The sequence below is a fragment of the Pantherophis guttatus genome, chromosome 4, assembly GCF_059756535.1.
Source record: "Pantherophis guttatus breed Tessera chromosome 4, ASM5975653v1, whole genome shotgun sequence".
NCBI classification, from domain to species: Eukaryota; Metazoa; Chordata; class Lepidosauria; order Squamata; family Colubridae; genus Pantherophis; species Pantherophis guttatus.
Genome location: NC_142066.1, coordinates 50,707,171 through 50,829,066, shown reverse-complemented (window position 1 = coordinate 50,829,066; position 121,896 = coordinate 50,707,171). Strand labels below are relative to the sequence as shown.

Here is a 121,896-nt window from a genome sequence, read left to right as displayed (position 1 = left end):
GTGATATTATTATGCAATCTAGGATAGATGGGTGGGTGGATGGATGGATGGATAAATAGATATCAGAATATTCATATCAGACTCTTAGGAGTCTGAGTCAATATTTTTCAATCGTGTAGAAAATATCTATAATAATCTACGTATTTGGCCATAAAGGTTCCCTGTAAAGAGTCTTTCAATCCATAGAACTGTTCTCTCTTTCATACCACAACAGACACAAACAACTCAAAACAATTTCTAGAGGTAAAGATTTGGATGCAATTTGTAGAAAACATTCTCACTTTGTTCCCAAACTGTAAAGATAGCCTAATAAGTTGCTTTCTCACAATTTAGGCAGTACCTTGTTTGTGAGGTTGTATGAGATCACATCTGTATCAATAAAATTTGCATAATGGGAGGCTTCATATAAAAAAGAAATTCAGCTATTGATATTCCCAACTTTCCCTGCCAAAGTTTCATCAGAACAGAGGTCTTCATAGTATTCTACATTCATATTAAAATTTATTTGCCTTTAAGATAGGGATCAGCAGCCAGAGTTTTACAGACATCCACCAAGGTGTCTGCCACCCGATTTGAATGCCAGATAAATCCTGAAAGCAAAAATGTAATATAAACCTGGTGAGCTGCAAAACAGAATGCTAGTTTTCATCTCCTTTATTTCCACGGATGCTTCTATGGCCTACAGGAGCAGAATAGAGGATGGGTGATGACATCACAGTGCTTGATCTAGAAGCGAGATTCCTGCTGCCCTCTCTCCTCCCCGCCAAGATGGCAAAGGACCAATGTATAGGAGAAGACACTCTGAGCAAATATGGATAGACTTGGATCTCTGCTGTTAAACTTAATTCCTCTGAGACAACCTGTGTCCCGTTGGGTCATCCTTACAGAAATGTTTCCTTACCAAGATTCTCAGCATCTTCAACAAGGATGAAGATCCCAATGTTGATTCCTTCACTTGAAAAGCTGGGCTTATACTCAGAAATATCTCCTATTGAGGGAGCCTATATAGTATCAGTCAAATGACATCACAAGAAATAATTCATGACATGTTGCCTTTTGTTGTAATCTATTATCTAGCTGTGGATGGGTGCTAGGTGAGCACCCCCCTATATCTCAGAGCAACCGTGTAGCTTGAATATGAAGGGGTGTAAGCTAGAAAAGGAGATCCTATGTGGTCTCAGACAAAGTCTGTTCAATCAAAAAAGGAAAAAAAATGAATCATGAAAGATTCAGGGCAAATTGGGAATTGCTTTCTGCTGTATCCATCTATTTAAAAGTTCATTAATCTTCTTTTGACCTTTCAACAATATTTATTTTCTTACTATGTTTTAATGCAGTGTGCTTGCTTTCTATTTCATTCTACAAAACAAATAAAACTATTCACCCACCCATGTTTTTACAATGATCGTTGACTTTTGGTATTCTTTTATTTGAGGATCTCTACTTCCCATTTACACTTTTTAAAGGAACCATCTATGAAAAATATCCCAACTATAAGAGGAAAATGCAGAGAAAACCAGATCAAGTGTTGAAAATATTTTAATGTTTTACACAGTTATTGCCTTGAATTTCTCTGGATTCAGACTCTGACCTCAAAAAGGGAATAGAATAGAATAGACATAAGGAGCAAAAAGAGTTTTGCCTCAAATGTCTCTTGAAGCAGAATATTGCCTCCCCACACCCACCCCAAAGAACCAGTGGTGGGATGAATACTAATCAACAGTAGTATTGATTAGTATTCAACAATAACAAAATCACAGAGGCAGGAATTATTATTATTATTTTTAAAATGCTTGTAATGGACTAGATGGGGGACGCAGTGACTCAGTGGCTAAGACACTGAGCTTGTCGATCAGAAGGTTGGCAGTTCAGCGGTTCAAATCCCTAGCACCGCATAATGGACTGAGCTCCCATTACTTGTCCCAGCTTCTGCCAACCTAGCAGTTCAAAAGCACATAAAAAATGCAAGTAGAAAAATAGGGACCACCTTTGGTGGGAAAGTAACAGCGCTTGGTGTGCCTTTGGCGTTTAGTCATGCTGGCCACATGACCACGGAAACATCTTCGGATAGCATTGGCTCTTCGGCTTAGAAGCGGAGATGAGCACCGACCCTAGAACCGGAAATGATTAGCATGCATGTGCTGGGGAACCTTTAGCTTTTTTACTTCAATGGACTAGATATGTTTTACCAAATTTGTTTAACCTTTAAAAAGCATAGTGTCTTTCTAGCAGACTTCTTGCAGGAACACTTCTAAATTTCTCTAGAGTTTCCTGAATGAGCAGATGGCTATGTAATGTGGCATAATCACATGGTCACTCCAGAATGCACATTCACCTTTTCCATTGGATCTGATGAATATTTCTTCCGATACCTTTAATCAAAATTTAAAAACTTGAATATGAAAACTGAAGCATGAAGCAATGAAGCAAATTTTTGAAGATCATGACTTCCCTAAAGGGAAGTTCTTTCCATGTGTTTTTTTGTTTGTTTGCTTGCTGTTTTTTCCAGAGACAGTTTTCTATCCAACAAATATGCCTATGTCAAACTTTGAAGAGTGGTAAACACCTGTGGAGCAAACAAGAACGAGGCAAAGCCATTTTTATTTGCAAAATCAAGCCCAAAGAGGATTTTTATTATGATGAGCAATATAGAATGAGAATTGGCTAAGATGAGTCAGGCAAAGCTGGAAAGCGGTCACTGTGAAGAAAGTAGCCAAGCCGAGGCATACTTCTGCAAAAAGAAAGATTCTGTGGCGGTGCTGAAACTGCTTGGTCTTTAAGGAAGGAAGCCCATCCAATAGGTGAATGCACTTTTCAGGAGATTCAGAAGTTTCCAGAACGCACTTTGCTGGTAGTGACGCTACTGCCACCACTGCTGTAGCCGCTGCCACTGATGGCACCACCACCACCACTGCCGCTGCCACCACTACTGTAGTTGATTGTGCTGCTTCCTCCATAGGTTGCTGTTGTAAAGATAGAAAGCTGATGTAAATAAATAGTAGAAGGCCTCAGTCTCTTGCATACTGTAATGAAAGTTGCCCATGGCCATTCCCATTCAGTCTTTGGGGTGTTTCTCATTACCTAAACAGGGTGTTTCAGTTCAGAAAGAACAATTTCCTACTGACAGTTAATAGTCCAATAGTATAATCCTGTGTTTGTGTGTGTGTACCCTGAATTGTACCTATTCCTTTAACTAAGATGAATACCAACCAAGCTTAGCACTTTGTGCAAATGCAACTGCTAACTCTGCCTGATTTGGTTTACAATGTTGTATGGATAAAGTCATAGTAATCTATGGATCATTTTTACCATGTTACTTGTCTTCTAAGTACAAAAAACTACTTGGAATTAATGAGATGTAAGATTGCCAAAGAGTATACTCTAAATCTTGACACATTTTCATGACTTCAATGAGAGCCCTGAGTATTTCATAATACATCAGCAAGGAGGCAACACAATTTTACTCGACAAGGAGTTTTGCATTGTTGTGAACCCTTTATTCAAGAACCAAAGTTAATTAGAATAGGCTCCTGCAAAGAAGTTGCCAAATACTTGCAATGCAACTTCCAAGGAAAGTTTCACCCAGACTATAGTCAATGTGAAGCACTCCTTTGAATCTTTCTATCACCCAAATATTTCTGACTTTAACTAAAGTTTTTCTTACCATCTTTTGGAGACCAGCCTGGGAGTCTGTAAGGAAAAAAGAAGAAACGGGAGTTGTGATGGGATAGGACAAAGGCAGTCCTGGATTAGCCATTAAACAAAATAAGTATGAATTCATACTATGTAAAAATGCCAACAATGGCAGTCTTTCAGCTGTTTGCAAGCAAACTCTAAACTTTTTGAAAAAGAATCTATTGTCCAAGTTATGTAAATTTTATGTGAATAAGGTATAATTTACTGGTATTAAATTCTGGAAAAAATGTCTGCTTTCAATAGTCACTTGATCTTTTATAGTTTTATGTATGATTACACATTAAATTTTCAATTTTATTTGGATAAATAATTGTCCAGGAAAGGAATTCAAGGAGGCATTTTTCTCAAGTGTACTATTAGCTGCAGACCAAGAGTATTGTTTCCACAGTCAACCAAGTTGAGCAATTGAAAACCTCACTAAATTCAAGAAATCGTTTTACATTACTAAGTTGTTTTAATTGTGACTCAATTACATACTTTGAGTCTTGACCCTCCAACAGGTTTCGGTAAGTGGCAATCTCCTGTTCCAGCCGTGTTTTGATATCCATTAGCATCCTGTATTCATGATTCTGACGTTCCATGTCATTTCTTAACTCAGCCAGCTGTTCTTCTACATTTGTGATCAGGTTCTGGATTTGTGCTAGCTGAGCACAATACCGTCCTTCTGTCTCTGCTAAACTGGTTTCCAAGCCAGCTTTCTAATAAGGAAGAAAAATAAAAAGATCTAGCAATCTGAACAATAACCAACATTAAGTTGCAGAATCTGATCTCCATCATAAAGCAGCTGGATTCCAGTTCTAAGAACTTGAATAATACTTATTGGTACTAGTAGGGTTATGAAATGGGGATGGATAGTACTACTGTATCTTGCAATGTTGCAATTATTTCCATCTAACCTGGAATGCTTAAAAGGCTAGGTTTTTTTTAAAAAAATGGACAGATATCTTTACCCATTGAAGGATGATAAATCTTGCAATTTCATTTCCCTCAATTTTTCTAAACCTACTAAATTTCTTTCAATTTCCTGTTTTTCCATTAGGATCATCTCATTTCAATACTCAGTTGAGATGTTTGCTTTTAAAATTCATAATAAAATGTGTATGCATTTTTAGCATATTTATCCTAACATTATTTGTTACATTATTTCAGAAATACAAATATTTTTTTAAATTTATATATGTGTGTGTGTGTAGGTGTGTATACCCACACACACCCCATTTTAAATTTTGCATTGTAAAATTCAGAGAATTGTGAATTTCAATGGATAGCTGAATTTTTTTTAAACTTCTTGTTTGGAAATGAAAAACTAAAAGCTACAAAATTACTTCTTAATCTGATTTATTCTCATTTAAAATTTGAGCAAAGCAACATACCATGCTAAGCTGTGATTGCAGTTCAATCTCCAAACTCTGTATTGTACGTCTTAGTTCTGAAATCTCAGTCTTACTTGTCTGTAGTTGTTCAGTGTGGGTAGCAACTTCACGATTCAGTTCTTCGGTCTGGGTGCAGGAAGAATTAAAATCAAATCAAATATGCTGAGTAATGTTGCAAGGCTTTGACTAGTAAATGTCTAATTAATTCCTAGTAGATCAAATATACATAATTAGGAACATTCACAGACTTACAGTACAATCTGAAACATGTTTGTACAGGGATATAGAAATATTTTTCATTCCTTAAATGTTACATTGAAGCTGTAACCCAAAACATATCTGGAATACTATATAGAAGAGGATAACCTGAATTTCCCCATTACTTATACTTTTTAATTTTTTTTTACAGGAAAAAAGGAGAGGGAAGAATGTTCTGTATTTTTTTATAAGTAGCATGAAGAACCTTTTGAATGAAAATCCCAGGATGTTGTGAAAAGACAAACAATTTCTGGAAAGGCAGTGTACCTTAGTAAAGAACCAGGCCTCAGCATCTTTGCGGTTCCTCTCAGCCATTTGTTCATATTGTTCTCTCATGTCAGCCAAAATTTTGGTGAGATCAACTCCAGGTGCAGCATCCATCTCAACACTGACCTTTCCAGTTAGCTGAGTACTGAATTCTTTCATTAACTTTGGGAGGCAAAAAAAAAAAAAAAAAGGCAGACAATTAGTTTTCTCTCTATATGGTACCGCTTTTCTGTTATCTGCAAGCAGTAGTTGTGTCCCTGAAGACTTTAATACTTAGAATAATCTTCTGATGAGCAACAGTAACAACACCATTGATTGTTGTTTTATACATTTTTGTTAGGCTTAAAAGGCAACTGGTATCTCTAGTAGCCATCAAGAGCTGGTTTCCTAGTTCCAGCTCTATAAAAAGAAAATAACAATATTCAAATTTCCTCCTCCTCAATCTTTCCCAGGGAAGAAAATTTGTTTTGGAGAGAAATGACAGGCAGGCTGTACATTTATGTGGACGCTGGCTTCCAACAGCCTCTTCCAGCAATCCACATAGATGCCATCTTACCATAAGATGGAACCTGGTACCATTTGGAAGAGGCACAACCTCTATTTGTATAAAGATGACTGATCTTTAGCTCAGTGCAATGTGTGGCCTCCTCTAGAGTGTCATCCCAGAATTCTTCCAAAATTGTTATCTTACTGACTGTGTTGAATCAATAATTTGAAAATACCAATCAGATTTCATTTCTGTTTTAGTTCCTATCCTATCCTATATTTTTGTCTTGGCCCCATCCAGCTTTTTTAAAATGCAGCCATCCACCATCTGCTGATCAACTTTTTAAATATAGAACTCATAAAACAATAGGAGTCTACCTATGAATGGTGATGGATAATTTTATACTGTCTTCTCAATGTGTCCGCCTTGGTCTTCTCCATTTTCCTTTCCCCATTACTCACCTCCTCATGGTTCTTCTTGAGATAGGCCAGATCTTCCTTCTTCTCTTCGATTTGCATTTCCATGTCAGATTTAAACAGAGTTAGTTCATCCAGGACTCTGCGCAGACCATTGATGTCACTCTCAACTCCCTGGCGGAGATGCAGCTCATTCTCATACCTGAGAACACACCAAGAAAAAGGTTAAAGGATTCCAAATAGGAACAAAACACCTTGTAACTAAATAGTCTTTCATAATTTTTGCTATCTCTATGTATTGAAACGTACACCTTTTCAAACATTTTTCCATTTTTTCTCCATGTCTTCATTAGAACGTTTTTTTTTTTTCCTTTAAGGAGTCATGTACCTACTTTACAAAATACGATATTATATTTGAGGGCCTACCCAGTGTGATTCAATTTTGAAGGTTGTGAAACTGCTGATCAGCAGTTGGAACTTGGATAGCATACTTAGCAGACATACAAATCACCTCACATTTGACCCATTAAGGTGAAATAGTTTCAACTACCATTTAAGTTATTAAATTTGCATCATACATATAACTCAGCATGTGCATGCTATATACCAATTAGCATTTCTATTTGTACTCTTCCCCCCCCTTATTTTTGACAGTGGATGAGAAGCTATCTTACTTTTGTTCTGTTTATCTTTTAAGCTCATCCAGAATCATTAATTGTTACATATTTTAGGTTTGAGGGCCAATGTTCTTTTCAAGAGCCTCTTCATGACATTCCCACCTTGCCATTTTTCTTGGCTGTTATTGCTGTGCTTTTTTCACACAACTGACAATGAGCAAGCCTTTTCTCTCTTTTTCTGCTTATCCATCATTGTTTGCTCAAGGCCACCAACCTGCTAGTATCTATTCCAGCATTGTATAGGGCTAACTAATAGAGACATAGACTTGTATATACAGTTTTAATGTGGAACTGGTTCACTTTTATCTGAAAAATTCCATTATCTTTTTCTTCCTTTCTTCAGCTCAGAAAGAGTCCTTGAGGAATAGAAAAACAAACAATGAAAAAACTCACTTCAGTCTGAAGTCATCAGCAGCCAGTCTAGCATTATCAATCTCCAAAATAGTCCTAGAATTATCAATTGTAGCATCATGAATCTACCAAAGAAGAGAGAAGACGGGGAAAAAATGAATATAGGAAGAATTTTTAGTCCTTGAAGATGCTTTGGCTTAGTCATTAAAACAAGTGGAGGGCAATTTGTATACACTTTCTCCTTTAATTGTCTAGTGTAGAAGGCCTCTAGATGGCTTTGGAGAAGATGGTCAGAAATTGTTAAGACAGCAGAAAGTGTTGAAGCATGTGTTAAAACATCATTCCATTATAAGACAGAAGGGAGATAAAACATCAGCAGACTTGCAAGATTCTGTTATTATAACTTATATCAATAAAGTATAGTTTTAGGCTTTTTATGCAGCAAGTTTCATGATCTGGACTATCTCTAAGGGCCGACATCTAGGATTTTTCCAAGGAATACTAGCCAGTCTTCATGGATAACTGAAAGTTTTAGGATGGTATAATCTGGTTTTGCAATGCATTATGGGATTGCCCAGGAATCATATTCAGTCAGCCAGTGGAAGCTATCTTTCCTTTGCCCCATCATCATTACTATATGAAGCCTTTCATAACAACTGTCTGCCAGTTTTTTCTTGACATACAGCTAAGAGGAGTTCTTTATACTGTACCAATATACTTACATAAGCAACAAGTCAATCCTAAATATTAAAATGAAATTAAAAAAATAGAAAAGCATGACTGGAATAATTTAGGTAGTGCTGAGGAACTGACTAGAATATTCCTCAGCATCACTTCCAGTCATCCAGATATACATATTGGATAGGATTCTGCTCTTGGTAAGAACTTAAGCAATCCTTTAGGTAACCTTGAAATGTATTATACTATGATTACCTGGCACTGTAGCTTAGTTAATATAAATATATTATCTAAACGTGTCCTTCCTGGTTGATAAAGTCATCTCTTATATATATTGTACATTGATTTTTTTTTTACATGTAGTTTATTACATATTTATGCTATACATCTATTATGGTCTTGGTCCTATAATTTTTTTTTCTTGGATCTAGAAGATAACAAGTATGGTTTCTACATTAAAATCTAATATGGATTTAATAGTGGGAACAGAATGAAATAACATTTTAAAGACAAATATTAATTTTGTGAGTTACATATCAACATTTCATGCTTCATCTACCCTACTATAACAGAGTGATATGAAAAAGATCAGAGATCTATATCCTTTAGATCAGTGCTTCTTAAACTTTAAGCTATCTGGATGTCAATTCCCAGAATTCTTCCCAAATTCTTACCACTTTGATTCTAAGGAAGTCAGTAAAAAATAGGAATATTCATGTTTGTTTCTAGTAGATTCATTATACCCAATATTGCCCAGTTCTCTCTTTTCTAAATGGAAAGAACATGTCATAGAAATAGTGATTGACGATGAACAATAACAGGTTTAGCTATTTCTTCACACAGCAAAGACCTGTATGGGGGCTAAATAACAAAAGTGCTGACTTTTTACATCAGGGAGGGTTGCATTGTGTTTAGTGGAATTTTGTCCTTAGGCAAAACAGAGAAGGCAAGAACCATAATTTCTTTGTCTTGAATGGTGCAAAAAGTAGCATCAATCATTAACATTTGGGAGAAATGGGATCCATTCTGGTGCAAATCTGAATTGCTACCAAACAACAAATAGAGATGATATAAATACAGTGCTCTAGTTTAATCATTGTCTTTTCTTAATATGTATTATTTTAACAGCCTGAGGAAATTACAGAAAAGCAATACAATATATGTGTATCTCTATGTGTGTATGTGTACACATGAGCACACACACAGAGACGTACAGAGAGGGAGGGAGGGAAAGAGACATACATATACATACATACAAAGATCTTTGTTTGATCTAATTTTTTAGAGTTATCATCCAGAATAAAAGAATAATGCACTTTAGAATAAGGGATAAAAGTATGGAGGAGGAGGAGGAAACTTTCAAAACTTGATCTGTTAACCTCAATGTAATTCCTTGTTCAGGATCCTACCTTGTCACGGAGATCCGAAATTATCTTGTAATAATGGCTGTAGTCCTTGGCTGGGCTAGAGGGTGCCTGCTTTTGATGCCAGTCTCGGATCTTGATCTCTAACTCAGTGTTAGCCTCCTCTAGGGCTCGCACCTTATCCAAGTAATTTGCCAAGCGGTCATTGAGATTTTGCATGGTGATCTTCTCATTTCCAGTCAGAAGGCCTCCATCACCACCACCACCACCACCAACCACAAACTCAAGACCACCACCATAGCCTCCACCAACTCCACCACCATAGCCTCCACCAACTCCACAACCATAGCCTCCACCAACTCCACCACCATAGCCTCCACTACTACCAAAGTAATTTCCGTAGCCAAGACCACCTACAGAACCATATCCAATAGCACAACCACCTCCTAAGCCACTTCCATATCCATAACCGCCTCCATATCCTGAACCAGAAGATACAAACCTAGCTGAAGAGGCAGATACACGGCCACCAGCTCCCCCATGGATACTGGATGGCCCATGGCGGACAGAAGCAACACGGCCAGAACCACCGCCGCCACCACCACCATAAGAAGAAGAGGAGCTTTGATAATAGTGTGACATCGTGAAAGAAAGTTCAGATGCAAGACTGTTACTCGGCTTGGTCTAGCGTGAAGAAGCTAGCATCTGCAGTGTTGCCTGGCTCCATTTATAGTCCTCAGAGGGTGTGCTCTGTTGCATTATCCAATGCATAGTCTGCCAAGACACACCCTGATGGGAGCGGTTTAGTGGAATAATCTGCTTGCTTTGAAATATAACAGTTCCAACTCGGGTGGGCTTTTACAGCCAGCAAAATAAAAGATTTCATCCAGGAGAGCCTGGCTTATTTTTCTCTTGATGCTGGGGCACTTTCAGGGTGGTTTCATTTCTTTAAACATTTGAACAGAGTGGGGTAATAGAGGCTTCTCAACTCTTCTCTCCATTAGCTAAAAAACCATGAGTAAATTATTGAAGTGCAGTGTTCAAAATAAAAAAGCAAGTTCCTTCATCAGAGGATCATATTTCACTCAGTTCTCTCTTTTCCAAGCACAATATTTAGAAATTCATTAATTGAACGTGTCCATCCTTGCCATTCCTTCCCGAAGGGTTCACTTATTGCTCTTTTTACTCAGAGCTGCCAGGCACAGCTCTCTAGGGATGTGCTGAGCAAAGAAGTTCCACTTCAAAGACTGAAAATGGTCAGGCCGACAGTCCATCGCTGACCATCCCACCGCATTGTTCCTTTCACTTCCTCTCTATCTTTTCTCCCCAAGGCACATGAGAATGATACATTGGAGTTGACATTAAAAGCATAGTGAATGCATGTGCAAAGCAGTCATATTTTAAAAATTAAAGGGAGTGCAGAGAATAAAATACAAGAATGTGGGATCCACTTAGATTTCTCATGCCTTTCAATTTTCTCTTCTACTTTCCCCTTGCTAATAATACATTAAATATTTCCTCCATGGATAAGAGAAAGAAGATCCTTGCCCAGATCCTAGACCCCTGATGGTGAACCTATGACATGCATGCTGGAAGTGGCACGCAGAGCCATTTTTCCAGACACATGAGCTGTCGCCCAACTCACTTGCAGCTGCACATGTGTGTGCACCCCAGTTAGTGTTCGGGCTTCTGGTGCACATGCGTGCAATTCAGGGGGCCCAGCTGGTCTTCAGAGCTCTCCTGCATGTGTGCATGTTTGCACATGAGTGCGAGAGTACTGGTGTGCAGCATGCGTATGCGCAGATGGCATTCATGCATGTGCATTGCATGTGCAAAACATGCGCATGTGCAGATTGTGCAATTGTGCATACGGAGCACAGTGGTGTGTGTGTGTGCAAAAGCTGTGCGCATGCACAGATGGTGTGATTGCGTGTGCAGCACATGGTGGGGAAGCGCGTGAAAGCTGTGCACATGTGCAGATGGTGTGGTTGTGTGCCTAGCGCATGGGGAGAAACTGCATGTTAATGCGGATGGCACATGCGCACGCGAAGCTCGCGAAGCATGTGGCTGTTCAGCACTGTCCTAAACTGAAATGAAAGAACTCATGGAATCTAGGAAAAAAAGATTTTTGCCAACATGGACTATTGGCACAGCTGAACAGTGGCTAACAGCCCCTCTCTACCAGCACTCTCTACACGTGCTCTACCTCTATATCGTGTTCTCCACAAATGCTTTTAAGATTTCTCCTTGCTATTTTTCTCCCATCGCTGCACTTTTCTTATCTGCCTTTCATTTCATTTATAAGTCCCTCATTTAAGAACAAGGTGTCAAGGAAACTGCCCAGATTTGCTGTTGGTCTACATGGTAGATGACCCAGTTGTGTCACTAGGAGGATCTGTCATTCCTAAACCCTAAGGCCTAATCCCCTTTGTACCCCCACAAACAAGCACCCTGAAACCCTCATACACATACAAACACAGAGAGTAACACACCACAGGGAATTTGCTATATTTTCCAAGAGATTTTATCGTTAGATGAACTATATAAAAATGTAAAATGTGGAGCTGCTGTAAAAAGCATTGTGAAGTTTCTCTATAGATTTTATATCTTCGATGCAAAACAAGGAGGAAGTTTTGATATGTATGTAGGCATGCACAGAACATGCACTCCAGTATGTTAATGGGGATGCTCCTATTTGTATTGTATTTTGAAGTCTGGATGGCCTTTCTTGAAGGTCCTATGCCGTTGAACTTTCTTGCATTTTCCCACAAGGATAAACTAACATTACTCCTTAATCCAGGATTCATACTTTACAGCTATTCCCATATCCAAATTGAGAGGCTCAGGTAGATTCTATCAGCTCATCCTGATAGAAAGAATAAAGGGCCCGTGCAAAGCTGATCCTGAGAAAGCTTTGGGAGATCAATTCTTGCACTGATTGGAATAAAGTGTTCTTTGGATGTGTAAAAAAGTACACGGCTTCAATCCTAGGCAGACTGATCTAAAAATAATAGTGAATTAAATATGCAGATTACTCATCTGAATGTTTTCCTTTGAGAAATTTTCTTTAAACTTGACTTTGGGCATGTGCTGAATAATTTTCCTTCCTCTTTAAAAGATTTGTCAGGAACTTTGCAACTTTGTGATTGTGAATTATCTAAGTCTCCTTTACCCATTGCCCCATTTTAATTATTTATAAATTAAACTCTGATATTAATGTTAGTATTGGGCAGGGATTTTTTTTTTAATGTTTTCTCTTGTGGCAATAAATTATCTTGCTTATGGATGCACTTGCAATTGCACTTTGCATAGATAGAGAGTGACAAAATTTAGGGAGTTTTCCCCTTAATCAAGAGATGTATATGCTGGCCAAGCAATGTTTCTTAATAACAGGAGTGAAGATTGAATTGCACATATGTTCCTGGCAGCCAAAAGAAAAGATGGAAGTGCTGGGTCCTGAGACTGGAAACTTAAGCTCAGACCTTCTTTCTTTCTTAGGAATTGGTTTGGATCCAATAGCTTCTCTATGTGATGGGAAAAGTAATCCCTGCAGCCTCAGAAAGAAGTTACAGTATTGCATTGTCAAGTTGGAAAAAAACATGCTTCAAATGGAGATTGGCTTTTAGCCATGGAACATCAGCAGATGTGCCAGGGGAATGACTGATATTTGCAAGCATCTTGCCAGATCTATATATCACTACAGATTTGTAACTGGAAGAAGCAAGTTTAGACAAGCTGTGGATAATTATGAAAAAAATTCCAAGAGGTTTATTGGATGTGATTAATGGTTAATCCTAAACTCCATCTTATTGCTAGCCAGTTCTTCATTAATGGTAATTCTGTTGTTTGGCCTATTTTGAACCTAGCTAGGGATATTATGACTGAATTCACACAGTCATTTATTTACTGAAAAAAAATACAGTTGCTTGGATATGTCAACACACTGAGCCATAAACCATCATTTACAAACTACACTTTGTGTTTTCAAAATACACTAAGCAAAAATTGGATCTTGATGGCTTTTTACCCACCAAAAAGATTTTGCCAACTAAAGAGTATCACGTTATGTTTAATTTTTTTCTTTTTACATTTTTTTGTCTCTTGTTTCTCTTCTGCTCCACCAAATGGATTAGGGAAATCAATTGATGGTTAAGAATTACCTCTGTAAATTTATATATCCACATTATAATCATAAGGATACTGCCCCAACTGATAATATCTGCACCAGGCAACAAAATATTTCTCCATGAGATTTTAACATTAGTTGTGGCAAAAAAGAACAAGAGTCACAAAATCAAACAATTTATTAAAAAAAGTACTTGACAGGTGAACCAGTTTATGTATTAGTCTGATTATATAGAAACTGAGAAGAAGTATGAATTATGGTTAAATATGGTATTATATGACTAGATTGTGGGTCAATGAGATGGAAAAATTGCCTTTCATAAGGTGGTTATGGAAAATGCATAGATCAGTTCTAGGAGATAAGTAAAGAATCTTGAATCCCAGGAAGGAAATTCTGCCCTTTCCATACTTGTTTGTACTGTCACAATGAAGCACAAATTTTGAAATTATTATGCTTAAAAACTGAGGCTGAGTCCAACTTTCATAACTCAGTTCTGCAGATATGCAGGACTACAATTCTCATTTTTCAAGGCCATCATATCTAGCCAAGATTATATTTCCAGTTAGCAGGCATGACTAAAGAGAGTAGTTTATGATGTTTCTATCTAACAAAAAGTCAAAAGTGCATTCTCCATGATAGTTCTTCTTCTTTGAAGAAGGGGCATTCCTTCAGGAGACAGAATTTCCTTTGGTGCAATAATTCCAGAAATTAATTCCCTCCCTCCCTCCCTCCCTCCCTCCCTCCCTCTCTCTCTCTCTCTCTCTCTCTCTCTCTCTCTCTTTCTCTCTCTCTCTCTCTCTCTCTCTGTGTGTGTATTTATTTTTTTTATTAAATTTATATGCCACCCATCTCACCACGACGTGACTCTGGACAGCTTACAAACACATTCATATGTGTAAAGTTAAAGTATTATCCTGGAAAATTTACCATTTTGCAATACAATATTTTTTTCATGTCAATATTTAACTTCATCCCAAACTGATCATTAGTGCTACATCCAGAAGGCAATCTTCTATTGAAAGAATAGTCTTACCTGATGCAAAGTTCAAGCACCTTTAGAAGATGGAAAACCAGAAATACTGAAATTCCCATCAGATGTCAGCATTTGGGCAGCAGACCAAAGTATCTTGTATATGAAGTATAGCATTGCTTCCTGGGAATGCCTTAAAACATATCCATTAACAAATGTACATTTCAAACTAAAACCAGATTCTCTTTTGTCTTCCTCTTTGATTTCTTTTTTTTAAAAAAACAACAGCAGCAATAATGAATGTTCCTAGCCCTGAAGGAACCAGAAAACACACTGTTGTTTTTGCTGCAGAAGATTAAACAGGCAACTCCATCAATGCCTTTTTGACATATATAGTAGCTGTCCACTTTGCATCACATTGATGTAAATGGATAAGTTACAATACAATTTAACTTTCTTCAAGAGATGACCTGTTGTTGAATCTCCACCTTTTTGAGAGCTGCATAGGGCATAAATAAAGCAACATGTTTTCTCAGTGGCAGTCTCTATTCTTTGGAACATTTTTCCACTGGAGGAACAGATAGCAAAGTCAGTTTAATCTTATTTCAGCAATACATGAAGTTAGTTTGAGGGATTCAAGCAGGAAATAAGATATAGAGGAATCTGTCTTCCAACAGAAAGGAATGGTTGATGGGATCATAAAGGCATGGGCTGCTTCTGGTTCTACTTAATAGTAGAACTGAGTTAAGCTGTAGTTTGTTGAAGAATAATTGAAGAATAAGCATTCATTAGAAAATGATGAAAATTACCCTTGAACAAAAATTATTCTTGGTCTGTAATGTAATATACAGTATAGGTTGGGCAGGATATCAGAATTTAATATCTCTTTGCCTCTGTGTATTACAATATTGTCAGAATGACACAACTCATAACTTCAAGTTAGCCCCAATACATTGTTTTTAGATTTCACTGATTAATTTTATGTTCAGCTTCTCTATGTCTGACAGCTAATAGATTGTGACACCAGAAATTTAATCTATACCTAAATATCTTTTGCTTTGAATTTAATCAGTTCAGAATTACTCAGTCTCTTAATTATGACATCAGTGTCTCATACTGTTGTGTAACTTTTGTTGGGTGGTAACCATAATACAATTTGATTTGTTGATTGACTGGCTGGTTTGAAAAATGACTATTGTAAAATAATCCCCACCTCTATTTGAATGAATACTACTAATATTAATTTTAAGAAACTTCTTTCAGCATTCTATCAATGTTTCTAAGATCTTTGATCCTTGAAGCACCAGAATAATTCAAACCGTCTGCAGATTAAAATTGGAAACAATATATATTGTTCCACTCAAAATGTCCAATACTTATAGATCAGCCTTCCCAATCTGATGTTTCAAAATATGTTGAATGATACATTCTATTATTCCTGGAACTATGATTTTTCTTAATAAAAGTACTTCAAAAGGGAAAACTAGGTTATAAAATTATAATCACTCAAACTGATGACATTTGTAATCATAACTGGAAGTTACTACATCAGAAAAGGCAGATGAATTTTCCTCCCAGGCTTGAAAACAATGGCCAGTAAACTTTTAACTCATGGATATTTACTTCCAGTATCCCGTTTCCCCCTTTATCTATTCACTGGTTGGACTGGAGTCGCTAAGAATAATGTTGCTCCTAAGATGCTGATTCAGGATAGGAGAAGCAGTCCATGGCCTAATAGAGCAATTGCTTTCAACTGTGTAAGGAATTAAGCAAACTACTATTTTGGATTTATGTCTATGTCTTGCAGAGGAGAGGCAGGACTTCAAAGTTACTCACTAATAAATCTATGCAAATGATCCTGAATCTGGTCCAGGTTAGGAAGTACTTAGACAATGCTGTCTGTGAGTTACTTGAGACAAATAAAAAATCCATCATTTGTATAGGTCATCTTTCCTCACATGAGCCTTGGTGGCGCAGTGGTTAGAGTTCAGTACTGCAGGCTACTTCTGCTGACTGCTGGCTACCTGCAATTTGGCAGTTCAAATCTCACCAGGCTTAAGGTTGACTTAGCTTTCCATCCTTCTGAGGTGGGTAAAATGAGGACCCAGATTGTTGGGGGGCAATATGCTGATTCTGTAAACCGCTTAGAGTGGGCTGTAAAGCAGTATATAAGTCTAAGTGCTATTGCTATGTGTATTATTGATTCTTTTAGGAAGAAAGGATTAAAGCTTTATTATTATTATTTAAGATTTAATCTTCAATTTGATTCACAGTCAGGGTCTGGTAAAAACTTAACAGTTCAAGTCCTAATCAAGAACCTAAGAGCTGTTAAGGTAACCTCTGAGTATATAGGCAATTCCAAGTAAGGTGGTTTTTTGCAAAGTCTAATAAGTTCAAAATTTCCATGTATCAAGGCAATACCTTTGGGTATTGCTCCAAGGGCTCCTATTATTATTGGTACAAGCATTGATTTCTTCCTCCACAATCGCTCAACTTCAACTTGCAGATCATGGACTATTTCGTTATTTTTTCTAGTTGTTTCTCTTCAATTTGTGCATCATTTGGTATTGTAATATCAATGAACCAAACTTTTTTCTTTTCCACAATAGTGATGTCAGGAGTGTTGTGGCCCAGATGTTTGTCTGTTTGGATCCAAAAGTCCCACAGGATTTTGACTTGTTCATTTTCAAGAACTTTGACAATTTGATGTTCCCAATAATTTTTGCTACATTTGAACCCAAACTTCTGGCAAAACTTCCAATGTATAATTTTGACAACTCAATCATGATGTTGTAGATAATTAGTTTGTGAGATTTTGCTGCAGTCACTGATAAGGTGATCCACTGTTTCATCTTTCTCAGTGGCATTTGCTGTTGTTACTGACATGTTGAATTTTTCCTTTCATAGAATTGGTCTGCAGGGCTTGTTCTTGGGCAGCCAAAATGAAGCCTTCAGTTTCTTTCTTCAGTACCCCTGATCTCAACCATCTCCATGTTAGCTTTGTATCTACCTTTCCTTCAATGCCCTTCAAGTATCAACTGTGCATAGGCTTCTTTTTCCAGTTAGAAACTCAATGCTCAATTGTTTCCTTTCGATATTCTGCTTTCAATCTTGCTGTTTTCAAGAGGTTTCCTTGTTCACCTCCTTCAGCAGAGGCTCTTTTTCTTTTTGTATGTAGTCATTTAAGCTGTGTTTTTCCTCTTCCACAGTTTGTTTCACCTGTAAGAGTCCTTTGCCATCCTGAGATCTTGGCAAGTACAATTGATCAATATCACTTTTTGGGTGCAGAGCACAGTGCATTGTCATTAGTTTTCTTGTCTTTTGATCCAAGTTATCAAGTTCTAGCTGAGTCCATTCAATTATTCCAGCTGAGTATCATATTGTAGTATGAGTATCAGTAATGTAGTATGCATTTTTTTTTTTTTGCAAACTCAGAATATTCAGGTCTAATAAGTTCAGGATTTCATGTATCTAGGCAACCCTTTGGGTTTTGCTCCAAGGGCTCCTATTACTACTATTGGTACAACCATTGATTTCTTCCTCCATAGTCTCTCAACTTCAATTTGCAAATCACGACATTTTATTATTATTTTTTTAGCTGTTTCTCTTCAATTTGTGCATCACCTGGTATCAATGAACCAGACTTTTTTCTTTTCCACAATAGTGACATTTGGATGTTTGGATTATGATCTTTGGGTGTTAAGTGAATGTCATTGTGTGGGTATACTGTATATATATATGTACAATGACTAAAGTTATTATTATTATTATATCAGGTATGTTGTGGGCCAGACGTCTGTCTGTTTTGATCCAAAAATTCCACAGGATCTTGACTTGCTCATTGTCAAGAACTTTGGCAATTTGCTGTTCTCAGTATTTTTTTCTGCATTCAAACCCAAACTTGTTGATTGAGTTTAGATAATCAGTCTGTGAGATTTTGTGCAACCACTGATAAGGTGATCCACTGTTTCATCTTTCTCATTGCATAAGCGACATTTGCTGTTGTTGCTGACATGTTGAATTTTTGCTTTTCTTCTTCTTCTTCTTCTTCTTCTTCTTCTTCTTCTTCTTCTTCTTCTTCTTCTTCTTCTTCTTCTTCTTCTTTTATTAGTAGTAGTAGTAATAGCAATATACATGTAATCAAATGAAACTTTTATATAGTTTTCTCCTATATATATATATATATATATATGAACGTTCCTCAAACATATGTATTTTTGTGAGAGAAAAATCTGGAGCTGAGTAGATACCACTATTTGCTCTGTAATAGATTTATTTTTAGGAATACTGTATGTGTTATTTCATTTGAAAATAAATCTGTGACAGATTTTTTTTACAGATTGCTCAGTACTGAAAAGGAAAGGAGCTAGAGTGTAAGATAAGAAAATCTAGAGCTAATTAAATGATGTTGAACTGTTCTCTCTTTTGCATGTGTAAGAAGTATTTCCAGTAAGCACTAATGAAGTTGCCACACTCTTCTTGACTTCTGTACTGGATGTTTAGTTTTCTTTTCAGGGTTTCTGTTGTTTGTTGCTGTTCACTGTCTTGTTACATTTACAGTAGATGCAATCCCTGTCTCCATTCTCCCCAGATCTTTTTCTAACACCGTCTAGATTTTATTTCACATTGCATTGTGACATATTTCTGGTAAGTGGATGTGCTACAGCATGATTTCACTGTTGCTAGGTGATTGTCCAGGTTTTGCTAACATTGTTTTAAAATAATTTCATTTCCTAACTTTGATGAGCCATGTAAACAACATTCTCGGTTTTATTCATAATTTTGACATAGATCAACTTTTGATCTTGCCAAACTGGGCCTAAATTCTTCTTTTCATTGATGGAGTTTTATAAGGTTTGGAGAGGAGAGGAAAAGCAGGATTTGGCTTGCCCTGGCAGTCAGCCCTCAGATCATTTTTTAGTGCCAAATGATGAAATGATTAATCAAGGAAAAGCTCTCACGGTAGGGATGGGCAATTCTGTCAATTTTGCCTGATTTCTCATCTATCAATCTCAGGTCTTGTTGGTTATTCTGTTTAAGAGTTCAACAGGACAAAGTATAATATTACTCTTGTCCACATAGTCCTGCTCTTTTCTAAAAGTGCATTGACAAAGAATATGTGAGCACTTTTCTTAATTTGCACCCTTCTTGAAAGCAATGTTTGCACAAGAAAATGCATTTTGAACTATTCTGGATTCTAATATATGTGTCTCCTTTTTGGTGTGTTGCCTGGGTATATACATTTGCAATATACAATACATGACATAGTGTTTTGGAAGTATGGATGGAGATCAGGGGCGGGTTCCAAATCCCGTTGCTACTGGTTCGCTTGTGCGCACAAGGTGTACTTCTGCACATGCACAGAAGTGTCCAGGCGGAGCCGCCACCACTACTGGTTCGCCCGATCCGGTGCGAACCGGTAGCAACCCACCACTGATGGAGATACACTCAGGCATCCAGGTTTCTTCTGGAAATATTAAAGACGTCTGAAACTATTATAGTCACATAACAATTCTGATAAATCCAATTTCATATTTATTTTCATTCACAGATTTTCAGCTTGGTTTACTTAATATTCAGATCAGAGTTTCATAGCTTTCGTAGAGAAGTTTTAGGGAAAGTCCACAGAGTGAGACTCTACTCTTTCTGAAGGATTTTGTCTTGGTTTATAATATTGATCTATGCACAATAATGAGAATATTTTCTTAGGTGTGTGCATTGTTGCATTGTTTTATGGCAGGGGTAACAATACTTTTATGTAGGCAGCCATATAAATTGAATGAACGAATGAACTTTAATGATGGAAACAATTAAATCTGGCTATCTGAAGTTTGATAACATTCACACACAAACCCTCCCCAAAATAACACAGTTAACACTGCAAAAGACCCCTTGGCCTTGGTTGAGACAATTATGAGAAGCAGTTTATACTAGGCATCTTTCTGGAACCAAACTTAAAGGAAAATATATTTCTGGGGACCTTTATAAAAGTCCATTTTGTCAAAATGTTCAAACAAGCATTTACTGTAGCTCAAATTCATACCAGTCCAGAAACCTCGCAATTTAATTATTGAGAAGCAGCTTTTATATCAATTAGTCAAAATCCCATGTTGAGTTTAATCTCTCTCTCTCCCTCCCTCTCCCTCTCTCTCTCTGTCCCTCCCTCCCTCCCTCCCTCTGTGTGTATTTGTGTGTCTATTGCCAACCCTAACTCCTCCCAAAAAACCCATAATTGTTCAAGAGAAAGCCTTTTCTCTGATTTTGCATTTCTCATCTGCTACAGTTTCACTGCTCCCAACTGCCAGTATCCATCAGCCACCTCTGAGCAGCTCATCCAATTATACCTTCTATTCTTAAAGTACGCTTCCCAATCGTTTTCACGCTTTTATCCATCCTTTTGTTTAATCATACTCACTGCATCTTTTGCAGTAATAAATAGGATAATGGGCTAGACCTAATGACCTTTCTCTGGGAGGATGAGAACATCATTCTCATTTTCTGCAGTCAAAGAAATTGTCGCAATAATAGCTCAACCTATGATACAATCATGATTCACCAGATCTTAAAAAAATATTTAAACAGTGGCTTGGATTATTCTGTTATAGGATAAAATTGGAATAAACACTCGTGATCGAACATACAAGATCATTCTTGCATGTGGATTTTAACATACATTAGTTTAGAGTACATGCAGGTATGTTGAACCGATTTTGAAAACAATTTGATATAAATCTGGATTTGTTTGCCCTGGAAAAAATATCTTCCAAAGAAATGGTTTCAGCAGAGAACTCAGAAGAATTTTTGTTTGTTGAATTGGTTCAACATTGCTGAGATGTTAAATCAGGATATTGATATTCTCGTTTTACTGAGCACAAGTTTATGCTAGGACCCACTTGATTGAAAGGATAAAAGCTGAATTTTTTTAGAATTCTTTGATTGCAGATTCTCCAGCAAGGGTAATAATGTAACTTAAAATACTCTTTTCAAAGATGAGGTTTAAGTCTTACATAGGCTTCCTGGTCTTTTCAAGCTGGCATCTCTGTTTGCCTTCATAGTTGGCATACTGATTTATATCCCTAACATTAGCACAAACTTATAAGTGCCTCTTCCAAAAGCTGTTTATTTCCATTCTTGTCAGTCTCATTTCATGTAGCTATTGCAGCACATTTCTGATCTAATTTAGTGTAATATATCATATTAATCTGCTTGCCTCATAGGGTAGTCAAAAGCTTCCTTTGATGATTCATTGCTTGCTACCAGGTGAAATCATTGCTTAGTAACTAGATTTCATGAATTCAACATGCTGCGATGTTAAATTGATGTGTACATCTTTTGCAGAACTCTGGTTGTTTTTGCTAACCTTTTAATGGTCTGCCTATTACTAAATATTCCTTTTACCTTTATAACAGTATCATACAGTTTGAACCTGTCCTTGAAAGCATATTAAGCCTTTAGTGGTTTTAGAATGTTCAAAGAATAGTTTCATGATGTAACAGCTTGTGGGGCATTTTAGGATGAGTTTCCACTCAGACATCAAAAAATGAAAGATTAGAAAAACATCTGATAGAATTTAGGTAATTTTTCCTAAACTAGAGTTTCTCCATACCTATTTAGACTGGGTGTAGATATACCTTAAATTTTTCACTGATGCTGGCAAACGCATTTTTTTTCTTAAGATTTTTTTACTGGTTAGAACAAATAATATATCAGTGTTCACATCACTCCATCTCATGTCCAGAAGCTGTTTGAGCTGGCAATTTACTTCATCAATACCAAGAATAGAACACAATCTTGCACTACTGCAGAGAAGCCCTCATTTTTTAAACATAAGAATAATCTCTAGCATTTGACGGTAAACATACTAATAATACTGTGCCTATATAGATATGGAAAGTATCCAGATCAAGCATTATGTAATGATCTCAGTAGATTGCAGAGGTCAATCCAGGCTCCAGGTATATCATAGTCTGTAACATCATGACTTGATCCTGCCATCAGCTATCCTTGGACCATGCTTGGCAGGTGTGGCAAGAAAGTATATTATACTCCCCTCTTGTGTGTTTGTAATGGTGTATATGGGGAATGACCTTGGGAGAGCTGCAAGACTAAACAACGAGCATATAAAAGATGTCTCAGCTTCTGGGAGAGGAGATGGTGTGGCATTCTTAAAAAGGGTCCTGTTGTGGCCGGTCCCTCCAGCAGCCAAATCAGAGGAGGAGGAGGCGTGGGAGTCAGCATCAAGGCAATCAGAGAGCTCCAAGGGGGAAAAGGGAGTGGAGCTGGCAGAGAGAGAGAGACAGAGGCAGAGTCTGGGCCACCTGTCAGCCCAGACTCTCAGATGGAGAGTCAACAGTCTCCAGGTCTAAAGGTGGCTGATGAGGAAGAGGAGGAATAGCTGTGTCCAGTGCCTGATGCGCGGATGTGTAGAAGGCAGAGGAGAGGAGAGCAGTGGAAATCCATAGGTCGGTCCTTGGGAAGGAAGAGCCACCACTGCTAGCGAAACCCCACCCTAGCTCTGGGGATAAAAGGCTGGGGGTAGAGATGAATAGATGTGGCAGACAGCTATTCATCTTCCCTGCCAGACAGACTTGTTAGCCTGAGGTGAAAGAGAAACTTTTTGCCAGGGCTGCTGTTGCTCCTAATAAAGGAATCATTGCTTCAACTACACAGGGTTTGTCATGTTTGGGGAGCTGGGTCAGAAAAGGACCTTTCATAGTTTTCTGAGAATAAAAGGAAGGGAGAAATACTTTTTGTCTTGCAAGATTCTGTTAATGTAATCTTACAGTAAAAGTAGAACTAATATTCCTGTTTCTGCTTGGACTACCTTGCAGGACTAATAGTGCCTACCCTCAATATGACGCTATAGAGCACTGCACACCAAGACAACTAGATACAAGAACAGTTTTTTCCCAAATGCCATCACTGTGCTAAACAAATAATTCCCTCAACACTGTCAAACTATTCACATTAGGCTGCATTACTATTGCTATTGGTCTTCTCATCATTCCTGTCGCCCATCTTCTCCCACTTGTGACTGCATGACTGTAACTTTGCTGCTTGTATCCTTGCAATTTATATTTATTTTGTTTCCTAGTATGATTTGATTGCTTATTGTACCATATGACTGTCACTGGGTGTTGTGCCTTGTCATTCTTGACGAGTGTATCTTGTCTTTTTATGTACACTGAGAGCATATGCACCAAAGACAAATTTCTTGTGTGTCCAATCACACTTGGCCAATAAAAAATTCTATTCTATTCTATTCTATTCTATTCTATTCTATTCTATTCTATTCTATTCTATTCTATTCTATTCTATTCTATTCTATTCTGCCATTGAATTCCCTTTCTGATTCAGAAAGGTTCAGCTGATTCAGTAGCTGAACATCAAACATTGATTCCCCCCCTCCCAGAAATTGAACAGTCTGGTGTGCATTTATATGTACAGATTTGATGGGAATATAGTGTGTTTTCTACTCAAAATGCTTATCTCTAATAACATGGATCATGTTGGTCAGGATTGATGAGGATCATAATACAAAAACTGAATGAGATTGGGTTAGGAAAGCTGAGGTTTTCATGGTGCATGAAAAATCCATCCAGCTACTCTCTTCCTCCCCAACCCACTCCTCAGGCTGCATACAATCGAAGAGTTATAATCTGTGATATACCCATATGTTTCTAGTGGTGAAAATTTCAGCTGCTTTTTAAAGTGCCAATCAGTGCTTGCTGTATTTAAAAGCTAGGTTTATTGCTAGAAATAAGTCTCCATTTAGAATTTGCAAGACCCAAAAGAACTTTATTAGACAGAAACCCCCCCCCCCCACACACAAAAAAGCAGAAGCAGGAACAACTAAGTCAAATTGTTACATGCTCTCCAGCCACCAAGTATAAGTGCTTAAGGAACTACAGCTGTGTGAAACACCAAATTTCCATCTCTTAGTGATGGTAGCTACCCATTGAAATCTGTGTATTGAATATTTGTGCATAACGTAGAGGATAGTCTTCAAGGCTTGTTGCCAGTAACTGCTTTGTCTATAGCAAAACAAGGAAGAAATGAAGATTTATTAGACTCAAATTATATGTTAATAAAGCCATTGTACTTGAAGGAAAGAACATGGTTTACTGAGGAATGTCTCAGAAGCTTCTTCTGTTCTGTGGCATGTCCTGGAATGATCAGTGAACATGCAACATCTTGTGATACTTCCTAGCCTTTCTGTAAATAAATCTGCCTTTATGCCACTGTAATGAGGGGACTGCAAGATATCTCACACTTATCTCTGGTTCTGGCCAACTTGCATGGACTCTTAATGGAACTTGTGCTTTTACTGCATTTTATTATTTTATTGCATTTATGATTATTGCTTTCCAATACAAAAGACAGAAATGGCATTGGAACTGGCCCCAGATGGGAATATGATTTAATTTATCTTGTAAATGCCTAGTTTCTAGAATCGTGTTTTTTCAAACTTGGCAACTTTCAGATGTATCCCACTGCCAAAATTTCCCAGATACTGGATTGAAAATTCTGGGATTTTTTTTTTTAAATTTGATTTATATGCTGCCCTTCTCTGGAGACTCAGGGCGGCTTACAGTGTGTTAAGCAATAGCCTTCATACTTTTGTATATTTATACAAAGTCAGCTTATTGCCCCCACAAACTGGGTCCTCAATTTACCTACCTTAGAAAGGATGGAAGGCTGAGTCAACCTTGAGCCTGGTGAGATTTGAACTTACAGTAATTGCAGACAGCTGGTGTTAATCACAATGCTATCAGTCTGCTGAGCCACCAGGCTCAGCAGACTGAGTTTTAAAGTTTTAAAGTTGGCAAGTTTGAAAAATATCTTTCTAGAATCTAGATCATCTCTTTTGGCAGTCATTCCATTGAAAGTTAAAATGATAGTAGCAGTATAGGAAATGATAAGTGTCTTGTTAGACCACAACTCTCATTGTCCCTTGACATTAACCATCAGGCTTAAACTGACAGAAAGTGAAATCCAAAACATTTGGAGGGCAACAAATTGCCCATTTATACTGTGAGGCCATAGCCATAGCCTCTGTTTGAAAGATGAATATGATATTTTAGGCATTATCAAATATATCAGGCAGATATAGTTGACAATGAAAAAGAAGTGGATGATGGCAAGTAAGGAGTAAATGTGGAGTAGAAGTGAGTCAAGGGAGATGGAGATATTGACAAATAACAGCTACCAGTTAATTAGTCCAAGAAAACTCCCCCATAAATCTGTCACATTCTAGTGAAAATTCAGTCTCAAAGAATTTACAGTATCGGGATTTTAAAGAGCAAGAGATGACAAGCAGTATATTTTGTAACATAATCCATCACTCCTGATTTTCCTATCATGGAACTCAATATTGTCTGAAGGAGAATTCACAACTAACAGTCTTCTTCCTAGGCATATCTAAATTCGATTATTTTTAGCAAAAAGGTTGTCCATCATGTACCATCCAGCCCACATCTGGCAAACTATATTAAAAATTTATAATACCTTACCATACATTCCTGAGGCATTACCTGAAAAGCTGTAGAGAGAAAAAAGAAAAAGAAAGAATACTTAAATTCAAAATCACAACAGACAAATGAACAAACAATAACCCAGCTGACTGGGGCTGTTTTTCAAAACCAAGTTGAAGAGAATTTGTAATCTTTATCAATTTAAGTACTAAAGGCTTAAACAACTTAAAGCATTGTGCTTTTAAAAAATGAACAAATGAACAAATAAACCCTGTTCAGAATTAGCCTAAGTGACAGGAAGAAACACAAAGAAAGGACTGTTAGGAGAATCAGAAGTATTCTTCCCATACAATTAATCTTGCCCCACTCTCATCCCCATTGACTGCAACATGTAGGTTGAGCAATTTGACTAGAGTTAAACCACCATTCCATGCATCCTTCCAAAGCAATGATTCTCATGACTCGTTGGAGAATTCTGAGAGTTGAAGTCCACACAGCTTGCCCAAATTGAGAAAAATGTTATAAACTGACCCTATCCTGCTTCACAATTTAAATAGAATTAAGGAGAGTGCTTGATCATTGTTTTCCTATGATTGGTGATGTTTGATGGGCAGAGAAACAAAGTCAGGGTATCTACAAGTCCCTTTCTTTAATTTGCAAATAATAAGGAAAACACTATTTTCCAGCCTCATTATTTTGGCAAAATAGAGATCAGCAATTCATTTTGCCCAAGGCACAAGGCAGCCAACTATACAGATGTAAAACAGCATATATGATATATAGACAGATAGACATGATACAACAATTCTAAAATGAAGATGCTTAAAGATACCAATAGTAACATGTTTGTATTTAGAAGCAACTTACTTGAAGTCCTGGCCGTCCAGGAGCTGACGATAAGTCTCAATCTCTTGCTCCAGACGGCTTTTGATGTCCATCAACATCTTATAGTCGTTGTTCTGCCTCTCCATGTCACTGCGGACATCAACCAGCTGGGCTTCTAGGTTGCTGATCAGACTTTGGATTTGGCAGAGCTGGGCGCCATAGCGAGCTTCGGTGTCTCCTAAGGTGCCTTCCAGGGCAGATTTCTGAGAGGAAGAAGAAGGCATTGGTGAGAAGGAAAATCCAATGCTTTCTGAAAAAAAATCTGTGGCATCAGTTTGAAAGAAATGTCAAATACTGTTTTCAAAACTGGGGCAAGATAAGGTTAAGGAAGAGACATTAGGTGTACCGGGGTAATGGTTCTATTTGGTTAACTTGCACCGAGCAGCAGAAGTCCAACGGAGGACTGTTGAAACTGGACAGAGCATTTTTCAGAAGCATTGGTGAGATTGATTTGAACATTTAATTATTTACTAGCTATTTTATATCTCACAATTATTAGCTGTTTTTTCACTTGTTTGCTATGTCATTGATTCTATCTCCTGGACCCTGATGTAGGTAGGCTGCCTAACATTGATGGAAAAAAAAAAAACAGAAGAAGCTGCTTTATAAAGTGCACTTTTTCTTGTTCAATACTGCCAACACTTTCTGGATTCACACTTATTTTCAGCTTTAATGCAGTTTTTTAAAATTTATTGTGTAGCATATTGATATCAGCTCCTGTCATTTGAATATTATCTTTACAGTTTGGTGTGTTACAGATCCAACTGTTTTATACAATATGCTGTGCTTAAATAATAGCTTAATAGAGTGATGAATTAAATATTTGACCAGTAACTCCTCTTGGGATCTATTGGATATGACAAAAATTAAACCTCTGAATGTTTAGCTGATATCTCTTCGCACTCCATATGTGTGTATGTACAAATATACATACATATACATGCATTGCTCAAGGGATCAAATTAAGTTACTTATTTCAGGATTCAGACATTGGACTTCATTCACTCCCACTGATCCACGTACCATGCTAAGCTGGGATTGCAGCTCTATTTCCAAACCTTGGAGAGTCCTTCTCAAGTCAGTAATTTCAGTCTTGCTGGTCTGCAGCTGTTCAGTATTGATGGCAACCTCTTTGGTCAGTTCTTCAGTCTATATATTTTTAAAGGGAAGGTGACATTTACAAGTCAGATCATGATTTGGAGAACCATACTAGCCCGGTTGTCTCTTCCCGAATTGTTTTCTTGAAGGATTCCCCCTGTCCCATTTCATTCTCTCCCCATTTTCCTAGCTCACCTTGCTCGTAAACCATGCCTCCGCATCCCTTCGGTTCTTGTCAGCCAGCAGCTCATACTGGTCTCTCATGTCTGCCAGGATCTTGGTGAGGTCAATGCCTGGGGCAGAATCAACTTCCACACTCACTTGGCCACCTAGTTGGCCAGACAAAGCACTCATTTCCTTTAAAATGAGAGGGAAAAAAGTCAAAACATTAATTGAGGATCTATTTGCATAGCAGCACTAACTTTTTTTCCACATTTATAGTTTATAAGTGAACTAGGATTAATTCAGACATGATTTGAGGGTTTTTTTTTTTTTATTAAAAACATTCAAAGAATTCAGGGCCTCTGAAAAATTATTATTATTTTTTCTCACTGGACCTTTCCTGTCTTCAAAAGCTGCTTTACTCTCTCTCCACCCCTTTGTTTTGTTTTGTTTTTTTAAAAAATTATGACCAAAAGGAGGAAAAGACTGGAAAGCTTAACTTCTCACCATTTATAATACTATAGCCATTTATTAACAGCAATCCTAACAGTTAAATTAAGAAAGTACTCTGGTATTAGACTAGAATTCCCATCATCTCTAATTATCTCTTCTCAGCTTTGAAAGCTGAGCCTGACTGGAACTGGAGTGCTACAACATTTATAGGGCTGCAGATTCCTCACATCACATTTCCAAAGTGGTTGGAAAGCATGAATCTGATTGCTCTTTCAGAACTAATTTCAAAGAAATATATGAACATTTAATTGTACATGCAGTGCAGCCAAATTCATCCTGCAGAAGTGATTCTCTATCTCTTTAATAGCTGAGAAATTGAAGTTATCATCTCCTATAAGCCATTCTGTATATATAAACCTGCCAAATGATTTTATTTGAACAGTTGATTGAATCCTGTAGGGACCACTCAGTCGTTATACAAGATACAAGATGCTAGAAAGGTACAGCTGTGGTGGCGCAGTGGTTAGAATGCAGAATTGCAGGCTAACTGCCATCATTTCAGCAGCTCGAGTCTCACCGACTCAGCCTTCTATCCTTCTGAGATTGGTAAAATGAGGGGCAATATGCTGGCTCTGTAAATGCTTAGAAAGGGCTGTAAAGCACTGTGAAGCGGTATAAGTGTAAGTGCTATTGCTATTACTATTGACAGAGAAAGCTAAGACTTTCTGCTGACCTTAGATTTAGTGTAGCACGTTGTCTTATTGACAATGCTGAAGATTCAGCTCCTATTGCAGTTAACTTTTGGGTCTAGAACAGAGACTGTGTAGTGCTTTTTAGTGATATCTTAAGAAGACTGAGTGATATTCATAGAATTTAAGTTAGTTACATATAACTTCAACCCCGCTCTTTGGTTTTATCTTAATCATAACAAAATGAGTTTCCAGCCCAGGGAACACTTGGCTCTCTCTTTACCTCCTCATGGTTCTTCTTGAGATAAGCCAGTTCTTCTTTCAAGCTTTCAATTTGCAGCTCCAGGTCAGTTCTAGCCAAGGTCAGCTCATCCAACACTCGGCGTAAGCCATTGATATCAGCTTCCACACTCATGCGCAGGGCTTGCTCAGTCTCAAACCTGGTTAAAGAAAGAAGTACCTCACTTTTCTTAGGCATAGTTTAAAATGTCACGGATTCTGTTTAATGTTGTCAATCCATTTCCTAATATAGAGATGTTTACAATGTTAGGCTGTTTGTCAAGGAGGGTATAATGATATCTGGATACAGAAGACTGATATTTTGCTATTTATGTGACTACTTCTTTTGTAATAGGTAACAATGCTAAGTAAGAGATCACTAATGAATAGTTCTCTTTAGATTCCTTCTCCTATTCCCTTCCATAATTTGCAAATGGCAAATATACATTTCCCCCCATTTTCTGGTCCATGAAAGTAGATTCTGCGCAGCAGCATGGGGATTCATTGGAAACGTGTGTCAAACCCACCATAGCTATTTTATACCACAAATGTTGTAAATCCTTTGCATTGCTTATTCCTTTCCCTTTTAATAATAAACTGACTACAGGCCACACAGTTTATAGATTGTGATTTTAGTACAGTTACAATATGTATAATTGACAAGCTGGATTTTATCATAGATTTTATCTGTTATTTTATTCTAGAATTTTTAATCATACATTTTTGAGGGTTTTTATTTGTTCTGGTCTCTGGCCAATGACTGTAATAAAATTCTATTGCTATTGGCCCATGAAAGATTTACTTACTTGGTTTTAAAGTCATCAGCAGCCAACCTGGCATTATCAATCTGCAGGATCATTTTGTTATTTTCAATTGTTGCAACCAGGATCTGCAAGACAAGAAATAACACACAATTGGAGTGAGTTGCTTTTTTAAAAAAAAAACTACTTTGGGCTACACACAGGCAGTTGATGGGGTGTGTAACTGTGTCTTGAGACTTCTTGGAGTAAACTGGCTTCTTCTCTAAATTGACTCACTAGACATCCTTGTTGTATTTTCAGTTGTTTACCTGAAACAACATTGGCTCCCAAAAGATTCAATTGACTATTGATGATATCAATGGGATTAAATTTCTTTAAATTCCTTTATTTCTAAGGACATATTTCATGACTAAATATGGCTCTTTTTGCCATAATATAGTCATGGTATACAATTTACATTATCCATTAGACTAATATGAGCTATACTAGTTCTATAAATCACTATGAACTATGGACTATGGACTATGCAGATAACAAATTGGTTCACCTGAAAAATTCAGTGTACACTCTCATCAGAACATTGTAAGCTGTTGGCATAAAGATATGTTTATCACTCTTTCTTTGCAATGAGACTTTTACAAAAGCTACAATGTAAATTCAGCATAACAAACATTAAAGTAAATAAAAGGGATAAAAAGAGCTTCTACCTTGAAATTACTGGCTACATCTTAAAACCCATCTCATGTGGTTAATTTCAAGTAGCAGCAGGTATAGGATTAAGAAAATCATCCAGGCAAAGATGTAGTGCTCTATCAGATATGTGTGGTTTTTTTTTTTTTAAATACATTTCTTGGCTTTCTAATCCCACCTTTTCCTCAAGAGTTCAAGGCAGTTTACGTTGGGTTCTCCATTTTATTGTTTTTGTTGAGACTGTGTGACTGACTCAAGGTCGCTGTGGTGGAATGTAGTCTGGATTCCAGGAAAGAGGAATTGCATTCCAGATGACAAAGAGGAGAGAGAAGCTTAGATAGTTTGATTAGGAGAAAGACAGTGAAGAAGGATCTTCCCTAGCAATTCTCAGAGTATATCTATAGTAATGGAAATAGTCGCTTTAATTTGGCAAGATTTCTGTCTATAAGTGGGGAACAATAAAGGAAAATGTTCAGAAATAATTCCACATGTCTTTCTTGGTTCTTGGGGCCCGACAGTCTGTGATCCTACTCCAGCACCTTAACTATTGTACCATAATCAATGTCCAACGTTCACATTTGAGATTCTGTCCAACTTTACCTATCACAAAGAAGTTTTGGCCTGACTCTGCAGTTAGCTCATGCTAACTTCCTTTGTGGCTGAGCTTCAACCTGTCCATTTCTTTAAAACTAACAGCTACCTTGGAAGTTGGTAATCATTAACTGCTAGGCTGTATTGATTTCTTTATAACAAGTGTTTGTTTTTCTTTTACTCTCTGTACTTTTAGGGTGTGTATGTGTTTCCTGTCCAAACAAATGGGAGGTTTAGTGATTCTGCTGTCACAAAATAAACTTTGATTGTATGTATAGAAAATTGTATGATTAAATACAAAAAAGGTTTACTTAATTATTGGTTTCTTGTCTTCTTTTTCCTCTTTCACAAATAGCAGAAACAAAGTCAAAGCTTTGTGGATTAATTGAATTGTTGAATGGAAGGTCTCTACTCAGATTCCAATTCAAGATATATAGGTGATGTTTAGGAATATTAAGACTATGAAGGAAGGCGCTTCAGAGATCTTTATCTCAAAAGGTTCCAAAGAAGAATGTTTGCACTCTGTCTTCAAGGATGGAGGCTTTATGCATCATTGCAGAACAGAAAAAAACTAATGCATAGCAAACAAACACATTGAGCAAATAGAGACACCCATTTAATAATAATTTGTATAATTTAAATAGACATAGGAGATAGCTTGCTGAAATGGCGAAGATGCAGTTCCTGCCAGGACATCCTAAAGGAGAGTCAACAAAAATTAAGAGGTCCTCATGTGATCAAAAGAATCATCTTGACTTTTTTGACTCTCCTCCTCTGGATATCCCTCCTTCCCATTGCCTAGATGATCACAGCTATTAGCCTCTTTTTTCTCTTCACAGATTTTCTTTTAATGTTTAAAGTGGACCTGTATGAGCAATATCCTTCAAATAAAGCATTGTCCTTGGACAATCTTTCAAACAGGATACTTTCTTAGCCCCTTCAAATACAATTATATCCTCTGTAAAACAAAACGTATGGCATTTCTATTTCCTGGAGACATCGAACTACAGCAAGTTAGCACTATGTATGGGGTTGAGTGGGGAGGAAGGATGGATTTTTTGGATGAAACTATTGGACAAGTTGCTATTGAGAGATTTCATATGCTTAAAATTTGGTGTAGCCTTGAACTGATAGAAGTGCACAATTTTGATATAAAGAATATGAGATGATCCATGGCTGGAGACAAATATAAGAAATAAACTAGGATGCACAGGCTCCGAACTGAAACACTTTTAAAATAGAGCTGATGAAATGAATGGGAATGATGTAAATTATGACTAATTTGACTCGGTGCAACCCAATGTACACAAGGTGACATGAAAATATCAACAGATTTGCTCAGGAATGCATTTCAGTCCATCTTCTCAGCATACAAGCATTACAGTATTTAAAGAGTATATAATGATGATTTTATCTGCAGCAATAGTGAGAAAAATACATTAATATGCTAATATGAATAGCTTAGAAAGTGCAGCACTCCAGCATTTAGCTAACATGAAAGTGATGCTAATAGCAGAAAAGAGGTGCTAACTCAAGAATCAAGAGATACCTTAATTCTCAACAGCACATGGATCTAAATTTGGAAATGTAAGATCTTGTAGCTATATGAGATATATCTGCTCAGGCATATTGTTTAATTAATTACTAAGCATTATTTGATAAATCAATTGATCAAACATTGCTCCGAATGACATCTGACTGACACAGATGCAGCTAAACTATTGTCTATGCTACAAAAATCTGATTTTGATTCCTATCTAATATACATAATTCCATTACCTTTATTCAGTTTCTTTAAGGCGAACTATGCCAGAATTATACTGTGCACAGACAGCACTCTTTGTTTATAGTTTGGCAAAATGGGCAGTAATTCTTAAATACAGACAATCCTTGATCTCAAACTTGTTCATTTAACCACAGTTCAAATTTACAACAGCTTTGGAAAAAGTGCTTTATGTATTATATTTGCACTTATGAGCATTGTACCACCTCCATGGTCACATGATCACAATTCTGGTGCTTGGCAACCAGCTCACATTTACAACTGATTGCAGCATCTTGTGCTCATGTGATTGTGATTGACGAGCTTTTAAAAAACCATTCATTGAGGAAGCTAGATTTGATTTACAACCACTCTAAAAATGGACATAAAATTAGGTGTGGTCGAGTGTGAATTTGACTTTCACAGATTTATGACTAAAATTCTAGTCCCATTTGTGCTTGTAAGTCAAGGACTAACTGTATAATAAAAATGAAGTAGAGGAACTTGAATGCTTCCTGGCTTATGTTGATATTTGCAATGAACAGTGAGCAAAACATTTTTGCCAACCATGTCCAATGATTCAAGCTAAGTTGCTGTTACACTTTCTTCACAAATGAGAACAGTGAATATTAGGGATTTATTAAAATAAAGTGATCAGCACTTTTCAGAGAGATATTGGAATTTGGGTTTGTCATACTAATGCCACCATGCCATACGAGACTTTCCCCTTTGTAATAATACTTTTGTGTTTTTAAGCAAATGCAGAGCAGCTAAATGTTCAAACGATTGCCTATCTCACCATGTTCACACTGCAAGCCAGAAAAAAGTGCAGGAGATGAACTTAAGGGGAATCTGTGGCAGTTAGTTGCTGATCTCTAATTCCCAATCAGCATGGTCAATGGTAGGGTATGTTGGAAGTTGCAATTTAGTTTTCTCTGCAGGGCCAGAGCCCTTTGCCATTTGGGGAATTTCAGAAATATGAGGAAATTTTCAAACACAGAACGGACTAAGTTTACACTTTGTGCTAAGTCATGGTTCCTTATGTATCAGCTACAACTACAGAGTTGCACAATGTGTAAAGCCATAATCCATGATGTATAAAGCAAAAATTGCATAATATATTAATCCAGTGACAAAGAAACCTTTTCATAGTATAGCATGATCTGCAATACTAGTCACTGGCTGCCCAAAGACTGTTATTGCTAGAGTCCACGTATCACAATTGAAAAACCTTTCACAAGAGGCTGAAACATATGTATACATCCCTCAGGATTCAATTTCTCCAAATCCAAAGTCCTACCTTGTCCCGGAGGTCTTCAATGGTCTTGTAATATGGGCTGTAATCACGGGTTGCAGTCGGTCCCTGCTTCTGGTACCACTCTCGGATTTTAACCTCTAGCTCAGTATTTGCCTCCTCCAGGGCACGCACTTTGTCCAGGTAGTTTGCCAGGCGGTCATTCAAATTCTGCATAGTTACCTTTTCATTTCCCGAAAGGAGGCCATCACTGGCATTTATGTTTCCTCCAGCCCCACCAGCTCCACCAAAGCAGCCACTCCCAAAGTTGAAACTTCCACCACCATAGCCACCACCATAGCCACCACCTAGGCTTCCTCCAAACCCAGAAGAGGCTAATCTAGCAGAAGAGACAGAGATGCCATAGCCACCAGATCCCCCATGGATGCTTGGAGTTCTAAAAGAGGAAGAACCACCAAACCCTCCACCACCAATGTTAGAAGAGGATTGCCTAAAGCTGTAGGTGTTCATGATGAAGGGATATCTCAGACCAGCTCTTGGCAACCAAGTGACAAGCTTTGTGCTCTGGAGACAATATGAGCAGTTCTCCCCCTCTCCCTGTCTCTTTTATTCTGTGCTGCTGTGGGAGTTGTCCATCCAACCTGCTGATATGTGAGCCCTCTGGAATGGACCAAACCCTTAGCCAGCATACAAATCCTTCTCATTGGTCAGCCAGAAAGAAATGGGCTGTTTCTTTTCGAAATATTTGCTTAGAAATATTTTCCTCCCCTCCCCTTGTCTAACAATGTATCCCCCCCCTCCTTCCTTTAAGAACAAAAGTTGTGATTCACAGTAGGTGGCTTTCTGCTCAAAAGCAAGACATTGATAAATGCTAGGTGATCATTTATTTAAGCCTCAGTTAAAACCTTGAGCACACATACCTGCCCTGACACACACTGGTTCTTTTGTGAAAGGGGTGGGGGTGGGAGGGAAACAACTTGGAGCAGAAATCCAGCAGCTGAAGCAGGTAAGATATTGCAGTAAAACAGAGACAAGAATTCATGCCCCCACCCCACCCCTGCAAGATTCATCTTCTTATTAAAGGGCTTTGAACATATACCCAGAATATCTCCCTATTGCTCCCAATTGCTATAAAAACAGATTTCTTTGAAAGAAGAAGGTAAAAAGCTGACTCTAAGTGGATGTATAAATTCTCAAATGTATAAATGTGTAAAACCTTTAATATCTCAAAAGAGTATTTTAGCTGGGGAGGGAAACACTATCATACAAGTGCTTCTTTTCTGCCTGAAAAACAGGAAATTCTTGAGGGTGTTTTCTAACATGGATGAGCACTTTCATGCATAGCCAACCTGTTTGATTTTTCCTGCGTTGCACTTTAATGATGGAATTCAAGCCAAATATTTTCTATCATGTTTGTTCGTACAATATGTTGATGTAGAGAAAAAGTGGGAATCTAGGGTGAAGCTTTTCAGTTTGTCTTTGGCACTTTAAAAATGGGATTCTCCATACACCAAAAGCCCCGAGATGGTCAAGGTGCCTTGATCCTGCAAACCTTCTGGCCTGCTGTGTTTTTAAAGATATATCATCCTATGATTTGAATGCAGTATCTCCCAACACTCAAGTATAAGAGAATGGACCTGATCTCCAATTGCTTTGAATGGCTCTGAATGATGGGGCTTGTAGTCTGACACTTTTGGATGAACCTGTTCAGGGAGTTCTTGTTCAGCCTTGTTTAGCAATTGTTGCAGTTATGATGGTGATAAAAACAAAAAACAAACTTTGGGACAATCCTTGCATTTACAACCTTTGCTTGTCTATAACACAAACGAAAGCTGAAGTAAGATCATAAGCCAAGTTATGGTTTAATTTAGCTACTACGTCACTTAATGGCCAAGTTGCCAATCCCTACTGTGGTCGCTAAACAAGGATTATCTGTATAGGGAAGGTTGTATTTTATAATAAAGGTTTTCCAGCATATGTAACATTAATCTACATTTTCCATGACCTGAAAAAAAAAAGGGGGGGGCATTGTTTCCCTTGCTTTGTACAAAAAGCAGTCCTTCGGGAGTAGGGTAGTATATAAATCCAAAAAATAAATAAATAATAATAAAAAAGAGAAAGTGTATAATCTCTACAGGAATACTTTAAAATATCTGGTGGAGTGAATTTGAATTTATTTTCTAGTAAGGTATATACATGCAAGTGCTATCCTAGAAACTATACCTGTCCTGCTCCCAAAGCCTGTGATGACTCAGCAGCCATTCCTTCCTAGTTCAACCTGCATTTCCCATTAAGCTAATCAAAAGTGATTTATTTGAAGTGGTTTACAGTGAGGCTAATAATAATTCAGAATACCAATCAAGTGATCTTACCTACTGTTTCTCAATCTTGGCAACTTGGGTGGACTTCTATTTCCAGAAATACCCAGTCATCATGCTGGGAGTTCTGGGAGTTAAAATCAACACAACTTAAAGTTTTCAAGTTGAGAAACACTCAACTAACCTAACCAAGGCAGTTTTAGCCACAGATACTCTGCATGTAAAAAGGAAAGTTCTCAAAACTTCCTTGGTAGCCTAGAGTTTAGGGGTGTGCTTTTTCTCAGGAGGTAGGAGTTCCAAAGGGTGAGGAGGCCACTAAGATGACTTGTTGTCAAGCTAAGCTCCCTCCTCCCACATTGTCAAACAGGGGTGTCAAACTCAAGACCCGGAGGAGGGGGCATATAAGCTTCAAGGACTGTCTATTTTTTTAATTGCTGTTTAGAGGCAGAACAAAAGGCTTCTGCACCAGCCTTTTGGAGTCCTGTTTGAGATGTTTCTTATGGAGGCTACTGAAGACTTATGGCATATTTGCAATATATGGTTTATATAAACGTGTGTACAGAATACACATGACTGGATGTTTGTAGTTTTAATACTCCAAAAGATACATTTCCGTTTATTTCCTATCTGGAATGCTCTTCTCTTCTCTTCTCTTCTCTTCTCTTCTCTTCTCTTCTCTTCTCTTCTCTTCTCTTCTCTTCTCTTCTCTCCTCTCCTCTCCTCTCCTCTCCTCTCCTCTCCTCTCCTCTCCTCTCCTCTCCCTCTCCTCTCCTCTCCTCTTCTCTCCCTCTCCAATTTCCCTCCCACTTGCACTTCCTCTCTTTCTTTCTTTCTTCCTTCTTTTTTCCTTCCTCTCTCTTTTTAGTATATTTTTATTAAAAGATTTGACATAATTAAAAGATAAATAAAAGATATAGAGAAAATAGAAAAAGGCAAAACATGAAATACTACAAATGGTACAGATAAGAAAGAAAAAAGAAAAAGAAAAACAAAATTGAAAAGCAGCTTCTAATCTTATTTACAGCAATTACAAACTAACTTCTACCATTTTTCCCTCTTCAAAATTACATTGTATAGATTCCTTCTTCCCATATTTAACCCTTTTTAAACTACTAATCCAGAAATTAGTAGTTCATTTTAAAACAAGGATGGGCCATTCTTGTAGTCCATGAAAACTTTGAAATTTCCATCAGTTCCATGCTGACCTCAGCATTATCTCGTTCTTAATTTGACCTGAGCCATATTTCCTCATAAATCTCTTGCTTTATCATGGAATGAATCAACACCTTACCTTAGGGGAAGGTGTAGCACAAAGCTTAATAGATTGACCAGGATAGACCTGTCCAGCAGGTTACACCAACTTTATTTTACTAGTAATCTATTTCTTTATCAAATAACAAAATTGTTTTGTTAGAAAGGTCTTCCAAAAGATCAGCTAGATAAAGCCAATATTTCACTACCCTAAAGTAAGAAAGCAACTGGGAATTATATTCCTTCAGATTTGTAGAGCACCAGTTTATAGCACAGGGGTCTAAGGAAAGGATAGAATAAATGGGCCCTGTTCTCATAACTTAACTTCACTTTCTAAGTGAAACTGTACTGGGCAAGACTGAAGACTTATTCAGTGTCCTATTTCCCACAAGGTCAACTTGATCACGTCCTTCATCCATGAAGTAATGCTGACAGATTCTATGTACCAGGAAGCATAATTGGGCATGGAATGTTGCAATTACATTTAAGAAGAAAAAGGGCATTGAAAGAATATGTGAAGGACAGTGAAGAAGATGAACTGAAGCAGTGGTGGGTTTCAAATTTTTTTACTATCGGTTTTGTGGGTGTGGCTTGGTGGGCATGGCATGACTTGGTGGATGTGGCTTGGTGGGCATAGCAGGAGAAGGATACTGTAAAATCTCCATTCTCACCCCACTCCAGGGAAGGTTACTGCAAAATCCCTATTTTCTCCCAATCAGCTGGGATTCGGGAGGCAGAGAATAGATGGGGGCAGGGCCAGTCAGAGGTGGTATTTACTGGTTCTCCGAACTACTCACAATTTCTGCTACCTGTTTTCCAGAACTGATCAGAACCTGCTGAAACCCACCTCTGAACTGAAGTGAATACACTCTGAAGGTTTATGGAATTCCACAGAGACCAGACTAAGAAAGACCAAAGGAAGAATAATGAAGAGGCATGGCAAAAAGAAGCATTGTATCCCTAATACACCAAATAATTAGCAGGCAAAGCAGATAATAGCAAGACCTGGCAATAATTTAAAAGTAGAAAACTTGAAGAAAGATGCAGAATTCTGGCTGCACAAGACCAAGCCATAAGAACAAATGCATACAAAGCCAGAACTGAGAAGACAACAATGGACGGCAAATGTTGCTTCTGCAAAGAAGCTGAAGAAAAACAGTTAACTGCTGTGAGAAGAATGCACAGACAGAGTACAAACAACAGCATGGCCAAGTAGCAACAACGTTGTATTGGAAGATCTGGCAAGAAATACCATTTGCCTGCAAGCAAGAACTGATGGGATAACAAAATAGGCAATGTAGAAAATAGAAAATGAAGAAGCTGAAGTGCTCTGTGACTTTAGAATTAAAATAGACAAGCTGCTTTCACATAACACCCCACAGTTACCTCTTCAAAACATAATTGCTTTTTCCAGTGAATTCTTCCGCATGACATGGCCAAAATAAGTAAAACACAGTTTTGTGTGCAAAATCATGACTGGTTATCAGCTCTTCTTCAATTCATTCATTTATGTTTTGGGGTTTTGAACTATTATGCTAGTGGAAACACAAAATTGGTCTGATTATTTGGAGGCAAGCAATTTTAACATGCCTTTCACATATTGTCTCATATGGGATGAGACAATACTGGCATTTATTTCAGAGACATGTAAAATGTGATACAATAACAGAAAATGTGCATTGTTCAGAACCCTCTGTTCTAGGAACTTACTTCTGAGTAGGCAAGCATATAAATGCATTGGGAGTGATATCATATCAGAAGAATATGAAGATTTGAGAAAAATAAATTCATCTTAACTTTAAAAAATCGTGGGGTGCTTCAGGGATCAACACTCTCCCTTCTCCTGCTTAACATATACACAAAACCACTGGGTGAAGTCATCTGTGACCTAAAATTCAGTATCATGATGTACATTGACAATATGCAGCTTGATATCTCAAATCGGTCTGCACAGGTAAACAGTTGATCTACTGACCCGGTTCTAGAGGCTGTTTGGGTCGGGATGGGGTGGAGCAAACTTTCATTCAAGATTGACTGGCTCTCCTGATTAGTCTCTCAGGGCAAGGGATAGTTCCATCAATAGTCCTAGGTTGGACTGCACTTCTCCATTCATCACTTGTGCACAACTAAGTGATTCTGCTGGATTCAAAGAGCAGGTGGCAGTAATGGCCAGGAGGGCCTCTGCACAGGTTCATTCTGTGAGCCATATGCACTCCTTCCTGGGTATCCTTGAAGCTATAACTGGTACAAAATGCAGTAGCAACCGATGCTGTTTAGTAATGGGCACATATTGATCTATGTGTTATTACTGCTATGCAGGTTGCATTGGTTGCCATTTTTCTTCTAGGTGAAATTTAAGGTACTATTTGATACTTATAAAGCTTTATATGGCTTAGGGCAGGGGCCCTCAAACTATGGCCTGAGGGCCAGATACAGCCCACTGAAGCCGTTAATCTGGCCCGTGTGGGACCACGAGGCTGCCCCACCACATTGTCCTGCCTACCCACTGGCCCCCGGCTTCTGGAGGCAAGGGAGGCCAAAAACAGGCTGTGTGGAGGCCCGGTCGTGCTCCCTGTTTTGGCTGGCAGAGTGCTTCTGTAGGTGAGGGAGGTCAAAAATGGGCTACATGGAGGCCTCCTGGGGCCTCCCCACGGCTGGCAGAATGCTGCAGGATTGGATTGGAGGAGGAGGGGGCCCCCTCGCCCACCAGCTGGCTAGACTAGTCCTCAAGTTTCAAGCAATAAGAGATGTGTTACTTTTGGGGAGAGCACGGGATTGCCCTGCCTCCCCACCTGCCAGCTGGTCTTCAGAGAGCAGCTCATCAGCCTCTGGATGTCAGATTCCCATCACCCAGCACCAGTTCAGGGGTTCCTTCCCCCTCCAGAGGACAGAGAGACAGACAGACAGACAGACAGAGACAGACAGACAGAGACAGACAGACAGAGAGAAAAGAGAGAGAGAGACAGAGAGAAAGAGAGACAGAGAGAGGGAGGGGGAAGAGAGAGAGAGAAGAGACACAGAAAGACAGAAAGACAGAAAGAGAGAGAGAGAGGAAGAGAGAGATGAAGATAGAGAGAAAGGGGAAAAGAAAGACAGACAGAGAGTGAGGGAGGGAAAGAAAATGACAAGAGACACAGAGAGAGGCAGAGAGAGTGAGAGTTGTTGATTGTAAGCTCCTTGGGGCTGAGAAGAGAAGAATTGCTGCAAAACTGTGTTTCTGAAGTGGACCATTAGACTCCTAAATAACTTTTAAAAAATTTGAGGACCCCTGGCTTAGGGCCTGGATGACTTCTATTTTCAATTGTTTCTGCCTGCCTGGTACATTCATTCCAGATCCTTTCTATAAACATAGTCATCTTGTGGGGCCAAGGAAGTTTGCCTTCTCTCTCATGTCCCTGCCCCCTCTCCAAGATTTGGATGGGTTCTGAAAAGCTCTGAAGAACTGACTTGGTCTCAGGCCTGGGATTAATGTGTTTATGGACCCCCCCTGGTGTGGTTTATTATTATTAGGATTGCTTTGGACCAGATTTGTCATATGTTTTATACTTTCTAATGTTTTTAATGTTTTTTTGGGGGGGGGTTGTACAGAGTCTACTGGAATGAGTGGCTATAACTAACATATATAAATCCATGACTAAATCAATGCAAAACAGTTGATTTAGAAGACAAGAATTGTGGCAGATTAGAAAGTGAAGAAATTATTACAGCATAGCACCTATGATCTCATTTAAAACAAAATGCACATTCTTGCCAAAAGTATAAATAACTTACGCCAAAGTACAGTAATAGAATGCTGAAATAGATGTGATATAGTGTGTTCGAGGATGAGCAGAACTTCAAGCCTGCATATTTATTTTGGCACCTCTCAGACTGACACAAAAGCTGTATAATTAAAATTACACAAATTTGAGTCCAGGAATTTGTTTTGTGTGACAGAATGCAATTTAAAAAGCCACTTTTTCTTGCACCTGACTTTACTTTAGCAGCATGATTTAGGCTTGAAGCTGAATTTTTCTAATAGTTGTTCAAGACATGGAAGTCAGAAAATTTTGCTGACAGTGAAAATTACTGTAAGGTAATCAGTATATCCAGGTCTATTTTTTATTTGTTCCCCTCTCTTCATATCACGAAAACATGTTTCTAGGGAGGGATTTTTGCTACCGGTTAGCAGGCAACTCAGCTGGGATCGTCAGAGCTTGGCTCGTCAGAGCCATTTAAAAGGAAAAAAAGGCTCTGATGATCGTGCGGCTCAGCTGGGCATGGGGGGCGGGGGCAGGGATTTTTGCTACCGGTTCTCCGAACTGCCCGCCGCCATCGCTACCTACTCACCCGAACTGGTCCGAACCGGGAGCATTTCACCCTTGCCTGCAGCCCAATACTTTTCTGATAGAGGAGAAGATTCAAAAGTTGAACTAGTTGAGTTGAATTGACTCAGGGCTGAACTGTGGGGTCTTTGGTGCTCTCTGAACTTGGTTGTTTTCTTTCATTATCAAATTGAATAATATCATCAGTGCATTGATGGGAGTGAAACATCTGCAAGAAAACAACAAGCTCAGAGAACACTAAGGACCCCAGTATTTTTTGTAGGTATCACTTATTTGGTAAGAGCTAATTGTGCTCTTTCTTCTCCTATTTATAATTATCTTCACTTTCTTTTAGCCAACAGTATAATATTCTTCTTTTCCAAAAAAAAAAAACAAAACCCTGTGATACTTTCTCCTACCACATTTTCTCTCTCTCCCATTTAAGTTTTTGTTTGTCTTATTTCCTTTAAATCTCTCTAATATTTCTAAACGTACTCTATTTTGATGACAGATGAGCAACTGGGATGTCTTCTTGAAAACTTTGACAAATACAAGACTTCCCTGAGCCTCTCGTATTATGGCCACCAATATGAATTCTTACATAATTCTGATGCAAACAAAATCATATTATTTTCCTTGCCTAATTAGCATTTTTAGACATTTGTAAACATAAATATGGAAGTTAGACAAGTACGTGAAATAGTTACAGTTGCCATGTAACACACTTAAAGTTTCTATCATCAATATCGGAAATTTTGGAATAGAGGATATACTTCTACTATAGTTTTATTTGAATGCTTTAAGGAGGGTCTTGTTTCATGAAATAATTTTTCTAGATTTCCTTCAAATTGTAAAGTACAACCTGATTCAGATTTCATTCCCTTCAATATAATTTTTGGATCATAGAATGAATGATCTGATTTTTAAGATGGACTTCATATATTGAAAGCATTTTGAAAATCTTTCAAATTCAGAACAATTGTGCTCATACCTGGACTGAGAGGAGCAACTCTTAAAGCCACCTGGAAGTTAAAACTAATTCAGAATGTGGTGGCATTTCTGTGTAACCCTTGCTTTGCCCATGCCGTATTGCTGTCATTATGCAAGCTGCACTGGCTCCCAGCTTTCTTCTGGGTGCAATTCAAGGTGTTTGTTTTCACATTTAAAGCCCTACAGGGCATCAGCAATAGATTATCCTGATCCTGAGGTTATCTATCCTTCCTACTGCAAGTCTCTTTCCTTAAATGTTGCCACCTTGTAGACACATAGAAATGTGCCTTTTCCATTGCAGTCTTGCCTTGCGGAATATCCTGCCCTGGAAGTCAGGAAAGGCCTTGTCCTTTCAATCTCCCTCGCTCTTCCCCAGGACCTGGGAAAGGATGAATTTAGAGCAGGATGAGAATGAAAGGAGTTATATCATGAATCTCTGGCTGCAGCACCAAGTTTTTCTATTTTTCTTGTTTTGGTTTTCTTGCTTTTTTAAAAAAGCTATACGTATTGGGTTATAAGCAACCCAGAATTTGGTTTTAAGATGGGCGATATACAAAAGTTATAAATAAATAACCGCTATCTCAAAAGCCTTCTCTGTAACTATCTCATGCCTTAGAAACAAACCTCCACTTGAGATCCTTCCCTTTTAGATTTCTGAAAGGTGATAAAGATCTTCCTCTAAGCAGTGAACTAAGATGAGGAGGAGCCAATGGATATAAAACTGATGGGTGCTATGGGGAGTGTGCTGTTCCATGCATGTATCACGTTTTGTTATTGTTTTACTGATTTTGTTCTAAGTTTCTTAAGGTTATTGTACATAAGATAGATAGCCATATGCATTTTGTGAACGAACAAACGAACGAATGAATAAGTGAATGAATGAATGTCTTGGTAAATGGTAGATTCCTTTCATTGGCATTTTAAACAAAGTCTAGATAGCTAGTCATCAGGAAGATTGTAATATCAGGTTTCCTACATTGGCGGAGAGTTCATCAAATGACTTTTGAGCTGGCTCTATACCTGTGGTCCTACTTCTGTGCAGATCAATAAAAGCACAATAATCATGCACAGAAGGGTCTTCTGGTTACTGGGCTTCCACAACAAGACATGAAGGAAAGCAAGACAACAGCTTTGAGCCATGCCTTCAAAGTGAAGAAGACTGCATTGCTTTACAAGTGAACTCTGCTTGGAACACAGTTGAAGTGAAACATCCCTCCCAGGCTTTGCATTTGCCCATGAAATTACCCATCCGAAAGATATGCAGTGGTGTCCCTTGACAGATAATGAGATTGTTCTTACTTCTACATAGTGTCCTTTCCCATGACAAGGAAAACCTGCTGAACAAGTCATTCTTTTGAAGACATTCTCAAGAAGGTGAAAAGTCTGCATTCCATTTTTCTTCTGGACAGCAATGCTTAAAGTACTGCTAAAAATTGTCAAAAGAGAAAGAAGCTTCAACTATCAGCTATAATTATAAAGATAATAATGACAGAGATAGAGGTACATAGAGAGAAAGGGGGGAGAGAGAAATGATACAGGTAGTCCTCCACTTACAATGATTCATTTAGTGACCGTTCAAAGTTACAACGGCACTGCAAAAAGTCACTTATGACTGTATTTCACACAACAATTGCCGCATCTCCATGGTCACGTGATTAAAATTCAGATGCCTAGCAACTGACTCATATTTATGATGAAGTGCAGTATCCTGAGGTCATGTGACCCTCTTTTGTGATCTTCTGGCAAGCAAAGTCAATGGTGAAGCCAGATTCACTTAACAACCGCATTAGTAATTTAACAGCTGCAATGATTCAGAAGTAACAACTGTGGCAAGAAAGGTCGTAAAATGGGGAAAGATTTACTTAACATCTTTCTCACTTAGAAACAGAAATTTTGGGCTGAATTGTGGTTGTAAGTCGAGGACTACCTGTACTTGTCACAAGCATTTATTGATTCCAATAAATGGGCTCTAAAAATTTTGCCTTATGTCATGTGACATCTATTTCTTTTTCATGGGCATATGCAAAGAAACAAATAATGTAATGTAATGTGATAAGGTGTATGAATTTTTGTTCATATGCCTTATCACATGACATAACTTTATTTATTTATTTATTTATTTGTTTGTTTGTTTGTTTGTTTATTTATTTATTTATTTATTTATTTATTTATTTATTTATTTATTTATTTATTTATCAGAATTTGAAACCACCCATCTCCCTCACAGAGATAATATTTAATGACTATTATTTGGAAGCAATTTGGGTAAGCCTGTTTTATTTCTGTAAAGAACTAAAAAGCAAACATTAATAAAATGGCCAGTATCAACAAATGACAAGCTTTCTCAAAAGAAAAATTTTCTCAGAACCTCTGGAACAAGAGTGGTCCTCCCAACCTTGCTCAAACTGGCCATCTACACAACTTCTCTGCATCCAGATCTTTCTTTATTATTCCTGCACTTTTGTCCCATATCCTCTTCATCAGTGATCCCCAACCCCTGGGCTGTGGCTCCAGTATTGGTCTGTGACCTGTTAGAAACCGGGCCATACAAGCAGTGGGCGAGAGAGTGAAGCTTCATCTATGTATGTGCAGGATCTAATACACAAAATCACCCCCCCCATTGGTTTGTGGAAAAATTGTCCGGTCTCTGGTGTCAGAAAAGTTGGGGATGGCTGCTCTATAGTATCCTGTATCTTCTATGTTTTATTTCTTATATTCTCATTTTTATATTTAGTCTTGTTATAACCTATTCTCTAGCCTATTCCACCCCTTCCTTTTGTTTTCAGTCAACCCTAGCCAAAGTTATTTGAAGTCATGTGAAGCTTGGGGCTCTGCTAGATGGTTGTCCTTAGGAACAGTGCTATTATGATAGGTTAGAAAAGAAATATAAATAAAGATAGAGAGAGGAAGTAGATAGGGAAAAGACAAATATGAGAAAAGATAAATAAAAAGAATAGAAACTCAGTTGACGCCTAGGTAAATGGAAAGGGGGAAGGAGGGGAAAGAGAAAAAGTGTTTCTATAAAAGTGTACATGAATGATAAAACAGATGTAATTATTAAATAAAAAAGAATTTGAAATGAAGATATATGTAAATAGAAAATCGGGGCTGCTCGAATACCATTCTAGATTAAATTGAAAATGGATGAAACAAAGGAGTGGGAAAGGAGAAAGAAATAGAGAGCGGGAAGGAGGGGAGAAGAGAAGAAAGAAGAGAGAGGGATAGAAGAGAGGGAAAAGGAGAGGAGGAAAAGGGAGGGGAAAGAAGAATAGGAGAGAGGGTTAGAAAGGGAGGAAGAAGAGACGAGGGGGGAAGGGGAGGGGAAGTAGAAGGGGAGGAGAGGAGGAACGAAGAAAGGAGAAAGCGACAGAAGAAGGAAGAGGAGGGAAGAAGAAGAGGAAAGGTTGTGGTAAAATAAAGAAGAGGAAATGGTAAAAGAGCAGCCCCGAACAAATAAAAATGAAAGTTAAAGAATAAGATGAATGATCAATGATTAATGATGGATAAGAGACTGTACACTTAAATATGTTTATGAGAAATAATAATAAAAAAATGTATGTAAGAAAAAAAAAAAGGAACAGTGCTACTGTGCAGATTAACTGCATGTTACTTGTCTGTGATTGTCCTGGGCTAGTTGCATGACTTGACCTGTGTCTGAATGAAGGTGTAGTAGTCTGGGAATCTGTAGCCATGCCTATTCACTCCCATAAATGGGCCTCTTGTTCCTTCTGGATCGTGGCTTCTGGGTAGCTAAGTGAAGCTGCTAGTCCTCATGAGCTTTGTCTAAACAAAATGACAACATCCTGCATTTCTCTCCAACATGTGCTCACACTCTAAGCCCGTGATGGAGAACCTATGGCACGCATGCCATAGGTGGCATGTGTAGCCATATCAGTGGGCATGCCAGCTCAACTCTGGCGTGCATGCACGCACCAGCCAGCTGATTTTTGGGCCTTCTGGGCCTAACCAGAAGTAGGGAAACAGGCTGTTTCCTGCCTCCGGAGGGCCTGGCGGTGGGGGGGTGGGGAAGGCCCATTTTTCTTTCTTACCTGGCTCCAGATCCTCTCTATGAGTCTAGGGAGGATGAAAGCAGCCTTTCCCACTTCCTCAGAGGCCCTCCAGAGGCCTGAAAGGGCCCATTTCCCAACTCCCGGTGGGACAGGAAATGAGAGGCTCTGGAGGCTGGGTACAACAAAAAACGCCACTTCCTATCCCACTGGGAGTTGGGAAATGGGCCCTTTCAGGCCTCCTGAGGGCTTCAGAGGGAGTGGGAAAGGCTGTTTTCGCTCTTCCCAGATGCATAGAGAAGATCTGGAGCCAGATAAGAAAGAAAAACGGGCCTACCAGGCCATTGCATGCCAGAAGCAGGGGGGAGGGGGGGTTGCGCGCGCATGCACAGGACACGGCTCATAGAATTATGGGTGTGGGCACGCACATGCGCGAACCTCCCCCGCCCCCCCTCTCCTGGCACGCGATGGCAAAAAGGTTAGCCATCACTGCTCTAAGCTTTGATGGAATGGATGACAGTGCTCTGGGAACCCTCCTGGACTGAGGAGATCAACCTTCTGTGCATAGACACAGCTCTTTTCCACTGTTTAAAATCAACTTCCTATATACTAAAGACTAAACTCTCTTTCAAAAAAAACCAACAATACTAACCCCATTTAATGTAATTTTATTAAAAATTACATTTACAACAATAAAAAGAGGAATAAAAAGAAAAAGTAGAAAATGTATAAAATAGAAAATAAGGAAAAAATAATATAATTAAAAAGAAGATAGATAGATAGATAGATAGATAGATAGATAATTTCCCACCTCATCACAAATAAACAATTTTAGTATCTTTTCACCTTAAAATACAAGATGATCTCTTTATCTCCTATCCCATATCCCATGTGTTAACTACAAATAAATCCTTAAAAGTTAGTCATTTCAGCTCTCAATAGCAAAAGTCCACTAAAAGTTTCCAGAGATAACAACATATCTGTTTTAAACTTAATCAAACAAACCAACTTTACATTTCTTTTACTTTTAACAACTTTGTTCTTTAGTTCCTTCAAATAATGTTCTAAAACTTGATTTCTTTTTCATTTTTTTCTTTGTTTCTTCTCCAAAAATTCTTTAAGGCTTTAAAAAGTCTCTTTTGTAAATCCAATACAGGAAAATTATCCAAGTTACTCTCCTGGTTTGTTATTTGTATATGCTTTTGAACTCTCAGGATACCAACCAGTTTCTTTTGTATGTCCAGTGTAGCATCTTTTTCTATCTCATTCTTGTAGGCTCTTATTTTTAAATTCACTTTTAGATCAGTCTCAGTCTTCAGAAATCAGATATAACATATCCAGATGCCTTTGTAGAAACCAGATGTCTACTTTATTCTACACATAAGCCAAAATGACCATGGAAACTGAAGGATGGGGATGAGGGGTATCTACTTCAGTCAAATGTGTCCAGTAGAAGTTGGGCAGATCCTGCTGAAATACATTGGAGATTATGAAGTCAATTAATAGTGCTTATTTTATTGACAGTCAAAAAATGCAGTCAAAAACAAGAGACATGAAAAAATACATCATTAATACTGGTAAAAGCTAAAGATAACTTTAAGATGCCTCACTTGTGGTCTAGAGATCAACCAAAAGCAATATTATAAGTACATATCATATAGAAGCAGTTACCGGGGCTTGTTTATACCATGGTTTGAAGGCTATGAGGAGGATTCCTCAATTTATACACTGAGCAAGCATAAAGATCAGTTGGTCACAAGCTTCTCTTTTATATAATGGTGTATTTCTATTTTAATTTATGATGATTATTTCTAATTATAAATATATATCTAGAAAGTGGTTCTTTATCTCTTTTTAATTGCCTTTTGATAATACATTGCCTCTTTTTCGGCATAAGTGTGTGGGTAACGAATAAGAAGTCACTCTAAAGAAGTAATGAATGGTTTAAAATTAAGATTAATTTCTGGAATCCATGTTTACAGTTCAGAGCTGATCTAAGAAGCAATGGACCATTTTACTTGATTGAAATTGATATCATATTGTGTTTAGATTGAATTGGAAGAACCCATCTGTTGGATTCTACAAACTTTTGTTTCAGCTGCTGATTTTGAAGAGGAGAGCTGCTAAGTTTTGAATCCAGCTATAGCACTCAGGGAATCTTGATCTCATGTCTGTCTGTCTGTCTGCCTGCCTGCCTGCCTGCCTGCCTGCCTGTCTGTCTGTCTGTCTATCATCTATCTATCTATCTATCTATCTATCTATCTATCTATCTATCTATCATCTATCTATCATCAATATATCTAATTTCACTGTTGCCTACTTCAGTTCCATGCCTTCTAAAGTAGTGGGACAACAACTCCTAGGATTTTTGGTTTGCATTACTCTTGAGAGCTCCAATTGTATAAATTTGGCATAACAAGTGTTATTTAATCCAGATCAACATATTTGCAAGGATCCACTTCCATCTGCCACTCTTTCTCCACCACCATCACTATTGCTGCCTGTGATATTATCTTTAGAAAAGCAATCTTAATAGGCTTCCTAGGTTATCAAATGGAAAAATTGTGTGTTCTGTGGTGTATATCATCCATCATATCTGACTAGACTGCACAAGAAAAGAAGCTGCTTCAAGGTGCTTGCCATCCAAATCAAGATTTGGGCAATGTCTCTGCAAGATAATCTCCCTTGGGGTTTCTGAGATGCATATCCTATAATTAATCTGGCACCTGCAAATCCCTGGGGGGTTAGCTTCCACCGGATACTCAGGCAGAGATGCCAACAATAAGAAAAAAACAGGAATGTAAGGATAACTCAAAAGACAGGTCCCAACATATAAAGCATACAGCCTGGGAAAAATGAAGTTTTGCCTTGTGCAAAAGAATGAGTAGCAAACTGAGCATGTGTCTCTCTATGTAGAGTAATCTTAATAGGATTAGGCCAGTAATCCTCAATCTTTTCAGACTCTGGACACACCTTTAACCACATCCTGCAATATCGAACCTGCTGTTGATTTTTAAAATCTCATTTCCATGGTGCTCTTTTTAAAATAGAAAATGAAATGGCCACAGAAATGCTGCTGATGCGATAAATTTAAATCAGAGCATTTTTTGGTTGTAATGATCCTTCAGCTCCACCAACTTCAACCATATGCTTTCTACACCCGGTACAAGTTGAAAACATCATGTTGCACATGAATTTTACCTTCATTTCCTGCAGATTCTTATGTTTTCAAATGGGTTGGGATGACACACAGAATGTCATACTCAGAATTAGGGATTCCTACTAAGGAATTAACTCTGCATATCAAGTTTATAATGAACCAATCTCCCTTTCAAAACTAATACATACTCAGACCTTTATGATATAATTATAACATTCTTCCTTCATAGGAAAGTTCAAAATATATCTTTAAACTGCATTTTCCCAAAAGATAAGTAATTATATATTTTAAGAAAAAATATTTTTTACATGGCTGGATAATTTCAGTTAATATATCATTCTATAATAAATGGAGCAGGAGGAGTTTTTTGAACACAGAATACTGATGGGAACCAGGCAGTCTTATTTACCACTTCCAAGTAGGAATGTTATTATAAAAGTCACTGGTAACAATGTGAGTGTAGGATAGTATAGTTTCTCCAAAAACTGTTCTGTATTAATCTATTTTTCTTTCCTTGCATGCAGTACAATATAATGTAACTATTTCCTATATATTTTTATCATGTCTTTATTATTTTTATAAATAACTCAATACTTAACATTCCTTCCTCCTCTAATTTTTTCCCACACAACAACCCTGTGTGAAATGGGTTGGGCTAAGAGAGAGTGACTGGATCAAGGTCACCCAGCTGCCTTCCATGTCTAAAATGGGACTATAGCCAACAAACTATAACTTCTGTTTCATTTCTGGATTTAATTTCATTTTCTTTTGAAAAATATATATTTAATACATTTTTAAAATACTTATAAAAGTAGCTAGCCATTTGAAAAAAAACTTTTCTTAAAAGATACATTTCTCAAGTAATCTTTTGCAAAAACACGCTATAAAGTGATATTTTTATCTGTTCTGTGAACTAAGAATATTATAATCTATCTTTTATCTTATAGCTAACCCTTTTCTATTTCTGCATATTTTACCTTTTCATCACCAAACCTCTAACTTAAATATTTATTACTTTAATTGATTTGCATAGCTACTCAACTCATACATAGGCACTTGGGATGCGTTACATGTAGTTAAAAACATAAAAAATAGATATCCCATCACCCAAAACTCTCATAAAACCCCATAATACAGGGTGATCAATGCCAAACTACAATTTATTCCAGTGGAAGTTATTTGAGGATACGCTCATCCAGTGCTCTGGCCCAAGGGGAAAAAAGACATTCTCAAGAACTTACTGAAGGCCATGGATCGGGGTCAATTGAATCTTAAACATAGGATGGATAAGTTTGTGCAGTGATATATCATGCAGAATAACACCCAGATATGTTGCCAGGGAAGTATGAAAAAATGTAATCTGCCTTTATCAGTAAATGAATCAGACATTGCCAAAGGGAAGAGGAGAAGTAATGAAGGTGTGGTCATAACTACATTGCTTAAAGTAAATTTTCCTTGTAGGCATCAGTGGAAAAATATGGAATTGGGCTTTGTAGTGCAGCAAAGGATGAGGATCTCCTTTGGTTGATATGGATGGTAGTGGTCACACCTACAGCTGAAGCTGCCTCTATCTAGCATTTGATAGAATGAAGCAGGGGTGGGATTAGAGCAGGGGTGCTATTCAGCAGGTTCTGACAGGTTCTAGATAACCGGTAGTGGAAATTTTGAGTAGTTTGGAGAACCAGCAAATACCACCTCTGGCTGGCCCCAAAGTGCAGTGGGAATGGAGATTTTGCAATATCCTTCCCCTAGGAGTGAGAAGGGAATGGGAATTTTGCAGTATCCTTCCCCTGGAGTGGGGTGGGAATGGAGATTTTGCAGTATCCTTCCCCTGCCACACCCACCAAGCCATGCCCACCAAGCCACACCCACAGAACTGGTAGTAAAAAAATTTGAATTCCACCACTGGATTAGAGGTCTTGCATGCAGGATCTTATTGTGTGTAAGCCATGGGGCCTTAGTTTGTGCTATAGCACCGATTTATTTTCTGGTTGATTTTATCACACCAGGTTACTACAAAGGTTAATGCCATTCTCTGTTTTCCATTCAGTTTGGCTGTGTCTACATGGATATCTCATAACACTACTGATTAAAAGATATCCTACAACCATGCAGTGTTTTTTTTTTTTTTATTAGCAGATTGATATGAAAAACATATAGGAGTCAGAAAGAAGACACAACAATTCCTGGAAAATTCCATGGAGGAGGCAGAACAATTATACAATCAAACCGATTTATGCTAAAGAACTTTCCCCAGGATACGTTTTCTAAACATAACCTTTAAAAAAAAATCACTAAATTTGCTCCCTAGGTTTTTTTTTTTTTCAATTTTCCATACCTTCAAGGGAGAATTTTCCCACAATCCACTGCAAAAGAGCTTAGTCTGCTGCATATTATGGTTTTGGCCCTTCACTATGCCCCCAGTTTATTCTCTTTTCATACCTGATCCTTCTTTCATGATGACTCAGAGAATCCTATACTTGAACAATACCAGGAAAAAAAAAATCCCCAAAGGGATTTGCTGAGACTAGTGATTTTAATTAGATGCCAAATTATGAAAGCAAAGGAACTCTTCTGTCCCACATGTCAAGTTCAGACAAGCTTTCTGCTGAGAGGCCAGTTGCCAAGTAGATGTCAAATCTGTCTCCTACTATATGGAATCCTATAATAAGTTTGCATATTGCTGGTGTCAGGTATGGATGAGTTCTTCCACAGCCAAATTTAGCAATCAGGCAGCTGGCACATTTGGAAATAAACTATAGGGTTTCTCATCATTTTAGGGGCTTCTCTCATCATCATCTCATTATCTTTTGTTAAGACATTTTTACAATTGCAAACTTGCCAAATAAAAACCAACTCCCTCCTTTCCTCCCTCCCTCCTTTCCTCCCTCTCTTCCTCCCTCACTCTCTTTCTCTCCTTCCTTCCTTCCTTCCTTCCTTCCTTCCTTCCTTCCTTCCTTCCTTCCTTCCTTCCCTTCCTCCTTCCTTCTTTTCTTCCCTCCCTCCCTTTTCTAGCTGACCAGAACCTGAACAATGGCTTTTGCTTCAATGTTAGATATATATTAAAAGTTTTATGAGAAGGATTGGATTTTATGGGATTTTTCTCCAGATGGTGCAATTGCTGGATTTGAATGTCTTTCCTCTTTCTTTTCTTTATCCTCTTGCAAAGTGAAGCACCCATGGGGTAAAACACTTCTACAATATTATCCGAGTGTGATCTCCGAGGGCAAATCTGAAAACTGAGAAGAAAGAAGCACACTCTCTAGGGATCTCAGAGCAAATAAATCAGACCCAGAGTTTCTTATGAAGAGAAGTGGAGGAGATGGAAGATATCAGATTTCATCATAAAATCTACTCAAATTAGTCTTCAATAGTTTTTGTTACTATGGCTTGTACTTTTGTAGCTTTTTTTTTTTTTTTTTGCTCTATCCTATTTAGAAAACTGTTGTCACAGCCTAGTATTTGGGGGTGGAGGGAATGAAATTAAAGTGGTTAGAACTGTAACATAAAGCAGGTAATGCTATTCAAATACATGGACAAAACGAGAATTTTCTGGGATTCTAGCAGTTATGGGAGAGGAATGAAGGGGTTTTTTTAAAAAAAGAATTTTACATGGTCTTGTTAATGTTTTCCTGCCTTAGGTATAGTGGGGAATTATACCATCCCTTTCAAATAGAGTTGGGGAGCTCCAACTGGCTCTGGGAATACTGATCACCATGGATAAAACTTTCTTTCAGGATTTTTTTTTTGTCTGATCATAGTTTGTATGAAGTCTGATTAAGGCTAATCACCTAGGGTCGCTCAACAATGATATAGGTGGCATACACCTTTAGTAAATAAGTAAGTAAACAAATAAATAAATAAATAACAATGTTTATTCAGATCTTCAAATTTCAAACTTCCATGAAGGTATCTCATGGCATCTTGAAGTTTTTCAATAACTTTATTTTAAATTCAATATTTTATCTTAAGCTTCTGAAGAAATTCTCTATTTTAATAATAGGTAGCTTGCCTACATCTTGTTCTTTTGAAAGATTAGTCCTCTATCTGAGACTGCTCTTTAATTGTCCAGTCCAAATCAACTGTGAAGTTAGGAAGTATGGAAGTCTAACAATATAAAAGGTGCTGATTTGGGTTGGGTTTGGTTTAGATTTATTACAATGGTCAGTCATGGTTCTTTATCATATTCCAGTAATCATTAAAATTAGTGTTGATCACAGTGGTGAAATCTAAAATTTGTTATTACTGGTTCTGTGTGCATGGCTTGGTGGTGAGGGTAATGTGACTGGGTGGATGTGGCCAATTTTTTTTTTTAAACTTTTAAAACCATTTTTTTCTACAACCTCTTCGGCGAAGAGGTTGTTAAAAAATGCTTTCAAAAGGCTCTGAGGATCCCAGCTGAGTTGCCTGATCGGCAGAGGCTTTTTAAAAAACTCAGCTTGGATCGTCAGAGGCATTTTTTTAAAAAAGGGTTTTTTTTCTTTTAAAAGCCTTTGACGATCCCAGCTGAGCTGCGTGATCATCAGAGGCTTTTTTTTTAACTTTTAAAAGCATTTTTCCCCTGAAGAGGTTGTATAAAAAATGCCTTTAAAAGTAAAAAAAAAAGCCTCTGATGATTGTGCTCAGTTGGGCGGGAGGAGGGGGCAGGGATTTTTGCTACCGATTCTCCGAACCACCCACCTCCATCGCTACCGGATAGGGTGATCCAGTCCGAAGCGGGAGCATTTCACCCCTAGTTGAGCAGAAAAAAAAAATCTCTTGTTTATCAGTTCTGATCCAATTTAATAAAAGAGAACATGTCTGAGAAATTATCTTAAAGCATTGTTGTATCAAAGTTCCCTTAGAGCTATGACCTGAGTTGCCATAATTTACATAAATTATAAATTTGGGCCAAGGACAGCATATAAATGCTCTCCCATTTACTGGGTAATCTTTCCTCCAGCTCCCCACAATTCCACTAACTTCCCACATTTCAATCAAATTAAAAAAGAAGACTTATTTATTTTATTAATTGATTAAATTTATATGCCACCTATCTCATTGTCCCTGGCAATCCCTGATACTGTCACTGATTTAAGAAAACTCCTGTTGTTGTTGTTTTTTCCAGTAGCAGTGATACTGGAAGACGTCTGCTTTGAAAAAAAATAATGCAGAATTTCTCCCTCACTGAAAAACCTCAGAGAAATCAAATATTTGATTTCTTTACTCCACTACAAATCAAAGGAAGCTCCTTTCAGTATCTTCATCCAGAATTTGATATTCACTCTTACTGTCTTTTCTTACCTTGTGAAAACCTAGGAAAACCTTTAAACTTCTAATTTCTCTGGAAGCTATGATTTAACGTCTTGTTTTAATCTCTGCTGCTCTTAACTTCTGTAATTTTCTTTTTAACTGGATATGGTTATGATAATGTGACATTTGAACTGAGTATTTCATCACCTTCAAAGACAATCAGACAAATGAATGAATAAAGGAATAGGCTGCAGTGCAATTCTTTTTCTGATAACTGGTAATTTCATTTTGCTGGCAATGCCTCCCTCTCTCACCAAAGTGAAATGTAAGCTCTAAGGGCACTTTCATAAGCTTGGAGACTCATGTGATTGAAAAAACATAGGAAAGCACCATTTTCTGATGACAATTTATGTCATAAACTACTTATAGCCAATTTTACATGTTCCCTACAACTAGCTGCCCTGCTATGCCCCTGAGCACTGGTTCCTGCCTTAAAAATAATTGCAGAGTACAGTCAACATCTTACCTATCTTGAGCCATAAAATTAGATCCACTGAGCTGAGGGCTGATTCACATTGCCATCTTGAGGCCTGCTGATCATTTCCTGAGGGGAAGAATACATGATATCATCCACTTCACGGGCAACCTCTCCTGGTCATTTTCTACCATGTGTCAAAAATGGTATGTAATTTAAGCAATCCCATGTGAAATCTGTCCAGCTTTGTTTCTTGGCAAGAAATTAGTTGATTGTAGTGCCTGAATAGAAGCAATAGAAATAGGATAGGGGTCAGAAGTGAAGCAGCAAAGATTATGGCAATGTCATTTCCACCAGCTCAAGGATTGTAGATGGCACTAGGAATAGACGATGGGGGAAAGCTTTGTGACTCATCCTTACTTCACTACCCAAAGTTTCATTAAGACTAAAATTGTTTCGACTTTTTGGGAAGGCAAGAGCTAGGCTAAACATTTATAACATGGAAGGAAATTATGGCCAATAAGAAGAAGCAGCACCTAGAAAAGAGGTGATTGTTAAGCCAAGAAGTGGAAAAGAAAGTAGACTTGGACTGTTTGTTAGAATGGAGAATCATGGCACCTTCAGAAAATGGTATTTCTCAGGAATGCTGTTAGCATTGTGCATGTTTAAAGAAGCTCTTATTTATTTACTATTCTTGATTAGCAACTGTTAGAAATAGCACTCAGTTTCAACAGTAGCACAGTGCTGTACAAATAAAAGAGGTTAGTAGGAAGCTGGAGAGGGAAATTCTTATCTAACTAGGAGCCACTTGTTAAGAGAGAATTGAAGTAAGCATGAAAATCCACACCCAACACATAGTCATTTCTTCCAGCAAAGAAATGTGTGTTACTACAAATTTCTTTGTACTGACTAGCCAAAGGGCAATCTGCAGCTGTGAATTTCTGCCCCCACTTACCTTATTTGATAGAAGATTTCATGGAACCCATGCCAAACCACATCATTATTAACAATTTGCCAGATTTCTCCCTTCCAGGCAATGCTCTCTGCAAAATACTTTATCTAATCCCGGAACTCTTCAGCTTTCATTTAACTTTGCATATTAAGTGGGCTTTTGACAGATTTTTCAGATTTCTTTTTAGGCACTTATTTTACAATTTGTCCTGTTTAATACTCTAGTGATCCAAAGGCACATAAATTTTTGAGAATAATAACAACTTGGGAAGCACTTGATAGGTGGATAAAAATGCCAAATCCCAACTAAACATCTGGATGACAAGCCAATAATAATGTAATATTGTTATACTAGTAGAATATGCTAGTTTTGCTCATTTTTTTCTCTCCCAAGAACAAGAGAACAATCTGTAGCCCATAACTGTGCTTGTTCATCATCAGGGTCATCTATGGGGTGTAATCAAAAAAGTCAAAATGATGGATGGTTGCCACATTAGTTTAATCAAATTGCCAATTGTTTAAGTGTGTTGTTTGAGATAAACAGTTAAAAATAAGTAGAGATTTTATTGCATCTGACACCTTGACTTTTTTGATATACCGTACAGACACCCCAGTCATCATTAGACATTTTCTCAATATCTTGCCCCATTTAGCTTTCTTTTTTTAACCTGAGATTTTTGTAATATGACAAATCTTCATGACTTGATGTATTCATTAAGATCTTCCTTTTCATGCATGTCATCTCCCTGAGCATCAGTACTCACACTTGAATGTGAGTGCTAGTGGGAGTCATATTGCCCCATAATATCTGAAATTGACAGAAGCTTGAGAAATTATCAGATTGCCAATTGCATGCTTTGTTCTAAATGCACATGTCAAGCTGGTTTTGGAGTGGGTGGGTTTGAGTCTAAGAAGCAAAGCAGTTATGTTGGTTGATTCTTTTCAGTGAGTAGTTATGAGTGTGGCCCAAAATTTCAGCTCACAACTTACCTTCCACCTAGGCTAGCAACAGAACTGTCTAATTTGAGGGGTTTCCAGACCAATGGATATCCATAGACTTTTAACTCACTTATCTGGCTATTGCTATTGGGGCAGAAAAGAATTCTATTTATTTAAACTTGAATGTCAATTTATCAAATCTCAAATTTATAAACAATCTGTAATGTATTGTTTGAAGTATATTTTTTTACTTTAAAAAAATGCAGTGCAGTGCATTTGCTATTTTTAAATTGAAGAAGCAGACTAGGAAACATACAGAAGACTTCTAAGAATGCCACAAACAGCCAAGAAAACAAACAAACAAATGGATCAGACCCAGATTTCTTCTGGAACAAATGATTAGGCTCATATTATCCTAATTCAGACACATTATGTGAAGATCTAACTCTCTGAAGAAAGTTGTAATGCTGGGAAAGGTAGAAGAAAGAGAAGAATATGGCCAGTAGCAAAGTGATAAATGCACAGTTGGAAGACCTGAAAGTTTAGGAACCAATCTTCATTGAGAAAATCTATTGATGTGGTTGCTCAGAGTTGACAATGACTTGATGGCCCGTAATCAATCAATCAATCAATCAATCAATCAATCAATCAATCAAGTTAAAAAGCCAAACATAAAAATCCAAATATAAAATAATGCACAAAATGCATTATGAAAAATAAAAGTAACACAAAACTTGCAACAAAAATGCATGTGTGCAAACATGCACATTTATACCTGCAGATTAATAGTTCAGTTCATTTTTTAAAAAGCCTGTCATGGCATTAAAATTATGCAGTTTCGAGTTTCCTCCTATCACTGTGATTAAAAATTCAAGGGTGTTCTTACCCAAGGGTGACACATTTTCATGGCATTTTAGTTGAAATTTTGAGGATGCGTTTATCTGCAATTACATATTATAGTTTAATACGAATTTTAAAAGAAATCTCATGACTGATTAACTTAATAGACTTGCACAAATTGGAAATTTTGCAGTCTGAAATAGAAAAATAGAAAGAAATTGAACCATTTCCCCCATCCTTAGATGCTTTCCAACCCTGTCAGTGCATTACCTTTTTAAATAAACAAACAAAAGGAGAAAAAAAACCCACATTTGTCTCTTCTTTATTGCATCTGTTCCCGTAGTCCCTGCCTTTTTAATCTCCTTGCTTGCCAGCCATTCAGGTTGTAGTCACACCCACAGTGTTTTTCTTAGCCTAACACAAGCTGTCACTATCAATCACTGCTTTGAGTCACATTGTCAATGAAACCCCTGAAGTGGTGAGAGACCGAAACTCTGACCTTGCAAAGCCTTTTTGGCATGAGTCAGTTAATGCCCCTGATTGCTATCGTAAGCTAGGGAAGGACATCTATACACTACTAAAACACTACATTATTGTCTATCTGTTTGAACTTCACATTAGCCCAAATAGTGCATTATACTGCAACAATTTTGAAATTAAGGGATTTAAAATCCACTAACTTAAAGAATGCCTAAAAAAATCCAGGACCTGTTGAAATTTCCATGATATTCAGATCAGTTTTATTTGCAAAACTGTGGCTGTTGTAATGTCCCTTTGATCACATGATTATGATTTCTGATGCTCCCTGCCAGCTTCCAAGCAGAGAAAAAAACAATGAGAAAGCCAGCAGGAAATCATTTCCATTCCCACTGCTTTTTTGCATATGTGTGGTCACTCTGTTTATCTGTTTAGATAAGTAGATATTGATTTATTATTGATCTTCTCCCAGTTTAATAACAAAGACTCTCGTATCATATGTCTTCTGAAATAACCCTGTACTTTTGTACTTTTATACCACATAAAAGCGTGCGAACCCAGCAATAAATCATGTCCTTCTAAAGTCAACAATCTAATATACCTTAGCGTTATCCATTCTTTAATCCACATCAAGTTACAAGCTTGATAATACAATTCCCAATCCGGCAAACCAAAACCTCCTCTTGATCTAACATCTTGCATCAATTTTAGTTTTATCCTTGCCCTTTTGCCCTGCCATATATATTTTAACACCATTTTATTTAAATCTTCAAAATATTTTTTCCCCAACTTAATTGGAATTGTCTGAAATAAGTATAAAAGTTTGGGCAGTATATTCATTTTAATAGTTGATATTCTCCCTATCAATGATAGCTGCAAATTCTCCCATTTTGTTAGATCTGACACTATCTGTTGTTTAAGATTATCATAATTATTCTCCTTAAGAGTACCACATCTTGCTGTCAAATGTATTCCCAAATATTTAACCTTATTCCTGACCTGCATCCTTGATACTTCCGCCAATTCTTCTTTCTGTTTTTTTAACATATTTTTTTGTCAACATCTTCGTTTTGTCTTTATTTATTTTCAAACCAGCCACTTTCCCAAAATCTCCTATTTTGTCTATCAATTTGTTTACAGACTGAAGTGGTTCTTCCAAGATAAACACTAGGTCATCAGCAAATGCTTGCAATGTTACTATTTAAAAATTCCAGTCTGGTTATCACCTATTGAAGCAGTCTCACACGCAATAATATTTAGGAAGGAACAAATTGTTAGATATGGTGAATTATTAAATGAAAGGGGTGAACTTAAGTCGAAGCAAGAACTAGAAGAACAAGAGCTTGAAATGGATTGGTTTTCATATATGCAAATACAGTCTAGATATGATGAAGATTCTAAAAAGGAGGGTTTTTATAGTAACTTGACAAACTTAGATAAAATCTTAACAGGTTCTGATGACCATGTAATTAAAAAATTGCACAGTCATTTATTAGAAGTAAAATTGGCAGAAGAACAAGTTAAAGAAACAATGATTGCATGGGGGAAAAATGTGGGTCATGGGATTGACTTAGAGAAATGGGAAAAATTATGGTTGCAGAATTATAAAATGACAATGTCAACAGCATATAAGGAAAAATTGTATAAGATGTTTTACAGGTGGCATTTACCCCCGGCAAGAATAGCCAGAATGTACAAGAATAAATCGGAGAAATGTTGGAAGTGTCATCAGACTCCGGGCTCATATTACCATATGTGGTGGACATGTGCAGAAGCTAAAAGATATTGGACTAAAATCCACAAATGGTTGGAAAAAATGACAAAGAAACATATTGACTTTAAACCAGAGATATTTTTATTGGGGATTTTACCAGAAATGTACAATAGAGAAATGAGATATTTAATTGTGAATGTTTTAACGGCGGCTAGAATTGTATTTGCTAGAAACTGAAAAGGTGAGAAGATACCCACGGATGACGACGTTATCAAGAAAATTTTGGAGTGTGCTGAAATGAGTAAATTGACATTTGAAATTAGGGAACAAGAAGATAAACAATATTATTTGATATGGGATTTATTTTATCAATGGTTAGACAAGAAAGAATGGAAATGAAATATGAAATGGATAAGATAATAAAACATATAAAGAGGGGTTTTCCCCCCTTATAGAGGACAATTTACTGTTAAATAATTGGTAAATGAGAATAATAATGTAATAAACTGTTAAATAAGAAAATGTTGGATAGAGGATTAAGCACAAAAGATTTGTAACCGATCAATACACTTTCTGTAATTGTAATGGATGATAATTGTTTTATGTTTTAAATTTTGTTTAAAAATTAAAAAAAATTCCAAAAAAAAAGATATTGATTTATTATTGACGTTTGTTGTCACCAGAGTTATTTTTTTTATAATATATGCTTTTCTTAAAGGATTATGGGAATGACCAGGTAAAAGTAAATGGTCAGCCTAACATTTAATGATTAGAGGATGACCCAATGGGTTGTAGATTTGTCTAGTTATATTTTAAAACAATGTACAACATTTTCAGTTTTCAGTTTCAGCATCCTGAAAAGTCTTCATTTGGAACAGATTTGAGGGCCTTTCTGGTCCATTAGAGTCTGCATCAGCACTATGAACAATCAAGAGATTGGTTTGAAAGGCTGGAAAGCAGAAAGAGTGATCTATAGGTAAACTAGCCCATCTTTCTCCAAACTGCTGCCTTCCAGAAGTGCTGGAGTACAATTCTGCTATTCTTTGCTGGCTGGAAATCACGGACGCTGTGGACTACTGGGACATCTGGAAAACAACAGTTTGGAGAAGCTGGAACTAGAGCCAGGGGGCAGGGCTGAAACATTTTTTCTTTATTTTCTAGTCTTGATTCCAGATGAGAAAATAGGAGACATTTAGAAAATTCTTTCAGTTATACAAAATATGGAGGATACAAACTGACATTGATTTATATACATTTTATAATTCTAAAATTGCACACTATTTTCCGTTCTCATTGAAAACTGCGACACAATTTACAAGTACTGCTCCCCTGAGAGTTTTTATTTATGAATGAAACAATCTTGGGAGCATAAAGCAGATTATTACTAATGGTTTGAGAGTGGAGAAAGCTATAAACCTTTGTTCCTGCAGATTTCCAAGTGTGTGTTAGTTCTATGAGGAAAGAGCCTTTATTACTAGTGAAGCTTCTCATTCAAGGCAAATAGGAACTATAGGTGGGGGTTAGAGTGGGGAGAATCAGGATTAGCTGTGAAGGTGTGTGTCAGAAATTAAAACCCATGCTGTTCTCCCAAAATGGATTTGTTATTGACATAAATAACGTACAACCATGTGATTTGTTCCATTTTTAGTTTAGCCCCAATATATTTCATGGTTATTAACAAACTTTTACATCCTCTAAAATTCCTATAGAACTTTAAGAAGGCTTTGCTTGTGACTTTATGTCATTTATGCTTGAAGGAAGACTTCTGCTGATGTTCAGATTTTGATTTCTTATCCTTTAATTATCCTTATTAGAGCTGGACAACTGAAGCTCCATGAACACATGTGGCCTTCAAAATGCTCATGACATCCAGAAATTGTCAAAAGTTGCTACCAAATTTTAAGATGTATGGTGATAGAAAGGGGAAATTATTAAATGCCTAAGTAAAGAATAAGTACTTGAACTCAACTTAATTTTAATTAATTAGAAATATAAATGAAATTATTTAATTTTTGTCTTTTACCAATCAAAGGACATATGAAACCTTATGAAATGGCTACATTTTTGCTACATTATACTACTTTTTGCACACAATGAAGTCCTTTGGGGCACACCAGGAAATTTCCTCCGGCTGCTCTCTAATTTCTTAAAGTATTTGGGCAGAGGCTAAACATAGCTTCACGCTGAGAAGGAGGGGAGGCACCTACCATGGACTGAACTCTCAGTGACCTGAGGATGGGCTGCCTCTGGTATCCCCAGGGATCAATCACTGTTTTGTTTTCAGCTCAGAATCTTTTGGGTGAGGAATGATTTGCATTCCTTCCACTTGAGTAGCTTCATCTTCTCCTCTGCATACCTCTGGCACAACCTGACGCAACAAATTTCTGAAAAAGAAAAACAAATGCATTCAAGTGCTCAAAACACAATTTGTTGCTCTTGGAAACAAAATCAATGTCATCACAGTAGAGAAGAGCCTTTGCTTTCTCCTAAAATAAGATGCCAAAGATTTTCTTATCCAAAGGCCAAATTTGTTTTTGGAATAGCATAGTGTGATGGACACTCTATGGCAAATCAGGGTAATGCTAGGGCCAAAAATAAATATGTTCCAAATTCAATATAAAATAAAATTTCATACTGATTTTTGTGTATTGTTTTCTGCTTCACTGCATTGTAAATTAAAATTTAAGAGCAACCTTTGTAACAGCTGTTGCAAAGTAACAATAATTGGATCCACTTAGAGCTGCAGCAGCTTGAGTTTCAGCAACAATCTCTCCCCACCAACTGTGGGGCAATATTGTAAACTGAAGCAGTGCAAGCTCATAATAACCTTCAAGTAGATGCACAATGTCCCAAGTGGTTTTTAGCACCATGCAAAAGGTGCCAGACTACAGATGATAAGTAAGTTTAGATGTTGCAAACCTGATGGGTGAAGCCCATTTCAATATGTGTTATTCTCAAAACAAGAGTGACATATTGTAATAAATGAAGTCATCATTTCATATTTGTCAAGACCAATTCTACCACCGGGCAGAGTGAGGCAGTTATCTCAGATGTAGAAGCACACATAAGATAATGATGGGGAGCATATACATTTAATAATAAATAAATAAGAATGTCCATACTTAGCTTTGTCCAACTATATGGTTAACCTGCTGCTTTCTAATGTCACAGAGGATTTTGCCAGTGTTAAAGAAAGATTTTCATACCAATGTATTATGCTTTTGCACATGTAAGGGGAGAGATGTCATATTATTCATTGGCACACATGAAGGGGGGGATATCATTGATCTCCGGATCTTTCAAGCATCAGCCATTCTTGATTTACAGTACATTTATTATATTAATTAGAAATAATAATTAGAAGGCAATACAGACTTGAAACATGTTGTGCAGTGGAGGCATACCTAAGGTGTTGAACTATTGAGGTGTGTGTGTCTAGGCCACTCCATCTTCTCCATTTCCTCCATTTATTCACTTCTCTGCCCCATAATAATTTTGTTATCTTCAGGTGCAATTGAGCCCAATGTTAGAAATAAGATCTCAGTTTTTCTTTCAGTCATAGAATGGAAAGAGGCATCATTTTACTGTCTTCTTGGAATGACCAAATGTGTCCAGTGAATCCTTGAAGCAAATTTTGGGAACAAACTTTCCATACATGGAGCAAGCAGTGGGATTGTAGATACATGGCAGGAACATAAATTGGATTGCTGGAATGGGGACTTTTCATTGTAACAGAATCCATAAGGCAGAGGCAGAATCATAACAACAGGTTCTGCTTCCAATCTCTACCTATTTTATGGAAGATGGGATTAAGGCATCACACAGTACAACTGCAAAAAAATTCTATAGGTAATTCCAGATAACTAGCCTCCCCCCCCACTCCCATTTCACAGTGAAATTGCTTTTTCAGATCACACATTTTCTACTTCATTTACTGATGATAAAGGAAAAGTCACTTGAAGAGAAACCTGCATCAATTGTATTTGACTTCCCAGTTTAACCTAACACTTTGGTATACCTGCTGGTCTCTCATTTAAGATCTTGCCAATCTTGCTCAGCTTGTGCATCCACACACGGTCAGCCATTTGCTGCCATCTGCTGCCACATCCTCTCTTTGTAAATATGGAGGTATCTTCATTTATACATACGTAACTAAACAAATAGATGCAATTTGATAATTTTTTCCCCTCCAGGAAAAGTACAAGTCCAAATGTTGTTCTTCATGCTGATGTGTTATTTGTCTGACCTAAAGTGAAATATTGTCAATCTGGCCTGTATTTGTGATTTATAGTTTTATATTTAAAAATGGCTGCCAATAGATGTGGACTGACAGTATTATGTTTGCTGCACCACCTTGTGGTGCTCAGGGCTACATGCTGTCCTAAACCAGCGTGGGATGTTGAATGACACGTTTTGTGCCTTCTGCCTCATGAATGCCTGGAAGGAAATATCTTTTATGACATCTCTCAGGGCTTGTGAGAGGCCTCATTCTCCATTTCCTGCAGGTGTCACTCTTGTATTTTCATACTAGATACCCAAGAGAAACTGCCAATGCATTAGTCCATGAAGAATATGATTTACTCTGATCTAGATGACAATTCATATCAGTGTACCTGAAGCTTTAATTAAAATCTGATCAAAATATGCTCTCTTTTTTCCTTTAAACAATTCATTGTTATCATTGTTATCATGCAGGCTGGTGACCCCCAGGGGGAGGGCCTTCTCTGTGGGGGCACCTACCCTCTGGAATCAATTGCCTCCAGAGATAAGGAGAATCCAAGACCTCAGTGCCTTCCGCCGTGCCCTTAAAACCTTCCTTTTCCAGCAAGCCGGGCTGGCCTAATTTTTTAAGTGTTTTTAAGTGTTTTGTTTATTGTTTTTAATTAATGGGGCCAAATTTATATATGTATATTTTAACTGTATTTTAATATTTGTACTTGATGTTTTTACTTGGCTGTTCACCGCCCTGAGTCCTCAGGGAGAAGGGTGGTATACAAATTCAAAATAAAATAAAAATAAAAATAAATTTCCAAATCATTTATTTAATAAATAAAAATAAATAAATAAAATAAAGTTTTGATTAAAACTCCAAACCACCAAACAAGGTGTACATTTTTTATTAAGTCAGGAAGGAAATATGATTTAATATCTGACAAATAATTACTGTATATCAGTTAAAATTAATATCTTATGATTAATTTATGTTTATTATATTTAGATTCGATTGAATTTTATTTTTGCCCTGATTCTTCTAAAAATCACCCCATGTAAGACTTAAATCTTTAAAAAGAATCTGGCCTTAAGATTTATTCAACATAGCTTGAAAAAGAAGTTGCTAGTTATATAGATTCCTGATCCTGAAACAGTGGTGAGTTTCAAATTTTTTTACTACCGGTTCTGTGGGCATGGCTTGGTGGGCATCGCGTGGCTTGGTGGGTGTGGCAGGAGAAGGATACTGTAAAATCTCCATTCCTTCCCCTATCCAGGGAAAAGTTACTGCACAATCCCCATTTCCTCCCAGTCAGCTGGGACTCGGGAGGCAGAAAATAGATGGGGGCGGGCCAGTCAGAATTTTTACTACCTGTTCTCCAAACTACTCAAAATTTCCGCTACCGGTTCTCCAGAATTGGTCAGAACCTGCTGAAACCCACCTGTCCTGAAAGTACCATGTTTCCCCCAAAATAAGACCCTGTCTTATATTTTTTTGAAACCTGAAATAAGCATTTGGCCTTATTGCATGTGCTCAAAAGCCCAATTGGGCTTATTACCAGGGAAACTGGTTATTATGTACTGTGGGTCTGAAGTAAAACATCATTAGGATTCCCTTCACATTCTGAAGATGATTCCCAGTGTTTAGCAGGGTTTTTCAGAATGAAGAGTGTGAAACTTCCAACTGGTCCACTGATTCAGCAGGATACGAGGTGATTGTGACTCAATGGTACTGGAATATAGTCATTTTGCATGTATGGAAAAGCACTAATCTCTCTTTCAATCTCTACATCATATCATATTTCGTAAATTGAACTATTGGGTCAGGAGCCTGAGTTTTATAGGTGATTACTCTTAAGTTCAGTGGTGTTCATTCACAACTAGAGGCTTTGGCCTAGAATTATAACATGGTACTAAGTAAAAACAGATAAGAGGATGTCCTTTTCCTAGTTAGCTGGGCAGGTCTGAATTCCCTGAGCTATTCTCTTCTTCCTTGACAATCCCACTAGGTAAATGAAACCAAGAAATCAACTCCACAAGAAGGCTAAAGCTACTTTTATTGAGATGGGACATAACAATAAAAACGTGCAAGACTGATTGTCATATAGCTCCTCCTCAGTTGTTATAATTCAGTGAATTAGAGAGGATTCTGAGCTGCATCCGAACAGATGAAAGTTCAGATTCTTGTCTGTTTGTTTTCATCCAGGGATTTTTTTTTCTTATTCTGTATTCTGTTCCACTTTTTAGCTGGGCCCTAGATTGTACTGCTGAGGTCTGTATTATCTATCTCAGGGGTGTCAAACTTGCGGGCTGGATGCGTCACGCAATGGCCACGCCCACCTCTGGATTTGGGAGGGGAAAAAAGTTGTGATACATCACGTGAGGACAACTTGATGCCGTGAGTTTGACACCTCTGATCTATCTGCACTGAGGTAAAACACTAGAGAGATACAGGTATACAGGTGGTCCTTGGTTTACTATCATAACGGATGCTCACCATCATGGTCATAAAATCGGTCAGTCATGTGATGACACAATTTTATGACCTTTTTTGTGGTGGTTGCTAAATAAATCACCATATCCATTAAGCAACTCCAGGTTGTTAAACAAATGCCACAGTTATTAAGTAAATTAATAGTTTACTATGGGCTTGGTTTGTGCCATTTTTTTTTTTTGCAAAAACATAATTAAACAAGGTCATGTGACTGCAGGACACTGCAGATAGTCATAAATGTGGCCGTTTCCAAGCACCCAAAGTTTCAGTGACATGACCTCAGAGGGAGTGGCGACTATTATAACTTTGAATCTGGGTCATAAGTAGCACTAAGGTAGCCTACCATAACTTCAAATGGTTGCTAAGAAACAAGTCATAAAATGAGGATTATCTGTATTTAATATTTTATTTTTGCAAACATTATTAAGGATCACTGTTGCAGGTGGCCTAAATTGATTTAAATAAAAAACCTTCAAAAAGAAAGAGTATGAAGATTATTATTATCTGATTTCTTTTTTAAAAAAAGAGTGGCTATTGCACATAAGAGATATTTTCTGGACACTCAAGAAAGAGAAGAAAATGACTTCTCTTTACTTGAAAATGTAATTGAGAAATGGGAAGGCCAGAGAATCAGCCATGCCAGAGAAGTGTACATGCAAAGCAGCAGCTGCCCCAGGAGAGTAGTCAAAAAATGGCATGATGGTGTTTATGTCTATGATCAAAGCCCTACCCTACAAAGCCCCACAATGTTGATATGGAAACAAGAGGGAGGGTGTTTCAGTCACAAGTGCCAATTTTACTTTTTCACACACAAATCTGCAGCAGGATAACATATACTTAGATCCATAAAATGTCTACAGGTACTCCTCAACGTATAACTATAATGGAGCCTGCCCATTATGGTTGTATGTTGTGCCCATTGTCAATTGGGTCATAACTTTGAACAGTCACTAAGTGACCTATATATGAATACCCAGAACTCTTAGCAATGGATCTTTATAGTTCTGGAAGTTTCCCAGGTTGCTGAAAGACTACAGTAGTAGCTCAAATCATGAATGAAATGAAAGCCCTAAAATGGTGACAATGTCTGCATCATCATCATCATCAACAACAACAATTACATTTTGTTCTGTTTTTCTCCCACCCCCCACCCCCACCCCCACAAGTTATGCCATGTCATGTACTCAAACTAGGCTAAGTGGGATCAGCCCTGATGAGTATTTGGATGGGAGGAAATGTCCAGGATATCTCAGACCAGTGTCAGATAGAATCCCAGAACGAAGCAACAGCAAACTGTTGCCAAAAATCTTACATGGCTGCCCATGAAATTGTCAAAAATGAGGCTTTATCTATTTTGGAACCATTTTATATTTTAAAGAGAAGAAGGAAAAATATGCTTCTGTGTGACTGGATTTAATAATAAGTTAAAGAGCCTTGGTGGTGCAGTACTGCAGGCTACTTCTGCTGACTGCCGGCTGCCTGCAATTTGGCAGTTCAAATCCCACTAGGCTCAAGGTTGACTCAGCTTTCCATCCTTCCGAGGTGAGTAAAATGAGGACCCAAATTGTTGGGGGCAATATGCTGACTCTGTAAACCGCTTAGAGAGGGATGTAAAGCACTGTAAAGTGGTATATAAGTCTAAGTGCTATTGCTATTGCTAAAGGACTGCACTTTTTTTATATGTCTGGATCTTCTCTCTACCTTTCAGGTTTAGGTTATTTTAATTACTATTAAGTATAATCATACTATCACTATTGTGTTGTGTCCCCCCCCCCCAACACACACATAATGTACCACCAATAAAACTATCAACAACAACAATCAAGAAATGAGGTTGTAAGACTTGATCTATTTCTTCTCAAAGAAATGGCTTCATAAGGGACAGAGACAGAGGTAAGCAATGTGGATGCTACTTTAGATTTCAACTTTCAGGATCACAGTGGACAAGATTTATGGTCCATTTTATGCTGTCAAAGTATATATTATTGAGAATTATCTTGTCCCTAAATGGAGGCACAATTTCCAGATTTTTGTAAATTAATTTTTACTGTTGGTAGAAAATCAGCAACATTTTTTTTCCTCTGTTAAAAATAATAAAAGTCCAGAGTTGCTTGATAATGAGATGAGTAGTATATAAGCTTAATATAATAAACAAAATACAGTTCTGTTCCTTCAGATAGAAATAGGAATTGTAAAAAAAAATGCAATTCTTAATTACACATACACAGTCACTTAACATCCAACCAAACATATTTTGTTGATGCACATCTTGCCAATGTATCATTTCAAATATAAGATTGCATTTTGTAATGGTTGCTTTAATTCTCAAAACTGCCTCTAGCAGAGTTTCATATTGTCAGTTGAAAGGTATGTTGGATTGTTTTAAAAAGGATATTAATTCCCTGGGTGACTACCGCTTCTATAGACTAGTTACACTAATTAAATGCTTGCATGGCAAAAATAACAAGAGACACAAAATTTTTTTGATTGCAACAAGCAGCAACAGAGCTTTATTGGACAATTTTCATCAGTATCAAAAGCCGAAGGACAGTCACAAATGAACTGAAGAAAGAGAAAGCATATCCTCCAAGAATGTGCTTTAAAGAGTGGATGACACAAGGATTAAGTGGAAACAGAAATCTTTTGTGATGGTCATTGACATAGAAATGGAAGAGCAGAGACCTATCTATTGCGAGGATTTATGCAGAGAATTTGAGCAGATATGATCTTTTTTGATCATAGAAATTCTTGGAGGAATTTGGAAGTATCAGTCACAAGATTTTCTTCCGAGTCCTGTTGAAAAAGACGAAAAGGGAAAAATGAATCTATGGGAAAACTGGCAAATACAAACAACAAGAACTGAGAGGCAAAACTCATGAGTTTTTGGTGGTCAAATATATTTTCTAAAGACCAGGACAAAGTATGTTCCCTGCAGAGACTCTCTTTATCTCAATAGAATGAAATAAATAGAATGAGATTATGGGTTTTTCATTACTTTAGATGTTTAAAAAAACTACTGAAAAAGAAAAGCATTTCAGATACTGAACAGCAGCAAACGTTATAAATTCATTTAAATTAAAGGCTCTTGTAACTTTCTGGAAAAGTAGGCAAGCTGTCTTAGGGAGTTCTGAAATTATTTTTAGAACTAATCTAAATGAACAAAACAATATTTTTTTCAATTTATCATCGTCTTTCAGATGATACCATTCCATGTTCTTTGTTTCATCTCAAAGGTAATCTATCTTTGCCTAGACTGATGGCAAGGGCATCTGCACAGGGTGACAGAAAATGAAGATGTGTAGAAGAAGGGGTGACAGAACCTGGATGGAGTTAGAAGAGGGATCTCTATGTAGCCACAAGTGGACCAAGTCCAACCTCCCTTGAATTCCATTGACCCTATCTAACTCCAAGCAGGTGTTAAGCATTAGTTAAGAAAATTTCTGTGCATAAGCTGTTTAGCAATAAAAAACTTTAATTGGACCTTCACATGTGGATCTTGTCTGACAGTTATGACCCATGTGATCAAAGCTCCATCCCTTGTTTAGGTGCACTGTGGGGACTGGTGATAAGGGACTTCTGTGCCTTTGAGTAGCCCATCAAAGGCAATCCTCCAAAAAGGAGTGAGACTCCAGGACCAAAAAGTGTGTATTGTGAGAGGAGTGTTTTTTTTAAAAAAACAACTTTAAAAGTAAATGTTGAAAAAACTTGATAACTCTTTGTAAAAATGTTTGCAGATGAAATGAAGTACCTCACAAAATTTCAAAAGACACAGAAGACTGAGATGGTAACATGTAGCTATTATGTTGCGCTAAACCCCATTTAAATAATCCAGTTTAGATGAGACAAAGAAAATGGAAGGATTTCTTACATAGGGTCCTGAGAATCTAAGGTTTAAGCCCAAAATCAAAATTAAGGAGGTGCATGGAGTCAGGTGTGCTCAGGATTTAGAGGTACTGTCTTTTTTTTTTTTTAAATTTGATTTATATGCCGCCCTTCTCCGAAGACTCAGGGCGGCTTACAATGTGCTCAGCAATAGTAATAGTCTTTGACATGAAGGATCAAAAGACATGATAAATTCTGCCTCACCCCCCAAATAGGAATCTATATGAAGCCTCCAGTTTGGTTGCCATTTGTACAAATATTACCTTGCTTAACTTTTCCCCTTCTGCCAAGCCAACAAAGTGATGACCTCTGCCTGTTATAGATTCCAGGCTCAAATTTAGCTTTGGTTCCTATTACTAACCCAAGAAACTCTGAACTCCGCAAAATATAGCCTCCACCACTAATTCCAAACTTTGTGGGCAACCTTAGTTGAACAAATGGCTGGAACTGAGCTCTCTATTTAGGATAGTAGACACAGAGGCCATATTATTTGCAAACCAAATGATACACAATTAGTTAGCATGCCAAACAGCTGCATAGATAATGGTCAGATGCACCATGGTAATTTTCCGGCATTCCTATTTCTGATTTTCCGTAGTTAGCCAGACTCTACATACTTTTCCTATTAAAAAGATTTCCATTGTTATAAAAAGAAATATGCCACATTTTAAGTCACCTTTACTGATTAATATTATTCTTCCCTGCAAGCAGAAAAAAGAAAAAAAACTAATGGTGGTCATGATAATTCTCACCTGTTTTGCACGCCTGAGAATGTGAAGACGTAGGATAGGACTGAGGACGTGAAGAAATTCCTCCTCCACTATGTCCTCCTCCTATGCAGATGCCTCCTCCACCGATGCTTCCTCCACTGACACCACCGCCTACACAAACACCTCCTCCACCGATGCTTCCTCCGCTGACACCTCCTCCTACACAAACACCTCCTCCACTGATGCTTCCTCCACCTCTTCTACCACCTACATATCCTCCTCCATGTCCTCCTGAGCCACTGGAAGAAGAGAAATATAATCTGTTATAATATCATATATTTCTAAAATAAGGATAACCCATCCATCCATCAACCAATAATAGAAACTCTTACCCAGGAGAAGAATTCCCGTCCCTCAAATAAAGTAACTATTGTGACTTTAGCATCAAGCTCAGTAATATAACTATAATTTAAGCTGGGAAAGAATTTTACCTGAATTCTAGGAGATCAGCTCCTAGCTGGTTTTGTCAGTACTTGTTTACATGGACTAGTGGTCTAAGTCAATTCCAGGCAATATTGTAGCCTTGTTCGCTATAGTTATTCATCACCTCTTTCCTTCTTAATTCTCAGACCTTCTTTAGGCGTTATACATTTAGAGTTTCCATCTTCTAAGTAGATTGCATAACCTCTGTTTCTAGGTCTGTTTTTCCAGTGACATTTAATATTATTGAATTTCAGTTCACAGGGAAAACAACAAGACTGGAGTTTGAGTACAACAAGTCTCTACCCTTCTTGGCTTCCATATGAACTGAAATTCTGCAGTATTACTTTACTCTAGAGGTAATGGTAACTTCTGATAAAAAATGTCACTGAAGCAATGTCAGTAAGATTTGTATTAAGGTTATGTAGAATGCTCACAAGTTAAGTCTAATATGACGCCCTAAAAGGGATAGAACCTTTCAGGAGATTCTTGTGATTTAATGATAAATGATTATCAACAAGCTTTGTTCAAGAGCACAGAGCTTAACTCCTGTCTGGAACACAATCAGTTCACATTTTCTACATTTCCTAGTCAACATACATTTCTTGCTGCCCTTCCTCAAGCAAACGGCGGTATTGACAGATTTCCTGTTCCAGACGAGTTTTGATGCCAAGGAGCAGCTGATATTCTTGATTCTGACTTTCAATCTCACACCGGATGCTAGCCAATTCTCCTTCTACTGGTTCAATCATAGCCTGAATCTGTTGTAGCTGCATGTTATAGCGACGTTCTGTATCCTCCAGATTGGTTTGCAGAGACTGAATCTGAAAACAGAAAGGCAATACATAGGACCTGATCTTCAAGAAAATACTAAGGTTCTTTTAGCAAAAGGGAAGGGAGAATAGAAATATTTAGTTACTAGACAACCATTTGATGATTGCTGACTGTAACCATTTCTACATGCTGTCACATACCATGCTGATTTGAGACTGGAGCTCAATCTCAAGGGTTTGGTACTCTCGTCTCAGTTCTGAAAGATGATGGTTGCTTGAAGTTATCTCCTGATCACTTGAACTCACTTGTTGGCGAACTTCTTCCATCTAAAAGATACAAAGGAATAAAAATAAGAAAAAAAGAAGAAGGTAATGTAGGTGGCATGGGAAAATTGGGAGGAGTGGCAGTGGAATTAGACCATGTTAAGAAGTCTTGTTCTGAAAATACCTGATTCATCCTCACAGGCTAGTTCATTTCTTTCTTTCTCCAAAGCCCTTCTCCTTCCATAGCTCCTCTTTCAAAACCTCTACTCCATTGCACTGCTCTAGCTGCACAACCCTTCAATGGGACTGATTGAATGTTTTGCTTGAGGAGAGGGGTGGGAAGGGGGTTGTTATTGTTGTTATTTTCTCCTTATTTATGGGTTTCCCTGAATTGAGCTATTACTATCAATCAACTGTTGATCTGATCCTTACAAGCTATTCTTAGGTTAAGAATTATGCTAATCACTTTTTTCTCACCACCTGCAATTTCAGATATTTTTTGTGGGACTCTGACTCCCATATTTCCTGCTTTTCAGCTCCCATTTCCCCAACTTTATTCAGATTGCTTCTAGGATGTCTTGGGGATGTACAAATAGATATTTAGCTATTTCTTGCAACCTGCGACTTGGGCTTCTCTTAGGCTCTTGCCATCAAAGCCCACAAAATATTTCTATATGTTGCTGGGGATGAAAAGAGTTTACATTTTGTGATCACTGGAAGATTAATAGTCTACTTAAATATATTTCACTTGCCTTGGATTCATACCAAACTTCAACCTCTTTTCGGTTTTGTTCAATGATGTTTTCATATTCACACCGGAGCTGATCTAAACGCTGTTTCAAGTCTTGTCCAGGGGCAGCATTCACCTCAACACTGACATCACCATGGCCTCTCTGGCTTCGGAGTCCTCTCAGTGTCTGTAGCAATGGGGATGAAGAAATGAAGCATAAGAAACTGATACTAAAAAGCATTTTATGGGCAGAATGACCTGATTTCTAATGTAAAAACACCCAGAACAGAGTAGAAGGATGTTTTACATTTCCTCCTCATGTAAGAAAATGTTTTTATGACTGCTCAACACCTGGCAAACATTTGTTTTGTAATCCATTTATGGACAATATAACTTCTTATAGTCCCATGATTTCTTCAATCTTCTCCCTTCCCTCTCTCTGAGTTCTGACATGAAATACAAAAGGACTTAACAGGCCTTTGGATACTATGTAAAACATATTCTTAAAAAACAAACTACTGGATGGTTATTCCCAGCAAAGATAATCATGGGTAGCAGTAGCCAATATTTTTATTTTCCCATGTATAGGCCCTTTGGGTTGCTCAGATTCACTGTGGCAACAGTTTTGTGAATGTTCAAGCCACAATCTGTTCCCCGAATTCTGAATTTGCCTACTGAACCAAAAGACCAGTTGACTTCATTGTTTATCTTTCCCATTGGTCTCATGATATTTTACCAAATCATCCCATTGTAATTTATTTCAAACAGCTGGCTACTGTTGCCTTTACTGTTGTATATAGAACCAAAAGACCAGGGATTTTTCCAAGTCTCTTTGTGTGTGTGTGCAATATTTATTTATATCCCATCTTTATTAAATTTATCCGTCTTCCCCCATGGAAAAAATAAAAGAGGAAGTAGGCCTATAAAATGTGGAAATATGAGATTTGGTGAGAAGGTAGATTGCTACATCTTCACAAAATGAAGGGCCAAGTGCCACTTGAAAGACATTGTTTCCTGGGTGTTGTTTGGCTGGGAATTGTGTGACTGACTCTTTACTACAGAAGTAATGCCTGGCCCAAGATACATCAGGGAACAGCGGTGAAATATTTTTGGGTGTCATTCAATTCATTCTTTGAATTTTGTTCAAACAGACAAACTGGGGGGGGGGCGTGTAGATGGCCTGTAAGGGTCAGAAGCTCTGAATGTTAGAGTTGTGTTCACTGGAGCTCTTACCTCCTCATGATTCTTCTTCAGACATATCAGCTCTTCTTTGAGGGATTCAAATTGCATTTCCAGATCTGACTTGGCAAGAGTGAGTTGATCCAAGAGTGGGCGTAATCCATTAATGTCAGCTTCCACATTCTGACGGAGACCAGCTTCAGTGTTGTATCTATTCCACAGGAGAGTTTATAGGAGGTATCATGATTACCACCTTTGCACAAAGGTGTACCAAAAACAAATCCTCTTGGAAAAAGGTTAACAATCCCCCAAAGTACAATGAAGAGTGAAGATGCTCAGAAATTATTGAAGGCTGTCTATGTATTTAAGGAGTAAAAAGAACACATGGAAAAACAGGGAAGAAAGGGGATGAAATGGAGTGAAAAAGCACTTTAAACTGGAGAAAAGGCACACTTCACACTATGTGATTGTGTAGTAGACCTTTGAATTGTACTATTACTAGCTCCAAGATCCAAGTAGCTATTACTAGCTACTTGGAGCTTGTAATCAAGAAAGTGGTGCATCCCTTTCTCAGCTAAAATCACTGAGCGCAGCAAGATTAGAAGGAAGCAAGTGAGAAGTGAATCATACTCACTTCAATTTAAAATCTTCAGCAGTCATCCTGGTGTTATCTATATTCAGCAGAATCTTGTTATAATCATCTGTTTCAGCAATCAGCTGAAAAATAAATAAATAATAGAGATGTTTATGACACAGTAATAAGTAAATTGCTATGATTGTTTTGATTGCTTGGTACAACTGATGATGAAATATGCGGTTTTGATTTGTCTGTAAGATTACACTTTAAGAAATCTGAAAAGGTAACACTTTTTTCTTCTTCTTCTGTCTTTCTTCTCCTACTATTTTTTGGTTTGATATTAGTTCTGCTTTTCAGACCTGATTTTATGGATATCTGTTGTGTTTTACTTATATTTGAAGGCATGACCTCCTGCATCTATGCACCAACATCATTTAGTTTTTCTGGCTGCTGAGTTTGTGACAGTTTCCACTGAAAACCATTTTACTTGAAAAGAAGAATCACTGATTGACCAACTACATCCATAGCAATTTGGTGTTCCAAGTTTGAACTACGGAACACATGTACTTGAATCAACGCCTAGATGGCGAGTTCTGTGTACTAGACATGGAATCACCTGTACCTCCTGCCCCCTTTCATTATGGCAAATAAGGATTTGAATCAACTTCCCAAACTGATGTCTACCAATATTCTAGGCTGGGTTTTTTTAATACCTAGCTAGAAAGGATACCAATAAATCCTAAAACACACAGAGAGAAAGTAAAAGTAACATTTCCCATTTTAAAGTAAATAACATTTGTGTACTTCATAGCTAATTATCACTACAGGATTTCTTGCCTGCCAGGGGTTCCACTTTTGCCTAATACCACTCTGTTGATCTTTAATATATTTCTTCTTTTTTGTTTCATCTCTAAACAAAGAGTTCTAAATAATTCAGCTTTGTTATATATGATGTTCTCAGTAAATCTATATGAAGAAATCTATATGCTAAAATATACCTCTTGGAAATCCTGCTGACATCAACCTGTTATATATACTGTATATATATTGCATTATATGGCTGATCTGTATTAAATACAGACTGAATGATCAAATGATGAATTCAGAGAATTAATAACTTTTAAATTAATAACTAATTTTTAAGTTATCACTATCATTATTAATCACAATTTAACAAGAACGAAGCATAGGAGCCTCCGTTTCTATAACATCTGTTTAAAATATCACAGTGTGGTAGGTTTATTTGTCTCAAATGATCTAATTTAGTCATTTAGTCAAAAGTTTATTTTGGAGATAAAAAAAATATCTGTGAAGTAATTCAGATTCTAAGGATGAATTTGAAGTATGCATGTCACCTCTGATAAGAATATCTCCTTCCAAGACTGCTATGGCAACTTTTTTCATTTGCAGCACAATCTTGGAAAAAGACAAGTTTGGTCTTAGGTGTTGTCAGCTCATATTTCAAACTTCAGTGAATCATTGCACAGTCCTAATAAATCATTTAAAAGGTTGTTGCCATCACCATCACCACTTATACTGATGTTGTCTTTTTTCCCTTTAGCTTTTTTTTCGGTATAGTAATGTGGGAAAGGGGCAGGAATATGGTCGATTTTCATTTTCCTTAACTTAGAGAAGTTGTAGATTATGAAGAACTAATTAACATTTGTGTGCAAGGAACAACTAATGTAGGATTAAACTCTATGCTTATTTACAAAATGATTGTTTCTATCCCATCTCATGTCCTACAATACTGATCTCTCTTTTCTCTTCTTGCCATTTCTCCTTCCAAATTCTCTTTCATTTCTATGGGTCTTCCCACTTCATCTTTTACATGGATGGCATTAAAGCAGCAATCCACCTTAAGAACGCAGATTGTATACATACCTCATTGTAGAGTTGGTCAATTTCTTGGTAATAGTGACCATAGTCCTTGTCTGGTCCAATATCACCATGCTTCTGATACCATTCTTTGATCCAGATCTCAAGCTGACAGTTTTCATCTTCCAGTCTTTTCACCTGGTCCAGATAATTAGCCAGGCGATCATTAAGATTCTGCATGGTTGCCTTTTCGTTGCTGGAGAGGAGACCTCCATCACTACCACCAAAACTACCGCTGCTGAATGGGTAGTCGGTACCGCCACCATAGCTGCCACCGCCATAGCAAACACCACCATATCCACTTCCTCCATAGCCACCATAACTTCCCCCACCATAGCTGCCACCACCATAGCAGCTACCTCCATAGCTTATTCTCCCTCTACTAATTCTCCCACAGCTACCGCTGCTGAAGCCGCCTCCTCCACATCCACTCCGGGATCCTCCATAACTTTTTCCAGAAAATCCCCTTGAGGACCCTGAGGATGTAATCTTGACGCTGCCTCCACCACAGATCCTGCCACCACCAATACTGCTTCCGCCACCCTTAGTACCACAACTCATAGTGATTTAGATTTAGAATCCAAATATTAGAAAAGCCCCAATTTAGCTGCACAGCCTGGTACTGGGATTCCAACTGTAATCCTTCATCCCAGTTGTCCTTATTTATATCTCCAATGGAGGGAGTTGCCACAAAGGCTGTTCCTGGTCCCTCCCGTGGTATTTGCCAATCCCTTTGTTTATGCCAAGATTTATCTCTCAATGGGAGAGGTTTTTTAAAAAGTTATCAAAGGCAATCTAATACGTAGCTGGCTTTGTCACTCCCACAGAAATTTTAAGTGATGATAAAGATATAGCTGCATATTCAGCCTTATATTTTGCTAATTTCTCCTGTATGTTTCAATTTTTATCTGCCAGCACATCATCATCTTTGGCAGTGAAGGAAAAGGCCTTCGTAAGTTCTTTACATGAAAGCAACAGGATGAATTTGTCTTCTGCTGGTCATCCTTGAACAGAGTAATTGTGCTTAGTGATGATCCATTGAAATCAATGGGGCAAGGTTGTGTAACTAATTCTGGTCTTCATTTGACATTCTAGGATATGCCAATAAGGAACAAATGTGGTTTATTAATACTGCTCAATATCATCACTGTAGTTTTATGGAACAGATATTCTTTATATTTCCTTTTGCAGAATTCTTTTGCAACTAAATTTACAAAACAAATATCAAAAATGTTCCTTTTAAAATCCAAGTATCCAGTCAAGATTATTATAATTATAATAATCTATCACTGAAAATGGAAATTAATCATCAGAAAGAGAAGGACCAAAAGAGAAGTTGACGTCAACTCTTAATTGCCGCATTGACTCTTAGCAACCACAGTTGTTGGACATTGTAAATTAATACAAACAAGATTCTAGGGAGGATGATCTTAGCATTTTAATACATTTTTAATTAATATAAATAGCTTTGTGGTTAACATGTTTTGTTTTGGTGGTAGTTAAAATACACTAAATGAAATAAATTGCATAGATTATTTTCATATTAGAGTATAAGAGAGAGTAATTTTTGATCCCTAAAGAGAATTATTTTTAAAATTTGGAAGAATGGAAAAATCAACACGTGGGAGGGGCAATAGTATGCTAATGTCATAAAAAAGTGGAATTAAGATTTTTAGCCTGATTTTTATTTTTCAGGATTTGAGAGTCTCAATATTTTTCTCCAATGTTTATAATTTGTGATGTAGTGGCAACAACATTTAACTCTAATTTCTTGTCAAGAATCCCTTTCAATAGAAGACTTTGAAAACAAAGAAGCTAAACATGAATAGATTTCCAATCTAATTAAATTCTTTCCTTAGATACTTTTGTAATATTTCTTATTTACATGGATCCTTTGGGTAATTCTTTTCCACTTAGCACAACATGGAACCCTAATTGAGAACCTCTGCATTGCTGGCAGTTTTCCAAATCTTCACTCACAATGTTCTTGTATCATTCAATAAATTGTTATTTAGCTGAATTTCTAAACTATTTACCTGGTATTGCTTAACCATGTTCATAACCTAGCTGACTGGTGATGAATATAGAGTTGGTGATGGGGGTGGGAAGTCCAAGGTGCACCAGTGTTTGCCATATTTAATTCACTAACCATGTTTTGATAGCTTATTATATTTCACTTTTTCACATTAGTGTTGTTTTCGTGCAGGTAATATTGATGTCCAAATCATCAAGTTCAGCAAATGCTTCTCTTCTACTCAATCTTTCATTATGATGTACTAGTTCACACCAAGATGTTTTTCATAGTTCATCTCTCCATTCTGTAGGAGGTTGTCCAAGTCGGCATACATATTACCATAATAACACATTTAGGTTGCAAAAATCTGGATGACTACTAGATATAAGACCACCTACTACTTTTTTCAGATCTTTCTTTGGTGTGCTTAGTATACAATAGTATACAAAGCAATTACATTATTCTCCAATAAACTGATATAATTGGAAGTTTTTGTATACATACGAATGTTTGTACATATTTCAAAAAGTGTATTTGAATGTGCTATGATTTAAAGACTTTGGTGGTGAATGACCATAATTAGATCCCCTTTGAATGATTCAAAAAGTAACTATGATAGTAGTTAAATGCATGGGGTTGGAGCTAGACATTTATACTAAATGAGTAGATTTTTATTTAAATGTCCCCCCCCTCTGCATGTATGTGTGTGTGTGTGTGTGTGTGTGTGTGTGTGTGTGTACCCATGTGCATGATTTTATTTTATATTGCAAACTGAAGAGAAAAGAATATGAACGCAATAAGCAGTAGGAAAAAAATGTAGAAGCAAAGGGATGAAATGTACACAACCATATCTTCTTATTGGTTACATATTTATGTTGTTTGGTCCAGTCTATTCTCTAAATTCTCTAAATTCTCTAAATTCTCTAAAGCAGGGGTGTCAAGCTCAATTTCATTCAGGACCATCATCAGGGTTGTGTTTGATCTCGGGGGGAGGGGGTGGCCATGGCCAGGGTGGGTGTGGCCAGCTTGATGTCACTCATGTCGGAGGCGCCTGTGGTGGTCTGAGCTCTCTGCCAGCGGAAATGAGCTCCTGAGTTCCGTTTTTGGCTGCAACAGTTTCATGTAACCCTCTGCCAGCAAAAATGGATTTGGGAGGCCCATCCGCAGCTCTCCTGAGCTCTATTTTCACTGGCAGAGGCATCATGCGCTGGCCCTTCGCTGTTTCCAGGGTAGCCTTGCAGGCCAGATCTAAGCACCCCATGCTTAGATGTATGGTAGAGCAGAAATACATAACTCTGGCCCAAAGCTCTCTAAATTTTGATTAAAACTCCAAACCACCAAACAAGGTGTACATTTTTTATTGAGTCAGGAAGGAAATATGATTTAATATCTGACTAATAATTACTGTATATCAGTTAAAATTAATATCTTATGATTAATTTATGTTTATTATATTTAGATTCGATTGAATTTTATTTTTGCCCTGATTCTTCTAAAAATCACCCCATGTAAGACTTAAATCTTTAAAAAGAATCCTGTTTTAAGATTTATTCAACATAGCTTGAAAAAGAAGTTGCTAGTTATATAGATTCCTGATCCTGAAACAGTGGTGGGTTTCAAATTTTTTTACTACCGGTTCTGTGGGCATGGCTTGGTGGGCATCGCGTGGCTTGGTGGGTGTGGCAGGAGAAGGATACTGTAAAATCTCCATTCCTTCCCCTATCCAGGGAAAAGTTATTACAAAACCCCATTTCCTCTCAATCAGCTGGGACTCAGGAGGCAGAGAATAGATGGGGGGCAGGGCCAGTCAGAATTTTTAGTAGGATTCCCTTCACATTCTGAAGATGATTCCCAGTGTTTAGCAGGATTTTTCAGAATGAAGAGTGTGAAACTTCCAACTGGTCCACTGATTCAGCAGGATACGAGGTGATTGTGACTCAGTGATACTGGAATATAGTCATTTTGCATGTATGGAAAAGCATTAATCTCTCTTTCAATCTCTACATCATATCATATTTCGTAAATTGAACTATTGGGTCAGGAACCTGAGTTTTATTTATTTATTTATTTATTTATTTATTTATTTATTTATTTATTTATTTATTTATTTATTAAATTTATATACCGCCCTATTCCTAAGGGACTCAGGGCGGTGAACAGCGAACGATAAAAATACATGTAATACAAACGTTAATAATAAAAAACCAATTAAAATATACTAAATATTCTGGTCCTAGATAATTCAAGACATCCCAGTTTAAAATAAAATCAAAAAGCAATATAAAGGGAAAGTTAGGCCAGGCCGGCCTGCTGAAACAGGAATGTTTTGAGGGCACAGCGGAAAGTGCGCAGATCCAGAATCTTCTGTATCTCTGGGGGGAGCTCGTTCCAGATGGTGGGTGCCCCCACAGAAAAGGCTCTCCCCCTGGGGGCCACCAGTCGACATTGTTTGGCTGACGGCACCCTGAGAAGCCCCTCTCTATGGGAGCGTACTGGGCGGTGAGAGGCTATTGGTGGCAGAAGGCGGTCTCGTAAGTACCCCGGTCCTAAGCCATGGAGTGCTCTAAAGGTGGTAACTAAGACCTTGAAGCGCACCCGGAAGACCACAGGGAGCCAGTGCAGCTCGCGCAGGAGGGGAGCCACATGGGAGCGCCATGCTGCTCCCATAACTACCCGCGCGGCCGCATTCTGGACCAGCTGGAGCCTCCGGGTGCTCTTCAAGGGGAGCCCCATGTAGAGAGCATTACAGTAGTCCAGGCGTGAAGTGACGAGGGCATGAGTGACCGTTTTTAACGAGTCCCGATCCAGAAAGGGACGCAACTGGCGAATCAGGCGAACCTGATAAAAAGACCTCCCGGCCACAGCTGTCAAGTGTTCTTCTAAAGACAGCCGTGAGTCCAAGAGGACGCCTAAGTTGCGAACCCTCTCCGTGGGGGGCAATGACTCATCCCCAATAGTCAGTGATGGCACCAATTGACTATATCGGGACGTCGGAAACCACAGCCACTCGGTCTTGGATGGGTTGAGCCTGAGTCTGTTCCTCCCCATCCAGATCCGTACAGCCTCCAGGCACTGGGACATCACTTTAAGGGCATCATTGGGGTGGTCCGGGGTGGAGATGTATAGCTGAGTATCAACAGCATACTGATGATACTTCACCCCAAAACCACGGATGATCTCACCCAGCGGCTTCACATAAATGTTGAACAGAAGGGGTGAGAGAACCGACCCCTGTGGCACCCCACATACAAGGGGCCTCGGGGTCGACCTCTGCCCCCCTGTCAACACAGACTGCGACCGATCAGATAGAAAGGAGGAGAACCACCGCAACACGGTGCCTCCCACCCCTAACTCTTCCAACCGGTGCAGCATGATACCATGGTCGATGGTATCAAAAGCTGCTGAGAGGTCTAATAGGAAAAAGGCAGCAGGGAAGACACCCTCTCTCAAGGAAGCATTTATAATCCCCTGGAGCCAGCCTCGTGTAACCTCCCAAGAGGCCAGCACCAGCCAGGAGGGACACGGGTCCAATAAACATGTGGCCGCGCTTAGTCTGCCCAGTATCTTGTCCACGTTTTCCAGAGTCACAGAATCAAACTCTTCCCAGATAATATTCTCAAGACTTGCCTCCATCCTCCCTCCCGAATCTACCCAGTCAGAGTCCAAATTTTCCCGAATCTGAGCGATTTTGTCATACAAATATTGTACAAAGTCCTCGGCTCTACCCTCCAAGGGGTCCTTCCATGCTTCCTGGTGGAGCAGGGAGCGGGTCACCCTAAACAGGGTGGCCGGGCGATTATCTGATGACGCAATAAGAGCGGAAAAATAGTTACACTTTGCCGCTTTTATTGCCACCAGGTAGGTCTTAATATGAGACCTTACCAGTGCTCGGTCAGATTCAGAACGGCTGGCCCTCCAACTGCTCTCCAGGCGTCTTTTCCGGCGTTTCATCTCCCTCAGCTCCTCGGTGAACCAGGGAGCCAGGTGAGATCGACGCCGGGTCAGAGGCCGCAAAGGCACGACCCGGTCCCAAGCTCCAGCGGCCGCCCTATCCCAGACAGCCACTAAGTCTTCAGTCGAGCCGTGTGCCAGAGCCTCAGGAAATGGCCCAAGCTCTGTCTGGAACCTATCCGGGTCCATCAGGCGCCTGGGGCGGAACCACCTCATCGGTTCCGCCTCCCTGCGGCGGGTGTGGCGGTTCGAAGGTCAAAGCGAAGGAGGGAGTGATCTGACCATGACAAGGGCTCGATCGCTATATCCCCTATCTCGAGACCACTCAGCCACTGACCAGAGACAAAAACCAGGTCCAGCGTGTTTCCCCCCGTGTGAGTAGGGCCATGAACTAACTGGGTCAGGTCCATGGCCGTCATGGAAGCCATGAACTCCTGAGCCACCTCAGACGCCTCACCGACGGATGGCAGGTTGAAGACCCCCATGACCATAAGTCTAGGGGTATCAATCGCCACCGCGGCTATAACGTTGAGTAGTTCAGGCAAGGCCGCTGCCACGTGGCAGGGAGCCAGGTACGTAACCAGCAGGCCCATCTGCACCCCATGACCCCACTTCACAAGGAGGGACTCACATCCGGCCGTCTGAGGAACAGTGGCCTCCCTCGGACTAAGACCCTCTTTAATGATAACTGTCACCCCCCGCCCCTTCCCTGTGACCTTGGCTGATGAAATGCCCGGAAACCGGGTGGGCACATCTCTATGAGAGGGACTCCACCCTCCTGGCCCAACCAGGTCTCCGTAATACCCACCAGGTCCGCTGCCCCCTCCTGAACAAGATCACAAATGAGGGGGGCTTTATTTACCACGGACCTGGCATTGCATAGCATCAGCCAAAGGCCCAGGGCCTGAGGGTCTGTGCCACCTGGGGAACGAGAAGAGCATTGGGGGCCGGAGCGTGCCACTGCTTGAAGACAGCGAGTGCGCACTCCCGCAACTTGATGTGGCCCCCTACTCCCGCCAAATCTGCCCCTCCCACCTACAGTACTGATGTAATGTCTATCAACAGCACAAGTTCTAACCCTCTCCTTGGCCCCAGATTCTGCATCTCCTCCGCCGTGCTCTTCAGATGGACTAGACCTCGTCCCTCGCGGGTTAATCCCTGAACCCATACAACCCACCCCCCTCCCGGGAGGCTCCCCAGCCTCATTATTTACATTGAAAACCACCCTCCTCCCAGATCCCCTTAAAATAGAATTTGAAAAACTATCTAAAAAACCCCAAAGCTTCCGGTTCTTAGCATACCACCTCTCGGGGTTCCAAAACCCGTCCTTGAGGGCGGCCCTAGATAACTGGGAGGGCCAAACTTGCGAGAGGGGGGAATCTCGCAGTGCTAGGAGTTCTGTTATTGAATACATCGGAGGCGAGATAGAATTGGAGGCGATGAAAGGCCATTTTCTTCTTAAGGTGTTAAAGATGGTTTAAAACAGATGGTTAAGACAAAAAGGGTAATTTTTATAGGTGATTACTCCTAAGTTCAGTGGTGTTCATTCACAACTAGAGGCTTTGGCCTAGAATTATAACATGGTACTAAGTAAAAACAGATAAGAGGATGTCCTTTTCCTAGTTAGCTGGGCAGGTCTGAATTCCCTGAGCTATTCTCTTCTTCCTTGACAATCCCACTAGGCAAATGAAACCAAGAAATCAACTCCACAAGAAGGCTAAAGCTACTTTTATTGAGATGGGACATAACAATAAAAACGTGCAAGACTGATTGTCATATAGCTCCTCCTCAGTTGTTATAATTCAGTGAATTAGAGAGGATTCTGAGCTGCATCCGAACAGATGAAAGTTCAGATTCTTGTCTGTTTGTTTCCATCCAGGGATTTTTTTTTCTTCTTATTCTGTATTCTGCTCCACTTTTTAGCTGGGCCCTAGATTGTACTGCTGAGGTCTGTATTATCAAACTTGCGGGCTGGATGCGTCACGCAATGGCCACGCCCACCTCTGGATTGGGGAGGGGGAAAAAGTTGTGATACGTCACGTGAGGACAACTTGATGCCGTGAGTTTGACACCTCTGATCTATCTGCACTGAGGTAAAACACTAGAGAGAAACAGGTATACAGGTGGTCCTTGGTTTACTATCATAACGGATGCTGATCATCATGGTCATAAAATGGATCAGTCATGTGATGACACAATTTTATGATCTTTTTTGTGGTGGTTGCTAAATAAATCACCATAGCCTTTAAGCAACTCCAGGTTGTTAAGCAAATGGCACAGTTACTAAGTAAATTAATAGTTTACTATGAGCTTGGTTTGAAACTGGAAGTAAGTGCCATTTTTTTTTTTTTTTTTTTTTGCAAAATCATCATTAAACAAGGTCATTTGACTGCAGGACACTGCAGATAGTCATAAATGTGGCCGTTTCCAAGCACCCAAAGTTTCAGTGACATGACCTCAGAGGGAGTGGCGACTATTATATCTTTGAATCTGGGTCATAAGTAGCACTAAGGTAGCCTAACATAACTTCAAATGGTTGCTAAGCAACAAGTCATAAAATGAGGATTATCTGTATTTAATATTTTATTTTTGCAAACATTATTAAGGATCACTGTTGCAGGTGGCCTAAATTGATTTAAATAAAAAACCTTCAAAAAGAAAGAGTATGAAGATTATTATTATCTGATTTCTTTTTTAAAAAAAGAGTGGCTATTGCACATAAGAGATATTTTCTGGACACTCAAGAAAGAGAAGAAAATGACTTCTCTTTACTTGAAAATGTAATTGAGAAATGGGAAGGCCAGAGAATCAGCCATGCCAGAGAAGTGTACATGCAAAGCAGCAGCTGCCCCAGGAGAGTAGTCAAAAAATGGCATGATGGTGTTTATGTCTATGATCAAAGCCCTACCCTACAAAGCCCCACAATGTTGATATGGAAACAAGAGGGAGGGTGTTTCAGTCACAAGTGCCAATTTTACTTTTTCACACACAAATCTGCAGCAGGATAACATATACTTAGATCCATAAAATGTCTACAGGTACTCCTCAACGTATAACTATAATGGAGCCTGCCCATTATGGTTGTATGTTGTGCCCATTGTCAATTGGGTCATAACTTTGAACAATCACTAAGTGACCTATATATGAATACCCAGAACTCTTAGCAATGGATCTTTATAGTTCTGGAAGTTTCCCAGGTTGCTGAAAGACTACAGTAGTAGCTCAAATCATGAACGAAATGAAAACCCTAAAATGGTGACAATGTCTGCATCATCATCATCAACAACAACAATTACATTTTGTTCTGTTTTTCTCCCACCCCCCACCCCCACCCCCACAAGTTATGCCATGTCATGTACTCAAACTAGGCTAAGTGGGATCAGCCCTGATGAGTATTTGGATGGGAGGAAATGTCCAGGATATCTCAGACCAGTGTCAGATAGAATCCCAGAACGAAGCAACAGCAAACTGTTGCCAAAAATCTTACATGGCTGCCCATGAAATTGTCAAAAATGAAGCTTTTTCTATTTTGGAACCATTTTATATTTTAAAGAGAAGAAGGAAAAATATGCTTCTGTGTGACTGGATTTAATAATAAGTTAAAGAGCCTTGGTGGTGCAGTGGTTAGAGTGCAGTACTGCAGGCTACTTCTGCTGACTGCCGGCTGCCTGCAATTTGGCAGTTCAAATCCCACTACGCTCAAGGTTGACTCAGCTTTCCATCCTTCCGAGGTGAGTAAAATGAGGACCCAAATTGTTGGGGGCAATATGCTGACTCTGTAAACCGCTTAGAGAGGGATGTAAAAGCACTCTGAAGCGGTATATAAGTTTAAGTGCAATTGCTATTGCTAAAGGACTGCACTTTTATATATATATTAATAGTGTCTGGATCTTCTCTCTACCTTTCAGGTTTAGGTTATTTTAATTACTATTAAGTATAATCATATTATCACTATTGTGTTGTGTCCCCCCCCCCAACACACACATAATGTACCACCAATAAAACTATCAACAACAACAACCAAGAAACGAAATTGTAAGACTTGATCTATTTCTTCTCAAAGAAATGGCTTCATAAGGGACAGAGACAGGACTTCCGGTGGCTCCGCATCCCCCGAATGGACCCTCCTTTAGGAGCTCCAGCCCTACGATTCCGTTTGCCGCTAGAACAGCAAAAATCAGCTGTTCTAGCAGCTCAAAACTCTCCCCCAGGGAAAAAGGGGGAGAGAAGAGCAGAAGGGTCTGGGTAGAGCTCCCCTAGACCCCCAGGCTTTTTTTTTAAGCCTGGGGTTTGTAGGGTGAGAGCTCCCTGAAAGCCCTTCAGTGCTCCGGATCTGGGACGATTCTGCTTTAAGCAGAACAAGGGGTCGCGACCACACCAGCAGCGCAATTTTAAGGACTATGAGAAAATTCAAACCTGGATGCTGGCAGAGCAAATCAGGAGAACAAAAAATGTAAGTATTAAACTTTAACTCCGTTTAAAAGAAAAAGGAAAAAAGATGGCGCTTAAGGGCGTTTAAAACGAAACTTACAAGTGAAAGTGATTGTTAAAGCTGCAACATTGTAAAAGATACTGGATTACGTGGCAAGAAAAAGATTTAAAGTGCTAGTGAAATGAAAAAGACTATGGTATTGACCTTAACTACTTTATACCTCTAAATTGAGTGGAAAATTATTGGATTTATTGACCTGATAGCTGAACAAACTTAAACTGGGAATTGAAATATGGCTGACATCAAGGATGGAGGATCATTACTATATGAGCCAGCAAATTCACAAGTTGTGACTGTAGAGGTTTTACAAGAACTTTTAAATTTCTATACTTCTGCTATACTGGAATCAATTGAAAGGACTTTTCAAAATTATAATCTGGAGAACAAAAATGATTTGCTGGCTGGAAAAGAGGAAGGAAATCAAATTAACTTGTCTTTGGAGCAGGGAAAAGGGTCTGTCAGGGACACAATGGAAGTTACCATATTGAAAACAGAAATTTTGGCAGAGGCTTCTACGCAGTTAATTGAAAAGCAGCAAATAGACTCTTTCCTGCAAACTGATAAACTTCATCGCGACAATTCTTGGTTTTACAGACAGAATCAACTTTTAAGAGAGGAAGTGACTGATTATATAAGCAGGAAGAGTCGAAATGGAGGTTTCGAAATGAAGGAGATAACTTTTAGGAGAGAGCGCTCTTCAAAGATGTATCAGTCTCAAATCTACATCCAAAAATTTTCGAAAATAAAAGTAGGGGGAGGAGCAATGCTGAAGGAGAAAGTATTATTGAAAATAACTTTACAAAAACTTTTAAAGAGACATCAACCTCAAATCCAAATTTTAAAATTTTCAAAAATAAAAGCAGGAAGAGGAGCAATGCTGAAGGAGAAAGAATTATGAAGAAAAAGGACTGGAAAAAATACAGAAAGAAGGGAAGAATTGAAGATTAATTGTTTTGGGGGGGAGGATTTTGGCTATAGGTTGAGAAGCTTAATTAAATTTGTATTTTTAAAGTTTACTCTAAGATAATAATATAGTGTGTTATTACAATTGGTTTTGAATATAAAAATGGTAGCTTTTTAAGAGTTATCGAGGTAAAAATGATAACTTTTTAAGAGGTATCGAGGTATTAAAATGGCTAATTAAAAATTTGAGAGATATTTTTCTGAAGGGCTTGAAATTTATATTTTGAGAAATGACTTAATGTCTTATTGATATATTAAGAGATTTTTAAAATCTTTAATATAACATTATAGTATTTTAAGAAGGTATATGAGACAAAATGTTTAAAGTATTAAAATGTTTAATTTTATGAAGGATTAAAGAGGATAAATGTCTAATTTAGAACTTTATTAGGGAGCAATGTTGATTGAGGAAGAAGGACTGGAAAAAATATAGAAATGGTTAATTAAAAATTTAAGGGATAGTTTCCTGAAGGTTTTGGAATTTATATTTTGAGAAATGAATTAAGAAGGTCTTATTGATGCATTAAGAAGTTTTTAAAATGTTTAATATAAGATTATATTATTTTAAAAGGTATAGGTGATAAAATGTTTAAAGTTTTAAAATGTTTAATTTAGAATTTTTAATGCTGAATAGTTAGAAATTGATAATTGGTTTTTGAAGGAATACAGAGGATAAATGTTTAATTTAGAATCTTATGAGGGAGCAATGTTGAAAAAGAAAAGTGTTTGAGGGATGAAAATGAAATTTATCAGTGTTTGTTAATGTTTGTAATATTGGTAAAGTTACTGGATTATATACCAAAAAAAAAAGGCTTTTATATTTAGGAAGAAAGAATTTAACCCAATTGATTTTGAGAATTTACAAAAGGGAGGTTGATGAATTTGTAAAAGAGGAGTTAAAGAGCGTGAGGGAGTTTTAAACCTTGTAGTAGGTTAGTATATTTTAGCTTTTGCTTGTTAAATGTTATACCCTGTTTTTGCTCTGGGAAGTTGGGGGGGGAGGGGGGAGGGTTGGGTTGGGTTGGGATAAAATTGTTGAATAGATAAAGGTACAAATATAAAAATAAATGTGGGGAAAATGTTACAACAAATGAAATGATAATATTAAGATATGATAAATATCTTGGAGGAGTAAGAGGAAAAAAGATGTATTCAGATGACACACTGATTGACTGATTATATATTGTATGTAAATTTGTTTATAAAAAAATAAAAACTTTTCAATAAAAAAAATAAGGGACAGAGACAGAGGTAAGCAATGTGGATGCTACTTTAGATTTCAACATTCAGGATCACAGTGGACAAGACTTATGGTCCATTTTATGCTGTCAAAGTATATATTATTGAGAATTATCTTGTCCCTAAATGGAGGCACAATTTCCAGATTTTTGTAAATTAATTTTTACTGTTGGTAGAAAATCAGCAATATTTTTTTCCTCTGTAAAAAATAAAAGTCCAGAGTTGCTTGATAATGAGATGAGTAGTATATAAGCTTAATATAATAAACAAAATACAGTTCTGTTCCTTCAGATAGAAACAGGAATTGTAAAAAAAAAAAATGCAATCCTTAATTACACATACACAGTCACTTAACATCCAACCAAACATATTTTGTTGATGCACATCTTGCCAATGTATCATTTCAAATATAAGATTGCATTTTGTAGTGGTTGCTTTAATTCTCAAAACTGCCTCTAGCAGAGTTTCATATTGTCAGTTGAAAGGTATGTTGAATTGTTTTAAAAAGGATATTAATTCCCTGGGTGACTACCACATCTATAGACTAGTTACACTAATTAAATGCTTGCATGGCAAAAATAACAAGAGACACAAAAAATTTTTGATTGCAACAAGCAGCAACAGAGCTTTATTGGGCAATTTTCATCAGTATCAAAAGCCGAAGGACAGTCACAAATGAACTGAAGAAAGAGAAAGCATATCCTCCAAGAATGTGCTTTAAAGAGTGGATGACACAAGGATTAAGTGGAAACAGAAATCTTTTGTGATGGTCATTGACATAGAAATGGAAGAGCAGAGACCTATCTATTGTGAGGATTTATGCAGAGAATTTGAGCAGATATGATCTTTTTTGATCATAGAAATTCTTGGAGGAATTTGGAAGTATCAGTCACAAGATTTTCTTCCGAGTCCTGTTGAAAAAGACGAAAAGGGAAAAATGAATCTATGGGAAAACTGGCAAATACAAACAACAAGAACTGAGAGGCAAAACTCATGAGTTTTTGGTGGTCAAATATATTTTCTAAAGACCAGGACAAAGTATGTTCCCTGCAGAGACTCTCTTTATCTCAATAGAATGAAATAAACAACCAACAAACCCTTTGAGATTAAGGGTTTTTCATTACTTTAGATGTTTAAAAAAACTACTGAAAAAGAAAAGCATTTCAGATACTGAACAGCAGCAAACGTTATAAATTCATTTAAATTAAAGGCTCTTGTAACTTTCTGGAAAAATAGGCAAGCTGTTTTAGGGAGTTCTGAAATTATTTTTAGAACTAATTTAAATGAACAAAACAATATTTTTTTCAATTTATCATCGTCTTTCAGATGATACCATTCCATGTTCTTTGTTTCATCTCAAAGGTAATCTACCTTTGCCTAGACTGATGGCAAGGGCATCTGCACAGGGTGACAGAAAATGAAGATGTGTAGAAGAAGGGGTGACAGAACCTGGGATGGACACAAAATTTCAAAAGATACAGGAGAAGACTGAGATGGTAACATATAGCTATTATGTTGGGCTAAACCCCATTTAAATAATCCAGTTTAGATGAGACAAAGAAAATGGAAGGATTTCTTACATAGGGTCCTGAGAATCTATGGTTTAAGCCAAAAACCAAAATTAAGGAGGTGCTTAGAATCAGTGTGCTCAGGATTTAGAGGTACTGTATTTGACAGTGAAGGATCAAAAGACATGCTATATTCTGCCTCACCCCCCCCCCAAACAGGAATCTATATGAAGCCTCCAGTTTGGTTGCCATTTGAACAAATATTACCTTGCCTAACTTTTGCCCTTCTGCCAAGCCAACAAAGTGATGACCTCTGTCTGTTATAGATTCCAGGCTCAAATTTAGCTTTGGTTCCTACTACTAACCCATGTTAGCAATAAAAGTTAACCCATGTTAACTAATAGTAGACACAGAGGCCATATTATTTGCAAACTCCGGCATTCCTATTTCTGATTTTCCGTAGTTAGCCAGACTCTACATACTTTTCCCATTAAAAAGATTTCCATTGTTATAAAAAGAAATACGCCACATTTTAAGTCACCTTTACTGATTAATATTATTCTTCCCTGCAAGCAGAAAAAAGAAAAAAAACTAATGGTGGTCATGATAATTCTCACCTGTTTTGCACGCCTGAGAATGTGAAGACGTAGGATAGGACTGAGGACGTGAAGAAATTCCTCCTCCACTATGTCCTCCTCCTATGCAGATGCCTCCTCCACCGATGCTTCCTCCACTGACACCACCGCCTACACAAACACCTCCTCCACCGATGCTTCCTCCGCTGACACCTCCTCCTACACAAACACCTCCTCCACTGATGCTTCCTCCACCTCTTCTACCACCTACATATCCTCCTCCATGTCCTCCTGAGCCACTGGAAGAAGAGAAATATAATCTGTTATAATATCATATATTTCTAAAATAAGGATAACCCATCCATCCATCAACCAATAATAGAAACTCTTACCCAGGAGAAGAATTCCCGTCCCTCAAATAAAGTAACTATTGTGACTTTAGCATCAAGCTCAGTAATATAACTATAATTTAAGCTGGGAAAGAATTTTACCTGAATTCTAGGAGATCAGCTCCTAGCTGGTTTTGTCAGTACTTGTTTACATGGACTAGTGGTCTAAGTCAATTCCAGGCAATGTTGTAGCCTTGTTCGCTATAGTTATTCATCACCTCTTTCTTTCTTAATTCTCAGACCTTCTTTAGGCGTTATACATTTAGAGTTTCCATCTTCTAAGTAGATTGCATAACCTCTGTTTCTAGGTCTGTTTTTCCAGTGACATTTAATATTATTGAATTTCAGTTCACAGGGAAAACAACAAGACTGGAGTTTGAGTACAACAAGTCGCTACCCTTCTTGGCTTCCATATGAACTGAAATTCTGCAGTATTACTTTACTCTAGAGGTAATGGTAACTTCTGATAAAAAATGTCACTGAAGCAATGTCAGTAAGATTTGTATTAAGGTTATGTAGAATGCTCACAAGTTAAGTCTAATATGACGCCCTAAAAGGGATAGAACCTTTCAGGAGATTCTTGTGATTTAATGATAAATGATTATCAACAAGCTTTGTTCAAGAGCACAGAGCTTAACTCCTGTCTGGAACACAATCAGTTCACATTTTCTACATTTCCTAGTCAACATACATTTCTTGCTGCCCTTCCTCAAGCAAACGGCGGTATTGACAGATTTCCTGTTCCAGACGAGTTTTGATGCCAAGGAGCAGCTGATATTCTTGATTCTGACTTTCAATCTCACACCGGATGCTAGCCAATTCTCCTTCTACTGGTTCAATCATAGCCTGAATCTGTTGTAGCTGCATGTTATAGCGACGTTCTGTATCCTCCAGACTGGTTTGCAGAGACTGAATCTGAAAACAGAAAGGCAATACATAGGACCTGATCTTCAAGAAAATACTAAGGTTCTTTTAGCAAAAGGGAAGGGAGAATAGAAATATTTAGTTATTAGACAACCATTTGATGATTGCTGACTGTAACCATTTCTACATGCTGTCACATACCATGCTGATTTGAGACTGGAGTTCAATCTCAAGGGTTTGGTACTCTCGTCTCAGTTCTGAAAGTTGATGGTTGCTTGAAGTTATCTCCTGATCACTTGAACTCACTTGTTGGCGAACTTCTTCCATCTAAAAGATACAAAGGAATAAAAATAAGAAAAAAAGAAGAAGGTAATGTAGGTGGCATGGGAAAATTGGGAGGAGTGGCAGTGGAATTAGACCATGTTAAGAAGTCTTCTTCTGAAAATACCTGATTCATCCTAACAGGCTAGTCCATTTCTTTCTTTCTCCAAAGCCTTTCTCCTTCCATAGCTCCTCTTTCAAAACCTCTACTCCATTGCACTGCTCTAGCTGCACAACCCTTCAATGGGACTGATTGAATGTTTTGCTTGAGGAGAGGAATGGGAAGGGGGTTGTTATTGTTGTTATTTTCTCCTTATTTATGAGTTTCCCTGAATTGAGCTATTACTATCAATCAACTGTTGATCTGATCCTTACAAGCTATTCTTAGGTTAAGAATTATGCTAATCACTTCTTTCTCACCACCTGCAATCTCAGATATTTTTTGTGGGACTCTGACTCCCATATTTCCTGCTTTTCAGCTCCCATTTCCCCAACTTTATTCAGATTGCTTCTAAGATGTCTTGGGGATGTACAAATAGATATTTAGCTATTTCTTGCAACCTGCAACTTGGGCTTCTCTTAGGCTCTTGCCATCAAAGCCCACAAAATATTTCTATATGTTGCTGGGGATGAAAAGAGTTTACATTTTGTGATCACTGGAAGATTAATAGTCTACTTAAATATATTTCACTTGCCTTGGATTCATACCAAACTTCAACCTCTTTTCGGTTTTGTTCAATGATGTTTTCATATTCACACCGGAGCTGATCTAAACGCTGTTTCAAGTCTTGTCCAGGGGCAGCATTCACCTCAACACTGACATCACCATGGCCTCTCTGGCTTCGGAGTCCTCTCAGTGTCTGTAGCAATGGGGATGAAGAAATGAATCATAAGAAACTGATACTAAAAAGCATTTTATGGGCAGAATGACCTGATTTGTAATGTAAAAACACCCAGAACAGAGTAGAAGGATGTTTTACATTTCCTCCTCATGTAAGAAAATGTTTTTATGACAGCTCAACACCTGGCAGACATTTGTTTTGTAATCCATTTATGGACAATATAACTTCTTATAGTCCCATGATTTCTTCAATCTTCTCCCTTCCCTCTCTCTGAGTTCTGACATGAAATACAAAAGGACTTAACAGGCCTTTGGATACTATGTAAAACATATTCTTAAAAAACAAACTACTGGATGGTTATTCCCAGCAAAGATAATCATGGGTAGCAGTAGCCAATATTTTTATTTTCCCATGTATAGGCCCTTTGGGTTGCTCAGATTCACTGTGGCAACAGTTTTGTGAATGTTCAAGCCACAATCTGTTCCCCGAATTCTGAATTTGCCTACTGAACCAAAAGACCAGTTGACTTCATTGTTTATCTTTTCCATTGGTCTCATGATATTTTACCAAATCATCCCATTGTAATTTATTTCAAACAGCTGGCTACTGTTGCCTTTACTATTGTATACAGAAGCAAAAGACCAGGGATTTTTCCAAGTCTCTTTGTGTGTGTGTGCAATATTTATTTATATCCCATCTTTATTAAATTTATCCGTCTACCCCCATGGAAAAAATAAAAGAGGAAGTAGGCCTATAACATGTGGAAATATGAGATTTGGTGAGAAGGTAGATTGCTACATCTTCACAAAACGAAGGGCAAAGTGCCACTTGAAAGACATTGTTTCCTGGGTGTTGTTTGGTTGGGAATTGTGTCACTGACTCTTTACTACAGAAGTAATGCCTGGCCCAAGATACATCAAGGAACAGCATGAAATATTTTTGGGTGTCATTCAATTCATTCTTTGAATTTTGTTCAAACAGACAAACTGGGGGGGTGGGGGTGTAGATGGCCTGTAAGGGTCAGAAGCTCTGAATGTTAGAGTTGTGTTCACTGGAGCTCTTACCTCCTCATGATTCTTCTTCAGACATATCAGCTCTTCTTTGAGGGATTCAAATTGCATTTCCAGATCTGACTTGGCAAGAGTGAGTTGATCCAAGAGTGGGCGTAATCCATTAATGTCAGCTTCCACATTCTGACGGAGACCAGCTTCAGTGTTGTATCTATTCCACAGGAGAGTTTACAGGAGGTATCATGATTACCACCTTTGCACAAAGTGTACCAAAAACAAATCCTCTTGGGAAAAGGTCAACAATCCCCCAAAGTACAATGAAGAGTGAAGATGCTCAGAAATTATTGAAGGCTATGTATTTAAGGAGTAAAAAGATCACATGGAAAAACAGGGAAGAAAGGGGATGAAATGGAGTGAAAAAGCACTTTAAACTGGAGAAAAGGCACACTTCACACTATGTGATTGTGAGGTACACCTTTGAATTGTACTATTACTAGCTCCAAGATCCAAGTAGCTATTACTAGCTACTTGGAGCTTGTAATCAAGAAAGTGGTGCATCCCTTTCTCAGCTAAAATCACTGAGCGCAGCAAGATTAGAAGGAAGCAAGTGAGAAGTGAATCATACTCACTTCAATTTAAAATCTTCAGCAGTCATCCTGGTGTTATCTATATTCAGCAGAATCTTGTTATAATCATCTGTTTCAGCAATCAGCTGAAAAATAAATAAATAATAGAGATGTTTATGACACAGTAATAAGTAAATTGCTATGATTGTTTTGATTGCTTGGTACAACTGATGTTGAAATATGTGGTTTTGATTTGTCTGTAAGATTACACTTTAAGAAATCTGAAAAGGTAACACTTTTTTCTTCTTCTTCTGTCTTTCTTCTCCTACTATTTTTTGGTTTGATATTAGTTCTGCTTTTCAGACCTGATTTTATGGATATCTGTTGTGTTTTGTTTATATTTGAAGGCATGACCTCCTGCATCTATGCACCAACATCATTTAGTTTTTCTGGCTGCTGAGTTTGTGACAGTTTCCACTGAAAACCATTTTACTTGAAAGGAAGAATCACTGATTGACCAACTACATCCATAGCAATTTGGTGTTCCAAGAATGAACTACTGAACACATGTAGTTGAATCAACACCTAGATGGCGAGTTCTGTGTACTAGACATGGAATCACCTGTACCTCCTGCCCCCTTTCATTATGGCAAATAAGGATTTGAATCAACTTCCCAAACTGATGTCTACCAATATTCTAGGCTGGGTTTTTTAAATACCTAGCTAGAAAGGATACCAAGAAATCCTAAAACACACACAGAGAAAGTAAAAGTAACATTTCCCATTTTAAAGTAAATAACAATTGTGTACTTCATAGCTAATTATCACTACAGGATTTCTTGCCTGCCAGGAGTTCCATTTTTGCCTAATACCACTCTGTTGATCTTTAATATATTTCTTCTTTTTTGTTTCATCTCTAAACAAAGAGTTCTAAATAATTCAGCTTTGTTATATATGATGTTATATATGATGTAAATCTATATGAAGAAATCTATATGCTAAAATATACCTCTAGGAAATCCTGCTGACATCAACCTGTTATATATACTGTATATATATTACATGATATGGCTGATCTGTATTAAATACAGACTGAATGATCAAATGATGCATTCAGAGAATTAAGAATATTTACAGTTAATAACTTTTAAATTAATAACTAATTTTTAAGTTATCACTATCATTATTAATCACAATTTAACAAGAATGAAGCATAGGAGCCTCCGTTTCTATAACATCTGCTTAAAATATCACAATGTGGTAGATTTATTTGTCTCAAATGACCTAATTTAGTCATTTAGTCAAAAGTTTATTTTGGAGATAAAAAAAATATCTGTGAAGTAATTCAGATTCTAAGGATGAATTTCAAGAATATCTTGAAGTCTTTAAGAATATCTCCTTCCAAGACTGCTATGGCAACTTTTTTCATTTGCAGCACAATCTTGGAAAAAGACAAGTTTGGTCTTAGGTGTTGTCAGCTCATATTTCAAACTTCAGTGAATCATTGCACAGTCCTAATAAATCATTTAAAAGGTTGTTGCCACCACCATCACCACAAAAGAACAAATTCTTACACTGATTTCTTTTTTTTCCCATTAGCTTTTTTTTCTGTATAGTAATGTGGGAAAGGGGCAGGAATATGGTCGATTTTCATTTTCCTTAACTTAGAGAAATTGTAGATTATGAAGAACTAATTAACATTTGTGTGCAAGGAACAACTAATGTAGGATTAAACTCTATGCTTATTTACAAAATGATTGTTTCTATCCCATCTCATGTCCTACAATACTGATCACTCTTTTCTCTTCTTGCCATTTCTCCTTCCAAATTCTCTTTCATTTCTATGGGTCTTCCCACTTCATCTTTTACATGGATGGCATTAAAGCAGCAATCCACCTTAAGAACGCAGATTGTATACATACCTCATTGTAGAGTTGGTCAATTTCTTGGTAATAGTGACCATAGTCCTTGTCTGGTCCAATATCACCATGCTTCTGATACCATTCTTTGATCCAGATCTCAAGCTGACAGTTTTCATCTTCCAGTCTTTTCACCTGGTCCAGATAATTAGCCAGGCGATCATTAAGATTCTGCATGGTTGCCTTTTCGTTGCTGGAGAGGAGACCTCCATCACCACCACCAAAACTACCGCTGCTGAATGGGTAGCCGGTACCGCCACCATAGCTGCCACCGCCATAGCAAACACCACCATATCCACTTCCCCCATAGCCACCATAACTTCCCCCACCATAGCTGCCACCACCATAGCAGCTACCTCCATAGCTTATTCTCCCTCTACTAATTCTCCCACAGCTACCGCTGCTGAAGCCGCCTCCTCCACATCCACTCCGGGATCCTCCATAACTTTTTCCAGAAAATCCCCTTGAGGACCCTGAGGATGTAATCTTGACGCTGCCTCCACCACAGATCCTGCCACCACCAATACTGCTTCCGCCACCCTTAGTACCACAACTCATAGTGATTTAGATTTAGAGTCCAAATATTAGAAAAGCCCCAATTTAGCTGCACAGCCTGGTACTGGGATTCCAACTGTAATCCTTCATCCCAGTTGTCCTTATTTATATCTCCAATGGAGGGAGTTGCCACAAAGGCTGTTCCTGGTCCCTCCCGTGGTATTTGCCAATCCCTTTGTTTATGCCAAGATTTATCTCCCAATGGGAGAGGTTTTTTAAAAAGTTATCAAAGGCAATCTAATACGTAGCTGGCTTTGTCACTCCCACAGAAATTTTAAGTGATGATAAAGATATAGCTGCATATTCAGCCTTATATTTTGCTAATTTCTCCTGTATGTTTCAATTTTTATCTGCCAGCACATCATCATCTTTGGCAGTGAAGGAAAAGGCCTTCGTAAGTTCTTTACATGAAAGCAACAGGATGAATTTGTCTTCTGCTGGTCATCCTTGAACAGAGTAATTGTGCTTAGTGATGATCCATTGAAATCAATGGGGCAAGGTTGTGTAACTAATTCTGGTCTTCATTTGACATTCTAGGATATGCCAATAAGGAACAAATGTGGTTTATTAATACTGCTCAATATCATCACTGTAGTTTTATGGAATAGGTATTCTTTATATTTCCTTTTGCAGAATTCTTTTGCAACTAAATTTACAAAACAAATATCAAAAATGTTCCTTTTAAAATCCAAGTATCCAGTCAAGATTATTATAATTATAATAATCTATCACTGAAAATGGAAATTAATCATCAGAAAGAGAAGGACCAAAAGAGAAGTTGACGTCAACTCTTAATTGCCGCATTGACTCTTAGCAACCACAGTTGTTGGACATTGTAAATTAATACAAACAAGATTCTAGGGAGGATGATCTTAGCATTTTAATACATTTTTAATTAATATAAATAGCTTTGTGGTTAACATGTTTTGTTTTGGTGGTAGTTAAAATACACTAAATGAAATAAATTGCCTAGATTATTTTCATAATAGAGTATAAGAGAGAGTAATTTTTGATCCCTAAAGAGAATTATTTTTAAAATTTGGAAGAATGGAAAAATCAACACGTGGGAGGGGCAATAGTATGCTAATGTCATAAAAAAGTGGAATTAAGATTTTTAGTCTGATTTTTATTTTTCAGGATTTGAGAGTCTCAATATTTTTCTCCAATGTTTATAATTTGTGATGTAGTGGCAACAACATTTAACTCTAATTTCTTGTCAAGAATCCCTTTCAATAGAAGACTTTGAAAACAAAGAAGCTAAACATGAATAGATTTCCAATCTAATTAAATTCTTTCCTTAGATACTTTTGTAATATTTCTTATTTACATGGATCCTTTGGGTAATTCTTTTCCACTTAGCACAACATGGAACCCTAATTGAGAACCTCTGCATTGCTGGCAGTTTTCCAAATCTTCACTCACAATGTTGTATCATTGTATCATTCAATAAATTGTTATTTAGCTGAATTTCTAAACTATTTACCTGGTATTGCTTAACCATGTTCATAACCTAGCTGACTGGTGATGAATATAGAGTTGGTGATGGGGGTGGGAAGTCCAAGGTGCACCAGTGTTTGCCATATTTAATTCACTGACCATGTTTTGATAGCTTATTATATTTCACTTTTTCACATTAGTGTTGTTTTCGTGCAGGTAATATTGATGTCCAAATCATCAAGTTCAGCAGATGCTTCTGTTCTACTCAATCTTTCATTATGATGTACTAGTTCACACCAAGATGTTTTTCATAGTTCATCTCTCCATTCTGTATACAATAGTATACAGAATACTATTACAATAGTATACAATAGTGTACAATACTGTACAATAGTATACAAAGCAATTACATTATTCTCCAATAAACTGATATAATTGGAAGTTTTTGTATACATACGAATGTTTGTACATATTTCAAAAAGTGCATTTGAATGTGCTATGATTTAAAGACTTTGGTGGTGAATGACCATAAGTAGATCCTCTTTGAATGATTCAAAAAGTTACTATGATAGTAGTTAAATGCATGGGGTTGGAGCTAGACATTTATACTAAATGAGTAGATTTTTATTTAAATGCCCCCCCTCTCTCTGCATGTAGGGTTGCGAAGGTTGTTGAGAGTGTGGTGGCGCAACAGCTTCCCCGGTACCTGGATGAAGCTGTCTATCTAGACCCGCTCCAGTCCGGCTTCCGGCCTGGGCACAGCACGGAAACGGCATTGGTCGCATTGGTGGATGATCTCTGGAGGTCTCGGGATAGGGGTTGCTCCTCTATCCTGGTCCTGTTAGACCTCTCAGCGGCTTTTGATACCATCGACCGTGGTATCATGTTGCACCGGTTGGCGGGGTTGGGGGTAGGGGGCACCGTTCTGCGGTGGTTCTCCTCCTACCTCTCTGACCGGTCGCAATCTGTGTTGACGGGGGGCAGCGGTCGATCCCGAGGCACCTTGCTTGTGGGGTGCCACAAGGGTCGGTCCTCTCGCCCCTTTTGTTCAACATTTATGTAAAGCCGCTGGGTGAGATCATCCGTGGCTTAGGGGTGGAGTTCCATCAGTACGCTGATGACACCCAGCTGTACATCTCCACCCCAGGCCACCCCAACGATGCCCTTGAAGTGATGTCCCAGTGCCTGGAGGCCGTGCGGGTCTGGATGGGGAGAAACAGGCTCCGACTCAACCCCTCCAAGACCGAGTGGCTGTGGCTTCCAGCGTCCCGATATAGCCAGCTGACCCCATCGCTGGCTATTGGGGGCGAATCACTCGCCCCCATGGAGAGGGCTCGTAACTTGGGCGTCCTCCTGGACGCACGGCTGTCTTTAGAAGACCATTTGACGGCCGTGGCCAGGGGGGCTTTTTATCAGGTTCGCCTGATACGCCAGTTACGTCCCTTTCTAGATCGGGATTCTCTACGCACAGTCACTCAGGCACTAGTCACTTCCCGCCTGGACTACTGCAACGCTCTCTACATGGGGCTCCCCCTGGGGTGCACCCGGAGGCTCCAGCTGGTCCAGAACGCGGCCACGCGGGGGCTTATGGGGGCGACGAGGCGCTCCCATGTGACTCCTCTCCTGCACGAGCTGCACTGGCTCCCGGTGGTCTTCCGGGTGCGCTTCAAGGTGTTGGTGACCACCTTTAAAGCGCTCCATGGCTTAGGGCCGGGGTACTTACGAGACCGCCTTCTGCCACCAATAGCATCCCACCGGCCAGTATGCTCGCACAGAGTGGGCCTCCTCAGGGTGCCGTCTGCCAGACAATGTCGGCTGGCGACCCCCAGGGGGAGAGCCTTCTCTGTGACGGCGCCCACCCTCTGGAACAACCTTCCCCCAGAGTTACGTACAATAACAGACCTCCAGATTTTTCGTCGGGCCCTGAAAACCTATTTATTTCAACTAGCTGGGCTGGCTTGAGTTTAATTTTAAATTGATTTTAAATTGGGTTGTTTTAATTTACGGCCAGAATATTTAATTATTTTAATATTGTTTTTAAATTTTGTATGCTCTGTTTTTACTTTGGCTGTGCACCGCCCTGAGTCCTTTTTGGAGAAGGGCGGTATAGAAATTTAATAAATAAATAAATAAATAAATAAATAAATAAATAAATAAATAAATAAATAAATAAATAAATATGTGTGTGTGTGTGTGTGTACCCATGTGTATGATTTTATTTTATATTGCAAACTGAAGAGAAAAGAACATGAACACAATAAGCAGTAGGAAAAAATGTAGAAGCAAAGGGATGAAATGTACACAACCATATCTTCTTATTGGTTACACATTTATGTTGTTTGGTCCAGTCTATTCTCTAAAGCAGGGAAGTCAAGCTGAATTTCATTGAGGGCCACCATTAGGGTTGTGTTTGACCTCGGGGGGCTGGGGTGGCCATGGCCAGGGTGGGTGTGGCTAGCTTGATGTCACTCATGTTGGGGGCACCTGTGGTGGTCTGAGCACTCTGCCAGTGAAAATGAGCTCCCGAGCTCCCTTTTAGGCTGCAACAGTTTCATGTAACCCTCTGCCAGCAAAAATGGATTTGGGAGGCCCGCCTATGGCTCTCCCGAGCTCTATTTTCACTGGCAGAGGCATCATGCGCTGGCCCTTCGCTGTTTCCAGGGTAGCCTTGCAGGCCAGATCTAAGCACCCTGTGGGGCCGATCTGACCCATGGACCTTGAGTTGACACTCCTGCTCTAAAGTCAAAAGGCCAACATCAGAATTTTTTTTTCCCAATTAGATTTTTTTTTCCTTTCTGAAATGTTGCAATTAGAACTTTTGGTAAGATGCAGCTTGCTGTAATTATAACAGCCAAATCAGGTTCAGCATCTGCTACCTGTTAACTAGTTTAGGAAGAGGAGGGAAAAAAAAAAACCCAGAGCAGCTGTTCCAACCCTCTTTTGTTCCCTGGGCTGTGCTGCTATGGCTTAGATTTAAACACTTGATAAAAGAAGTATTTTCATCCTCTGTGCAACTCACAATGATCACACCCAGAGTTTCCTCATTGATTACCTTTCCTTACTAAGCATCTCATTCTAAGCAAACATCTCATTTAATAACTCCTCCCTAAACTGTCTAAACTATGCAGATGTGGTTTTGCTAATATCTGCACATATTCCAGCGATGTGCTTACTTCAGCTCTACTTTCCCCTTTACTCATTCTTTAAACAATGTTAGCAAAAGTGGAGTTGTTTTCTAAGTCTTTTCTCTTTCAGTTTCTCTTTTTTGTTTGTTTTAGACAACCTATACAACTTCATATAGGTAGTCCTTGACTTACAACAGTTCATTCAGTAACTGTTTGAAGTTACAACAGCACTGAAAAAATGTGATTTATGACTGTTTTTCACACTTATGACCATTGCAGGGTCACAATTTATGACGGTTACAGCATCCTGGGGTCACATGATTACCTTCTTACAAGTAAAGTCAATGGGGAAGCCAGATTCACTTAACAACTGTATCACTAACTTAACAACTGCAATGATTCACTTAACAACTGTGGCAAGAAAAGTTGTAAAAAGGGCAAAACCCACTTATCAAATGTTTCACTTTGCAACAGAAATGTTGGACTCAGTTGTGGTTGTAAGTTGAAGACAACCTGTAAACCATTTTCTGTTTGAGCTCAGTTTAGTTTGTCTCAGAAGCCATTCTCTTTGAGAGAATGAAGACATGGATTTACAAAGCATTTTCTTATTTATGGAGATATGTTTTGAAGGACCATTACTTTACCATCATTTATTGTGATTTTTGGTGTTTCGTCATTTCATAATGATGAAATCCTTTCAACCTTCCATTGGATTGTGTGCAACTTGGGTTGCTTGTGCTTCAAGAATGATTAGAAAGAGGAGATCCTTCGGGAGACATGGAAGCATGAGCACAGCATCTCTTTGACATGAACAGATATGTCTGCTTTAACAGTCACTTTTTAAACCCAACTCTAATCCAATTCTGTTCATTGTCAGTAAGCATGAATACACCCATTCCAACTTTTTGTCCATTAATATGGGGGTAGGGCTGGGGAGGATTAAAGCTCACATGAAAATTTGCACTTGAATATGGAGTTGCCTTTTTCTTTTTAAAATGTATTTTTCTCAAAACCTGTGTTTCTAAAGTTTCCCTTACACAAACACCTCAAAATGCTTCAAATGCATTCCTGTATGTGTTTTGAATACGGACTGCCCTGGAATATATGAAAACTCATTTACATGTTTAAATTTACACATTTACATTTACATATCAGTGCAGAATATGAAATCAAGTTAGTCCAGATAAGAGAATTCATCACAATCAAATACTCTGAATTTCCCATATGGTGTGGTTCTTGTAAGACTGTAGAACTTGTAGTACATGCTGAAATACATATCAAAGAGACCTGAGAAATCAGTATCAGCACAATGGTTCTTGCTATTTGTTTCTCTTATTTTCTAAATCCAAAACAGTTGTGATTTCAGATATTTCTAGGAAACTATATCAATATGAATAGAGCTGGAAGGGACCTTGGAGGTCTTTTAGTCCAGCCCCCTGCTAAAGCAGGAAACCCTATAATATTTCAGAATGGTGGCTGTTCAGTCCTTTCTTAAAAACCTCCAGTTATGAAGCCCCTACAACTTCTGAAGGCAAGCTGTTCCACTAGTTAATTGTCTTCATTGTTAGGAAGTTTCTCCTTAATTCCTGGTTACTTCTCTCCTTGATTTCCATCCATTGTTTCTTGTCTTGGCTTCTGGTGCTTTGGAAAATAAGTTGATCCTTTCTTCTTTGTAGCAGCCTCTCAAATACTGGAATACTGCTATCGTGTCATCCCTAGTTGTTCTTTTCTCTAGACTGGCCACACCCAATTCTTGCAATCACTCTTCATATGTTTTTGTCTGTAGGCCTTTAATCCTCTTAGTTGCTCTTATTTGTACTTTTTCCAAAGTCACAACATCTTTTTTCTAATGTGGTGACAAAACTGGATGCAGTATTCCTGGTGTGGCCTTACTAAGACTTTATAGAGCGGTAATAATACTTTTGATTCTATGCCCCTGTTTATACAACCAAGGATTGTATTAGCTTTTTTCGCTGCAGCCGCACACTGCTGGCTCATGTTTAAGTGATTGTCCACTAGCACTAATATCCCTCTCACAGTTACTGTTTTTAAGCCAGGTTTTGCCTACTCTTCTTGTGCCTTTGGTTTTACCTGCCTAGGTATAAAACCTTGCTTTTCTCCACATTTCCAAATGTGTTTCCAAATTTCATGTTGTTGGATAAGACCCATTGTTCAAGTCTGTCAAGATCTTTTTGGATCCCGAACTTATCTTCTGGGGTGTTGGCTATTCCTGCTAGCTTAGTGTAATCTGCAAATTCGATGAGTTCCCCTTCTGTTTTCTCATCTAAGTCATTTATGAAGATATTGAAGAGTACTGGGCCTAAGACGGAGCCTGTGGTACTCTGCTGCTTACTTTCCTCCATGTAAACATAGAACCATTAAGTATTGAGTATGGTTTATCAGCCAGTTACAAATCCATCTGATGGCAATGCTATCTATTCCACTTTTTTTTTAGTTTACCAAGAAGTAAGTTGTGGTCTACTTTGTTGAATGCCTTGCTGAAGTCTAAGTATACTATGTCCACAGCATTTCACTGATCTACTAATTTAGTCACTTTGTCAAGGAATGAAATAAGGTAGATTTAGCATGATCTGTTTTTAACAAACCCATGTTATAACTTTATTTGTTTCTAGATGTTCACAGATCTGTTTTTTAATTATTTTTTTTCCAGAATCTTCCCAGGTATTGATGTTAGGCTGATTGGTCTGTAGTTTCTTGGGACTGTTTTTTCCACCTTTTTTAAAGATGGGAACCACATCAGCTTTTTTCCAATCCTCTGGTAGTTCCCTGGTGTTCCAGGATTTCTTTTTAAAAAAGATATGATACAGTGGTTCTGAGGTAACTTCACAACTCTGGGAGGTAATCCATCAGGTCCTGGTGATTTATATTCAACAAGGTCAGACAGATGTTCTCCTACCATTTTCTTACTTATTTTAATTTTTATTTCTAGTCTGTCTTTTATAGTTATGTTTTTGGTAGTTCTGAACTTACTGTTCTGTGCTTTCTGAATAAGTACTACCCTGAAACATTATTAAAAATATTTAAATCTTCCCTAATCACTTTGGAATTAAATAATAAAATCTGCATTATTTTCATGACTGGTACTTGTACTATGAATAAGGCGTCCTTATGAAGTGTGGTAACTGGTAGGCTTTTTGTTTGCCAGAGGGCATTCTAGAAATCTTGTTCCAGCTTGTGCATTAGTGAGTTCTCCAGAAAAGAAATGGAAGTATCTGACAAAATTTGAGGAATTATAACATTTGATGCTCATTTTAAACAATGAAAACATACTGAATGGGAATAGTAATCTCAGCTCATAATGATGTTGGAATTTCCATAACAGGCAGCTGAATCTGATATCCTGACATAGCAGTATAGTATACCCAAAAAATCATTTACCCAGAACAAGTTTAAGCACAATTTAGAACAATGTTGTAGGTATCCTACCATCGGCGGTTTTCATCCACGACCCTCCTGACTCCTACATAAAGCTAGAGGGATCTGGCAAATGATCAATATTTTCTGGAATAGCATTCCAAAAATTAAATGTCTATAAAGTTAAAGGTTCCCCTCGCACATATGTGTTAGTTGTTCCCGACTCTAGGGGGCAGTGCTCATCTCCGTTGCAAAGCCAAAGAGACAGCGCTGTCTGAAGACATCTCCGTGGTCATGTGGCCGGCATGATTAAACACCAAAGGCGCATGGAACCCTGTTACCTTCCCACCAAAGGTGGTCCTTATTTTTCTACTTGCATTTTTTACGTGCTTTTGAACTGCTAGGTTGGCAGAAGCTGGGACAAGTAACAGGAATTCACCCCATTACGCAGCACTAGGGATTTGAACCGCTGAACTGCCGACCTTTTGATCGACAAGCTCAGCGTCTTGGCCACTGAACCACCACATCCTATTAAATGTCTATGAGATTCTCAATTATCCAGGTCATGGTTGTCTCAAATGTGTTTTTTTGAAAAAGCAGCTGGTCTATGTTTTTTCCTTGAAGAAGGCTTTTCACTTCTCATCCAAGAAGCTTCATCAGTTCTGACTGGACAGTGGGGTCTGGGGGTAGAAGGTTTAGTTCTGACTGGATGGGGGGAAATGGAAGGATCTTATTTCTTTACAGTCATCTGGTTGTTAGCACTCATTATGAGAGCCATTGAGACCATTTTATCTGTGCCCCTAAGGTCACCTGAATCAGAATCAGAATGTGGAATCTTCTTGGAACTGCTGAAAGGACTGTGTTGTAGACAGGAGATATCTGGTGTTTTATCCTTCTCCCTCTGCTGAGGGAAGGCTTTTCAGTTTTAACATAGATGGCCTCTTTGACCCCAATTTCAAACCTTTCAAATTCACATTCTCTTCCAGAAGCAATTGGGGTTAATAGATGTTGTCATTTATGTTTGCTGGTTATTGCTCTGCTTTGTTCTTTAACTTCCAATTGTAATTAGAAAATTCTAGAATGCACAGAGATGGATAAAATGACAATGGAGTTGAAAGAGAGAGAGGATTCGGAATATTATGAAATATGGAATAAAATGTACAGTTGGCTCAAAAATAGAAATCAGAACAAGAAATGTTTAACTTAATATTGATGAAACTTAAAAGTAACTGAACAACATTAAATAAAGAGATGTAAATATAAACGAATATAATTGTGTAGATAAGAACAATGAATATTATATATATATATAATGTTGGAGTAATGCGATTATTCTACTATTAAATAGTAAATAGAAATGATAGGATAGAGAACTACAAAAGCAAAATATGTAAATCGATATGAAATGGTGTAAAATTGCCATTAATGTTATGTAACGTTCAATATGTTATATCTTGACATGCTTTGTTTTTATATATGTGTGATTGTTTTTTGTGTTGTTTTTAAAGACAAACTTTAATTTTTTAAAAAAACAACAACTTCCAATTGTTTACTGTGGGTCTTTGTGCTTTTGTATTGTCTGGTCATAGTTGTTTATCTTGGGGAATTCTTATAAACACAAATGAATTCTTCAAACTGTATGGAAAAACAATGCTTCACTGGTTATCTAGATTTGTTTGTGATGATGATGATTGATATAGGTGACTATGGGTGTAGCAGGAACAGAATTCTGAATCTTAGTTGGAAGGCATTCTTGCCTAAGAGGATGCCTACTCAAAACTATGACTGGTGAAGGCTTGGCAAATATCCACCCAGGTGGAGTTATCATGATGCTCAAAGAAGAGAGTGTACCTCAAGTTATTAAGCTGACTGAAGAGGATGAGTAACAGTGGTGGGTTTCTAGGACAGACCTCCTCTAGGGGGAGGGTTTACCTCCCAAAATTTTAATGTGTTTCTCTAGATTTTTTCAAACATTTTTTACTGAGTTATAGAGTATCATAAAATACAAAACTAAATAAAAGAGCGGGGGGAGGGGAAAGGGGAAAGAGAAGTGAGGAAAAATAGGTGGGGGGAGAAAAAGAAGCATTGACTTCCGACTCTCTCTGTTACAGAAAAATAAGCCATTAATATCAAATCACAACTTTTTGCTTTTCCATAATAGTATAAACAAGCCATTTCTATAAAAATCTATCAGTCTAATCTGTAAAACCCAAAGTTAGAGTTTCATTCTTTTCCACATCGAGCACGAAGTTCAGAAGCAGTCTCCATGTGGAAACAAAAGTATTTATGTTCTTTTCTTTAATGAAAGTAGTCAGTTTGGCCATTTCAGCCAACCATTATCAAATTCTGCAACCATTCTTCCATGGTAGGAATCTAAGTGTCTGTGTTTCTCTATATTTTAATTTATCTTAAAAGAGCAAGATTAAATGCTTACTCCTTATTTTTGGTATGTGTTCTGAACCTTCATGCAGGTCTGGCAGAAGCTTTATCTCGATGGAGTGAATAGCAAAATTCCTAAATATTTGGGGCTGATTAATTTCTTGAAATAACTGACTGTAGAGGGTTTAGGAATGGCCTTAAAGGACAAGAGAAAGAGGCACTAGTAAGGGAATGGTTAGATGAGTGGGGCTTGAGCCCAGTCCAAGAAAATAACTCAAGAAAATTTATCATTTTCCCTTTAGTTCTCATGAAGATACGGAAAGCACATTCAGACTTCAAGATTCTCTTATTTCAACTGTTACAATAAAAATAGTCCATGACTGTGGCATTGGTTTCTTAGTCTGGTCTATCTTGTAAGGGTAACACTGACACAATGCAGCATATCAACATAAAAGAGTTCCCCATTGTATAATTAAGTCTAAAGTGTAATATCCAATGTAAATATTTGCCCTTTGTCAAACAGACAATCAGATATGGTGTGTTACACACAAAAGGTCTACTTGCTATCACACAGAAAGCTTATTTGGGATTATGCACTGCTACTTCATGAGATGGGACATTGCAGTGGCTCCATAGTTAAGATGCTGGGCTTTTTGCCTGGAAAGCCAGCAGCTCAGGTTTGAGATCCATACGCTATGCAATGGGTTGTGTTCCCATCCTTGCTCTAGCTCCTGCCATGCAAACCTAGCAGTTTGAAAGCATGCAGATGTGAGTAGATAAATAGGTATCACTTCGGTGGGAAGGTAACAGTGCTCCATGATGTCATGCTGGCCACATGACCATGGGAATATTTTCAGACAGCACTGGCTCAATGACCTTGAAACAGAGATGAGCATTGCCCCCTATACGTGGCAATGACTGGCAGAGTAAAATCCGCAGGGACTCCTTTACGTTTTTATTTCATGAGATATCTAAAGTTCATAACTTAGTTTTTCATTTGAAAGTGGTTACAATGAAAGAACATGTTAGCACCCATTTCATGATCATACCTTCTATTATCTGGAATTCCCTTACAATGGAAAGTGTAGTTGTTATAAATCATGATGCTCAGAGAAGAGAGTGTGAAAACTGAAAAGGAAGCTTTGAACTGAAAAAAAATCCCTCTCTTTGAATGTTAATGCCAAAATAGTCTATGCATCATGAATGCAAATGCTATGGATTGCACTACCGAAAGCTTGTGCATAATTCACAGCATTGTTTAAAAGGTACTACTGATTTATAACAATGTGATGAAACAGGGCAGTGATTTGATACATAGAAATAGTCATGAGAAATGAATTTATATTAAAGTTAAATCTCAATGAAATCAAGTAAAACTTAGTTTTGGTTTTCAGCTCACTAATCAAATATCCAATGCATCTCTTAGATTGAAAAAAAAATAGTCTCTGCTCAACACATTTGAATATTGGTTGGGTTTCTTTTTTTTTTTTTTAATTTGATTTATATGCCGCCCTTCTCCGGAGACTCAGGGCGGCTTACAATGCATTAAGCAATAGCCTTCATACTTTTGTATATTTATACAAAGTCAGCTTATTGCCCCCACAAACTGGGTCCTCATTTAACCTACCTTAGAAAGGATGGAAGGCTGAGTCAACCTTGAGCCTAGTAAGATTCGAACCTGCTGTAATTGCAGACAGCTGTGTTAATAACAGGGTGTTTTAAACCACTGTACTACAAAGGCTCTCTTTTTGAATGTTTGATATTTATAAAACAAAAAAGAGCTACTATTGGAATCTGTCATGGTCAGTAAATGCTGGGATTTTCAGGTTGAAACAGGCAAGAGGGGAGCCATAATCATGTGATCAAAACCACAAACCTTTTAAAAGTGTGTTGTGTTATGCTGGGAAAGACTTTGCTCATAGGGTCATACATACTATCTTGATAATTTTTTTGATTATTTTTTACTCCTGTAGATGACCCTCCTCTATGCTTTCGAATAGGGATGCTCCTTTAAGATAGTTTACATTTTCTTTTCCTCGAAAACAGTATGTAGTTTTTCATGGTATCCAAGAGTATATAAAATCAGATAACCATTGGAATGTAACTGATCCTGGCATATCACATTTGGACTCCGAAATGTTTTTGTGTGTGTGTGGGGGGGGGGTGTTTCCTTTTTTATTTTTTAGAAACCACAAAAATGGGGGAATTTAGAAAGACAGAAACATGATATGGCATATAGATTTTCAAGCCATTTTTATATCCCTATTCATGCTACAAATATGCCCAGGGAAAAAAAATCAAAATATTTTTATAACAATTGGATATCAACATAGGCTGATGAGTGCAATAAATAACTAAGCATTTACATCGATGGAGTTTCACTTGGTTCTACTTGTTCTTCTGCCCTACTCACATAAAAAGCACCACTTGATTTATCATACAGATTAACTAAATTATTAAAACAGTGATGCAATTAAAAGGGTTCGTCTGCTATGAAATATTAGAAATCTGGTTAAGGATGGATGTGGATGTCATTCATCAGATGTGAAAGAACAATTACATAGTTATAGAGAGACACAGGCAACTTCCTTCCTTCCTTCCTTCCTTCCTTCCTTCCTTCCTTCCTTCCTTCCTTCCTTCCTTCCCCTATCTTCCCCTCCTCTCCTGATTCTTCCCAGCCAGCCTGTTAAGGGTTTGAACTAATTAGTGTAAAAGCCTTTTAAAAGTAAGCCAAATACAGTGGCTTCCCCTCCCTGATCTAGAGATTAACTTGTTGACACATCTGTCTTTCTAACATCAATTATATTTGCTTATGAAACAGATTAACAGATTTTTTTATTAATGGATTGCTTTATAACAGCTTATTCACTATGGTTCATGGTAATCGTTTTGACAAGAAATGAATGGCGCAACATTCATTAGTGTGGGTAAGCTATTTTGCAAAGTGCCTGTCAGAAGAGTTGTTGTTCATATCTAGGTTCAGATTTCAGGCTGACATGTTTATGCCATTACCTAACTCCATGATAGGCATGAGAAATCCATGCAATACTGGATATATCACACAAGTTAATCCAAATTTTAAGAGAAGATAAAGAAGAAGCCGTTCCCATTCCAAATGCAACAGCATGCAGGGAGAGATGCAATGTTTGTTTTCATTTTCTCTGCCTCTTTCAGGATTCCATTGATGGTCCTGCCAAGAGACTGTTCTGCAAGCTGTTGTGATCCATACTGATAACTTTATGCAAAGTGTTGGCAATTTGGCTTCCTTGCATTTCTGCACACACTGGAGAACCAGTCAGAGAAGCTGATGAAATGGCTAAGTTCTATTTAAATAAGTATCAGCTTCTTGAATACAAACATTCCAGGAATTGGAATGAAGTCTATCAAATCAGGATGAAATCAAGATGGAATATCACTGCTCATTTCCATTGGAAGGCAGAATCTGTTGAACTAAAACTGAAGCTTGACAAAATACAAAATTTGCAATTCTTGCAGACTAACCTAATAGTTGGAAACCCTACCCTTTGTACAGAAAGAGTGGGAGTGGATCTTAACTTGAAGAGATGTGGGTGAATAGTTTGGCCTTATTTTAATATTCCTAAATTCTGAATGAGCAGTGTATCAAAATTTCTGATTTGGGAAAAAGCTGAACAAAGAGGACACAGAGGAGTAGATATCCTCACCCATTATGACCAAAAAAACCCCCATCCTTAACTGTCAAGTTGCTTCAGAAAATTTAGGTAACTAGGGAAGAATTGATGCTGCAGATTAAATATGAGTGGTCTATTGTCTCTCATAAGCCTAGCTTGCTGAGAAAAGTTTGCTTATTAGTGTCTGAAATGGCTTTTCCTTTCCTCATCATTAACCCTGAGCTGAGGAGGGGAAAGTATGACTGAGGGGAAAAAATAGAGGACTTTAACTTGAAAAATCCCTCCCCAATAAAATATCCCTTTTTGTATACACTAGGATTCTGTGGTTTCTTTTCCAAATGCTTTTCGAAAAGTGCAGCAGTGAGAAAGGGAAAATGAATGTACTCGAATCAGAACAGGAAAGCAAAGACCAATTGTGATTATGAAGATAAGGGAGGAGTCAATTAGGGAGGAGTAAAGGAAAGATTTTGCAGATAGAGGTGCATGTTATTAACATTAGGAAGATAAGCTTAATTGCAAAATGAAATGCCTCTGTGCTCTCACACCCACAACAGATGAGACATTTATATATATTGACTTAACTTAGGGCATGATTGTATTAAAGAGAAAACTGGTATAGTGCTTCTTCCTATAAAGTCTAGGCTTAAGAATTAGAAGATGATTAAAACACTCCATCCTCCTCACCCTTGCCTTCTTATTTTTGAACTGCAGATTTCAACATGCCTCACAGATCTTAGTATGGCCCTTGGAACAATCGAAAATGTACACTCTTGCTACAAAAGGTTTTTTGTATATATAAAGGTAGCATTTCAGGGGAAATGAGCTTGCCTGCTATCCTGTGTTTTATACAGGTAGCCCTTGATTTACCAGCATTTGTTTAGTGGCTGTCTAAAGTTACAACGGCACTGAAAAAAAGTAACTTACAATAATTTTTCACACTTAACAACTGTTGCAGCATCCCCATAGTCATGTGATTAAAATTCAGATGCTTGGCAACTGGCATGTATTATGACAGTTGCACATAGTGGTGGGATTCAAGTAATTTAACAACCAGTTCTCTGCCCTAATGATTTCTTCCAACAACCAGTTTGCCAAACTGCTCAGAAAGTTAACAACCAGTTCTCCCGAAGTGGTGAGAACTGGCTGAATCCCACCACTGGTTGCAGAGTCTCAGAGTCATGGGATCTCCTCTTGCAAGTTTCTGACAAAGTCAGCGGAGAAGCCAGATTCCACTTGACAACTGCTGTGATTCACAATTCAGATATACTTACAAGCGAGTTGATAGGTAACTGCAAATTTAGGTTTACCACCTCATTGAAAATTAAATCTGTTGGCATTAAAAAGAATGTTGTAATGAGGAGACAATTAAGGTTGTTATCCTCTCCCCCAGATAGAGGCCTCCAGGCCTGTACCATGAACCAAGAGATTTATCTTCAAAATAGATCCAACCACTAATTTTTTGCTCTGGGTGGAAAGATCCCGTGTCAGCCTCTCAAAAGCATCCAGGTTGGGAGAAATTTAGAGAGGACAGAATGAAAGTTTCTTGTGCTGGTTTTAGATCCACTAGATTTAAAATTTTCCTAACAGAGGTAGCCCTTAACCTACAACCATTGGTTTATGATCAGTTGAAGTTACCATGGCATTGAAAAAAGTACTTATGACCAGTCCTCACATTTATGACCCTCAGAGCAGGGTTGAAATGCTCCCGGTTCAGACCGGATCACTCAATCCGGTAGCGATGGAGGCAGGTGGTTCGGAGAACCGGTAGCAAAAATCCCTGTCCCACCCATTGCCCAACTGAGCCGCGCAATCATCAGAGGCTTTTTTTTTATTTTTAAAAGCATTTTTTCTACAACCTCTTTGGCCAAAAAATGCTTTTAAAAGTAAAAAAAAAAAAAGCCTCTGATGATCGTGTGGCTTAGCTGGGATCATCAGAGGCTTTAAAAGCATTTTTTTTACAATCTCTTTAGCCAAATACTTATGAAGTCTTTGAAATCCAGAATAGATTCTAATTCTCAAATTCTATTGAATTTTTATTACACACATAATTCCTTTTCAGTGCAATGCTGAACTCAAGATGTCTTTGTTAATGATGTTTATATTCTACTTTATCTTTGGATGCTCAAAGTTATATTGTGTTTTGGGGCATTTTTTTCATAACCATATCCCCATAATAGCTTTATGATTGAACTGAGAAGTAATGAATAGCATGAAATCACTTTGTGAAATGGGTGTCCCTGACTGGCATTTTAGCGACAATCCATTTTAGTGGGCATATTAGTTTCTGTCACTTTGTAACTTTTGGATAATCCCAGAGTATAATTTCATTATTATTGCCTTTGTAGCAGAAAATGCATCTTTGGCCTTTATTTTTATTTTTGTTTTAAATAATATTGGCTAAGAAAAGTTAACATCATTCTCCCTGCATTACTAATTAGACCTAAAACTACATTTTATCAAAATCAAGTTTGTAAAGTGAAACATAGACTGGCTTCAAAGAACACAAAACAACCCCAATCTGGGTTCATAGAGTGGCTATGTTCACATAACATGGTTTGTTACTTTATGGCTGCATGTAATGATGTTCTGGTTCACAGAATCCAGTACATTAGCTGGATCATGATCACCTCTAATTTGCTGGGTGCTGCCTGTTAGTAAAATACCAAAGAATTGCATAGATTATATTTGCTGCAACTTGTGGTTCAGCAAAAACCTGAAGTAAGCCAGGAATCAAAAGCAATAGAACAGCTTTTCAAGTTCTTGCTCCTTTGTACAGTCCCAATTATTATTCTAGACTTAGTCCATTACTTAGCACATAGCTATTTGATTTTATGGCCTCTCTGTCTCAAATGATCTTTCATGACGTGACTGAGAAAGAGCAGGCTTCCTAGAAAGTTGTCAGCACCTGTGCTGCTTTCTGCTCTGTAGGCCCACCCCCTGCATTAGCCGGCCAGCTAGACTATAAATGCTGCGCTGTGAAACAGCCAAGGGCTTTATGGGAAAGAGAAGAGGGAAAGGGGTGTGGAGGGAAGTAAAGCAGCCTAAAAGGAAGCGAAAAGGGGATGAAAGGAGCATTTTTCTTTAGCAGTACTCAGTAGGAGTAGCAATTGGAAGAGTGGAGCAAGTAAATAATGAGTAGTATTATGTGAGTGTTTGTGTGTTTTGTAGGGACCTGGGTGGTTAGTAGTTGTGTTGTCTTGAGCCCACCAAATTGGATAGAGTTTAAAATAAAACTATATATACTCATTTTAAAGAATCCTTCCACCCTTTCCTCCTTGCTGTATTCTAGTCCTTTTGATAGATAAAAACAAGCATTTTATTAGAACAGCAAAACTTTACTAACCTGGATATATCAGTTTTCATACCTTAAAATAATTAACTGGCATTTTATTGCTTTCAAAATTTCTACACATGCAGGAGGCTTCCATTCTTCAAGCCTCTCCTCGTGGCTCTCCTGACTTAGCTGTTTCTTGATAGCAAGGAGTATCTTGGTACTCTAGGTTTTGACTCTGAACCTCACATTTGATACAAGCTACCTCTCCTTTTAATGTCTCTCGCAGTCATGAACTGTTGTACATACATGTTGTAGCTTACTTCTGTAGTATTCAAGTTGCTCTGCAAAGATATGTTTTTACAATACAGAGGCTAAGTTATCAAGAGCTTGAACAAATGAAGAACTAGTTTTAATTCAAACAAACACATATATACACAGACCTAGATTATTCTGCTTAACTGAATTGTGAAAGGGAGCTAAATATGTAAGGTACTATTTTTCTGTATATTAAGAGAAAAAATGCTGGAAAATTTTGTAAGAATCATCTTCCTTTTCTGCAACCTATATAATGGATGAAAAGTTTGTCAGTGTAGGTTTTTCTCAGTTCATTTCCTCAACTGTAACCTTGTTTTGGATTATTTTTATATTCACTGACATTTTTTTGCAAACAATTTTCTTATAGAAACCTTTTTTCCTTTAATACATATATCTTAGCAAATTTCTGAAAATTGAAGATATACAAATGCAAGAGTGCTTTCATATGCAGCAGAAGTAGCAGGAGAACACATGTTTTTCAAATCGAGCAGCCACATTTGGTCTTTGAAGGACACACATACCATGTTTCTCTACAAAATTTGGAAAAATGTTAAGTAAAAGCTAATTTTGATTTGATTGAAATTTAAATCTGATTGTTCTCCATTGTTGTTTTTGCTTTCTCTTTAAATTTGATGAGATTCTGAGAGCTACAAGACTTAAGGGGACACAGGTGTTCCTGAGGCCTTAATTTGTTCATTCATGGCATATAGGTTTGGGGGGTGCAAATTATTTTTACATTAAAATTCATGTCAAACATATCTCATCACTCCCAAGACCAGCCATAGATTATGCATGTTATCTCTTATTCAGTCTAGACCAAAAATATAACATTCAGAGAAAACTATAGTAATTTGATTCAGCCTTTAACTCAATAGAAACAGTAAGAAAGAGGTGAAGAAGAAAGGGAAGGTGATTCAGAATAAGGAAAACCATTTAGACAGAAGTTGAAGAGCCCATCCAAGTATAACGCCCTCTAGTTAAAGAAAAGCCACTAAAGGAAGTATCCATCTCAGTCTGTCTACTGTATGCCTGGGCAATTGATAAGACCAGGATGAGAAACTAAAATAAACTGAATTACCCTGATCTGAGTTAACCAGTTCTATGACTCCTATTCTTGTATTTGCCATTTCACCAGATAGAGAACAGAAGTCGGCATGGTCAGCCCATTTTGCTTGCCATGGCAGAAACCAGCCCATGGATTGGCTATATATGCCCCATCCCCTAGATTGTTCCAACCACAATAATGTAAAAGGTGGCTTTGGGGAGGCTCATTTTAGGGATGATGATGCTGGATTAAACAATGAGAAACCCACCATGCAGCATCTGAACAATTGTTTGGGTTTTTGACAACATATGAAACTTAGAATGAGAAAACGATCAGTTCAAGTGCTTAATCTAAGAGTAGTATCAAAATCAACCTTGTGAATTCTCAAGCTTCCTCTTTCCATTATATTTTCACATAGCTGCCGCAAAAGCCATCATGGTTTGGTTTGATCTTCAAAATGGAGTTCAGCAGAAAGCCCTTAAAAGTTTCTTATTGAGGAGATGTATATCTGAGAGACAGCCAAGTGAGTCACTCCACTTCTGCTGTCACTGCTATTGTCTCAGCCACCTTAAATTCCAACACCACCACTATCCTATTTGCCCTACCATTGGTTTACGTTTACTGTTCTCTGCTTGAAGCTGTGGCTCATGATACCAGCTAAGTGGGAGTGTTGCTGAAAAACTGAGTGTTAGTGGCAGAAATTATAGGATCACATTCACTTTTTAAATTTTCAACAGCAAGCTCTATATCATCGCAGGATATTTCTCCATCCTTTTTGTGTTTGGTCCATTTTCTTTCTTAATACTTTTTGGCAAACCATTCTTGATATTATCACATTTTTTAAAATGATTCCAGGCAATCCATGGGCTGCATTTCTCTCTATAGGTACTGATTGGGATCAGCCTTGGAGAATCAAGGCAAAGGTCATTGGAAGGCCATGCTGCCCAGCCCCAAAACCCAAAGCTGGCCTAAAAGGACACCATGGTCATTGACCAGCTGTGTATTGAAGGCTGCTAAGAGGTCAAGCAGAGCCAGGCTCAGGACTTCCTTAAAAGGCCTCTGGGATGTCCTAGTAACATCTTACATTTATACCCAATAGTCATTGGACATTTTTCAGGACTTTTTCTGTAATTCTCAATTATGTCCACCAAAGGGAAAGTAGTTTTTTCATATAGATTGGGGCTCTAGCCATCTCTGGTTACTGTCCAGACTACTACAGTTGTCCTGTACTGACTAAGGTCTCATCCTCTTTTGGGATTTAGTTCATTTCAGCCAGCTGCCCAATCCAGCAGCCTCCCCCCAGTCTTTCCCACTTGGCTTGTATCACTTTACCCGACAAAAGAAATCCCACTGAAAGAATGATCCATGGGCTGGATTTCTCTCTATAGGTACTGATTGGGATGAGCCTTGGAGAAACGAGGCAAACCATTGCAAGGCTGGCCTGAAAGGACACCATGGTCAGTCTTAATTTATAGTTTCTTTCCCAAAGTTGTTGCTGTTTCTCCAGTTCTATGTGTATCCAAAATTCTTTGCCCATGCTATCATTGTTTCTTTTACTTCTTCATCTTCTAGTCTGATCCACAATAGATAATTATATAATTTCTTAATCATTTTCTCATCTGTTCCTTTTCCATTTAGTTGATATAACATCAGTCCCCATATAAATTCAGTCAATTCTATTGCTGTTCAGTGATGACAATCTAGAAACTGAAATGCAGATTGGTCTTTTCAGCATGGAATGACCAAAGAGAAGAGGTACAATAGAAAGTCAGATAGGCAGTTAGTTTGAAGACGGTTACCTAGGTCCAATGCTATTTAGTTTTCAGTGACTTGGAGGACTCTTTCCTGCAGTGACAGCAGTTCCTCCTGATAGGTTCCTATTGAAGTTTGTGTCCACCAGTGGGAAAGTAATCTTTTCATATAGTTTAAGGCTCTAGCAATCTCTCATTACTATTCAGACTACTATCCATATCCACTATTGATCCATCTACCACCTCCAGGGTGAAACTCCCCCATTGGTGCTCCAAGCCAAGTGGCAGAATCAGGTCTTCTGGCCCATACAGAAAGTCAGTGTGTGGGAGAAGATCCAGTCTCCAATGGCGCCATGTCTCATTTAGTCTTGCCAGGGTTCAGTTGAAACCTATTATCTCCAACTCATGCCCCACAGCCTCCAGGCCCCCGATGGAGTTGTAAAACTGAGTATCATTAGAATACAATGCACCTCATCCCATGGTGGCACATGATCCCACCCAGAAGCTTCACCCAGAGGTTAAGGAAACCTGGAGAGAGCAGTTGAGTCCAGTGGTGTACCAGAAAAGATAGCCATGGGATGGATTTCTCTCTCCTATTTTACATGGACCGGGACCGGTCTTTGCAAAAAGAACAAAGATTATCTTCCCCAAACCAGAGCCCATACCTGCCCTAAAAGGGCAACATGGTTGATGCTATTGAAGGCTCCTGAAAGGTCCAGGAGAGCCAAGATGGTCTACAACCGACATCCCACCCTTCCCAGAGATTTTTCACAATTGCTTCCAGCTTGCTTCTGGCCCCTCATTGTGCCTGAATTCTGACTGAACGTGGACAGTTGTTCTGTTTCTTCCAGGTCCCTTCAAAATTGCAAAGCAACCATTGTTTTTTATCACTGTGAGAAGAATATCTTGGGGTTCCAACTCAAGACAAATAATTCAAAATAAAATCCAAATATAGAAATAGCAGTTTATCCTGATGGGTTCCTATTAAACTCTTCCAAATTAAAAGACAATTGTTGTGGGGGAGCCAGAGTTGTAGTAGCATCATCTTACATTTATACCCAATAGTCATTGGATATTTTTTGGTCTGTTTCTCTACCTCTCAGGTATGCCCACTAGGAAGAAAGTAGGTTCTTCTTTCCATCCATGGGGTATGCAAACCTTCTCTCTTGCAGGAAGTCTTTCTTCAAGGCATAGGCAGGTTGAGAATCAACCATTTGTTGGAGTGGAGTTCAGTCTTACTTACTTCAGGATTTTGTAGCAATATGTCAATGTAGTTTGTCAGGATAAGACATCTCACAATGTTTGTTCCACTAAATCAGTCAAAAGGACCGGGGCTGCATGCTGGCTAAATGGCTGGCTGAACTGATCATCCTAAAAAGCTGCAAACCTCAATCTGTCACGCCCAGTTTTCCACAAGTTTTTCCTGAAGAGCTACATTAATGTCTTGTTTGCACATATAGGTGATGCAAGATATATCAATAGTAAATGCAGATATTACACCATACCAATAATTACAAACATAATTATTTGGAAGGAGATTTTTTGATGCTCAAAAGTAAAGACTTGGGAATTTTAGTGACATCATGTTTAAAAACTTGGTCCTAGTACTGCAGCTGCAGTCTCCTGTCTGGGGATTGAGCCAGGGAGAGAGTGGTGGCAGCGACAGGTGCGTTCAGTTCATTACCCCCCTCAGACTGTGGCCCAACCCAGCAGCCTTTCTCCAGTCTTTCCCATTTGGCTT

The 121,896-nt window shown here is 38.1% G+C and overlaps 4 protein-coding genes and 3 long non-coding RNA genes across 10 annotated transcripts; 2 read left to right on the top strand and 5 right to left on the bottom strand.

Annotated features, from left to right (window-relative positions):
- Positions 1-2,597: 2,597 nt before the first annotated feature.
- Positions 2,598-10,583, bottom strand: LOC117665015 (keratin, type I cytoskeletal 19-like). Its single transcript, XM_060691832.2, has 8 exons — positions 9,613-10,583; positions 7,568-7,650; positions 6,543-6,699; positions 5,595-5,756; positions 5,070-5,195; positions 4,174-4,394; positions 3,665-3,690; positions 2,598-2,963 (listed from the first exon to the last, which is right to left on the bottom strand). Exons 1-8 carry the CDS (start codon positions 10,207-10,209, stop codon positions 2,824-2,826), a joined length of 1,512 nt encoding a protein of 503 aa, XP_060547815.2. The 5' UTR covers positions 10,210-10,583; the 3' UTR covers positions 2,598-2,823.
- Positions 10,584-24,440: 13,857 nt separating this feature from the next.
- Positions 24,441-35,710, bottom strand: LOC148114092 (keratin, type I cytoskeletal 19-like). Of its 2 annotated transcripts, XM_087892160.1 has the most exons (7): positions 34,808-35,710; positions 30,510-30,592; positions 29,708-29,864; positions 28,316-28,477; positions 28,046-28,171; positions 27,005-27,225; positions 24,441-26,205 (listed from the first exon to the last, which is right to left on the bottom strand). In XM_087892160.1, exons 1-7 carry the CDS (start codon positions 35,270-35,272, stop codon positions 26,163-26,165), a joined length of 1,257 nt encoding a protein of 418 aa, XP_087748286.1. In that variant the 5' UTR covers positions 35,273-35,710; the 3' UTR covers positions 24,441-26,162. The 2 variants fall into 2 exon arrangements, with proteins under 2 accessions (XP_087748286.1, XP_087748287.1); XM_087892161.1 differs by lacking the exon at positions 24,441-26,205 and having other exon boundaries at positions 27,001-27,225.
- Positions 35,711-38,738: 3,028 nt separating this feature from the next.
- Positions 38,739-39,804, top strand: LOC132711796 (uncharacterized). The gene is made up of 2 exons (XR_009622543.2): positions 38,739-38,880; positions 39,152-39,804. It is a non-coding gene; the product is annotated as an uncharacterized LOC132711796 (long non-coding RNA).
- An 8,487-nt stretch (positions 39,805-48,291) lies between these two features.
- Positions 48,292-57,612, bottom strand: LOC148114091 (uncharacterized). Of its 2 annotated transcripts, none has more exons than XR_015733818.1 (3): positions 57,455-57,612; positions 56,551-56,780; positions 48,292-49,102 (listed from the first exon to the last, which is right to left on the bottom strand). It is a non-coding gene; the product is annotated as an uncharacterized LOC148114091 (long non-coding RNA). The 2 variants fall into 2 exon arrangements; XR_015733819.1 differs by having other exon boundaries at positions 48,292-49,099.
- LOC148114090 (uncharacterized) lies at positions 56,589-61,797 on the top strand. The gene is made up of 2 exons (XR_015733820.1): positions 56,589-56,705; positions 61,366-61,797. It is a non-coding gene; the product is annotated as an uncharacterized LOC148114090 (long non-coding RNA).
- Positions 61,798-70,601: 8,804 nt separating this feature from the next.
- Positions 70,602-79,196, bottom strand: LOC148114089 (keratin, type I cytoskeletal 19-like). Its single transcript, XM_087892157.1, has 8 exons — positions 78,603-79,196; positions 76,776-76,858; positions 76,196-76,352; positions 74,985-75,149; positions 74,170-74,295; positions 73,796-74,019; positions 72,758-73,014; positions 70,602-70,916 (listed from the first exon to the last, which is right to left on the bottom strand). The coding sequence occupies exons 1-8, from the start codon at positions 79,155-79,157 to the stop codon at positions 70,891-70,893; spliced, it is 1,593 nt and encodes a 530-aa protein (XP_087748283.1). The 5' UTR covers positions 79,158-79,196; the 3' UTR covers positions 70,602-70,890.
- Positions 79,197-91,850: 12,654 nt separating this feature from the next.
- On the bottom strand, positions 91,851-99,878 carry LOC117659334 (keratin, type I cytoskeletal 19-like). Of its 2 annotated transcripts, XM_087892156.1 has the most exons (9): positions 99,253-99,878; positions 97,394-97,476; positions 96,819-96,975; positions 95,608-95,772; positions 94,793-94,918; positions 94,419-94,642; positions 93,522-93,637; positions 93,381-93,473; positions 91,851-92,166 (listed from the first exon to the last, which is right to left on the bottom strand). In XM_087892156.1, exons 1-9 carry the CDS (start codon positions 99,805-99,807, stop codon positions 92,141-92,143), a joined length of 1,545 nt encoding a protein of 514 aa, XP_087748282.1. In that variant the 5' UTR covers positions 99,808-99,878; the 3' UTR covers positions 91,851-92,140. The 2 variants fall into 2 exon arrangements, with proteins under 2 accessions (XP_087748282.1, XP_060547625.2); XM_060691642.2 differs by having other exon boundaries at positions 93,381-93,637.
- Positions 99,879-121,896: the final 22,018 nt, after the last annotated feature.

Excerpts from the sequence above, each read along its gene's own strand:
- LOC117659334 (XM_060691642.2), bottom strand. The coding sequence starts at position 99,807 with ATGAGTTGTGGTACTAAGGGTGGCGGAAGCAGTATTGGTGGTGGCAGG. Across the intron at positions 97,477-99,252 it reads TTGACCAACTCTACAATGAG|CTGATTGCTGAAACAGATGA; the intron begins GTATGTATACAA and ends TTTATTTTTCAG. Across the intron at positions 92,167-93,380 it reads TTCTCAGGCGTGCAAAACAG|GACTCGGAAGAAAATCTTGT; the intron begins GTGAGAATTATC and ends CTTTTTCAACAG.
- LOC148114089 (XM_087892157.1), bottom strand. The coding sequence starts at position 79,157 with ATGAGTTGTGGTACTAAGGGTGGCGGAAGCAGTATTGGTGGTGGCAGG. Across the intron at positions 76,859-78,602 it reads TTGACCAACTCTACAATGAG|CTGATTGCTGAAACAGATGA; the intron begins GTATGTATACAA and ends TTTATTTTTCAG. Across the intron at positions 76,353-76,775 it reads GCTGAAGATTTTAAATTGAA|ATACAACACTGAAGCTGGTC; the intron begins GTGAGTATGATT and ends CCTGTGGAATAG.
- LOC117665015 (XM_060691832.2), bottom strand. The coding sequence starts at position 10,209 with ATGTCACACTATTATCAAAGCTCCTCTTCTTCTTATGGTGGTGGTGGC. Across the intron at positions 5,757-6,542 it reads TCAAGAAGAACCATGAGGAG|TTAATGAAAGAATTCAGTAC; the intron begins GTGAGTAATGGG and ends TGCCTCCCAAAG. Across the intron at positions 3,691-4,173 it reads TTGGAGGGTCAAGACTCAAA|ACTCCCAGGCTGGTCTCCAA; the intron begins GTATGTAATTGA and ends TTTTCCTTACAG.
- LOC148114092 (XM_087892160.1), bottom strand. The coding sequence starts at position 35,272 with ATGAACACCTACAGCTTTAGGCAATCCTCTTCTAACATTGGTGGTGGA. Across the intron at positions 28,478-29,707 it reads TCAAGAAGAACCATGAGGAG|GAAATGAGTGCTTTGTCTGG; the intron begins GTAAAGAGAGAG and ends CTCATTTTAAAG. Across the intron at positions 27,226-28,045 it reads TGCAATCCCAGCTTAGCATG|AAATCTGCCCTGGAAGGCAC; the intron begins GTACGTGGATCA and ends TCTTCCTCTCAG.